Consider the following 112862-nt stretch of genomic DNA (forward strand, 5'->3'; position numbering starts at 1 on the left):
AAGTTCACAAGTTCACAATAGTAAGTTCACAAACAACATGAACTCCCAAACATCGGTATTTACAAGACATTTCATAATGCGTTTGCACTTAATGCTCTTTTCAATCTATAAATCGCAGCGCACTTTTGCGAGTAGTGGCGTTTATTTAGGCTATAGCTGGAAATTGTCCACTGGTTCTTCCCATCATCACACACAAAAACATCAATGGGATGCGAACGAACGAGGAGGGAGGCGCATGGTGTCACCTGCTGTTGCAAGACTGCAGCAATGCCACGTGAGGGGAGGGAGAGAGAGAGAGAGAGCGCGAGAGAGAGAGAGAGAGAGAGAGAGAGAGAGAGAGAGAGAGAGAGAGAGAGAGAGAGAGAGAGAGAGAGAGAGGGAGGGAGGACCACCCTTTGGGCTTGGCGTGTGAGTGATCATAGGCAGATCACCACCTCTGTCCGAAATAGACCGGCGGAGTGAGAGCGGTCTGGAGGGACAGCGGGAGGGAAGAAGCGGAGAAGCGGTGTGCTACCCAGGTTTTATTTCAGTTTTATTTCAGTTTTATTCAGACTTCGGTATCACCCGTTAGACAGTGATGCCACAACATCTGTAACCAGTGGGGAGACTGGACCTTCGGGACTAACTTTGAAATTATAAATTATTATTATTAATCTTCGGCTGTCTGAGAAAAGAAGGTCTTTCAGAGAGTTTTTAGAGAATGAGAGAAGTGTGGGCTGTTAATTATTTGCCCTGGCCTTATTTGCCCTGGCCTTAACTGTAGAAAAAAAAATAAAACTAAGGAGAGTTTTTGGCTTCCCCTGACAGGATCCAGACAGACATGGATGAAAAGGACGAGACAGTCATGTCTAAAGCCCAAAATGAACAAAATGGGGAAATAAGGTAAATATATTTTAAACACTCACTCTCTCTCTCTCTCTCTCTCTCTCTCTCTCTCTCTCTCTCTCTCTCTCTCTCTCTCTCTCTCTCTCTCTTCAAGTTCACTACAAAAGCAGAAGTTCATATAAAACTTTAAAGGTGTGTCCATTATTCTCTTGATAAACTGGGATGCATTGTACTGTATATTAGACATAGTATATTATGCTGTTATTGTATATTATCTCCCTCCTCCAGTGAAAGCAAGGAGGACAATGGCAAAAAGAAGGGGAAGGGAAAGAAAGAAAAAGAGCCAAAGTTACCGATGGTTGGCCCCATTGCTCTGGTAAGCTCTCTCCTCACTCTGTCATCCCCTCCTGTCAGAACCAACCAGGCTTTTAATGTTAGTAAGCGTTTCACTTTGGCTTTACTGAAAACAGGAGTAGAAGCAGATAATGCACGGTTGATTTTGTGATTTTGTGTTATTCTGTGTGTTGCTAGATGTGGATATCCTATTTTTGTTCACAGTGTTCTTGTGTCAACTGATGTGACATCAACAACCAGCAGTTACTTTTTCTGTTTCATCCCTATAATGTGTAATTGAATTCTTAGCCTGCCCAGAGCGCCACAGTGTCTCTGTCTCAGTCACAGTGTGTGTGTGTGTGTGTGTGTGTGTGTGTGCGCGCGTACATTTGAAAAAGATAGAAAATAGATAATAAATAATACTGTTAAGGATACTTTTTTAAGGAAAAGGGTTTTTGGGGTTAGATTGAGTTCGACTGCGGTTAAAGGTTTATGGTTGAGGTTAAAGGTTTGGCATTCAGAGCTAAGGAATGAATATATTCTAAGTCATTTCCTCACAAGTATAACAACAGGCATGTGTGTGTGTGTGTGTGTGTGTGTGTGTGAGTGTGTGTGTGTGTGTGCGTGTGCGTGTGTGTGTGTGTGTGTGTGTGTGTGTGTGTGTGTGAAGTGAGAGGGGAAACGGTGAGAAAGGATAGGATGTTTGGGTGGACTCCACCAATCCCCTGCTGTGAGAATATAATAGCTGCCTAGAGTTTGAAGTTTGTTCCCCTCTGTCTGGAGAAATTCGGATTCTCATAGTGGATTTCCAGGACCATCCATAGTCTACAGATACTGATGTCTGCTCTTCTGCTCTCCTGTTTTCTGTCAACATTTAAATACTTTCTCTCTCTCCTCTGTCCAACTTGTCTCTGTGTAGTTCAGGTTTGCAGATGGTTTGGACATTGCCCTAATCCTCCTGGGGACAGTGATGGCCATGGCCAACGGGGTCGTGCTTCCTCTCATGTGTATTGTGTTCGGGGACATGACAGACAGCTTTATTGACGACTCCATGCAGTCCCAGATCAACATCAGCATCCCCAGTGAGTTTTCAGATACATGCATAGGCACAGAATATATAATACACACAGGAAGCAGTTTGAAAGCAAGTTTGGAAAATGAGAATAACACAAACAAGACATACGCGGAGAGGAGAGTAAGGAGAGTAGTGCATGAAAATGGTAAAGAGAAAAACTAATTTTTCTGAGTTCTGATTGCTTGTATATGTGTTATTTCAATTTTTATTTAGTAAAAATGTGAAAATATTTCCGTTTTTGAGGGGTTTTTTTCTCTTTACACACAGTTTTCATCATCAACATTGTACAGTAAAGTTCAGTAACTGACATAAATTGAAAACTGAATTTGTGCTGAAAAAAATGACATATAGCACTTGATGATAGTACAATATATCACTATTTTACAGACAAAAGTCATGCCCAGACGGCCACTTTTAGGCTTAGGTCTAAGTAATAAACAGAATAATGCCCCATAATAATGCCCAGTGTTACCTTGTCTTCTTCAGATATAACCTTCCCATTCTCCAACACCACCCTAGGAGAAAAGATGACTGGGTAAGACTTTACACAACAGAAGATAAACAGAACATATTGCCGCTGTCAGGTGAAAACCTTGCATCTCCAAAATGTCAAGGTTTTAGGAACTAAGAAAAAAAGCTTTATGACAATGTATTTTTGATGTTATCCAATGGGTTTTGAAAGCGTTTTAGAAGTTTTATAAGTTGAGAAATTTCTCAACCCATAGAAGAACGTGTAATCCTTCAACTGAAGTGAAAACTGAAAAATCAGCAAAATTGGAGATACAAAGTTTTCACTCGACTGCAAACGCATCAATTTTCTTTTTTCTACCTACATGATAGTTACCTGTATCATCAATTTCCACCCACTTCTACCTTACTGGACCTCCACTGAACTTACAATATCCTCCAAATATCAACAGATGTGTTTTCAGACGGCCGTCTCATAATGCCTATCTATCCTCTTGTGTATTTTAGCTATGCCATCTACTACTCCATCATGGGGGCGGTGGTACTGGTGGCAGCCTACATGCAGGTGGCCTTCTGGACGCTGGCGGCGGGGCGGCAGGTCAAACGCATCCGAAAGCTGTTTTTCCACTGCATCATGCAGCAGGACATCGGCTGGTTCGACGTCAACGAGACAGGAGAGCTGAACACTCGCCTCACTGAGTGGGTAGCACAGTGCAGTTGTGAGATACATCATGCACTCCTTCATTCAATACACATATTATTTATTTATTTTGTTTCATTTAAGGGACAGATACAGTGTACATAGAGAATTGTGCAACAACTTTCCAATGTAATGCATCACAGCACTTATAGCTACTGCTAATTTTCCAGTGCTTGTCCCTATTGGGCTTTTTACAAGAGATGACACATACAATATAAAACAGGACAAAAGAGAATCAAATTAAGCGCACTCACAGTATAGCTGATCTTGTAAAGTGATCTTGCCTAGCTCAGTGTGTGTAGAGCATGGCATCTACACTGCCAGGGACAGAGGCTTGATTTCCCACTAGGGCTCGCTAAAAGTGTTGGCACTTAAAGTACTGAATAAAAACATCCACCAAAATGTAAATGTTTCAAGAACGAAGAAAAACAGTCTTTTTTTTCCAACTGTCTGTCATGTAATCATGTAATCCTTCAACAGACGTTAAAACATGAAAATCAGCAAGATTGGAGTTATGAGGTTTTCACAAGACTACAGTGAATTATGTTGTAATTATGTTACATTCAAGACTCACAAATGCTGCTGTACTGTTGAAGATCATCGGTGGATGACGATGATTTGTTTGCATGTTCCTATCAACAGTGATGTCTATAAGATCCAAGAGGGTATAGGCGACAAGGTGGGGATGCTGATCCAGTCCTTTACCACCTTCCTCTCTTCCTTCGTCATCGGCTTCAGCAAAGGCTGGAAGCTCACTCTTGTCATCCTGGCCGTCAGCCCAGTGCTGGGCATATCAGCCGGAGTCTTCAGTAAGGTGCGTTTCTCTCTGCCAAGTGCTTTGTCTTGCTCTTGCTGTCTGTCTCGCTCACTGTCTTATATATCTGTATATGTGTGCTTGTGTCTGTGTGGCTGCCTCTCCCTCCCTCTCCTGTCTGTCTTTCTGTCTCTGTCGCTCTCCGTATTGTTTGCTGTCGATCACATGCACACGGCCCCTTGCAGGTATTCTTAATCACATTGTGTCCCTCTGTCCGTCTGAGTAGGTGTTGACATCCTTCACGTCTAAAGAGCAGACTGCATATGCCAAGGCTGGAGCTGTGGCTGAAGAAGTGCTCTCTGCTGTCAGGACAGTGTTTGCCTTCAGTGGTCAGGACAGAGAGATCAAGAGGTGTGTATGCTTTGTGTGTGTGTGTATGTGTGTGTGTCATTACATATTCTAGTGAAGTGATTCTAAACATAATTTTGCCGTTGTACTCTGCTGGCGGAGATTCATGAGACTGAGAGTCATGAACCATGAGCGTAACCCAATCTGCTGTGCAGGACACAAATAGGACATAAATGTGGTTCTATAAATTGATCCAGAAAATAGCCCAAGCCATTGCAGTAACTGGATAAACGCATCAGTCATGAAAACAATTGGATTAGTGTCTGCTCTCTACACCTGCTAACGCTACTTATTTCTATGCCTAAGGGCCCCATTGCCATCTAACTTGCTTGTGTCTGTGTGTGTCATGCCACAGATATCATAAGAACCTGGAGGATGCTAAGAACATGGGCATAAAGAAAGCGCTCTCTGCTAACATCGCCATGGGCTTCACCTTCATGATGATCTACCTGTCTTATGCTCTGGCCTTCTGGTATGGCAGTACGCTCATCCTGAGTGGGGAGTACACCATCGGAATTGTACTCACAGTGAGTAGTCACATTATAATTCCATTTCTAAATGATTGTTTCCCCTCAAACTTCAGGTAAACCTTCAGAAAGAAGCTTGTTGTAGGTAACGGTGTAATGTGTGTGTTTTCAGGTGTTCTTCACTGTGCTTATTGGAGCGTTTGCCATGGGACAGACTTCTCCCAACATCCAGTCCTTTGCCAGCGCCCGGGGAGCCGCACACAAAGTCTATAACATCATTGACAACGTAAGGAATACAACATTTTCTCCCAAAAGTACACACGTTACAAAGGATTTCTAATCTCATTGCCCTTGGACAGTTGTCAGTTTGTATTACTGAACACGCACCGCTGTACCCCGGCGCTCTGGGACGCCGCTTTGATGTAGCCGACAACTTGGAGTCAGTAATGAGATGGTGGTTTTTGTTCTAATTGGAGCACCTGCTGTTTGAATGAAGAAATTACAGGTCATTTGGTTGATATTGCACAGCTGTGGCACTCCCCTCGCTGTGCAGATTGTACACCGACTACCACTGTCTGAATTCAAATGATTTACCAACCAGTGTCAAGCTTCAAGCAGAATATGATTAGTGTTGTTTGAGAGCAAAATCCTCCTTGGTACTTTAACAGTGTAGCATAAAAGTGGCTGTAAAACTGTAAGATAATTCAGGTTTGCTAAGCAGGCAACACTGTCATGCACATACACAAGCTGCAATGTTGCAGAGATAACATAATATGAATTTTTAAGCTGCACATTTAAGGGCCTCTAAAAACACGTAACATTATCGTAGTTTGTTTCACTAAAGCATCTGTAGAGTTAACTCAGAGAGATTCTTGTCACTGTGGCTATTCTGGGATGGGCCTGTGTTTAGTTTACAGTGTGCCTGTTAATCTTTCACCATGACAACACACTCAGATCAGTTTATAAGAACAGACACAGGATACAGCACTCTACAAACTGCTTGCTGGACAGCACATCTGTGTGTACATTTACACAAATTAGCAGAGATGCATGCATGCAAAAATAAAACTAGGAATGTAACGTAATCTGATCTCTAGTCTAAATTATTGAAGGGTGAGGTGATCCAAAACCTCACGGAGCACAGGGAGCTCAACCTTTGTCACCAACAGCGCTAGAGAAATAATAACATACGTGTGTGTGTGTGTGTGTGTGTGTGTGTGTGTGTGTGCGTGTGCGTGCATGAAACAGAGAGCAACAGGGAGCAACAGTGAAACACAAAGCGCTGTGTAAATAAATATGAGCCTTGCTAAACGTGGTCACATCAACCTGGGCAGCTAACACTCTTCCTCCCATTGTTTGAGAAGAGGTTGGGGTTATGATGAGAAACAGGCTCGAGGATAAAGTAGGTGAGGAGGGAGAGGAAGGAGAGGTTCTCTGTCCCATTGTATCCAGCAGTGGACCCCGACTATAAACCAGCATATTATTGCTGGATTTACATGTTTGAATGCAAGTGAAATGTTGCTTACTGTGTCTCATCAGAAACCGAGTATCGGCAGCTTTTCAGAAGCCGGCTTCAAGCCTGACTCTATCAAAGGAAACATAGAGTTCAAGGACATCCACTTCAGCTACCCCTCAAGACCGGACGTCAAAGTAGGTTCCCCGCTGACAGCCTGGCTGCTCTCTGGGCTCAGTTATATTCCTCCAACACAACATACTGTACTCCAACTGAGAGTCAAATCTCCAGACGTTACATTATACAGATATTTTGGACTATATCACATAACTCTTCTGTCTCTGTTCCCTTGTAGGTATTAAACAACATGTCTCTGACAGTGCAAAACGGCCAGACCATGGCCTTGGTGGGCAGCAGCGGCTGCGGTAAAAGCACCACAGTTCAGCTGCTGCAGCGGTTCTACGATCCTTATGAGGGAACTGTAAGTGACGAGTTCATTTCTAAAACACTACATTCATTGTGGACCAAAAGCCTTTACCTTAAGTGCTTTATTGAATATCTCCAGTCTGTAAAAGTTTAATTATTTTAGGTTACCTACTATTCAGTATCATGATTTGTTTTCAGTTTGTACTTTTAGTCATTTTGTAAGAGCAGGTGCCACTTTTTTTTATGGTGGATGTCTCATTTTGGACTCATATACTTAAAAACCCATGCTGTCATACTCTCCCAGTGGATACGCACATAGTGTGCTTTCATAGTGTTTATCATTGTAGAAGCACCATGCTCTAACACCTGGAGAGGAGATGCCCACCTCAGATATAAACCATGGTAGAGAGGAAGAGATCTACCTGTTTTGCTTCTCTTGTCAGTTCTCTACCCGGTCTATTTATCTGTTTGGCTCCCTCTTTGTAGGTGTCTATAGACGGCCACGACATCCGCACTCTCAACGTGCGCTACCTGAGGGAGATGATCGGAGTGGTGAGTCAAGAGCCCATCCTGTTTGCCACCACCATCTCTGAGAACATCAGATACGGCCGACCTGACGTGACGCCGCAGGAGATCGAGAAAGCCACCAAGGAAGCCAACGCTTACGACTTCATCATGAATCTCCCCGATGTACGTTAAGAGTTTGTGTGCATGTTTGTGCGTGTGTCCTTTACTCATAGTGAACTCTGTTGGCCGTTTACTGATGTTGAGACTTTTGTTGCTGAGTAGAAGTTTGATACGCTGGTGGGAGACCGAGGGACTCAGATGAGCGGGGGACAGAAGCAGAGGATAGCGATCGCCCGGGCGTTAGTCCGCAACCCCAAGATCCTCCTGCTGGATGAAGCCACCTCAGCCCTCGATGCTGAGAGCGAGACCATTGTGCAAGCTGCCCTCGACAAGGTATGAACACACACATACACACATATGCACATACACACACACGTCTCTCTCTCTCACTTACTTAGACACCGGTATTGGGGAGTAAAAGTACTTTTTTGTGGTTACTTCACACGTTTTTCAATTCTTGTAATCTGTTAGTAGTTACTTTTATTTTTCTGTCATATTGTTTCATTTTTATAGTGCAAATGACTACTGAAAAAGTAGAAAAAGTGAAAATCCCGCAGCATCTCATGCAGACAACATGCCACTAATTGACAGTCTAACAGTCACAGTCTAAGGATGCTTGATATAAATGAGATTGGCTTACAGTTTTAAAAACACAGCAATAGTCTTACATTTCATTTTAAAACAATGATCAACAGCACGCTTGGCAGCACAAGTCATATTGCTACAACATGTTTTTGGAAGTGGGCAAAAGTACTCACAAGATACTTTTAATAAAGAGTAACTTTGTAACGGAAATAGTTACTTTCTAGGTAAGTGATGAGGTAAAATAACTCATTACTTTTAAAAGTAACTTTCCCCAAGAGACATGCATAATCACACACATACATACATACCTCAATTATATCTGTCTTACTTTATACACAGCTACCCAAAAACTACACCCAAACGTAAGCATACATTTAGAAACTGGAGTCCATCTCTGTGTCCAGGTCAGACAGGGTCGCACCACCATAGTTGTGGCCCACCGTCTCTCTACTATCAGAAATGCCGATGTCATCGCCGGCTTCCAGAAAGGAGAAATAGTGGAGATGGGTACTCACAACGAACTGATGGCAAAACAGGGAGTCTACCACACACTGGTCACCATGCAGGTAACACACACACACACACACACACACACACATGAAACTGTTTTGTCTGTCTGACTCTATCACAGACATTTACAGGCACAGAAGTAACTGTTTCTCAGCAAAATGACTACTCTACCTTCTCTACCAGTGCTGTCGTATGTTTTTGCCACGTTTTAGTGGTTTTTGGTGTTCTTCTGTTGTTACATTACTGTTTTTATTGTGTTTTCTGTTGCCTTCTGCAAATTACTAGCCTCCTTATCCTTCCTCCCTGTTATCATTTTTATTATCATTATTATTGTCATTATTATATTATTATTATTATTATTAGTAGTAGTAGTAGTAGTAGTAATGCTACTTTATTGTATTCTTTTTTTCTTTCTCCTCTTTCCCCATCAAGAGGCATTTTGCCTCTTACCAGGCTGTCATTGTAAATACAAATTTGTTCTTAACTGTCTTGCCTGGTTAAATAAAGGTTAAATAAATAAAAACACAAATGCATTAACACACAATACCTGGTGCACTGTGATTGTGTTTATCCATTGGGTTAAATTGGAGATCAGGGAGGACTCTGTAGTTCAGAAAGTGGATCTCTGATGCGTTTCCTCTGTTCTTCCCACCGCAGACCTTTCAGAAAGTGGAGGAGGGTGAGGAGGCCGAGTATGAGCAGACCATGGATGAGAAGAGCCCGTCCGTCATGTCCTTCTCTGAGACCTCTTTATACAGGAGGAAGTCCACAAAGGGCGCCTCCTTCATCGGCTCAGAGGGAGAGAAGGGAGAGAAGGGAGAGAAGGGAGAGAAAGGAGAGGAGAAGGATGGCAAGGACAAGACGGAGGAGGTGAGACGGAGAGCTCAGAGCCAACGTTTGCATCTGAACGAAAAGGCTTTGAACAAACGCAGTTTCTGGTTCTCCGAGAGCACAGACTCACTGGTTTGCTCATTCACTCACTTACTCGTTTGCTCACCCACTCACTCATTCACTCACTCACTCACTTGCTCATTCACTCACTCGTTCATTCACTCACTCACTTACTCACTTGCTCATTCATTCACTCACTCACTCACTCGTTCTCTCATTTACTCACTCACTCACTCACTCACTCACTCGTTCTCTCATTTACTCACTCATTCATTCACTCACTCGTTCACTCACTCACTCGTTCTCTCATTTACTCTCTCACTCACTCACTTGCCCTCTTGATTGCTCGCTCACTCACTCACTTGTTTGCACACTCACTTGCTCACTCACCTCAAATACACACTCAATTTCTTCTCATTTCTCTCTCAATGTCCTCAGTCTCTGTCAATTGCTTAATCGTTTCTCATTTCTCTCTCTCTCTCTCTCTCTCTCTCTCTCTCTCTCTCTGTAGGATGAGAATGTCCCTCCTGTGTCGTTCCTGAAGGTGCTGCGTCTCAACCTTCCTGAGTGGCCCTACATAGTGGTGGGCGTCATCTGTGCCACCATCAACGGAGCCATGCAGCCCGCCTTCGCCATCGTCTTCTCCAAGATCATCGGTGTAGGTTCCTTTTAGTGTCAGCTCACATTTACCATGCAAAGGTCACCGTAAACGGGCATGACAGTGTTTTGTTATTCGTGCGTGTGGATCATCAAGTTGTGTTGCTTACTCAGCATTATGTTACAATCTCTCAGGTGTTTGCAGAGCCAGATCAAGAGGTTGTCAGGCAGAAATCCACGTTGTTTTCCCTCATGTTTGCCGCTATCGGAGGTGTATCCTTCATCACCATGTTTCTGCAGGTACACACATACACAAATACACACACACACATACACATTCATTGTCTTCATAAAACAGTTGGTTGCTGCCAGAATAATCGGATGCCTGGGAGTTGTGTTGTATACTGTAGAAGATTTGACCTGTCAGTTTTCCAACTTGCCACAGGTTCTGAGACATCTGTATGTTATCTCTCTCTCTGCTCAAATAGACAGGCACACACACACACACACACACACACACACACACACAGACACAGTGTGATATTTTGAGAAAGTGGCACCAATCACAGCAGTTCATGTGGCCCATGCCCAGGTGAACTCTGAATGTCTTCTGTCTGCAAACTTTGCACCCAGGGTTTCTGCTTTGGGAAAGCTGGTGAGATTCTGACCATGAAACTGAGACTCAGGGCCTTTACATCCATGATGAGACAGGTAAGGACATCTAAAATCTCACAAGAGACCTAAATCAAAAGTTAAATACTTTTATTACTTTTAAAGCTAATGGTTTGAATACAACAGCAGTCAAAAACATATTTAATCAAGGTCAAGAGCGTATTTCTGATTGCTGCATTTTATTTTTATTCAGTGTGGTTATTCCCTTTATTCCTGAGGATAAGGCCAATAAAATCCATTAATTTATCACCTTCCCTGTTTTCTTGTAGGACCTCGGCTGGTATGATCAACCCAAAAACAGTACTGGGGCTCTCACAACCAGATTGGCCACAGACGCTGCCCAAGTACAGGGGGTGAGTCACACACACACGGACACGGACACACACACACACACACACACGGACACATGCAGCTCTCCGTCACACCAAATCCTCTTAACAAATCTGTTAATTCTTCATCTTGTTCTTTGCTTTCTTCCCATCCTTCGCCCCCCCTCCCCTCAGGCTACAGGAGTGCGTATGGCCACGCTGGCGCAGAACGTGGCTAACCTGGGCACCAGCATCATCATCTCTTTCGTGTACGGCTGGGAGTTGACCCTGCTCATCCTGGCCGTGGTGCCCGTCATGGCCGTGGCTGGAGCCGTGCAGATGAAGCTGCTCGGCGGACACGCTGTCAAAGACAAGAAGGAGCTGGAAAAGGCCGGGAAGGTTGGGACTCTTTAACGACCTGCTGTCTTCAGACACAAACACAGACACAATCAAATTGGAAATATTGTATCATTCACTTATGAGTTTATTGATATATTGACCCTTTTATATGGGTGTAATAATGTTTTGATGATGTGTCTCCCCAGATCGCTACAGAGGCAATAGAGAATATCCGTACTGTTGCCTCTCTCACCAGAGAGCCCAAGTTTGAGTCTTTATACCAGGAAAACCTCCTAGTGCCTTACAAGTATGTGAAGTGTTTTATTTACATCATTGACACTTCCTTCGTCTCCATGGGACGATGATTGATTGATTGATTTTGTTCTCAAACAAGTGAAGGGGGAGGAAGGATTCACTCTGATGCTTTCTTTGACTCTCTCTCTCTCCTTCTCTCTCTCTCTCTCTCTCTCTCTCTCTTTCTCTCTATAGGAACTCCCAGAAGAAAGCCCATGTGTATGGTATTACCTTCTCCTTTTCCCAGGCCATGATCTACTTTGCTTATGCTGGCTGTTTCCGCTTCGGAGCTTGGCTCATTGAGGCAGGAAGGATGGAGTTTGAGAGCGTGTTCCTGTGAGTACAGACCTGACCTGACCTCCTGTTAATCAGGAGATAAAATGCTATACCTCTGCTACTTTCTCCTAGCAATGAATGTCACAGTTGTTGACTGGGAAGCTGATCCATAGTCAAGGACAGCTTACCCCCCGAGGTCACACCCCCTGTGGTTAAGCAATTATAAAACTAGGGCTGGGCGTTATGGTTGAAATCAATACCTTGATCGCAAGGATTTTTTTCATATATACAGTTCCTATATATATATATATATGTATATACTGTATATATGAAAAAAATCCTTGCGATCAAGGTATTGATTTCAACGAGAGCCATATCGTGATATATATATATATATATCACGATATGGCTCACGAATGCGAAATCACATCAAATTGATGTTTCATCTCATTGAACCAAATGGTAATGTTAGGTGTGATGTCAAACAAAACTGACTGAAAAATTTTCAAATAATATTCCAACCATTCCTCATTTTGTCAGAGCTTTTAAATAAAATGTGCTTGTTATCATCGATTTAGCAGAAATCTGTGTCACGATATCCCAAAATCACCATATCATCACGATATGATTACACTGAAAGACGATAAACAATAATATTGAATTATCGCCCAGCCCTGTATAAAACCAGAACATTTTCCTTTTTGAACTATGGCTAAATTCTCTTAAAACTGACTGTTGCTACGCACACCATTATATGTGTAGAGAGTCTTTGACCTGAAGTCATGTCTAGTTTATGATGAAGAGTGCACACACATACAGTAGATTGCACCAGATTACATTCACACGCAAGAGGAATTCCAGGTGGGAGGAGAGGCTGTTTATATGGCTGTAGTGTTTAATCATTACCCCGTCCCGAAGCGTGTGAGGGGTCACTGCAAACGGACGGGCTCCAAACCTCAGCAACAAGAAGCCTGCTGATCCAACACACACACACACACACACACACACACACAGACACACGTGTTTCAGAGCGCAAACATAATACAGTGTGTGGTTATAACAGCCTTGGGAGCAACCGCTGCCTTCGTTTATATTCTGCTGGTTATACAAAGATGATCAGGTCCAAAGTTCATCACTTGTTGAGCTTCTGAAAGGGCATAAAATTATAAAGCACAGAGATATTAAAACGCAGCAGAGGGCCTCCCAGCAGATTCTCTCAAAGTACATTTTTGTCCGCTATTCCTCATATATTTGATATAACTCTCTTCATTATTCTTTTATTTCTTTATTTGATGGTGTAGCATGGAGAGAGAAAAGAAAAATGGAAGAAATACAGGTGACATAATGAAAGCTTTGATGGCATTTAAAATAGCTTATGAGTCAGATTCAAACCCATGACACTGTGATTACGTGCGACTTTGATCCTTCAGCTGCAAGGACACCGCCTCTTCATTGAAGGAATAAACACATCAGCCTTTTTTCATCATTTCATGTTGGGCAGACTGGGCTGAACAGAGCTGATCTACTGTATATATCTTCATGTAAAAGGCTTTTTGGTTAGAGGGCAACAGAGAAATGTTGGTCTGTAACACATAGATCTATTTAGACATACTGTACACACACAGGCACACACACACTCAAAAGTAAAGCTGTCAGTAGTTCATGTTAGCATAGCCTTATCCTCTATACTGCTCTCTTCATTAACTGACAGTTGTAAATGTGAACCATGACAGCTTTACAAAAGGTAAAACAGCCCTGTGGGGGGGGTTAGCAGACTTTGTACCATCATGTTAACTCATTCATGTGACTCTCTCTCTATCACTTTCCCTCTCCCAGAGTGATTTCTGCTGTTCTTTACGGCGCCATGGCTGTGGGCGAGGCCAACTCCTTCACTCCAAACTACGCTAAGGCCAAAATTTCTGCTTCCCACCTCATGATGCTGATGAACAGGCAGCCCGCCATAGACAACCTCTCGCAGGAGGGAGAGAAACCGGTACGCTACTAAGCACCCACACAGCAACGCACCCGCAATAAACACAGTATACTTGGAATACAGCTCAGATAGTAAGAGATAGTAACGCATCCCTCCTCTCTCCTATCTCCTCTTCTCCAACGCTCCAGGACAAATTTGACGGTAACGTGCGCTTCGAGAGTGTTCGGTTCAATTACCCGTCACGCCCTGATGTGCCCATCCTGCACGGGCTGAACCTGAAGGTGAGCAAGGGGGAGACGCTGGCCCTGGTGGGGAGCAGCGGCTGCGGGAAGAGCACCACCATCCAGCTGCTGGAGAGGTTCTACGACCCCAGAGAAGGGACAGTGGTGAGGATACACACAAACACACACTTAGGCACACAAACTGCCTTCCACATCCACGCTCAGTTTGTGTGGCTCTGTAACGGCGGTATGAGAATTTGTCTCCTCACCTAATAGCAGTTAGTGGTTACTGATTAGCTGGCCAGTATGTTGACATTGCTGCTTTATAGCACTATCCTTATGGGAGAGAGACCTTGAGACAATGTGTGTGTGTGTGTGTGTGTGTGTGTGTGTGTGTGTGTGTGTGTGTGTGTGTGCGTGTGTGTGAGCAGGTTATTGCACTGTCCATTTCAGTGTATCTCGATGGGATAACTGATGTTTCTGACACTGTCCTCTGACAGAGAAAAGAATTTAATGTTTATTGTTATCTTTGGACCTCCCACATTATCACAAGGTCTCTCTATTTCAAAACCCCTCTGAAATATCTATGCTGGTTATAATGACCACACCTGTTTATTTTATTCTCTAAATCCCCCTCACTGTGACTAGATGACTATTCAACTTTCCCTCAGAAATCAAGCCTTCCCCCAACCCCCACCTCCATGTTCCTCACTCCTCCTGTATCCATTTATGCCGCCATTTTTCTCCTTCCTTTACACTGTTTTCTCTCATCCTCTGTGCCCTTCTCATTTCTCCTTCTCGTTCTAACCATACTCCTCTCAGACGCTGGACAAGAGAGATGTGAAACAGCTGAACATCCACTGGCTGAGAGCCCAGATGGGCATCGTATCCCAGGAGCCCGTGCTGTTCGACTGCAGCTTGGCCGAGAACATTGCCTACGGAGACAACAGTCGCACTGTGACCATAGAGGAAATACAGACAGCCGCTAAAGCAGCCAACATTCACAGTTTCATAGAAACCCTGCCACAGGTACCACTGTAATATTCTGATTTTTCAGTCATACTATTTATTATTCTCAACTATGACAAAGCCTCTGATATGATCCTGCAAAGAGTTAAAAATACAAGGGCAATATGATTTTGGTCACGTATTTAATTTTATATCCAACAGTTATCTTTACAACATCTCAAGGCCTACTACAGTCTCTTAGTCAGAGATATAAATTGATAAAGATATGGCTTTTCTTTGTTGGTGTGCCAGTGATACAACAACTCCAAGACGTCAGCTACTAATAAATGCAGTTCATCTAAGTTTTCTTGCCTGAGTTGAAAGGATTGTTATTGAATGAACTCCTCCTCTAAAGATTGTGTCTGTCATTGTTTTTCTCAATATTACATCAGTATGTACCTCTCTCTCTCTCTCTCCACCTGTCTGTTTGTGTGAGTAGAAGTATAACACTCAGGCAGGTGATAAGGGCACCCAGCTGTCCGGGGGTCAGAAGCAGCGTATAGCCATCGCCCGCGCCATCCTCCGCAACCCCAAAGTGCTGCTGCTGGACGAGGCCACGTCCGCACTCGACACTGAGAGTGAGAAGGTGAGTACGTTTCCCACGTTTTCCTCTCTCACCATTCAGGCTCATTATAGGGATTCATGCAGGGAGATCCCATAAGTAAACATGTCGTCCCCCACGAATGATGCAGGCACCCCTTGGACCAATCAGTAACAAGATCAGGGGTGGAAAAATATCCTACTCAAGTGCGAAACTTCTACTTAAGTAGAGAAAATGACTAGTATAAAAATCTATTTTTAAAATGTACACAGAGTAAAGGTTACTGAATTACTTTTTACAAAAGAGAACGTGATCTTTTCCATACAATTCTAAAAGGCTGAGAGGACAGAGCTCAAAGTAGCTTCTTTTAATTGGGAAAAAAAAAAAAAAAAATCAAGTAAAGCCGGATTTTCTTCTCTGCTGACTGACCGCCAATTTATGACTGGCCAGTTTCTGATGCAATGCTTATGGAGAGCAAATTTGTACTCTGTAATGGACTCTGTATAATACTTAAGTCAAAACATACTTAAATAAAAGTAACAAAATACAATTACACAGAAAAGGTATTCAATTACAGCAACTAACTAGTCATTAGTTACTTCCACCCTTGAACAAGATGCATCATCCCTCCAAGGTTTATTATAATTGGACCAATGGTGTAACAGTTGTGGCCTTTCAAAGTTTGAATTTTTTACCTTCAATTATAGCATCCCCATCAGGCCAATCAGTGTAATGTCACCAGAGCACACTGCCAAAATGCATCATCCCTCCAAGTTTTGTCAAAATCAGACTCCTAAAAACACAGATGGTCTGAATGTTACATGGATCACTACAGAAACTGGCTCTGAAAAGATAACTGCTGACAAAAGCACTTATGAGTAAAAAAGAAAAGTGACAACAAGCCCCGGCCTCCCCGAAGTGTTTTCATCTAATTTCATGTAACCTGACTGCCGTTACTCCCCCCTCCCCCTGCCCTCTCCAGGTGGTGCAGGAGGCTCTGGACCAGGCCAGGCAGGGCAGGACGTGTATCGTCGTGGCCCACCGTCTGTCCACCATCCAAAACGCAGACCGCATCGCTGTCTTCCAGGGAGGCGTGGTGGTGGAGCAGGGGAAACACCAACAGCTGCTGGCCAAGAAGGGAGTCTACCACACACTGGTCACCACACAGATGGGCCACGGGAGGGAATGAAAGAACAGGCAGCGGATGGAAAGAGAGATGCAGTGATAAATCTACACTGGTTTTGGTGTTTTTAACTCTTATTTGTCCCAGGCAATTTTGACTGATTTATCAACCCTCTGCTCTACATTCATACAGTCAAACACAGTCAGTCTTCTACTATTGGCAGCTCCAGTGGAGCAGCTGCCCTGCTCAAGGGCAGCGAGTGTTTCCTAGCATGTTTGGAGATTTGACCCAGTGACCTTTTAGCCTAGCGAGCTAGAACTCCCATCCTGCTGTAGCTCTGTGGGTCAGAGAGTCAAGTTAGGACCAGGCAAGTGACTTTTCAGTGAAAAGTCTGCTTCACAAACCTCTATGCTGCTGCCTGTTCGTTGTTTCTTGCCCTCTACCTGCACATATTTTCATATGCACCTTGTTTGAAAATATCCTTGTTTATGACTGTAGCTTGTAACTTGGGACTTTATGGTCAGTACTCTTTCTTCCTGGGTGGAGCTGCTTGATACCTACAACTGTTTCTTGACCTCTGGTGCCACCTTCCTTAAGTGCCGAATACTTATGACAAATGTATGCATGCGCCTTCACATACACTTCAATGTTAACAATACACTGGATTTAAGATGCATCATACAACAATGTCTCTGACACTGGGATCTCATCATCATGGAGCAAATTGTGTTCTATATATTTGGACCAATGTTTAGATAATTATTTTGTTATTGTTGATGATTATTATGAGATTTAGCTTCTTCTACAGTCCATGAGTTCATGATAGTGGAGCACAAGTGCCTGAACATTTTATGTTACAGCCAAAAAATAAATAAAAATAAAACTGGGTTGTGCAGATGTGAATTTTTGTATCATAGAAGCACTTAAAATTACTAAGAATCATATTTTTTTTCTACAAATGCACTGAATTACTAACCTTTGTTGGAGAATATGCTTTTAACTATTAAAGTTTTATATTCAATTACTGAACCATTGCCTCGTTTTTAAATCAACTGACTCAGTTTACTTCAGTTCTTGTCAATTAGGCTTGATGGAGGAACAAAACTAATAAATAACAGCAGACAGATGAAATTCTCTCCATTTTATTTGATCATTCATACTATACATTTCCAAATGACTTCCATTTAACGCCAGTATCTTAATAACAACATTACATTAATTGTACATTTTTTCAATGGTATTGAAGTTCAGACTTAAACATATTGAACCATTTCTCATTTGGATATTTGAAGGAAGTACAATTCTATTCACATTCTTGTCATTCACAAAAGGGAAGTCAACGATTACAGACCTGGTGGTTATTGTAAGGCTTAAAATGCAGTAGAAATGTGCAAGAAAGGAGATCCACTGTTCAGAGATGTTTTACTGTAGTCAGTATAATGTAATGCCATTTTCAACATTCAACAGTATTTGAATTGACAGACATAAGAAACATGAATATTGCATAGAGTGGATTACTCATAAGGGATCAAGTGACTGAGGTTTTTTGTTCAAAGAAGACACAGTAATCTGCAAACTAACAGTTTCACTGATCCAGCAAACTGATCCAAAACAAATCTTAGAGCTTATTCTGCAATACCTCAGTAGCCTTAGAATAATTAAAACAAAGCACTTCAGTGATTAAGTAATGTCTGATAAATCCAATAGAAAGCTTTTATTATTTTTATTCGTAAGGCATGGGCAAATGTCTTGAGAACTTATCTTAGGGAATGTTTTATTATTGTTAAAATTTGAACATGAACAACAGGAATTAGTTGTTGTAGCCTCAACTTTATCTCTTCATATTTGAACATTTAGGTCTGTCTTTGGTGGAGCTTATGAGTTGAGTAGTGTTTTAAAATTCTGTAGGTTTGTGTAGGGACGGCCAATCTGAAAAATAAAATATGGCAAATTATTTTCATTGAACTGCTATCAAGCTTGTTATTCTATACATTTATTTGGAATGTCCTAAGTCATTATCACAGCTAAATCTAAGGCTAAGAGTCAAAATAACCAGAAGTTTAAATTGTTTTCAACAAGCCTCTAGCTAACAGTTGCATCTGTGTCTGTTGTATCTTTTACCTGCTAGGGACAGACGGCATAAAAACATACAGTAGCTCTATGTTGATCATTAGCTCTATTCTTTCCCATTAGCAATAGCTCAGCTAAAATGTGGGTTAATACTGTCAAGTTTTAAAATTCAACAATCTCAATAAAATTTCTATTAGAATCACTGCAGGAAAAAAATATATACATCCAAAAGAGCAATTGATATAGACACCATAAAAACCGAAAGAAGTAAAGAAACAACTAATGGATTTTAAATGCCAAACCCACAGGATAATCTCCCCGGCTACCTTTGCATTGATCTGTGCAGAAAACAAACATGACTATCACTAGCTGTCGGCAATTAACTGGGGCTTTGTGGACTGTGAGTGCATGAGTGTTCAAACAAGCTGTGAGGTAAAAGGCAAACAGGATAAAACAGGCCTGTTCAGCTCCTCTGTCTGTTGTTGTCGGACAGTTACAGCTGAGACTTGGTGGCCAGCTGGAGGATCTCATGCAGGGAGCTGCACAGATTCTTGAAGAGTGACTCAGCATCCGTCTGCGGGTCAGATTTCCACGCTGAGACGGAAGCCACAATCCTGCAGGAAAGGAAGTGTAGATTAAATGATAGTTGCTTAAAATGTCAGTAAGGTACACAGAATGTCTAACATTTAACCAACAGATGAATTGTAACCCTATTGATAATTATAGTCTAAACATGTACAAGTTGGGGCAAATACAAAAAAAACAGCTTAAGGAATTCTATCTATCCATCTAACCATCTATCTATCATTGACAACTGTATTAAAATGCATTTGTCCAGGTGACTGACACTGATGCATGTCGCTGCTGTTGTGTGAAAATCTTGTATCACCAAAATGTCAACTTTTCAAGAACTAAGAAAAACAGCCTTGTTTTTAGCTTGACCATCATGCTTTTTCAAGTTCATTCAGTGGGGTTTGAAAGGGTTTAATTGGCCCAAGGGTGATCAAATTTTTTCAACCTATAGGGGAGCATGTAATCCTGAAATCACCAAAATTGGGGATTTGAGGTTTTCACAGGACAACAGTGATATGTAAACTTGTTTCTGTCTTGTCTGCCAACCTGTCATCTCTGATGCGGTAGAAGAAGCCATAGCCGTGTTGCACCATGGGAGCCACAGCTCCGAGAACTGTGGTGTAGCCCACCAAACTGGACGACACCACAAAGTTACCACCTCCACCGCTGCAGAGACAAACACAGCTCAGTTAGTTACACACAGTCACTCACATAGACAGACAGATCCAGCTTGTACTTGTCATTACAATGCAATTTCCTGAATCTGCTCATAAAGATCTGATGAGATCATATTGCTGTGTGTACACATTAAATATCCATTATGGCACCCGTGGCTGTTTTGTATTTAAATTTGTTCCACATAACTTTTTCTTCTCCGTCCCTACACAGTGCTAATATACACTTTGTTTGACAGGACAAGCAATTTCCCATCTTTGTGCATCTATACCTGTGATTTAATGGGTCATGGCGTGATTGGATGGCTGAGGTCGAATGTTAAGTGAAATGTTAAGTGTGACAGACGTGCACAACTATATGTAAACAGCTGTACTGTCTTTTACTGGCTGTACCTCTTAGCATAGAGGGGATCCATGAAGAGATCTGGAGTGGGACGTCCCTCCTCCTTGGCGATCAGATACAGCCCGAGGAGATGTCTGTCAAAACCTGGCAACAATATCATGCAATAGCACGCAAAATGAATCGATATCGCAGACAAGCACAGACAAGCACAGACAAGCAAACCAGTGTTTCCCACATAAGAATCCAAACAGCATGTAAGCCTAATACTCCCAACTGAAACAATTTTCTTTAGTGTTATGACAGCTACTTTAGACAGGGTGGTCTCCACCTATTTAACAGTTTGGGGAAACACTGACACATACACACGTCAAACACTTACGGACATCCAGTATGTAAAATAAACTGACCTTTTCCGTCCTGGGCTTCAGCCATCAGTTTGTTGTGCTTGTTGAAGGCCAGCAGCAGAGCTTTCCTCTTGGCATCGGCCTGAGAGAAGAACAATAATGTTGATATTAATTTGTGATGCACTCTATCAAATAAGCAACTACTGCTTTTACGTCTTTCCGTTCCATGATTTTGCAGTAGTGAAGGTCTTCATGTTGTAGCCAGGTCTCCCTCTCTCCCTCTCACACATACATACACACACACACACACACACACACACACACACACACTCACACTGCATGTGGGGTCCAGCATGGCCTGACACCAGTTCACAGCCTCCTGGGTGCAGGGTCGCATGGTCTCCGTCCTGCCGTGGTAGAACCTGCGAGTCATGGCCGTCTCATAGCAGCTACCCGGCCTGAGAGAGGGAGGAGGAGACAATCTAGCACTTCATTTATACTTTTCAAATATCTGTAATGGTGTGGACAAATTTTTAGCCGATCCTCGCCTTCCATGCATTCTGTAGTAGGCCAACTGCATCGCCAGCTGAATAAAGGTGTCAGGATGCAGCTTCCTCTGTTTGATAGCTGCTTTTCCAAAGGAGGTGAAGGCGTAACACACCACCTGCAGGTTCTGTGTCTGTAAAAACAGAGAGAAAGCGGACAGTCACTTAGCTGTGATTAAGGTTAAGTCATTAGGGTCAAGTCATTTTGTGGGGTGTTTTTTGCGGTGTAGTTCGGTGTTTCCTATTGGCTCACTGTCTCCAGGTATTGTTGTTTGGCGAGGCTGATGTCACTCCGGACTTTTTCATCCACAGTAAACACCAGTTCCTCAGGAGGAGGCATCGGTCTGACCGTGTCTGAGCCCTAAAAAGACATACACATCTTTGTGTGAAAAAAGTCAATGGATAACTTCTGATTGAACTGTCAATAACAAAAAAAATGGATGCAGGGGAAGAATCTCAATTTATGTACAGCAACAAGTTAATAGCCAATGTTTACCTTCCATTTGCCTTCTGTAGCTTTGAGCTGCTGGTCCACATAGTAACACATAGACACAAGCACCATGGCATCATATGGTGCATGCTGCAAAACAAGGTGATTTGAGGTTTTAATCAATAATTTTGTTCCCCTCAAAGTTTTAAGATTTGAAACATTAGAATGCTTTGCCTTTTGACAGCCTCTAGGTAAGACTCCAAAAAAAGCAATATGACGTTCTTGAATCTGAAAACTTTGTCATATAGCTTTTGTGTAGCTAGTTTGTTTAAATTCGATTGGATGAACTTTATTATTTAAGGGGTAAATTGCTGTTGCATGAAAGAACAACACTACATAGTAAGACAACGATAAATAGGTAGCTAGTCAAAAAGTTAAACATGCCCAAACAAACATCCAAGTGCGGTGGCGCTTATCTAAAAACTTGCACACTGTGTCTTTTACCTGTCGTCTTCCATCAACACACATACACACACAAACAAACAAACTCACATCACAAATTGATCCAAAAGTGCCGTCTGAGAATGAGATTGAATTGTAGGATTTGTCTCCCCAGCGGATGGTGGGGTCGCCTGTCAGGGCCTCCAGGGTCATCTGGGTTCAGAGTTGAAAGGTCACACAATCAGACACGCAACTCTTTTCTTTTAAAACTGCCACAATGAGACTGACACTGTAAACGTTGAATCATGAAATCATAAATGATAAAAACTTGTGCAGCCTGTACATGCGTGTAGTTCTCTGGGGTCGAGTAGGGTTTCGCATCATCCAGGCACACGATGAACAGACTGCTCTGGATGGTCTCCAGGATGGTCTTATTGATCGGATCAACGCTTATCAGATGCTCCCTGGCCTGGAGAGAGAGAGAGTGGACACAGGAGAGTTCATAGTATTGACTTTCAGGTATGATCTATTGATATGAAAAGTTTTCCACCAATGCAGCCCATAATCTGTTTTCTCATGTTAGATCTTTTGCTCTAACTGAGCTGTGCACCAAAGTGTTTGATCTCCAAACCTCAGCACCCTCACCTTCGCCCAGCGCGTCCTCTCCTCTGAGGTGAGGACAGCGACTCCATTTCCATCTGGCTCTCCCTCACAACGCTCTTTCACATAGCTCAGCTGCCTACACAGGTGCACACAAACACATACACACACACACACACACACACACACACACACACACACACACACACACACACACACACACACACACACACACACACAATGAAACAAACATGTCATCCCCACGAATGTAACTGTAGCGCCTCCCTTGGCCTAATAATTTTGCCAAATGCCACAACACAATGGTGACATCATGCATCATTTCCTCCAAGTTTCGTCAAAACCGGATCAGCGGTGTCTGAGATATTGTGCGTGACGGGCGGACAGACAGCTGAGCGGCAGACCAACGAACACAGACCCATCCATCACATGACATAATCATATGTTGATTAGACCGTTTTTTCTGAGTGATTTCTGAGTGATATGTGTGTGTGTGTGTGTGTGTGTGTGTGTGTGATGAATACCTGAGCAGTTCTGGGGGGGTGAGGATTTGTCCATCGCAAACTGCGTCAAATGTGAAGATCCGTCCACGACACATCACCACCACATGGGAGGGGCAAGGACCCTCGCTCTCTGTAACGCAACACTGCACATTACACAACCGTGATATGAAGCAGAGAAAGTGGGATAAAGTGTATGTGAGTGTGTGTAAGTGAAGGCTAGAGATAAGGGCAGATACATAAAGAAAGATAGAGAGAGTATTCTACCAGTTTTAAAGTAGTTATGGACGGTATCCTTGTTAACTCCAGGCACTTTGCAGGTGCAGAACAGCATTCTGTACTGGTCCATATCACAGGCTGTGTTGCCGGCTTTCTGAGGAGCAAGCCTCTCCCTAACACATGCACAGGAAGAACACAGTAAAATCATATACACAGGTGTGAACTGAGCAACCTCTGCTCTACAGACCACAAAAATACAGTTTGAGTGTGTGTGAGTGCGTCTTACGTGCGAATCAGGTCCCAGTATTGTAGTATGTGCCACACGCTAACACTGGTCCTCTGCAACTGAGTCCCTTCTGCTGGGGGCCAGCAGTGCTCCAGGTAGGGCGCCGGACCCCCAAAGTTCACATTCAGCTGGGAGGGGATACGGACCTCCAGATACGCGGCGTCTAACCACCACTCCTCCAGCTGAGGGATGAACAACACAGACAAGCAGAAGGTCCGTGACTAAGGAGGACAAGTGTAAGAAGAAAACATGACATTTACAGCACAGTACATACCCAGTTCCTCTTAGTCTTGGCTCTCTGCAGTAGTTTCTGGTGCAGGTCTCGACCAACGCCCTCTTTAAATTTCCTCACAGTGTTCACTGTAGCCTGGTACTCTTCCTCGGACGCAAAGGGACGCACTGAAGACAAACATGGCAATACAAAGTCAGCACCCACTGAGCAGAAGACGCAGCCTGACAGATGGCAGCACCAACTCCCAGTCAGTATGAGCATTGATTAACCAAAAGCAATCAAACAATTCTTTTCAATGACTTTCAAGGTCTTGTTTGGTGAAATTGAAGGACTCAAAATCGGCATGTTTTGGGGTAAGACATGACATTGGTCAACATTAAACATCATAGAGACCTCATTTGTTCACTCATCACCTTGTCAAGTCAAGAAATCCTGGTGAAACCATTCATTTTAAAACTGAACACTGCTGCTATATCAATACAAATATCCATCAAAGGGTTTTCCTCAGGATGTATATTGTTGATCGTAGGATGGAGAAGTCTAGAGAGCTGAGGTATATTGATAAATATGGATGCTATATTTTAATTTTTTTTAAATCAAGTACTTTCAAAGCCATCCATTCATTTTTCAAAAGCTTTCACGGCCTATTTTGCTTTCAAATTCACAAACTTTAAAGGATTTTCAAGGCCCGAGGTGTGGGCATGCTCATTGTCTCTTGTCTAAATTACTGGTCAAATCCAAAGATATAAAAATGTGGATGTTGAAGTTTTAATAACACAATTACACTTCTCACAATATTAGTTGGGAATTTTATTGTGCTAAATAAGAAGCAGGAATATTAACCCAAAGACATAAACCTCAGTGAACAGTAAAAGCCATGCTGGATTTCCTTAAATGGTCAAAGTTTGCACTGTGAGTGTTTTGGTGATGTGTAACTTCACACAGAGCACCTCAGTGAGGTCATATGAAGCTGCTGTCCTACCTGAATCCAGGTACTTGGAAAGGCTGCCCTCCAGTGACGGGACAGGCAGTGGCGGCAGGCTGCCTTGGTACTGGAAGGTCCGCTGCGATAGAGACTCTGACACCTGATTAGCCATTTCTTCTCCTTAGAGTACAAAAAACAAGGTCATTACACTGACAAGCAGGTGAGGGGTGAGGTCGAAGTGCTAGAACACAGACTAGGTAGCACAGAGAGTATTATGAAACAAGACCTCATGATAAACAGGGTCATTAATCATCAATATACTGTATGTATAAAAGACTCAAACTTCAAAACCCACTGGACCAAAACATTAACCTGCAGCAGGTCAGTCCAGTCCTCCAGTCAGACTCCTTTGCCTCTCTACCATCAAAGATGGTAAAAACTGACCATAAACCCCAGAAAGAGTTTTCTGCAACTGCTTATTCTGAACGTTGGGGCTGAGATAACCATTTACCCCCAAAAAACATATCAACCATACCCAGCAAACATTTGGGCGTGGAGGTATATGAGGTCTACTGGAGTTCGACTTGACACACACACACACACTCTCTAACAAATCTTAAATAATCTTTTACAACTTTATGTGGTTGTTAAATTGTTCCAATGATATGTTGTCATATCGTCAAAGGTATAAATAACGTCAGGTTAGGGGCTCGAGGTCTATTAGCCTTAATTGTTGGCCTTGACGCAGGATGAGCAAATGTTTGCTGGGAGTTATCAATGATGAAGAGCACTTTTAAATAGTTCAAATAGTTACAGCCTGTGCAGCACAGGCTGTGCAGCACAGCCTGTGCTGCACAGCCTGTAACTGTTTAAACGGTGGGAGCCAAGTTCCCTCCCTGAGGTTAGCGGCGTCCCATGCATGGCACCTGGACAGATAGCGGTTAGCCTGGATAATAAGAGGATTGAATGTGGTCAGAATCAATTTGAGTTTGGAAAAACGTTTGGAAAAAGTTTTCTTTGCTATTTCCAATAGTTAACGGAATGACCACTTAAAACACATTTGGATAGGCAGACAAAGTGTTTCACCTAGCTCAGTTTGTGTTAAATGCCTACCAACATAACAGCGTAGGAGGGCGCTTTATGTTTGATGTGTTAAAGGCACAGTCTGTGTCTCAGATGTGCCTAAGTTATGTTTTATAGCTGTAATGTCTAAGGAGCAGGATTGTGTTCATTTTTGGTTTGACATGTATGGAGGTGTATTATTCTTTCGCTCTCACTATGTTATTGCTCTTGTTTGTTATGTTTGTAGTATCTTGTAAGCCCATGCGCATGACACTTTGAAAAATAAATTACTTACTTACTTACATATAGTTAATTGGTACGTTAAGTAGTGGTGTGCGCGTATTATATCAACAACAGCATAAAGTATACTGTTTCAGTTGACTCAAATATGGGTCAAACTGATTTTTAAAATGCAACTGCTCGCTTTCAAACAAAAGTATCATTAACTCACCTTAAGGGTAACTGGACTGTTGTTTTGCGCATCCACACATTAGAAAAAATACTGTAGTAACGGTTGCTGCTGTTCTCTGCGTAAACGAAGCTCCTCACTATTATGCGCTGCAGCGACTCTCCTCACCTTTACCCCACTAAATGTGCTGCCAACCCGGAAGACATGGCAGCGCATGCGCGGACTCTTGTACTTGACCTAAATTTAAACCAACACGACAATGAGCCATTCATAGCCTCGCCTGCTTTTAGATCTTACTGTGTTTATAGGTTGCAGAACTCAGCGGTGGATTAATTTAACAAAGTGTGATACTGAGTGTACACGGATAAGAAAAGAAGATTTAAGCGGCTTTCACAAGATGGATGAGACATGCATGGCAGCACAACAACCATGAACACAGTAGCCTATAGGAGACTTGAAACAAGACCATTAAGGACAAATGTTTTATGCAGAGCTTTATGGAGAAAAGAGCATATAGATAGATAGATAGATAGATAGATAGATAGATAGATAGAAAGAATAGGCTTTTTCAATCTCTCTCTGGTCATTGAGATGATGGGTTTATGGTGGGGGGTTTCCTTCAATTAATCAGGGGGTTTATGCTTATTCTATGGAACATTTTATTTGCCACAATCCAACAAATGATCACACTGATCTAATGATAAAAACGTACAATCTACAAATAACAGATGACCACAGCAATTAAGGAATATTCTCATCATCAGTTAGCCTAATAATTATTCACGTCAAATAATGAAAAGCCACCCATCAAGTAACAAAAGAACGAATCAAGTAAAAACAAGCACAGATCCTGTACAGGATGCCTGTTCAATTCTATGCACTGAAGAACTGCCACATGGTTAAATTACCTAATTCCACTAACGTTACTTAAATACCACAAGGTAACGTTAAAGGCACCTACCGTTTAAGTCTGTATGGCAGCGAAGACAAGTTACTGTCTACAAATCCCCGTTACTGACTGTGGTATGTTAAGTTTCACTTTTGTTTCACACCGGGAGACTGTGGATTGAGTTCAATGCTGCTGGTCTGCTGTCTGTACATCTCCAAATTACAGACATGACATGATGCGACATCAGGCGCATTTGAGATCGATTTAGATCCATTTCTTTACAGTGAGCAACTTTTGATTTTGTGCCTCTGTATGGGAAACAGTGCATCGCACAGTCAAAAACGCCCTCTAGAGGCCATCTGACGAAGCGCATCATCTCACTAAGTGTTACCTGATTGACTGACTGACTGCCTGACTGACTGACTGACTGACTGCCTGACTGCCTGACTGACTGACTGACTGACTGCCTGACTGACTGACTGACTGACTGCCTGACTGACTGCCTGACTGACTGACTGACTGCCTGACTGACTGCCTGACTGCCTGACTGACCAGAATTTGCCTCGTGATGCCCCCGGCTGCGCCATGGGAAAAACACTGTGTGTGTGGTAGCCTAACTTTCTTTTTTTGTCTTTTTTTTTTTTTTTTTTTTTTAGGGGGGGTGGCGGCGCTCAACCACTTCAATATATAGGCTACACTGATTATGACGATGACGTTCTAAATTCCGTGACCATGAATTAAGTCATCATAATCAGCAGCACATTTGAGTTGCTGTTGATTGTCTGCAGAAAAATGCTTCTGATAACCAATACTCCATAGATTAGGCCTAATTTGTTTATTTAGGGAATCAAGGATTTAAAAACAAGGCTGTTGATTTTTCAATTGAGGCAGCTAATGCTGATTTTTGTTGAAAAAGAGTAAGCTGAAGACTGTCTCTACCTACAGAGAAGAACTTTAATCACACAAGAAAAGGTGATTTCTCTCAATTTAGATTAGATTAGATGGAATTGAATTAGACTATTGTTTGTTAAATAAAGCTTTCGTTGCAACAGTTTTTTTCTGATGTCGCTATTCAGATGTCACTTTGCACTTGTTTGCAGAAAAGCAATCGTGTACTTACTTTACAGGCGAAAACATGCATCTACACACGATGCAGACAATAAATGTAGTTTTACATTGATGGCACTAGTCTAAATCTGCACCATTTATCTGTTCAGTGTCAAATAGATTTGAAACTCATTTGTGCTTGTGACATTAGGGCAAGAAGTGGCACAGGCATTCAAATAATAACGTGAGGGATGATGGCAAGGAAAAATAAGGCATTAAATAGACATGAAAAGGTCGCAAAGCAAGGAAATGGTTTCTCAGAAAAAAACAACTCCCAGCTTCAAGGTGTCCACTTCTTGCACAGTTGGATTCACTTCAGTTCTGTTCCTCTCAGCAGGTTATGGTGATGCAAATAGACATGCACTGCACATCCAAACACACACACACACACACACACACACACACACTGAAGTGTAGACCGCCTCCACCCCCTGACCCCAACCTCACCCCTCCCTCAAACAACTGAAATATCTTCACCCATCAAGTAGCTTTGAACAACTCTACTCTGGTTCTCATTTCAGATTGACTGGCTGTACAAAACTCAACCAGGCCTTTGCTGCCACCGTGTGGTTTGCATTGGAAAGTCAGTACAAACCTATGAAAGGGTTTTCCGTCTTTTCCCATAATCTGCAGTGGTTTGAACATTACCAATTTGGCCTCATGTGTAGAAGTTTTGACTGAATCCTATTTAATTACAGTAGCCTATATATAGGCTATATTAAAAAAAAATTTTTATATTTTCTTCAGATTTTCTCTAATATTTCGATTTTCCCTGTGAAATAGCCTAGTGAATAGTTTGTGTTGAAGCAATGTCCACAGACACCTCTAACAATAATATGCTGATGAATTTATTAAAAATTTTAAAAAACAAACAAACATAGGCTACATATAGGCCTATATATTGATGAGTTCAGGAAATCAGATGGAGGCTGTAAATGAGGGCGTTTTGGCGTTGTCGTCTTAACTGATGTTCATACACACAACACTAACGTTAAGGTTTTTCATGCAACTGGGCACTCAGATACTCACCGGTTGATGCGCCTAACGTCAAAAGCTCCGTGTCCTTGGTGGCTCAAACTTACATTTAGTGTCCTTGGGTTTAGTATCATGTACACCACCATAAAAGTTTCAATAAAGTCCTCCGCTTTCACAAAACACAGGTCGCGTCAGCGTCATCAGTGGTGATGCACATCTCACTAAGCATTAACCTACCTGCCTGCCTGCCTGCCTGCCTGACTGCCTGACTGACTGCCTGACTGACTGACTGCCTGACTGACTGACTGACTGCCTGCCTGCCTGCCTGACTGACTGACTGCCTGCCTGCCTGACTGACTGCCTGCCTGCCTGCCTGACTGCCTGCCTGACTGACTGCCTGCCTGACTGACTGACTGACTGCCTGCCTGACTGCCTGACTGACTGACTGACTGACTGCCTGCCTGACTGACTGCCTGCCTGACTGACTGCCTGCCTGACTGACTGACTGACTGCCTGCCTGACTGCCTGACTGCCTGACTGACTGCCTGCCTGCCTGACTGACTGCCTGCCTGACTGACTGACTGACTGACTGCCTGCCTGACTGCCTGACTGACTGACTGCCTGCCTGCCTGCCTGACTGCCTGCCTGCCTGCCTGACTGACTGACTGCCTGCCTGCCTGACTGACTGCCTGCCTGCCTGCCTGACTGCCTGCCTGACTGACTGCCTGCCTGACTGACTGACTGACTGCCTGCCTGCCTGACTGACTGCCTGCCTGCCTGCCTGACTGCCTGCCTGACTGACTGCCTGCCTGACTGACTGACTGACTGCCTGCCTGACTGCCTGACTGACTGACTGACTGACTGCCTGCCTGACTGACTGCCTGCCTGACTGACTGCCTGCCTGACTGCCTGCCTGACTGACTGACTGACTGACCTGAATTTGGCTCGTGGTGCCCTCGGCTGCGCCGTGGGAAAAAAACCTCCACACACATGAATTAACAAACAACCGCATCTAATTTTTATGTTAAGGTGTAGGTCTATTGTCCGCCACTAGATGTCGTGTTTTCATTATTTGGCATGGACAATTTGATGTCTGCGAGAGCCTATTCGTTATTTGATGATGTAACTTTTTATTTGGTTAGGGTGCTATGCACCTGTCAGCATATTACATATATTTCAGGGTAAGATACCTGACATGTTTTCATTTTTGGATTGACTGCCCCTACACAAATTGTAAAATACCACTAAACTCTTTAATTCCACCAAAGATCGACTCCCACACCCCATGTTTGGCCCCTGGATACTACATCAAGAAGCTTAAACCCTATTTGAATTGAATTCGTTTTATTGAGGGAGGTCTTACAATTTCATTTTATGTGTAATTTTTAGCCTTTGTACACAGATATTAAAGTAGAGGCTGCTTTTGAGCATGTTCTCATGCACAAGGCTAGTAGGAGGTGGCGCCATGTGTCTGTGTGTCTGTGTGTGTGTGTGTGTGTGTTGTTTATTTAAAATAGATATTATAGACAACAGAATTTGTGTTCTGCTTTTTGTGAAATCTTTGTAGAGGTGCTGCAGTACAGCTTCACAGCCTCAATGGTAGTAGGCTACTTCATTTATTTTTGACATGGCTGTTATGATATGATAAATGTATCTACATTTTAATTTGGATATGTTGAGTCCTTCATAGGTGGTGAAGCATTTCACTTATCAAAATAACGGAGTCCATTTAATATGGTGAAACACTTAGAAACATTTAGTCCCTCTGGATATGTGGACTGTATACGGAAGTTGTATCTTTGTAGGAATGTTGTATCTGATACGCTTTAACAAAAACATCCAAGCTTGTTTCAGATTTTCATGTCATCATCATTAATGGCTGCTATTTTCCCTTCTGTTGAATGAAGCTAACTCTAGTAACCAGCCAAGACTTAAAGCAGAATGCTAGTTCTGTTCTTGTTTGGATGGGTGGGGGAACAACGGCAGGTGGGACATAAAAATTTAATAAAAATTCAACAAAACATTGTGGATCTTCAAAATGGCAAAGACAAAACTGAGAGTGGCATCACTTTTTATATATATAATGCACTTGTATTTTGAAGGCAAAGAAAGGTCTGACAGTATCTAGGCTACATGCTGTCAAGAGATTAAACAGAAAAAATAAATGCTATTTTCAAAACATGTGAGAGTGAGTGTGTGTACATGTTTGACAGCGTTCTAGTTTTTTCCAACATAATTATTTTCAACGTCAGGTAGGAATCAAGTTTATTTAATTTCGCAACTTTTGCTGAGTACATTTATTACAAGAATAAACTACATAAATTAGATAAAATAGTAATCAGTAATTTTGATATTTTCAACATCAAAAGGTGCATAGGATTGGTTTAATTACATAAATTAATGAGGAAAAAACTATCTTTATATAAAAACAACTAATACACTAAAGAATAAACAGAAAATGTAAAATGTAGTTCATCCAGTGTAGTTATGTCCTCTGAAAGCAGAGGGCTAATCATTATTTCTTGTATGTATGTTTTAGTAATGTAGTTAGTAGCATGTTGTCACATTCTATTTATTGCGCCACTTTAGTTCATCATAACTCTCACATCCCATATTTGCTGATGATTTCCTTAGCAAGTGTGATGTAGGCTGACATGGCATCATCCTTGGACATTCCTGCAACAGTGTATCAACACACATATTTAGAGTAACAAACACAAAGTCTCAATTCATTGCCGTTAAATCTCATCTTCAGTGCTGGCGCTGCTTTTTTTTTTTTTTACTGATTTCTAAAGAGTGCTGGTATCTTTGTTTGCTGCAATGAATCCCTGAGATAATCATTAATAAACACGTATGGCACTAATATGACATATAATATCATAACTGTGCTTCCAATACTGACATAATGCAGAAAATCAAGCACCAAGCCCTTTCTTTCCATTTGAATCAAGCCCTGTTTTCTTTTCTTTACCCTTCCTGGAGTTCCACGCCTCCCACTTGGCTTTTCCTTTCATGTCCATCATTCCAGGTTTATCTGATAAAAAACGTGAAAGCACAAAGAGAGACAAATATTCAGAATTTAGCTAACACTGAATGAAAGTGATTCTGTTCATTGGCTACACCTTCAGAGTTATGCTGAGTTATACCGATGTTAATGTCTCCGACGACGCCCTGCTTATACAGGCCGTACACGTCCAGCAGCTCCTGGTCTGTAGGCCTCGTCTTCACCTTCTTCACATCCTCTGCTATCTTCTCAAACTCTGCCTTCAGAGGGGAGAGCATGGTGGATAAAGGAGAGACACAGTCAAGTCACATGCTATATTTTATATTTTTTTAGGCTTTTGCGGTTTGCTTTCAATATATTTTTGTATATAATATGTCTGTGCAAGTAAAGCTATGTTATATATTTTTTGTTTTCTATCCTTTGCCAAACCTGACAGATAGGCTACATATGTCAGTCCACAGTATCTGGTGCAGTGGAGGTGCATAACAATAGAATATGAGCCTCTGAACATTAATTAGACAACATTGTGAATGAGAAATCTGAGCATAGTAGGCTAATATACAGCCAGAACCCAGAAAACCTATTATAACACAAATTACAGGTAAACAATGGGCTTTTATTCAAGACTAGGCTATGTGCCTTTGTGCCTACTTGAATAATCTACTTTAAAAAGGAACAGATCTGGGACATTGCAGAACAGATAATTATAGCCTATAGCAGACCCTGGGCAATTAGTCCTATTTGAAAACCCTTAAACTCACAGTGTATGAGTTAAGATGTACTTTGAAACCCTATTCAAATATTATAGAAATCAATATCAAACAAAATCATTACATTTGCTCCTTTAAATTGTAATTGTTGCCTTCCACATTACACAGGTTAATCAAATCCTTTTCTTCTTGCCAGTGCAATTCGAGCCAAATTCTGCAGGTTATTGTATTCCTCGTACTCTTATGGACCATGATCATGCACAGCTTTGTTTTGACATTTGCAAGCAATCCGTCAGTTTGGCTACCTGGGCGCCAAAAGGTTAAAAAGCCACTGGGCCAGAGGGTAAACATCTTCAGGCTGGCTATCCTTTAATCTACACACTCACTCCAGAGTAAAAGATGGATGACATCACATAAATGGAGGCGAAGTGGTACATCCTACCGCTACTTTTTATTCTAACCATCAGCAATATGGCACGTCCGGGGACATAAAATGGCGGTACCAGTAATAATAAATTACCTGAAGAGACATTTCGCCAGATCCAAGCTTGTACTGCAGATTAATTTATTTACGAAGTCCCTATCGGCCGGACGGCTTCATGCAGTTGAGCACCGGAGCTTACAGTGCAATATTATGGGCCGAGGCCTGCAGTGGACACAGAGGGGCGGGAGCATCTCTCTGCTAAAGAGCTGATTGGCTGGCTGTCACTGTGCGGGACTCTGCGCGTGCTGTGCAGAGAGAGATTCTGTCCAATGAAGCGTCAGATCAAATGCACTTGACAATCCATCGGCATTTGTAGTGGATGAGCAAACTATCGGCCAAAGAATAACTAAAAAAAAAAGGGGATATGAAAGAGAACTAGTAATTCTATAACAGGCTACATTTTATAAGGATACAAAAGTATAAAAGAAAACTGTAAGTCTCTATAGGACTATTATAGTATTATCATATGAGTACGATTAGGTCACTATAAACTCACTAATTAGTGTCACAGACAGAGTATATAGTCTTAGTTCCTAGAGGAATATAAAAGGGATTTTTCACCTACTGAAAAATTGACTTCAATGTGGATCAAAATAAAACTTTTGCCCGAGCCGCAGCCCGGCTACAAACTACCAGCTGTGGGGCTCCTGAGATTTTTCTTTGGCAGGGGAACAGTTTGGAAAATTTGTGTGATCCCAACAATTACAACAAAGAAAAGGTGCGAATTTGCATCGCAACCTTATGATGACTAAACGGGGAACAGAACAGATGAAGTGAGTTCACAGTTTTCAATAAAGTTGTTTCGATTCAAACAAAATGGCGGCGCCCTTCGAGCTAGTCATGTTGATGGATTGAAGACATAAATGCAACACGAATGCCAAAAAGAAAGAGAATTGTGCTAAGAGTGTGTTGCTAAGAGTGCGGAGAAACTTCAGTTCAGGTAAAGTAACGTTGATACCAAATGCCATGTGTTTACCACCGCGGTGTGTCGATGTTATTCTTGACCAGAGGCTGATGCAGTAACTTGTGTCCCTACAGGCACAGGACGGGTTGTTTGTTTCTTACAGTCTATGGTTGTTTCTCTATATACTTCTGTGGGCGTTTCTAAAAGCCTAAAGACGGAGCACAAACTCGTTGCAGTTATTTGTCTTGTGTGTGTCCATAACGGGTAACTTGCGGTGTATAGTGGTCATCATGGCACCAAATGGCCATATGTTGAAACCAAACATGGAAGAAGCGCAGTTTATAGCCACCTCCAACTGGAACAGTCGTCAGCTTTAATGTTTCACCAGGAAGCTTGCTCATTCTTGTCTTTCATTTCCCCCTCAAACTAAATTTCTGACTGCTTTTGAATCCTGTTGCCAGCAGATTGTTTTTATTCTGGGGTATAGCTGAAATAAAGTATGTTGTGGTGTCATTAACGTATGGATCTTACAAAACCCACTTGTACTAATGGAAATGTGGTTCTTGTTTACTGCAGGATTTCTTGTCTTAATTCCAGAAAAGCATGGCCACTCCAGGCAAGCTGACAAAGAAGGAACTGAAAAGGCAGATTCCAGCCAAGACTTCCTTCACCTCGCCCTTCAACCTGCAGTGGAGCCCGCTTCCCCAAGGAGACATGCAGTTCATCCTGAAAACCCTGAAGGACAAACTGGTTTCCACTGGGCTGGAGAAGAAAGAGATGACGGTGTTTCGCCCGTGGAGGAAGAAGAAAGAGAAGAAACCTCCTGCGGCATCGGAATCCGTTCCTCTGGTGAGCCGGGACGCACAAGTCCAGGATCAACCGAAGAACGGCTGGACAGACGTCACAGCTAGGAGACAGCTGGCCATCGGCATCAACGAGGTCACCAAGGCTCTGGAGAGGAATGAGCTCAAACTGGTGCTTGTGTGCAAGTCTGTCAAACCGCAGCACATGACCGCACACCTGATTGGACTGAGCGGCACAAGACGCGTGCCGGCCTGCCAGGTGCCGCGGCTGAGCGAGAGTGTGTCCGAGCCACTGGGGCTGAAAAGTGTGCTGGCACTGGGGTTCAGGCACTGTACCTCAAAGGAAGATGGGATTTTTACTGACACGGTTGATGCCATCGTACCCAGAGTGCCTTCGCTGGATGTTGCCTGGCTACAAGGCGCCGAGGAGGAACATGGTGAGAAGCGGGGCCAGAAAAGGAAATTGGAAAGTGAATCTGAGGAGGTCGTCGCTAAATCTGCCTCCTCCACTCTGCAACCATTCAAAGTGAAAAAAATCATTGCTAACCCTTCAAAGAAAAGAACACAAAAGAAGAAGAAAGCTTAGATCAAAGACAGTCAAATGGAATGGGAACTCAAACCAAATATTTAGTTTAAATCTTTCAATTTCACTGACAAAAAACATTCAAAGCTGGAGAAATGTAAATAGATATGGTTTCTAATTGTTTTTTGTGTAAAGGCTTTTAAGTTTTAGAATCGATTTTTTTTACCCACCACACACAAAATTATGCAGATTAGACATGGTGCATTATGGGATTTGTAGGAAGGCACTGCTATGACATAAGTTACACCCTAGCACCTCTGGAAATATTTTGGACTCAAAACAATAACAGAATTCTTTATTTTTGGGGGTGAATTCCCTGAATGGTTCTCATTGTTTAAACTTTTATATGAATCGGTTTGCAGGTGCTGCAGTAAAGAACCAGGCTTAACTTGTCATTCTAATGCTCATGCCATGTTAAAGAAGTGCAACAGTCACGTTCCTTTTAAAGTGAGTTTATTCAATCAAATATCCATGCTGGTATAACCGACGCGTGTGTTGAAACAGATTCTGTTCATTATTTGCATGGGGTCATGTCTAAATGATGCTGGTACAGGTTCTTCAGCTTTTTCACAGCCTGCAATGGACTTGAATAAAAATATTGTTCTTCAGTTAGAGAAAGCTGCATGTCATTTCAAAAGTACGCCCCCCCCTCCCCTCGCCCCGATATCTTAAAAAAAACATCTTTTAAATAAGGCAGGTACTTCAGGTTGAGTTCTCACTAAAGGGTGTGGCTAGTAATATTCAATTCTGAAATCATCACCGCAGCAAAACTGACACATGCTCAGAATTCATTCAAACATCCGAGACACAACCCACATCCAGGAGGCACGCCGTTGACTCAAAAAAGCCTGTTTCTCATTTTCAGTGTTAAATTTATGCCAGTGGTGTAGCATCCTCCTTTATGAATGTCACTCATTCACCTATCAATGCATTAAAAAAAATCACTGAACCCTGAAGCACTGGCTTTAGTTTAGTCTTTCTACATCTCACTGCACTTGTCCTTTCCTTGCTAATATATATAAAGGGATGAGAACAGATGACATCACATACAGAAAAAGAGAACTGAACAGATGGCAGCAGCCTTGACCTCTTAGTTTTGCAGAGCCACATTAACAGCAACATCAAACATAAAGTAATAAACTCAAGACAGAGCAGTAAGAAAGGGTATGTTAAAACATTGTTTGTCTTTTTAAGTGTACCAGCACACTTCAAGCAGCTCCATCATAGAACGAGTGGTCTGACAACAACAGGCAGCATACACAGGACAGTGTTGGCTACTTTGTATTTGATTGTTTTTCACCAAGGATCCTCATGCTGGTGAATGTAACACAAGGAGCTGCCAAGTACTCCGAACCGTTAACCTTTAATTTTGATGTTGCCTATTTAAATTGGAAATGTTAAGGAAATACTGAAAAACAGGACAGGAATCATGTCGTAAAACATTTAACAAAGTACAATTATAAATATCAGAACTGTTCAAAGAATTTCACGCAATTAGCTGCACAACACACTAAAAAAAATGACCTACATTTTTCTGACACGCAAATACAGTACCATTCAAAAACAAATTCAATGAAGTCAATAAAAATGCACCTGGGAGAAAGGGGATAGCTCAAATTTCAATGCACTCATTTCTCTACCTTGACGCAACCACTCAGTGATATAGGCTTGTGTTCATTCAGCCATCGCACCCTGACTAAGTGCTGAACATTACTCCCCAGATCCTTTGAATTTTGTGCTCAATTCTTTACAGTATTTTTATAAGATATTTAACCAAGCAAGTTGATTAAGAACACATTCAACTTCCTAGGTGAGGGGATGGATGGTTACCTACATGCACACATTCGTACCTGGAAATGCTTAAAACCACAGCCTTGTACTTTTGGCCAATCAGTGGCTGTTGTGGGGATTCAAAATGATCACAAGCTTACTAAACTGCTGCTATCTCCCCAAGTCATAAAATAAATGCTTCCAATTTGCTTGCGGAACACAAGGGATAGTTCTTTCCGAGTGATTTGTAAGTGGCAATGACTAAATTAACAAAAGAAAATTGACCTTGGCTGCTTTGAAGGCGAGTAAACAACTGAGTAACTATTTCAAACAAAGTAAGCTCTTACTATGCTATGAACCTGTCTCCAGACAGCACCACTGACTTTTTTTAAAACCTTTTTTTATACAAAATTAAAATCAAGTCTGCCTTAGCTATAGCATACAGTCAGTGAATGGCCTTCATCCTCTAATTTGGGTTGTCCTGTCCTTCATGCTGCACACTCACTGTACCCTGCCTGTGCACACGAAATTCATTCTCACTTTATTCAGCCACCGCTACTTTTGCATACAATTTGACAACCTTGCTAGCAAGTATCTTCAAATGGTTATTTTGCTTCACTGCTCCTTTGGGACAGCACAAGCCTTCAACACGCAAGGCGAAACCACTCTGGGCTGAAAATGTTGTTACAAAGATGTGCATGAGCAGAACAGTGAATATAACCACACAAGATGTGTGGTTTTAATGTTTTATTAAAAAATGTCCAGTCTAGAGACAGGTTTATAACATGTTAACAACTCACATTCTTTATTTGTAAAACCAGGGTTGTACGTAGCACAACCCAACCGTTTTGAAATTTGGGCCAAGTACCCCTTTAAGGACCCTTTTGCTTGTTTAAGAACTCAAAAATTGTGCTTCATTGATGCAATACATTCTTCATCAAAAATCCCTAAAACCCACATTGTCTGAACTGTCCATACAAACTCCAAAGTCAATGACATCTACACTACTTTTGAGGAAAATACTTTGGATCAATCCTCCCAAACCCCGAACTCACACTACAGGAATAAATATGATCTGGCTTTAAATGTACATGTAACTATATATTTTTAACAAAAACATGTATATCAATGCACCAGTTGGATGAGTCTTTCCTTGAAGATATCCTTTTTGAGTATGTGTGTAACTTGTTGGTCTGTGTGTTTATGTATGTGTGTGTACGTTGTGTGTACATGCTTAGAGATAGCTTGTCATTTTGAAGTTTAATCTGATATTTTCCTTCAGTAGGCTTTGTCACAATGTGGGGAAAAAAGTTTCTACCCTTATGTCAGCAACCCTAGAAACAATGTGTTAGCATTCCTCATTCAAACCAATCAATACCACTAGCTGCAAGCTAATGAGTTGTTTTTTGGCAAACCAAATTACCCAGTAGAGGAACTTTTATTACTGTTATTAGAAGGGGTGGGAGTAGTAATTCATCAATTTATGTACCACCCTCTTATAATTAAAGTATGCATTTGCTTTTTCAGTGGGGTCACAACAAATATTAATTTGGATGTGATGGAAAAGATTACAACAGTTTGTAATTATATGTGTTTGGGCATGTTTATACTTCTAGATTAGTTCTATATCTGTTGTGGTAACGTCAGTGAAATTAACTGACATACCTGTCCCTTGTAACAAGGGTCTGTTAAGGAAAAACAGAACAAAATTCTCAATGTCAGGCTATCCTCTTGTATGTCAAGCTGTTATGTTTTGCGTGTGTGTGCGTCTGTCATGTCTGTACTGTATTGTATGAGTATCTCAGGCATAGCATGACTTCACATTCAGGATGTTGATGATTTAAGAGTTTTCAGCTCCGGGTGAACTGAGAGAATGTTCTCGATGACACAAGTGCTGGGAGAACTGCTTCGAGTGAGGCAAGCTTCCCAGTCACCAGGTTGGTTTTATTGTTGTAGTTCTCATTGTCTAGCTTGGGCTACCTGTATGTCCAGGTAAGGAACAGCCAGAGGTCATTGCCAACCTCTTGATCAGTGTGTGTGTAGCAGTCGTGAACAGGCTAGCTACTGGAGTACAAGGCCAACCTGAAACAGAGGTAATCCTGGTATTAGATGCATTTCAACACAATACACAACACAATATGACATGGGATGAGTGAGGAGGAAAAGATCAATACTGTAGATTTTTCAGTGTATCAAAATACTGAGAGTGATCATTAACAGTGACTTCAAAGCACAATTCACTAGGGACCTACATTTTCAAATTAGTTTTTTCACTTGACCTTAAAAAGATTCATTCATTGAGCTGTTGTGGGCTAATGTGGCAAAATGTACTCTATTTTTAGACTACTATCCTCCTTGCCTACAGCATTTTTTTCCACTTACTTTAAATGTGCAGCAACTTAGGAAGGCTTTGACACAACAAACAGCAGCTTTTTACAAAACAGTCCAAATCAGAGACTTTGAACTGTAGACTCCATCAACTTAACTAATTTTAGGACCTATTTCAACCGTCTCCTCTTTGGGTTCTGAGACTTTGTATGACACTGACTGACAGACATACCATACGCAAAGTGCCACTGACCTTATCGGGGTCCATAGGGGGACATTTCCAGTTGTAGAGGTAATACTGCAGATTCCCATCTCCAATGCCAAACTTGAGCTTCTCCAGAAACACCTTATTCTCCATTAGATCCAAGGCATTGAACACGTCAAAGCCTTTCTGTTAAACACACAGAATAACAAGTTGCAGTCTGAGTCTCATAATGAATTACACAGTAGCAAGAAAACCCCTGAAAACGCTTGCTTTGTGTCCAATTCTAAATATTGCCCAAATAATTATTTGTTTATTAAGGGTCAATAAAACTGGATTATGCCTTCTCATTTTTTGTTGGGCATGTTTCCTGCAGTGGGGTGCCACTAGTGCAAACTAAATTTAGGGGGAACACTTGCATAGTTGCATAAGTGCTTCATATCTTGGTGTTAGCATGTGTTACCCTACAACTTTGCATACATGAGTCTCTTCAGAATAACGTTACCAGTTTAGCCAGGATCAGTGCATCATTCATTAAGTCCAGTAGCGGGGTTTGTGTATGAACACTGTAGAAAGAGTAAGCAGCCTTCAGGCTCCTGTGGAGAGGGTGGTGCATCACGGTAGAGGGCAGAGTGTAGAAACTAGTGAAATCTGTCAGCACACCACCAGCACCCTGAGGGAGAGGGAGAGGGAGAGAGAGAGAGAGAGAGAGAGAGAGAGAGAGAGAGAGAGAGAGAGAGAGAGAGAGAGAGAGAGAGAGAGAGAGAGAGAGAGAGAGAGAGAGAGAGAGAGAGAGGCACAACAACAACTAGTTAAACAAATAGAAACAACAGACAGGCCTTCATACAGTTTGAGGCATGAAACAGATTCCAGATACCTCCACTACAAATGTGTCTATGATGTTGTCCTGTGGCAAGAACCAGTGAGCCACCTCCTCCTCTCCCATCGAGGGTGCCAGCTGGAAACGCCTCAGGTGCTTCTGTAGCAGCTCGGTCACCTGACGGACATCGCGCCTCTCCATCGGCCGCAGACCCGGGGTCTTGGTGCTCTACATGGGTGGAGAGAGCGAGAGACAAGTCGATACAAGTTCCTGCAATGACTGCATATCGTAAAGAGAGAGAGAGAGATCCTGGACCGATAGTTTTGAGTGTTTACATCTGATAGTCTGTAGAGTTTCATGGTTCTTTGCAGGGTCATGTTCCTGCTCAGGTGGGAGAACTTCACTTCCACAAGCTTTCTGGGGTTCAAAGAGCGATGCCAATACCTGAACAGATACACAAAGAAGAAAAAAAAAACTGACTCCTTCCACTTACACAATACAATACAATACACTTAACAACTTAATCCAGAAGGAGCATTTGCACATGACATTATTTTCAAAAGTTTTGCCGGTTTTAAATTACTTTCCTGTAACAGGCAGGTGAGTAGTTTTGTGTAAGAATATTGCATTGTGTACCTGCATGTAGACACAGGTTTGGGCAGAACCACTCCTGCTGTGTAGACAGCTTGGAATATTCCCTCCAAGTTGACCCTCCGTGTGATCTCTCTGATCAGGACCGGAGCAACACGCTTTGAACGCAGCTTTTTATGAACACACAGGAAGTTGATCTCAACCATCCTCTTCAGCCTAGAGAAGCAGAGGGAAAAGAAGACGGTTTGAGCATTGGAGTCAAAGGGTTTATGTTTAGGTTAAGAGTGCACTCTGTGTCTCTCACGTGTCATAGATGTGTATATCTGCAGGGATGGCACTGATGAAGCCAACCAGCTTCTTATTTGAGGACACTCTCACTCCGCAATGCCACTGTGGTAACCAGCCAGGAGGACGCAGGGCCCTGAGAGGGGAGGAGAGGGTTAGTGGGAGAGCAGATAGATAAATAAACTACCTGCTGGAAAAAAAACACAGTTGTTTAGGTGGACAGTTTACTAAACAGCAGCCAGGTGATGGACAGGTACAATGGAACAGAACTGAGATCTTACCATTTGAGAAAGTTGGGTGAGTAATCAAATCGGAACATGTTGTCGTCATCCTCCACATAGTTTTCATTTAACAATGTGTACAACTCCTTCAGCTGAGAAAGAGACAGTCAACAATCAATTTATTTTAGTGCTTCATTTCTACAAAATGTATATAATATTTTAGATATTGTCTCAGTATCTGAGTGTGACCTAATCATTAGCAAATACAAACATTGTACTCACTACATCTGCGTTGCTGAGATCCAGAGTGTCCCACATAAAGCCTTGAGGTAAGGAATATGGCTCCTGCCTGATGTTCTCTTTGTCGGCTTCGATCGGCCCATGGCTCGTCACCACCTCATCTGCACAAACAGCACAGTGGTTGTCAAGCATTTAAAACTCTTTTCCATTCATTTACTGCTGATTTGCAATGGATCCACAAGGTTTCTTTTCTTGCATTCCACTCTGATGACACGGTTCCTGAGCCAAAACAGTTAACAGTTCAGTTAACAACGCTCTTTTGCAAAATGTTAAAACCAATTTGAAAACTGCTGACAGCCTCAATCTGACACTTATCAAAGCAAATGCCTCAGTGGGTCCTGTATTGACCGGGCAAGCTGATGACACTAGCCCTCCTGCACAGAGAGGTGTCCTCCGCCAATAGTTGTCATGGAAACAGCTCAATCCAATGCCACTAAGCGTGCCCAATCAGTATGCCTGGACCCCCCATTGTACCTCACAGCTGACATGTCTATGGGACATACTGCCTTGGAGCAGCACATTGCATGAAGACTGTGACAAGATATAACCATTAGATGGCACTGGTGCACAGAAACAGTACTAGGTAAAGGAGATAAATAACCTGCTGACAACTGAGATAATACTGTTTCAGTGGATGTGTTTTTGCTTTCTAAAAGTGAATCAAGCTGTTACTGAGGGAACGTCCACCCTGTATGTACTGACTGGCTTCTCCTGCAGAGTAGGTACTCACTTAACTTGGGCACAGGCTGTGTGTCCCAGAACTGGTACTTGTGCTTGGCTGCCTCATCAATGCTCTTGGCTGGACCCTGGCAGGACAGCAGCTCCATGGCTCTTTGGATGTCCTGTAGCTTCTGAATGGGCAAGCCAGGGTTCTACACGCAGAGAAGGGACACATGCACATAAGAAGACTGGACATATGGTCATACAGTGAGAAGACGACAAGGGGCGCAAATGAACATCTCCCTGGGTGTTTAACGGTACATGATTGCCCCTCGTCACACCTTGATCTCCTGAGAGTCAGAGGCAGAGTCAGACTTGGCTCCTCCCGAGCTTGGCTTCTCTTTCTTTCTCTTCTGCTTCTTCTTCTTCCTCTTGGCCCCCAAATCTCCCCCTGGACTCCTACACATATAAACACACACGCGTACACACGCACAGCACATCAATGAACGGCTGTTTTGCCCGACTCGGGTTCACATTTTTCTTAAACACGCTGACCAAAACAACTGGAGAGCTAGCTACCATAGCAACGAATGACAGCTGAGCTAACGTTAGCTAACGGTGTTTGTTTCAGAGGCTCGCTGTCATCCTCATGCCATATAACAGTTAGTCCGGACACCAGCTAGCTAGGAGCATGCTAATCTATTAATTTGTACGTGGCGGCATACAGAATTAAAATAGCGAAAATGGCGATGTGTAATCCTGCCACAAACGTCTCAAATCAGTACTTCTCTCTGTGACTATTTGCTTAAAATGACGGCCTTGTAATAGATGCCTGGCTACGGTGGTGTCAGCTAACGGTAGCTAGCTAGTGCGGGCGACTACGCTAGCCAGCACTGCTCCCATTCCCTATAACACACACATAAACAGGCATCACAAACAGGCTGCCTGAAATACTGCGTTTCCCACCGGGCTGGACGAGCCATCCTCACCCTTGCATATGCTCATTCTCCTCTTCGTTATCTCCGTCTATCCCGCAGGTATCCTGGTCGTCTAGCTCCAGGCTCTGCTGACTGGCCGCGGATTCGCTGTCCTCCGCCATCATGAAAATGTAAAAAATAGTCAGCCACCGTATGATACAGAACACGGGCAGCGAGCGATGGAAAAACAAAGGAGGCGCCAGTGGAAACAGCGTCATCTAGAGGCCATCCCGATGAAAACACAGCCAAACTCCTACCTTTACATGTGGGATTAGGGGACCTGGGAGTCCTTGAAGGGGTTCCAGGGTTTTCCCCCAGCAACACAAGCAATAATTTGATTTCACTACCATTTCATTTGAAGATAGGATGGTGAGATAAAGTTATGGGAATGATCAGATGTCTCACTCTCACCACCAGCAGTATAAACATTTGTCCAGTCATTAACCAAATAATGTCAAACAACAAAAATCTTGTCAAAAAGGGGGTCTATGTGGCTGAATGCGTACCTATTGGGGTTGACATGAAAATATTTGGAAACTGTGTATCTGACATGACAGATTTGTGATGACTGAAAGGAAAAACAACAAAACTTATCAAACCAGACAACCACATGCAAAATAAGTTTTTCACATTTGTTCAAGAACACACACAATACACCAGTTTGGCTGTTTATTCAGAATAATAGGCTTCAAATATAATGCAAGCAACCAATATACACACTCAGGGTGCTGTGTACAGTAAAATATAGTGCAACTCTACCCTAGAATTGGTGGTTGCTCTGCGATACTAAGAGAGAAGATGCCATTCACAACAAAAGCTCACACATCATTTTGACCAGGCAGAGGGAGTGAAAGAGAAAGAACTGTACACACTCTGTAATATGATTTCTATGACTATATCAACCTTGAGTGGATGTGTGCTGATTATTTCTCAGCACACTTGCATGAATACGCAGCCTCACAACAAAACAGCAAACATCACAGCCAGCAGCAGCAATGCAAACAGACACTGCCACCACCCAGGCACACGTAAACACAACATTCACACTCAAAAACCCAAACATATAGAAATGCACTAACATGACCTGCAGTTTATCTTCACATACAATCGCATCTAGCTTTATCCCGGCTACAGTGAAAACCTCAAACTGCTCACCCTAGGGGAATAATGCCTCACTGATTACTGTAGAGGATTTTGCAATTGCAGCTGGTAGACATTTTCCAAGATGTTTGCAGTGTAGCTTGTAGCTTCTAATATGCTAGTGCTGAGGAAGAGAGTTTACTGCATGCTTTCTTTCACAGGGGGAGGGGGGAGAAAGAGAGGGGGAGGACTGAGGTAGAGGAGGAAAGCTAAAGGCAAAAGAAGGCGAGAAATAAATAAGGTAATTTGTTCAACAAAACTGTGTAGAGTCAGCTTGTTCAAAGGCACTTGGAACACGAGGAAATGGTAAAATAGTGGTGAAATACAGCGAGCGAAAGCAGTTTGGTTTCAGGTAAAAGGTGTGTGTGTAACAATAAGGCGGGTCAAGAAAAAAAGCCCTTAACATATTTGAATAAAAACAAAATTAGCCTATTTTCGGGTAAAATACTTCATGTTGGCAATTAAAATGATAGTGATTAAAATTACAAAAAAAGGCATCTCAAGCAGCTGTATAAAAGTGATGCATAGCCGTCAGAGCAAAATATGCCAGTCAGTGGTTCAACAGTAACAAAACCCTTCATATTACATCTCACAATTATTTTGGGTGGAGCCATCGTAGTGGTATTGTATCCTTACCCACTAGCATAGTGGTGTGTCACATTATTTGATTCAGCTGTGGTGAGGACAGTGGTTTTATTTCATTAGTCCGCCTTCCTTCGTCCAAAATAAAAAAAAAACAATGCACTGCAACCCCTATGCACTTCATGTAAATGCACACAGCCTTCTGATAGGCTAGATTAAATTCTAGCAATAGGACTCGTATACCCATCTAAAGTACAGCTTTGCATGTTTGTGTTAGGGGTGGATTGTTGGGCAAGCTCCGCCTCCAGCGTTTGCCATACTGCTCTCACTAAGCCAGTACTTTAAGGTCAGCGGACAAGAGGCCAATATGGCTCAAGAAAAGATTCCTTTAGTCTTTATTTTGTGAGAACCACCCGTCGCCTATTTCTTCTGCAGTTTATGTTTACAAGGCTATTTATTAAAAAAAAGGCATATATCTGTTGTGCATAAAATATTCTATTTGTTTTTGTCCATTTATCTCACTCAGGCAATCTGTACACCATGCCTGATCAGTGGTCTATCCATGTAGTGTGGCGCGAGGATGAGAAAGTAGAGTCCGACAGTGGTCATTTCTTAAAAGGGACCTGGAAGTTCATGAAGGATCTGAATGGTCCCGTCTCTTTATGCACTGGTGGGGCTCCCAGTGCCGACATATTTTCTCAGTGCTATATAAAGGGGAATAAGGGGCTTCGTCTGAAACTGACATATCCTTCATGTCATGGTCTGGACAGAGGGGACTCTTAGTTAAGTGGTCAAGGGTTAGGCGTGGGTCATTTGAGGTTGAAGGCCAGCAGGGGTCGCTCCTCTCTCCTCTGCCAGGGGCTCTTCTTTTCCTCCTCTCCGTCGTCGTGTGTTACATCATCATCAGGGGACACTGACAGCAGCGAACGCTCAGTTCTGAAAGTCACACCCTCTGGCGTTGGCAAGGGAGGAGGAGAGGCAGGGGAGGAAGACGAAGGCGAGGGGACCTCCTCTTGTATTTGTACCCCCTCTACTCCACTCCCCTCTCCTTCCCCCAGCTCCCCTCGGTGAACCTGCGCCTTATCTGACAGGATGGGTCCTGCTGTGCTGTCCTGGGGGCTGCACTTGGGCGTCTCCTCCTCGCTGCCTCCGCCATCCAGATCATCCACATACACCAGCTGGGTGTAGGCCATGGCTGGAGAGCTGCCCTTTGATCTGTCTTTATCAGTCTCTCTCTCCTCCCTCTCTCCCTCCCTCCCCCTGCGCCCCACTCTCGGCTCATTCAGGTCCACACCAGAGTCTAGACTAGCATCATTACCGTTGCCATGCCTCCCCCTACTGCTGTTACCTTGCCGACCTACTGCACCTGGTGTGTTGCTGTGGCACCCCGCCCGCTGAAGGTCAATGTAGGAGTGGCGAATGTGAGCGTTGGAACGACCATCCAATGAGACAAACCAGGCTCGCGGGTGTGGGAGGGGCTTCCCTCCCCTTAGTTCCATTAAAGTCTTCTCGGCCAACAAGGTGTCCTCGCTGTTTATTTCCATGAGAGCAGTTTCCCCAAGCGCTGTTGGAATAGACAGAGACTCTGACAGGCCACGCCCCTCTGCATCGCCCTGCTTGGTGGGACCCGGAGTGCAGTCCGTGGGGGATTGCCCTAGGGGCTGCTGGGAATGTGAGGCGTTGAGCTCAGCCTGGATGGTCTCCAGGTCACTCTGCTGGTCAGTCTGCAGCAGCAGGGCCTGGCCACACAGAGGGTGCTCCCCAGGCAGGCGCATGTAGTGGGCTGGGATCACCAGTGTCGGACGCACCCTCGGGTAGCCTTCTCCCCCGCTCAGTAGGTCCACAGAGCCGCAGCACAGCAGCTGGCCCGGCCGGGAGAGAGACTGGAGATTAGCACGCTCCAGGTGGTCCACAGACCGGGACAGGAGGTAGTCAGCTGGTCTACACTCACTTCCCTCCCCTCTGCTGGGGGAATGAGGAGGAGAGGAGGGGGAGATGCCATCAACAATCCCAGCATTACTCAGGTGGTTAGCTGACACTTGAACCTGATTGGCTGAGGACAGTCGTGAAACCTGGTTGATGGATGAGCAGACGGAGGTGTATGATTGACGGTAGCCCCTGTCTGTTCCAGTGGAGAGGGCGGCCTTTAATGGGAACGTCTCCACAGACTGCCGGTAGTCTCTGCTGCGAGGCGTCAGGTTGCCAAGAGATGAGCCGTGGCGGCTGTTATTGCCTAGAGAGGAGCGGCTGTGTTTGCCGTGTGACATAAGGTCATGCTGATGTTGATTGTCATGTTGCTCATAGGAGGAGGGCTTCAGCATTGGCGTGGTCATGTCAGGTTCAGTTGCTGTGGAAACCAGTTCCAGCTGCACCTACAGATAACACAAGATTTCATAGTATGAAACTTTTTAAAAAATACATTCACATAAGGCTAAACGTCATACTGATGCAAACCAATGGAAGTGTAATTTAACCGCAGACAAAAACAGAGAGAGCATTTTTGTGATACTCTATTGATTCCTCATAGTTAATTTGACTTGGCTATCTGCCCTCCACAGGGAGGTTAGAGAGCAGGGTCAACTACAGAGCAGCAATGATAGGGATTCAATGTCTTGCTTAAGGAAACTTCAGCAAGGTGGATGCTTGCCGACACGGGGAGCTTGAGCCCGGGCCTTGCAGGTCAAGGACTATCTCCCTGATCACCTCGCCAACCGACTTATCGTTATAAAGTGAAGTGCTCCCTCTGTTTGATATTCCAAAGGACAGTGCAGAGCAGTCTAGTCAGTGAAAGGTTCTCTGGGGGCCAACAGACCTCGCTGCTGATGAGGTTTAGGTGGGACATGGAGGTGGCCTGGTCTCTCTTACTGCTGTCCAGACCGGAGGACAGCGTGAGCTTGCGGTGAGACCCCCGAGGCTTTATACAACGGCGCCTGCACAACAGAGACACAGACCAGAGATTATGGGTCATTTAGAAGAATCGGTTTGAGCTTAAAATAGACACTTTGCCTCTTCCAGAAACAGAGCCTGTGAAAATAAACCAAAAAAACTATTTGCATTGGACAACATCAAGAAAAAAAATATGTTCTCTATGCAACATGAGAGATGTTGTAGCATGAGAGCCCTTTAAGATATGAAATATTACTGTGGGGACTGGGGAGGATGAACGGACTTGGGACACACACACACACCTGCAGTAGTACAGTAGGAGGCAGAGAAGGCACAGCAGGATGAGAGCCATGCCTCCCAGTATAGCCAGCAGGAACACCGTGTGGTATGTGCTGATGTCCTTCGCCACCACAGGACCTGCGAGAAGGACATTAGGTGGTGAAGAGAGAAATAGCAAAATCAGTGAAAGGTGAGCTTATCGAGGAACTGTAACATCAACCGATTTTCATATAAACGGGATGTATGCTCACTGTTTACTGCTCCAAAATGTGCTTTGTTAAAAAACCTGGTGGCAAATAGCAGAAACATCCATCCTTTTAATATTTGTTGAGATTCTAGCTCCATCTATATTCTAAATCTTTCTTTCTTTCTTTCTTTTATCTTTCTAAATCTGTGAAATTGTGAACATATGCTAAGCCCAGTACTGCGTGAAGGATAAATGTGTAAGGTCATGTGTTGTATGAAAGGTTCAGGTGTATAATCTGAGGTAAGATGGACTGTGATTCTCACCTGAGTGTAAAGGGGACATGGCGGCCACCCAGTATCCCAGCTGAGGGGCAATGTAGGTCAGACTGAGCTGCTGGCCGTCCCTCTGCACATAACCCAGACTGCTCTTTAGCCAGGCTCCTGCACACAGACACAGAGCTTAAAATTACATTTCCGAATAATTACTTTGTATCAGGCCCACCTTAACAGAGAGCATAAACAACAAAGTGACAGACAAATTCTGCTGCTCTTTACAAGAACATAGTCTGCAGCAACCTTCCACCCGACAGCTGACTCTCATTAACTCAGAATAGATTGAGCAACACCCCAATCAAATGCACTTAGATACACACAGCTGTCTAGTCTAAGGTACTTAAACTTTAGGCCAAACAATCTGACAAATTGTCAGGAGTAAACTCTCTGTCAATAGCTGGTAAGCCTCCTGTCCATGCAGTAACTCGGCCCTAGTGTCAGAATGGAACGCAAGACGCTTTGGCAGTACTGAAGCCACCCACAGGGAGGCAGCATGCACAAAGTGTCAGTGGGAGCCTCTGGCTAGGAGCACACTCAAAACAACTGCAGTCATAACAGTGCCAGTGCCTGAACCACAACAAAGCCGGGGGCATTGATTGATTGGCTGACAGTAAATCAGGTTTAAGAGGAAACATTCAATTGTGTCTATGTCCCCTCCTCTGGTACTCAGGACTATCACGGCAAGAGCTACGCTGTTCCCACGTTTGTGATTATGCACCACACTGCAACATCAAGCACTCAGGAATCTGCATCTATCTGCCGGAGGGAGGAAATGTAAAGGGAAGGAAAGGATATTAAAGCGGAAAGAGAGATATACGAGAGACAGTGAAAGGGAAAAAACAACACGGTGAGAGGAAACAAGTGCAGAGAAAGAGGAGGGATGGAAAGAGAGATAAGGAAAAAGGCACAAGGAAGAGAGGCAGTGAGAGAGTGGAGAACGGCTGTGTGACTCAGCACCTCTCTCTCTCTCTCTCTCTCTCACACACACACACACACACACTCACACACAAACACATCCATCATGAACTAAGCCCTGTGCTCAGCCCTGCCCAGATCCACCCTTGTTCTGTGTCCTCCTGCAACATTTCCACAAGGGAGTCCTCTCTCTGTGAGTGACCCGTTTAATAGTGACATTTAATGACTCTGTTCCCACGCTTCATTTCAATACAGCGCTGAGAGTCTGGCAACTGCTCAGTGACAATGCAAACATGCATAATGTCAACACAGCCCATATATTACTTCTGCAGCTCTCACCCATGCAAAGTCAATGCAGCTGACATTGTTTTTTTGTACTTTCAGCTATTCACAAACGGCATTGTGGACATTTGAGGAAGCTGCCCTTATTTGCATCAGCAAACTCCTGTCTGGGCGAGGGTTAGTTAGGTTGTTTGTATATGACATCACCTCATGCTCACAAAACATCTAACAACACAAGAGAGGTTGTCAGTTACACAAGCAGAACAGGTTTCTGTATGTGGGTGTGTGTGTGTGTGTGTGTGTGTGTGTGTGTGTCAGCAGCTAGTCCATGTGCAGAGCTTGTCAACAACAACAACACTGGCTTCTTTGTGAGGGAATCTTTGCCAGCTTGAAGTATTCCTCTAACAGGCACCGGAAGGATTTCAAAGTTCTTTCTCTGTGTCTCGCTTTTTTTCTTACTTTAACACACACACACACACACACACACAAATGCGCACACACGCACATACATACGCATATGCACACTCGCACGGACATGCACACACTTAACTGCTCGCTGGAGAAACTCAATCAGGAGCCTGGCCATTCTGTTGTGTTATTTATTTGGTGGGTTGCTAAGAAACGCGAGGTCTACCCTGGAGAGGGGTCCAGAGATGGCTTCTGTTGTGGAAATACTCACTGCTACAGGCTGTGCATGAGCTACAAGTGTGTATGTGTTCTGTCAGCTTCTATCAAAGCCCTTTTTATAAGCTCCTGCGATGTTGATACTTTGGGCAGTTTAGACTGAGGCTTAAGATCCTTAAAAGTATCACAAGACTTTCTAGATTTTCTAGCATTGATTGGCCTGATATAAAATTTGCCGTGCTTGGCGGGAACATTTTAAGTACAGAACATGCTGGTCTCAATCACATATGCAGTAAATAATCTCAATACAGAAGACACTTATCTGGTCAAGCCAGCCGCCAGTGTTTTTTTTCAATAGCCTGTAATTTCTATCAATATACATTAAGAAGGATGATTTGTAGCTCAGACACATCTGACTCAACTGATGACCTAATCACTGCCTTTCAGCTAGGCGAATACAAGTGAAGCTGGGTGTGTCAGAATACTGGAAGTCTGACACCAGAGGTTTTACTTTGCTGGAATAAATCTGTGGGTCCCGGGAGGCTTGAATGGTCTCAACTGTACTAGCCAGTGCTGATTGTTTAGTTTAGCAAGATTTGACTGAGCTGTATTGAGGAGATTATATAGCCATGGTCCAATCTTGTGATGTGGATGTGATCAGTATTTGTATTTTGATTTGCAGATTAATGCGGTACTGTACGTTCTAAGTTGGACATTTTTTTAATAACTTTATGAATAAATCCATTCATCACACTTGTAGCACACTGCTACAAGTGGTGACCTGACTGCACTGTGTGACTGTGTGCATGGTGTGTTTGTATAAATGCTGACATTTGGATAATTTCACATTCGGATAATTTCACAAAGCGTATAGCCATCCAGGTAGGTCTGATTTTCATAGATGTAGCAATATTACTGGATGACACTTTCAAAAGACAGAAACACACAAAAAAGGAAGAGTCCATGAGGTTACTGTTCAGAGCTCATGTCGGAAAATACAAACACAGAAATAATCAGCACTCTGCTCAAGCTTAGAAAGTCGGAAAAGCTTTGTGTGCGAGTGTGTGTGTGTGTCAGTACTTACCCAAGCGTGGGTCAAATCTCCAGGCGGGGATGTGATCATTTTCCTTCAGGCCACTGTCAGCCGGCAGAGGGATGGAGATGCTGATTGGCTCATTCACCTGCAGCTCCACTCCCTCGCTGGCCAATAGGTGAACAGAGATGGCTGCCACAGGAGTCAACTCAAACCTCTTCTCGGTCCCTGCGAGAGAAGCAAAGGAGGGGGTGAGAGAGAAAAATTTAGCAAAGGTGAAGAGAGTGGGAGTGAGGTGTTTAGAGCGGGAGCAGAGAGAAAGGAGCAGACAGCAGGGGGGGAGTAACATAAAGCGGTGCAGATAAAGGAGAGTTGTCAGGCGAAAGACAGACAGGAAGGAAAACAAGGAGCAGAAAGGAAAGAAGGAAACGGGGATGGGAGTGAAAAAATTGGGCGACTGAGGTTGGAAATGTCACAAAGCATTGTGTGTAAAGCACAAGTATGCTTGTCTTGCCCGCAGGGAGAAGGTAGGAAGGGGGTTGGGGGGGGGTGATCTTTTGAGGGGTATTCAACCTGAAGGAGAAAGAAGTACACACAAAACACACATACACACACCAAGACATGGAGGAGACTCTCTGAAAGAGCCAAGGCAGAGGGCTTGTGTTAGAACAGAGAGCGCACACAGGGGTTATTGTGTTTCAGGGGGTCAGATAGAGAGGCCTCTCCAGGGTAGTCTCTCTCTCTCTCTCTCTCTCTCTCTCTCTCTCTCTCTCTCTCTCTCTCTCTCTCTGTCTCTCTCTGATGTAGCACCCGTTTTAGCCTTCACTCCCCACCCCCTCTCAACAGCCTTCTCCCCTGTCATCCACCGCACTCTGGCACTCTTACTCCCCTCCGCATCTCCCCCTTGCTCTCCCTGGCCTATTTTATTTGAAAAGCTGATGTCTTGAACTCCGCTGTGCTGTTCCCATCCTCCAGCGCGAGCCTTACCTGTGCCGTTGCCGCCGAGCCCCTGCAGGTAAGGGAAGTGCTGGATGTGGGCGGGGGAGCTGGCAACGGTGAGCAGAGCGGTCAGGTTGGCGTAGGATGTGTTGGGAGGAAGACTCAGGGCTCTACGCTGAAACTGAACCCAGGGCTGGCCCCTCGAACCTTGGGGCAAGACAGATAGACACAAAGGAGGTGAGGAGCCGCACAAGTGCACACACGAAAACACACAGAAAGAACACACTGACATACTTCTTATCTTTAAACATGTTGCTGTTGTCGGGTAAAAACCTGTATCTCCAAAATGTTAACTTTTCAATGTCAACTAAAAACAGCCTCGTCTTTAGCTTGACAACCATGCGTTTTTGAGATCATCTAATTGGTTTTGAAAAGGTTTCATAGACCCACAACTTAAGGTAAAATCCTCAAAACTGGAGTTATGAGGTTTTCACCCACCAGCGACTATATTAGGCTCTACAGCAACATCAACTTGCTCACTGATGTTTTCCAGGAGGGTTTTACAAGGCAATTTTCTACTCCCCATCTTCGCCTAATGCCATTTCATAAATTCAGCCATCAAATTAGGCTTAATGGAGGTAACTCTGGATCGATAGTGTAAAGACAATGCCCTGCTCTACTTTTTCTCTCAGCCAGAGCGATGCTCCTTTCTGATATTTTGCAGTGCAATTAATTGTTTCCTTTTCATCTCTCACCATCCCCTACCTCCCACCCTCTCTGCCTTCCATTAACAAATTATAGATAAAGTCTGCAAATAAAAGCGTACAGTAAAGGCTGCGTGTAGCTGGACTCAGCAAGGTGATGTCATTGTGGTCCGACTGTGCCGAGTGCACATTCCTGAGCAATGAGTCAAAGATCCAGCTGTATATGAGCGTACACTGTGTTTGTGTTTCTATCTTGTTGTACTCTCTCTATATATTGAGGGTATCGTTTATATCTACAGTTTGTGCATCCTCTGAAGTCTGTATTCCTGTCTTAAGCTTGCTCTAGAAGTTCAGGTGTGTGTGAACGTAGCCTCACGTACTTTGCCTTCCAAGGCCTTGTGGTTTTGCCAAAGGAAGTGACCCTCATTGTCTTCTTTGTGTGCTCCCTTACTCCACTCTTCTCGTCTTTTTTCCCTCCACTTTCCTCTCACCTCGTCTGTTCCTCCTTCTGTCGGACACTACTCTGCCCATCCCCCTTTCCCCATTCTCTCCCATTGCCCCACCCACATCCCCACTCTCCAGCACACATCCTCCTCCTCCTCCTCCTCCTCCTCCTCTCCCTCTTTCATTCTCTTTCCTGGTGCCACATGCCAAGGTTTATCGCTCCCTTGGGCGCCCAAGTTGAAAACATCATGACAAACGGAGAGTGTGTCGGACAGAGGGCAGAATTTACACTACACTCAGACGCGTGCTGTGGGCAATGTGTACTCTAGGGTTTGTCATGTTAATGACATGTGTGTGTGCCTGCACGCACGTGTGTGTGTGGTGTAGTTTATTAGTCAGACAACACTGCTGACACTTTAAATTACTCCCTTGTCAGTCACAGACACACAAAAGACCCAGCAGACAGAGACAAATTTAATTCAACCTTATTGAGTAAGCCTTATCTAATATAATTACACACACCTAAACAAAGGGGCTGACTAACAAGAGAGACCCATGATGTGTGTGTGTGTGTGTGTGTGTGTGTGTGTGTGTGTGTGTGTGTGTGTGTGTGTGTGTGTGTGTGCGCGTGTGTAGCAGGGTGGACATTTTTCATTATTTATGTGTGAGAGGTCACAGGGACAAGGACAAAAGGCCCACAAATGCATGGGTAAATATATACATTGGAAAAAACATGTATGCTCATACACACACATACACACTGCATTACCTTGGAAGCCAGAGGCAATCTGGACAACATCATCATACACCATCAAAGTAGCAGCTCTTTCTGGTAGCAGCTCCAGACTGATTGAGGAAAACACTGGAACACAAACACAACCTTGTTGTTATAGACATTGCAACAATTAACATTACAATCAGCTAAGAAACAAACTCCAAAAACTACAAACCTCTACCTGGCCACTTTTCTGATCATAATCAAACATAACAAGTCATTAAACCATCTTTATGCATTTTTAATCGCCCTGCTTTTATCCTGTCTGCTATGCAGGACAGAAGTCTGACCCAGCATACTACACTTCTTTCCTCTTCCTTCCTTCCTTTCACTCTTCTATTGTTCAGAGCTGGTAAGCGTGATAATCCAATTGGCCGCCGTTCCGTTGGCTCATAATAAACCCCCCCGGCCCACCTCCCCGCAACACACTCACACTCACTCCTGGGAGGCTTTCTATGTGTGTGTGTGTGAGTGTTAGAGTGAAAGAGGCTTAGGCAGCCCCTTGCTGGGTTTTGGCATCTATTGTAATAAATTAGTAATGGAGCACTCCACTCATCATTAGCTCACACACCTGGTGCAAACTCACACTCTCACACACACAGACATACACACACATGTAAAACCGTCCTCACCACTGAAAATTAATAAGCGGCAAGCACATACTTTAGGCTAACACTCTCTCTCTAATGCAGCTATTTCATGAAATCCCTGCTCCACTTGTCCTAATATTTCTCTCTTAGACACACACACACACACACACACACACACACCTACCAGGCAGTCTGGAGGGTATCCAGGGGACAGAGTTTGGCACATAGCCCTGTTTGGTTGCGGTGACGACCAACGGTGTCCCAAGGCGGTAGGGGAAGCGAAGGTAGGCGTTGCCATCAGCCAGTGAGGTTTCCGTGGTTACAGAAGTGTGGTTGGTGAAGAGTTCTATGGTGGCTCCTCCCAAAGGCTGCTGGGTGCTGGCATCGCTCAGGTGAACCTTCAGAGTCACCTCTGTGGACACACAGAGTGTTATCAGGTTGCGTATATATCTGAGTGTTTGTGTGTGTGTGAAGAGACAAAAACTGCAGACAAACTGTAAACAACCATGAGAGTGAGTGACATGCAGACATAAAAGCATAAGGTTCTTGTAATTATAGCCATCTTAAATACAGTCATCTCTTTAACTGGGTTAAGTTTCAGTGTCAGGCCCTTCGCCTCCGAACCACTGAGACAGCATTCCTGAATCCAGCCAATCACAAGGGGACGGACGTCTGACTGTTTCCTGGATTCTGGCCAATGGCACTTCCCCTCCAAAACAATGGGCCATTTCCCTCTCTCAAAGAAGCCTTGGACCAGAGGGAAAAAACAACAGTGTATATAAACACCTTCTTTGATGGAGACGAGGCAAACAAAAATTCAACAGAGACTGCCTGTTGATTGAACAAAGACTCACACTAAGTCAGCGAGACTGGCAAATGACATGCTTCCATATAACCATCAGGGTTACAATCAGATAACCACATGCTATCCAAACAAGGTATGTACGCACAAACACAGACACCCACACAAACGTCCATACTGTTGGCTAAATAACACAAACATGTATAAATAAGCTAGCATTTGCATTAATCTCAAAACACATTACGTGCAGGTGGAGCCTGTATCTGTGACTCTGCAGCACTTGCAACCTATTTACACTCCAGCACACAAATGCCATTGTGTACAGAAATAGGCCTACTCAAACACTGGTTGAGTTCAGCGTGTCACAAGCTGCAGAACTATTTCAGCATCATGTCCCAAAGGTGCAACACAAACAACTTGGTACAAAAACACTACAATTTCAGAACCACACAAACGCATGCTCTCTCTCTTTCTCTATTTGAATCGTCTTTGCACACATGACAACAAGGGATCTGTTTGATCGTTGGCTGACCCATGGTGACCTTTCAATTAAGGTTGAAAGGGTTTCTCCCTCCCACTCCCTTAACCTAAACATGCCTACCTCCCCCGCACTCACTGCAACTGAATTTTGTCGTAACTCTCTCTCATAACCCCGCCCACACACACACACACACACACACACACACACACACACATCCCTGTCTAACACATATATACCCTCGGCTAGACAAGTTCCCCTCCCCCACTCCAGAGCACCGCGGTCAGTGAAGAACCACTCCGACTCGTAGGGTTCAACCCAAGTGCAGGCTCCACCTAAGAGGACTGTACAGTGTACACACAATGATAGCTTTGCATGTGTGGAAGTTATATGGTGTTTTGTGCGCGGTGAGGTTTGGCGGAGTAACGTGTCAATCTCAAACCAAACACATTATTACCATGAGAGTCCTGGTGTGAAGCTCCGCTCTGGGCTGCATTTACTCCATTCCTCTCTTCCTTACAATTCTACTGTCACAGCAGAGGTATGGAAAACAAAAAGAGGCTGGATTTCCCCTTAACAAAAACTCCCCACTGCACTAAGATTTTGTGCATGTGTTTGGGGGGGGGGGGGGGGGGGGGGGGGGGGGGGGGGGGGGGGGAGTAATACAAGCATGACCTCACTTCCTGTCCCACTCCCACTGATCTGTCGTTAGGGGTACCAGCTGTGCTCACTTTAAAGAACTCCTCTGGGAGACCCCAGAGACACACACACACAAACGCACTCACAAATGGAACAGTCCCCTCCCAATCCTCATCCAATAAATCACTAGTGTGGTGACATCATTGTTAAACAAGCTAGGAGACTCCTCTGTGCTTGGACATACAATAAGAGAGAGAGGAGAGGGAGACGGTCGGCCTAGACTGAAGGCCTTGGGATGCTGCAGCTACTCAACTAAACCAGTAACTGCTCTCACTCAGTTGACCGTGTGTGTGTGTGTGTGTGTGTGTGTTGGAGTGCCATATGGAGGATAAAGGCATCAAAGAGAGTTTTGCCTGACCAATGCTGCGATCTCAGACCAATTATCCCAGGCAACAGCAGCCATAGCAGCAGGGTGGTTGTGTGTGTTTGTATACTCCGAGAAAGAGAGATAGATCCAAGAGGAGGGCCACACAGGGCAGAAATAATGAGAGTGTGTGTCTGTGAGTGTGTGTTTCTGCACACTAGAGTATTAACGTGTGTTGTTTGTGTGTATTAATCAGATACTACAGTGAGGCAGGGCATCACTGCACCATAACAGTGAGGTGGATTTAATGGAAAATGCATGGTATGGTTGGCCTCCACTGGGTGGGTGAGGGGTTCGGCGTTCTTCCAAATAGGGGAGGGGGGAGCAGATGCACTCTGCACATTAGGAGGCTAAATAGAAGGCTAGCTTTTTAGCCACATCCACTTACTTACAATCAGGGGATTGGTATAAGCAAACAATGCAATCAATAATCTTCCAGACCCAAAACTGTGAAGGTGTCTTTCAATTAAGGCTAAATCATGTTATATTATTTCTGACACTGAATAAGAAAAACAAAAACAATGCAGTTTAGCATGCGAGTCTATGAGAATTAGGCTACACCGCATCTTTGACTTCAAGCCTCAATTGATTGTCGTTTGCATTTTAGGCTATAAAACCTTTTAAATCACAGCAAAAGTAAAAGACAGTACCACATTTACTTAAAGCTATATTTAACCAGGCACATAAATTACAAATGTCTTCTTTACCATGGCGGAAAAAGGAAAAAGGAAAATTGCCTTTCTGAAAATGTTAGGGGATTCTAAATAAAATGAAGAACACAAAAACAAGACAAATAAATCACTAACAGATCCTGGCCACAGAGAGCTGAACACTTCTAGGGAAGCAACAAGCATTATAAGATAGAACCACCCAGCATGTCACAGCATGAAACGTGTGAACAGGTGCAGAGGCAAATCAAGACATACTAGTTTAGGAAAATAAAAGAACATGGGGGATGGACACACACAAACACACACTTATCCCTTTAACTAAAGCTCTGGCATTATAAACAAAGAAAGGGCTATCAATAGGCGTACAGCCTGCTATTTTCCCTTGTCTGGATTAAAAGTAAGATTAGATAGTGGTGGTCAATCCCATTAACTCAGCAGGGGAGAAAGCAATTAGGTTACATCATCAGGTCTCCACTCCGCTGCCAGGCTGGAGGGCAAATGGACTCTACTCATCTTGCTTCAGTATGCATTGCAGCCTACACTCTATATATACATCCTACAGATTTTGATCTGATTCTCTCAATCTCATACAAGAGTTGACCTGAGGTATCCTACCCAAAGTGGGCCGCTGTTAGCACTCACACTCAATATCTCGTGATTAAAATCTAGCTTGGCTAACTGGTGACAATATGATTTGATCTTCTGCTTCCTGGCAGCTCTCGTCCAGTTTCAGCCAATGTTTTCCTGGTGGAGATGCAATGCCATGCCTATTATGGACAGCAGTAATGTGAGTGAGATCTATATCTGTGGGTAGATTGTCTGTCTGGCTCCACACAGCCATGTTGTCTGCTGGACCAGGAGAAACCCTCAGTATCGACCTGACCACACCCCCCAGGGACAACTGAAGGTCAATCTGGGGCAAAGGGAACGACAGAGAGAGAGAAATGGAAAGGGTGTGTGTGTGTGGGGGGGGGGGGGGGGGGGGGGGTAAAGAAAGGCAGAGGTAGACTTCAAACCACAGTAGTTTTATCTTGTGAACTGTGAAGGCAAATGTACCTCGTTCCACTCTCTTTGCCTTAAACACAGCTTGTTGTTGTGAACATTGCATGTAGCAGTAGCCTATTTTCATGCTGCTGAGAACATCCGATCTTAAGCCTTGCAGAAGAACTACCTCAAACACTCCTGCGGCAGTCTAGGCTAACCATCAAACCATCGACTATGAGGAACAAACTGAACTTTGAAGGGAATAATATCATTGCCCAGTAATGCATTTTTTCTGATGCTGACCCTGGTTTACGGGGATAGCTCTGTTTACATTCAGAGCTCTACTCTAAACACAGTTGCAGTAGGAGGGCCAAGCGCAGGCTAGTCAGCATGTAAGAGCAAAGAAATGAATGAGGCTTTAACTGAAGTCTGAGATCACAGAGCCGTGTTGTCCTCTTGATGTGTGTGCGTGCACGTGCATGTAAGTCAGAGATAAAGGGAATGGATAAAACAGATGTGGCAACTCTAGGAAGCCGCAATGAAAGGCCAGCTTTGGAGCGGGTGAATGAAATACCACTAGAATATTGTGATTCATGCTGCCTTTCAAACTTGGAGTGTGTCTGCTGCAGTGTTGTAAGGCTGCCTTGTTGTTAGAGAGCTTACATCTTGCAGGACTTGGTCTATGGAGCTGACTGCCTCCCTCACCTCATTTTTGCCACTCCATTGACTCCTGAAGGATAAATTAATCTGTTAACCTCCACGGGTAGGTCAAAACACACGGTCAACTACAAAACAGCTGGTAGGGATTCATCGACTTGCTCTAGGACACTTAAGCAGGGCGGATGCCTACTGTCATTGGGTTTTAACCAGGAGGGCCTTCTGGTTGAAGGGTAGTCTCCCTAAACACCACACCACCCTCATCTACACCCCAAAAAATAAATCACATTTCAAACAGTTCAAGTTCTGCAGGCTAGAGGAGGTATGCGTGTAAGTTAGTTACATGATGGTGAAATCCCACAAATGCCCCTCCGCCCACAAAGACACACACACACACACACACACACGCAGGCCTTTGCTGAAACGTAGCAACAATATGTGATCAATCACTGCAGTTGGACTCACTCCACTGTTTGCTGTATTAATGTGGACAATGAGGACATTTTTTCAGCCATCGGCAGTAACAGCAAATCTTTTCCTACAGACATACCGGTTAAAGAAAAGTTAAGAGTGGTTTCAGTAGTGGTCGCCACCCAAACACAGGGACATTACGGTATTACGAACATTTCAGGGACGATAAAGTTTGCTTGCTTGCTCTGTACCACAAGGCTAACTTGCTAGCGTTAGCTAAGTTTAGGTCACATCAGCATCTGAGGTGGCTAGCAGCACCGTTAGCCACCAAATTAGCAAACTAGCCATCTCGTAGACAAGGCAAATTATCATGGGAGCTAAGCTGCCACGGGTGAGCAAGCGGACACATTTTCGATCTTCCTTTACCTTCGGTGGCGTTGTCCTCCTGTAATGTTTTGGTGACCGCTTTGGAGACGTGGTATCCCAAAAGGCAGAGTACAATCGCAGCGGTCCTGCTCCAGTCCACAACCCGCATCATTGCAGATGTGTGTATCAACGCAAACGATTCAAAAAGTAGCAGCCAAATCTTTGCTTTTGACGAACTCACTGACTACATCAGCGTAAAATCAGATATTCCATAAAAGCAGGCGATACTCCATATTTAGGAGCATCAGCATTCCTCCATTTTTTGCCTGTGCCGTATTTCCTCTGTCCCGTTTTGCATCCCCCAGCCCTTTTGCCGCTCGGTCGATTTTTTCATCGACGGGCCAGGGTCAGGGAAGAAGACGGCCCCATTCCTCTGTGCCACATGCCCCAGAACAGCACCAACAGGCGGCTTACTCCACCAGCAGCACCGCCGACATCTACGGAGCTCCAGTGCCACCTGCCGGCTTCTTCCACGAATGAAAAACTGGGTAGGGTAAGTATGAAAACATGTCTTATATCCTATTGTCTTTACTATTATATTGATGTACCCTTTATTCCTTTTTTTTTAATCTTCTTGTAGTGTCTTTTTGTTTTTACATTATTGTATAGGACTAGATTTCTGCCAACTTGCAGAGACCAATCTGTCATTATTAGTCATTCTATTATCATGAGCTGTTTTAAAGCCATTTCTCCTTTGGTCCTGGAGGAAACAGCAAACATGAAGTCCTCTACCTGTCCCCTAGATACTCTCCCTACCAAGTTTTTTAAAGATGTATTTTTGAATCAGTCAATGCCAGCATTTTGTCCCAGGCCACTGGTGTTTTTCCTTCTAGTTTTAAACAGTGCAGTGAAAGTTCAACCCCTTTTCAAGAAACCTATAGTCTTGATCCCTCGTCTCTTGCAAACTACAGGCCCATCTCCAAACTGCCATTTTTATCTAACAAATTTTGCAAACTTTTGTAATGAAATTGGCACCTCCCATCATGGAAGATTCATTGAACTGTCCAACAACACTGCCAGGAGGCGAAACAGTAAATTCTGCAGTACACTCTGCAGTAAACTTCACTGTCTAACCTGATTTGTGACATTGTCTCATACACATTTCTCAGCAGGTGCAATAGTTTTATCTGGGTACCCTGTCCGTCTTTTTGACGGACAGGGTATTTGAGAATTGAATTTGAGAATCTCCCTCCTGCTGCTAAACCAACCAGTCAGACTAGTTTGCCTTACACCCATACCTTACAGACATCACATGGAAAAGGGTGATGAGTTTCGATCAAGGTCTCCTTTTATCAAACTATTTAGTCACAGTTGAAAGCAATCCAATGTTTTAGGTAACTCATGCGTACAGTTACATGATACACCAGGGGCGATTCTAGGATCAGACCTTTAGGGGTGCTCAGCCCCTAATGAGAATGTGACATGCATACAGTGCCTTGCAAAAGTGTTCAACCCCCCTGCTAAATCACTCATTTCACTAGATAACAATTAATACATTAATATTTTTCTATATATGATATTTTAATTTACAACAATAATACTTTTAATGAATTACTAGTAAGTAACATGAGTTTTACACCACAAAATATTTTTTAAGAAAACGAAAAATTGAATATGCTGTTTGCAAAAGTATTCAACCCCTTTCACTTTGGCAAACCTCAATTCAATGTTACCTTCAGAAGCAACCTAATTAGTTGGGTGGTCTATTGTAGTGTATAATAATAATGGTTCAGAATGAACAATCACAGATTTCAATATAATACACCAGTTTTAGAGAGGACCCTCAGTTAGTTAATAAAACCTGAGGCAAAGACTCAATCATAATGACCAGAACTTTCCAAAGTAAGTAAAAGATCAAGTTATAGCAAAGCAGATATGAGGAGAAATGTACAAAACATTGTTTCAGTCATCAAGCAATGAAAGAAGCATCATACAATACAGATATTGTCAAAGCAGGCTGTCCCTCCAATCTGTGCACCTGGGCAAGAAGCAAACTGGTAAGAGATAACAATCTGAGACCAAAAACAACTTTGAAAAAGTTCAGTGGCTGCAATAAGAGAAAAAGTGCATGAGTCACATTTTCTGAATGCTGTACAAGTAGGCTATGGCCTATATGGCATGATGGCAAGAAAGAAACCATTACTTTTTCTAAAAAATGGGGGGGGGGGGGGGGGGACTCATCAAAGATCCGAGTGACAAATGGCCCAAGGTAACGTGGTCAGAAAAACATTACATTAAAGTTTTTGACTTCATACAAACCCTCACTTTATTGTGCAGACTCAACACAGGGCATCACCCATGTACCCCAATCCCAAAAGTGAAGAATATTGTTATAGTCTGTAGCTTCAATCTTGGAGTGGCAGTGATCCAGTTCAAGCCATGTTTAGATTGTTATGAAGAGTCTGTGCTGAGACTTGGAAAATGCTATATACAAGTGAAGTCCATGCAACTTGATACAGCTCAAACTGATTTGCCAATGTGCACACAACTGCGTGTGTGTGTGTTACTGTAATTAACAGTTGTCAATTTGTTCAGCTACTCTCTGCTGACCATTTTAGACCTGTTAGTAAAAGCATTTCCTCGTATACATCAACTATTCAATTATGTGACTAGAAAGACACCAACAAATCTGAGAAAACTTACTTTAATGTTGAGCCACAAAGCCATCACTTGGTTTACAAAGGTGGTATTACAAATGGTATTATGCAAAATATTGAATAAATGAAAAAACTAAGAAAGTCACTTTCTTCATGAACTACTAGCATCAAATTAAAAGATAATGAGGTGAATACGTATTCGTCTGGATTTCTAGTTTCCGCTAATACTGGAAGCTCCGCTCTAGCTTAAAAACTGAGCTCGCGAGAGCTCGTCAAACACGAACTGCGCCGTGGACCTGGTACCGGCAGTCGGGCTTAATTATTATTATTTTTTAGGAGTGCTGAGATGAAATTTAGATGTGCTTGAGCACCCCTAAAAAGAGTCTAAAATCGCCAATGTGATACACCAAGGACCCGGATTCCAATTTACATTGGCTAATTTTAAGTTTTACACCTGACCCAGTCACGTGACTGTGTAACGACAAATGCGAGGACAAAAGTACAGCAGATTTTTTTGTTCAGACTAGGAGTTTGTCTTCGAAGTCTGCATGACGCAGATCTGTCAGTCCTAAGAGATGAAGCATGCTGCCATTTTCACACTGATTCTCAACATCTGTGTCGCTTCACAAAGTAAGAATGAGCCTTATATTTACTACTCATCTGTTGTGGTTAACATTAATAAACATGGTACCAGAAATGAGCTAAACAAAATACCTGCTATCACTCCATAATTCTCTAATCTGCACTGCAACATACTGGACTGCAGCAATAGACTTTGAGATCCTACAATTACAGATTATTAATCCATAAAAGAAAAATAGGATTGAACAGAAGTCAGTCAATTGTGAGCCTGTACCTTTTGGCAATGATGTGGTTATACCAGTAGTTTTAAATTCATTGTTTAATAGTTGTCTTTTATTTCCCTCTGTATTACTTTTCAGTTCCCCATGAATCTGTCTATTTTCTGGGCTGTTTTTTTAACGACACTGAGGTACAATTGGACATCGATGGTGAGCAGCTGTTCTATGCTGATTTCCAAAGACAAGAGATTGTATACACTGCGCCCTCATTTTTTGCCTTTGATCCAAGTGTAGTCTTTGCGGGTATGAAATTATTTCGTAATGCTGTGAGACAGAAGAACACATGTCCTGCAGTCTTGGCATATTTGATCGAGGAAGAGAAAAATCCACCAGAAGAAAAAGGTAAAGGAGAGGTATTGTAAACATTCATCTCTGCAAAGACATGATTGTTGGAATATGGGTGAAGGTATTCATGTGTATATTTTGCCCCCCCTCCCCCCCAAGATGCCCCTGAGAGTACCATCTACCCCTCAGAAGAGGTTGAGCTGGGAGTAGAAAACAGCCTCATCTGCTTTGTGAATCATTTCTACCCACCTTCCATCAATGTCAGCTGGACCAAAAACGGCCAGCTCGTGTCAGAGAGGGCATCTCTCGGTCGGTACCATTTTAATAATGATGGGACTTTCCGCCAGTTCTCAACCCTGATTTTCACCCCAAGAGAGGGGGACGTCTACAGCTGCATTGTGGAGCACCCGGCCCTGGAGGAGCCTAAAGTTAGGATCTGGGGTGATTGCTTTATGAAGTCTTTAAAAGGCACTTAGATACAAAAAAATCACTCATTCACCCTTGTTGTAATTTAGTTCCCTCTGGCTGTGGTGACACGTATGCTCTCCTCTCATTCCTCCACAGAGCCTGACTTGAGTAGTCCCAGTCTTGTACCTGATGTGTTCTGCGGCGTGGGCCTGACTCTGGGGATGTTGGGGGTCGCAGTTGGAACATTTTTTATGGTCAAGGGACACCATGGACAGTAATTCCTTTGTGGCAGCATACATATGGCACCATTATAAACTGCAGATGGAAGAGAATGTGGCTTCTTGTAAACTGATTTCTGTTTTGTGCCATGCCAAGCTGCTAAGACACTGCAAGGGGAGAGCATGCACTAAAAGAAACCTTTTATAGATTTGTGCAGTAAACTCATTAACTGTGGTGAACATATGGGATTTGTTTTTCTGTTCTGTATGTATTTCATTAATTATATGAATTAATTACTTTTATACTAATTTTATAATAGTTGTATAGTTTGAACTTTATTCCTCTTGTGTGTGGGATTCTTGTGGGATTATTATTCTTGCCACATATATATATGTATGTATGAACAGAGGGATCACTTTGACACATAGTTAACCTCTAACATTAACTTTAATTAATTTACTGTCCCTGGAACTCCCAGTTTTGTCAATAATTGTCTAAGATAACAGCATTATCTTGGTCACCCTGTGTACATGTGTACCTGGTATGATATCAGACTAATTACATCAAAATAAAAGCAAGTGAGTGGCATCACTACAGATAATCACAACACCAACACTTTTGACTGGCTCTTCATTACCCACACACGCATATCCTATATCAAAATGCATAGATGCTATGTCAAAGTGAAATACCCCTTTAAATTGATAAAAAAAAAACAATGCTATCTTGAAAAAACGCTAGTAAAAATACCACAGAATATAAAAAGGCCTAAATTGTATGCATTAATAGAGACAGTCTAATGAGGACAGGGGAAGTAGTAAACATTAAATGAGCATGAGAACAAAATCCTTCCCAGAAAAATGATCGACATGAGTACCACACCTAAGAACAGCATGTGCTGAACTTCCTCATTGTTATCTGAGACTTAACATGTTTCTGTTCCTCAATCTGTTTCCTCAATGTATCGCTGTCACACTGACATGTTAACATGTCTGCTCTCAGCCTCTCTTCTGTCCTGTTGCTGTTCCTAGCGTCATCTGGAGTGGGTAAGTAAAAATTCCTTGGTTTAAAATGGACTTTCGACAGGCTGTCAGTGTTTTACTGTATTGCCATTCAAAATAGTAGCCTACATATAGACAAATATCCACTTGCTACAATATGAATGAAAAATGATTTGAGGTCAACAGAGGCAGTAGTTTTGACTTCTGAAGCACAAACGAGCCTCCGTTCACATATTTTTCCTCTCTATTCTTTTGTGTGTGAGGACGAGTGAGAATATTAGGTGAAATAGAAAATAAAATTGTCCATATTAACTAATACGTCTTGCCTTCATTTTACAGATGCTTTTTACGGTTTTGGTGTGATGCGTTGTCACGGTACTTCCAGAGATGGTCATGATGCTGTGTTCACAGAGGAGTTGTACTTTAACAAGATCTTTCTGGCACTATACAACAGCAGTTTGGGAAAATTCATCGGCAACACAAAGAAAGCAAAAGAATTTGCGGATTCCTTCAACAAAAATCCTACTTTTATGGAACGAGAGAGAATGAATACGGAGCGCTATTGCAAAAATCTCATACCGGCCATATATAATTCGTTTGATAACACAGGTGATTAATAGATTATAAGAATTTTTGCATTTCATGTAGCTAAAGAATCCCGCAATTACATGCGATTGCAAATGCATAATACATTAATCAGAATTTCCCAAATAAGAAGTGATCTTTTGTGATATAGCCTAGTGTTTTGTGTCTTCGTCTTCTAGCTGAGCCCTACGTCAGGCTGAGGTCAGTGGAGGCGGCCAGCAGCAGACACCCGGCCATGCTTGTCTGCAGTGTGTACGACTTCTATCCCAAACCAATCCGAGTGACATGGCTGAGAGATGGAAAGGAGGTGACATCAGACGTGACCTCCACCGTGGAACTGTCCGATGGGAATTGGCTCTACCAGATCCACTCCCATCTGGAGTATACGCCCGCACCCGGGGAGAAAATCACCTGTATGGTGGAGCACGCCAGCCTCTCGGAGCCCAAGCTTCAGGACTGGGGTAGGCGTGTGTGCATGTGTTGTGAGGAAAGAGTACAGGCTATGGGATTTGGATAAGGATGCAGATATGATAGGATAGATGAGATTCACTTTATTGCTACCATGGGGAAATGTTTCTTGGATTTCATGCTGTTGTTGTTATCAGTAAATCTGTTTGAAATATGTGTTGTATATTAGCTTAAAGCAGAGGAATCCTCCTTGGCTCTGGGATGCAGCCAGGTTGGGTAGAGTGACAGTGGAAGAGTTTTCATAAATGTTACTGTATTACAGATATTATGCAATGTTTCTGATAACCGTGTGTTTTCAGACCCTGTGCCTGAGTCACAGAGGAATAAGTTTGCCATTGGGGGAGCAGGGCTGCTGCTTGGGCTGGTCTTTTTAGCTGCTGGACTGATTTCCTACAAGAAGAGTTCTACTGGTGAGAGACTAGTAGTTATGAAATCAAAAATCATTCCTACTCCAGTGATGACAGCTGAGGTTTAAGTCATAGATGTGTGATTCAGAGATGAATAGGCTCTTTTAAAAACCATACAGCAGAATTATCAGTATTCATTTAAATCTGAGTGTAAAAATCAACATTATGGCAGTGTTTATTTACGCTCACACCCATCGGAGTTAATTTAATGAATCAGCTCTATGAGGGAACAACAAACAGCTGTCCAATCAACATTTTTCAACACCAAATAATTGTGACTGAAAATCAACACTTACTAATACTGGAAATGTTGCTGTGTATAATGTAAATTCATCAGTTTCACGGCTTTGGACTACATCTGTGAAACCTCAGTGTCTGTACTGTATCTGATTTTTTACTCCAGGGCGGATGTTGGTGCCAACAAGTTAAGGTAGGCCCTTTACTTTCAACAATGGTCTACCACTAGCTCTCACTTTGCCTGATATAGTTGAGGTATGAGGTCATTTATCTGGCTGAAAGAATGAATCTGTCCTACAGGCTTTAAACACAGAACAGGAGCCTGAAGTCGCAGATGCCAGTGGGGATTCACATGAGAATACTGTCCTGATCAAGTCCAATGGGACATTGTGTGTGCTGATTCACTGTATACTATATAAGCACATAATATAACTGTACAAGAAACCCAACATCTCTGCATTCTTGATGAATAAAAATCCAACTCTCAGTAAAACCTCACATCACTGGTTTCGTTGTATACATGCCTACAATGCTGTGACCACACTGAAGGTGCACATCCTCACTATATAAGCTACGTCTCTTATATAGTGAGGATGTGCACCTTCAATGCTGTGACCACACTGAAGGTGCACATCCTCACTATATAAGCTACGTCTCTTCTCCTCCACAAGCCTCTTGTGCGCCTGCGTCGTCCGGAATTATGAGTCGCTTCGGGTTCTATTTTATTTTTCTGTTCTTATTAATTAAAAGTCCGAGTTTGATCCTGTTCGTTTGTTTCGCCGTTTATGTTTACATTCATTACAGAACGCGATAAAACGGGGAACCAGGGAAATGGGTGAAGGATATGAGACTGTAGAGGAATGTAGACAAGGCAGAGCGTTTAAATAGACTATATCCAGATAAATCAGGCAGTAACCTAATTTATAGACATAATTTGGGCCTGGCTTCTTTTCAATTCCCATCAATTTACAAACACGTCACCGGATCTCCCGTCCTTGGCACCGCAGCACAGCAGTGGCGTCAATCTGAAATTATGGACTGTGCTGTTCCCGTCGCGGAGGTCGTCCTAAAATCACCAAATCGCCGGACGAGCGGCATGGTTACGTTACCGAGCAGCGATAACAGGGCGGCGAGACGCACGAGCTGCCTGATAAGAGGCTTTTATAAACAGACACACAGGGGATGGCAGTCGGTAAACCCAGCAGCCAGAGGAAAGGATACAGCAAACCACTGGGTAAGCTTATTGAAACCTTAGGGACATGAGGATAACACTTATGTGATCAGACAGATGTTACTGACCTGCTCAAAGAGGTGAAATAGTCTGAACAATCTTTAACTGTGTGGAGGATGTAGAGAGATTTGACTGTGCTTTACTTTAGTCTACTTTACAGTAAAGGGAGGACATTGGTTGGAGGGGGAAATTGGCTGAAAATGTAGTAATTTGAGGAAATTACTTTAAGAGTTCACATACTTTATTCCTATATGGCCTTGGACAGTTAAGTCTACATTTGAAAACAATCATAAGTTTCTCTCATAGCTGGAAATAACACAACCAAGACTGTAATCTGTGAAGACGTTATCATGATACATTGGTAAAGAATGGTTGACAGATTATTTTTCACAGATAGTGAAGATAAGCTCCAAATGTGATCTATGCGAACATTTAAGTCAGAGCCGATTTGCTCTACCGCTTCATCTCTTTGGGGTATAAAAGGTCAAACTGACAGTGTCCACCAGGTCACTGAACATCTAATTAATTTAGCAACATATTCTAATAGCATAGATTTGAGTTTTGATTCTCTAGATACTTCACATATAGGCCATTGACTGAACTGATCAGTGTAAATTAAGTGTGTATTTATTTGTCATATACACAGCATACACAGGGTAAACAGTGCAATGAAATGCTTGTATGCTGGGTCCTCTCAGTATATAAAGAATAAGGAACATATAATTCACAAATGGGTCTTTTGTTTTGCTCTCTTCACAGTTCTGCTCTGACAACACCGGAGGCACAGTTCCCCACACAGCAAAAGGAGGAGTGACTCAGAGCGTCCTGTGTGTGTGACTGTCGACTCCTGTTTGTACCAATGGGCCTTAAACTGTCAGTTTGGCTGTACAGCATGACGGCTGACAGCCCTCCATCCTGTTCTTCGGCATTCCCTCCACTGGCTGTCCCACCCCCCTCCCGCCTGGCAGTCACACTGAACTCCTCTCCGGTTGCCCCAGGAGACAGTCGGTCACACTGGAGCTCCGCCCACTGCTCCCCTCACTTCCTGCTCTCGGCCTGTAGAGAGGAAGTGACACGCACACCTGTGGAGCAGAGCAGCGACGGGGTGAGGGCGGAGATGGGGGTGAAGAGCGGGCTGCATGTCTGGGAGCTGCTGTGGAGCCCCGCCCACAGAGGAAGCCACGCCGTGATGGGCGTTTCCTGTCAGAACTGCCCTCTGCAGGCCTCGGGGTACGAGGCGCTGGTGGGCGGAGACTGCCAGTCCTGGGGCTGGGAGCTCAAAACCAATCAACTGTGGCACGGCGGTCAGAGTCTGGGGATGTACCCAGGAGAGAGGAAGAGGTGTCACTCTGAAGGTGCAGAGGCTCCTCTCCCCGTCCCTGAGCGCGTCCTGCTGGTGTTGGACGCCGACGCAGGGACTCTGGGATACGTTGTTGATGGCTGCTTCCTTGGCGTGGCGTTCAAGGACCTCCCTCGGGGGGTGGAGCTGTTCCCGGCGGTGAGCAGTGTAAGGGGAGGAGCCACCATACGGCTGCGCTACCTAAACGGTGCCACACGTGAGTGCCAGGTTATTACTCAGATCTACATTAGTTACAGTAGCAATGATAATAGCAGTGGAGTAATGTTACTGTAGCTTGTGACCTGGATTTCACATATACAAAACGAATAACTCTCTCTCTCTCTCTCTCTCTCTCTCTCTCCCTTGCTCTATGTCTCTCTCTCTCTCTCTCTCAGGTGATCCTCCTGCCCTGATGGCTTTGTGTGGGCTGTCCATCCGACGGTCTCTAGGGCAACAGAGGCAGAATCAAACAGACAAACTGCCTCTACCCCCTTTTCTCCAGCGCTATCTGCTTCCCAGTCTATAATGTGCTCTTCCACACACACACACACACACACGCACAATAGGAAAGCTTGCGTCGCTGCACATGTGTATCATAAACCTTTTTTATGAAAAACGATCTAATTCATAGTGACATGATAGCAAGATAAGTATTTATTATTCAATGTATTTATTACTATTTATATAATTAACGTGGAGCATTCTTTCTGTATGTATAAAATAAATTGCCAATTTTTGTCCATTTTATTTTTACTTTGTCATTTCTGCTGTTCTACATTTTCCATCCTTTCACAATAGCTGTGAGAAAAGAGATCAATAACAGTTTTTAGTAATGTCAATTCAGTGTTGTGATGTGGAAGCTTCCCTTTTAGATTACAAAGATTACAGTCAGTAAAGAGGACGATGCAAACATGGAGAGCGATTCCAAGGTTGCTAACAAACATCAAGAAGCAAAAACCTTCCCTATACACACGGGCCAATCAACTTCCATCTACTATCAGTTACTGGACGGCTGACAGATGAACAAATGTAAGAGATGTTATATGGAAAGCACTCTTCTAAAACAGAGTTTACAAAGTGCTTCAAATAAAGACAAACAAGACACAGAAACAAAGTTACCAAAAAAAGAGGACAGCAGCAAAAACAAGCAAAACTAAATAATTTAAAGAGAAGCATCATTACATAAAAGAACATCTATAGAAATAGGCCTGGTTTCCTTGAGTTTTACATTTAGATGTAGGAATGACCAGAAGACACCTGCTCATTGCTCAGGGATCTAAGGTTGTGTTCAGGCTCATAAGGGGTTAAGAGGTCAGAGATATAACTGGGGAAGAAACCTATCCATTCTTTAAAAGTTATTTAATTCTTAAAGAAACGGGACTGCCCAACTCTCTTTACATGAGGGTCAATGGTTAGGTCGGCATCAAAGATGACTTTGTTCCATTTCCAGCCATCAGAGGGTGTCTAGGTTATTCTGGCAAGTAGTAGTTTGAAAGAGTTCTGTGTTATAATATGCAGCTATATAAACCATTTAAGAAAGAATAGGCTGGGAGAATGGCAGGGTTTACCCACATTTTTAATCTGAAATAAATCTTTATGGCATGAATTCATTGTATTCATCAAAGTACAAGTATCAAACTGGTGTTTGATACCATACTATACTACCTCAAGTTATATGAGGATAGGGTCTTTAAGGGAAAAAGAGCATAAATTAAAGCTTTTCTGGAAATATAACTTTTTGTCTTTGTGGTCTTTTTGTCTTATGTTGGGTCTGTTTGATGATCACCAACTGGAGATGGTAGTTACTGGTCCTAGTTTCTCTGCTTTTTATTCAACACTACATCACTGGCTACCAATGTAACTCAGTCAGGGGGAGAGAATTCAACCTCCGAGAGTCACGTGACTACAGGAGGACGGGCCACACAACTTTGTAGAGCTTGGGCAGGACCTCGCGCGCACACAGAGGCGCACGTGAAGGTGAGCTCTCTGGCGGGAAACTGCGACAAGTACTAAATACTTTTACCGCCTTTGCTTTGTCTCTATCATAATTCAGATTTAACCACAGAAAGGCCCAGCACCATATGTAAGTATACTAACTACATGAAGACAGCAAATAAACGTTTTAATTGTGTTTCCTCAGAAAGTTTGGTTTGTCTAAAGGAAGCTAGCATCAATTACAATAGCTCACCTGGCTAATTAGCCACTAACTTGCATTAGCCTAAAGTTAGTTAGTGGGTAACTTATAAACCTGTTGCTATAACTAGCCAACATTTGTAAGCCAGGTAATTGCAAAACCTTTTTATAAATGAATAAATGATGCAGAGCATCAAATTAGTAACTTCACTTGACTGATTCTGTTAAGTTAAGGCTACATGGCAGCGCTGGAGAATCTGAACAGAGGAGGGGTAGTTTTTGGTCCCACTGGCATAAATGGAGAAGAGGAAGAGGAGGAAGAGTCAGCTGAGGTGAGAGTCTCGCTCAAACCTCACACCTGTCAGCAGATCGGACTGTTGCAGCACTCAGTTTGTCCAGATGCATCCACATACATTTGTCTAAATGCTTCTGTTTATTCCTAGGTTTTACTGAGTGTTTTGGCTCAGCATGGACAGGTGGGCCTGTGCTTCTATGACAGTAAAGACTCCACTTTGCACTACATGGCAGACACTCCTGACAACCACGAGCTCCACCTGCTGGCTAGAGGTAGACAATACACTTAACGTTACTAATAAGGAACACAGTCTTCACCTACTTCCACATCCAGCATCGGGCTACATTTTTCCTGTTTTTCAGAAACACGAAAAACAATAGCCTCATCTATTAACTGATGCTTATCTTTGCCTTATTTTTGTATGTCCTCCTGCCTCTCTCTCTTTCTTAGTCATCCAGGAGGTTAGCCCCCATGTAATCATTACCAGTGCTAAGCAGGAGCGTAGTATGACCCGCTTCATGCAGCGACTGGGTGAGCCCTGGGAGTCGGAGAGGAGGGGCATGGAGTGGGACTGGAAGTTGTGAAGTATTGTTTTGACTTGGGTTGAGAGAGGTAGTTTCAGGGTAAAGGGACTGGAATGAGAGTAGGGGTGCTTGACACAGCAGCATGTATGATGAAATGGGAGAAGAGCTATATATTATACATTGTTTTATAAACTCTAAACAGAGCACATCATAGTGATGACAGTGTGCATAGTAATAGTAATAGTTCTTACCATGTGATGTTTTTCATCATGTTGTCTGGATCCAGGGTGCCTACAATGTTATGTGGTATTACAAACACACCAGTACCAAGATTGAGGATGAGTTCTTCTTTTATTTCACCTCCAACTATTTTTCTGTTTCTGTCTCTGCTTTCTTTCTATTATCTCCCAGCTTCAAACCCGGACTACAAACCAGAGGTGGTGACTTATCCATATGTGGACTTTGGTAAACAGAAGCACACCCACAATACCCCAAATATCCTCATCCACTTTTATTTGGCAGGAAGCATTTTTTTATATTTCTTGATTTTCACAATGAAATACTTGATTTCAGACTGCATTGTTAACTGCACTAATGCCTGTAGTGACTGGAGAGCTCTTATGTTGCAGGTCTGGAGGTCAGTAAGCAGAGGCTACTTTCTGCCCATCTGCCTTTCCTCCCCGCCTCCATCTCAGACAGAGAGAAAATCTCCTACCTCTCCTCCTGTATCTCCGTCGACTCTCCCCTGATGGTGAGCCAGCTGCCCATACACCGTCTCATTCATCAGTCCATCATTCTGCAGGCACTGGTCATGAGCTATCCATCACTTTCCTGTGTTTATGTGTGTGTGTGTGTGTGTGTGTTTGGGTAGCTGCGGGCAGTGGGCGCTCTGCTAAAATGTCTGGACAGGAGGAGAGTGGGAGTAGAGCTGGAAGACAGCAGTGTTGGAGTTCCTATCTTACAGTTCCACACCTACACACTGTAAGACACACATAAACACTACTTATGCACACACACACGCACGCAGGATTGTAACTACCAGTACATTATGTGGACCTTGAAATGGTGTAGCCTCTTGTGCCTGTATAAGGTCTTTGCTGACGAGTGACTTTTTACTGCACTATACTGAGCCACTGACTCCCTGTCTAGTCTCATCTACTGATGTTTGTCTATGGTATATACCGCAGTGAATTATGCACTTATGGTATTGTGTTTTGATTGTGTGCATTTATTGTGTGTTTTTACTGAAAACCCTGCCAGCAAATCAAGCTTTCATTATGGGACACTGTTTGCATGAATGAAAAATATTTCTCCTCTGAAATGTGGATTTTGTCATCTTAATATAGAAAAGGTGTGGTGTACGTTGACCGAGACACATACAGGTGAGGGTGTACAAAGACGAAGACAAGCACACACACACACACAGAAAGAGAGAAGAGAGAGATCACCATGGATTTTGTGTGTTTGTCTGTTCCAGTGTGCTGCAGATCTTCAAGTCAGAACTTCACCCATCTGTGTACAAGCTGCATTCTGGCGAAAAGGAGGGATTCAGCCTTTATGGTATGCGTGTTTCAGGACATCATCTCCCTGGCTTGTTTAGTGGTGTGTGCTACACTAACTACTTGTCCTACTTGTGTGTTGCAGGGATACTAAATCGCTGCAGGTGCAAGTTTGGCTCCAAACTGCTACGGTGAGAAACACTTCCTACCAGAGTCCAATCACACACAGACAAAAATAGAAGGGATAACTCCATAATAAACAGGAATCACATACTCTTTATTTTTATTTTGTGTAGATATTGTTAGTATAATAGTAATTAAAGCCCTACATAGATATTAGGCTAACTTGAAGTAAATTAGTTTTTGTGGTGTAGTGATGCCTACTGCATCAGAAACAGGTTATACACTGAAAAATAGGCATAAGAATTATAGAGTTACCTATTGTAAATGCCGTAAAACTTCCAATAATGGCCAGGTATTTATTTACCTCAAAAGAGAGCACCAGGCTATTATTTGTAAAGAATTGTGCTGCTCAAATTTATACAGTTGCCTTTTTAGCCCTATAGCCTAAAATTATTACTGGTATAGGCAACTGAAGTCAGATACTACTACTACTACTACTAATAAAAATAATAAATATAAGTCACGCAAAACAATTAACTACTTTATCAAAAAACAAAGTGGTAGGTCTTGCAAACAAAGCATCTATGCATCAAAACATAATGAAACAAAAACTACCAAAGCCACAAAAGTGAATCAAAACAAGCTCTCTGTCCTGTTTTGACTAACAGGAGCAGTACTGTGTAGCGTCCAGGTAGTACAGTTATGTTTGCATCCAGAATTTCATGGCCTTCAAGCCAGTAGGCTACCTGTCTCCATGGCAACGAGATAAAGTGTCGTGTTTTTTTGGTAATAAATTTTGTGATATTTTAGTAATTTTAATGATATTTAGATTAGAAATATTGTATTACTGTAGATGCCTTTCTGGTACTTCTGCCATATATTTGAGACTTGATCTTTATTGGAAGTTTTATGGTGCACCGGTTTTGTAGATATTGCCATTGTAGAAGTAATTCAGTTTGTGGTCTAATATAAGTGTAAGTGATGACTCCTTCTGTCTCAGCCAGTGGTTTCTGCGGCCAACACAGGACCTGGCGGTGTTACACAGGAGGCAGGAAGTGATACGTTTCTTCACGTCACCGCGGAACTCTGACTCCCTCAGCACCCTGCAGTCCTCGCTACGCAACATCAGAAACATCCCAGTAAAGGCCTCTACTCCTCCACCTCCATGTCCATCTATCTATTACCAGCTGAATCACCACCTGAACATAGATTATCATATTATTTGCCTAAAGACAGTCTCTCCGTTTGTTGACTGTGTGTGTGTGTGTGTGTGTGTGTGTGGTAGACTCTTCTGCGCAGGATGTCTCTCTCTCACACCAAAGTGACCGACTGGCAGAGTCTCTACAAGGTTGGAGCTATTACAGTGCACACCATATCGATACAATGGGTTCTGTTAAGTGAATACAAAGCAGTGTATGTGTGTGTGTGTGTGTGTGTGTGTGTGTGTGGGTGTGTGAGTCAGACGGTGTACAGTGCAGTGTGTATCAGGGACACGGTGCGTCTCCTGCCTCAGTCCATTCAGCTCTTTCGTGACATCAGTGAGGGTTTCTCTGACGATCTCCACAATATCGCCTCCCTCATCAGCCGAGTTGTGAGTTTTCCGTTTCTTGCACTCCCCCCCCCCCCATCTCTCCCACACACACACACACAGTACATGCACAAGATATTAATGCCCACAAGCACTGTCTCTTTTTCTCTTTCTTTCTCTCTCTCTCCTCTCTCCTGAACCCACTCACACACACACATATGGGCATATTTACATATTGCATTTGCATGTTCACATTAATCATCCACACATGCACATTCATACACACCTGCACAATCTGAGCAATCTCTTAGCTTTCAATGACTGTTGCTATGTTCAGAAGTACACAGTGCTCATGCACGCTTACTGGAGCGTGAATGAGTTTGTGACTGTAGGTCTGATTTGGGATGTGTAGGTGGATTTTGAGAGCAGTGTAACGGAGAACCGTTTCACCATCAAACCGAATGTGGATCCTGCTATTGATGAGAGTGAGTGTGCCCACGCAGGATGCAAAGAGCAACTAGAGCAATTTCGTAAAAACAGTCTGTGTTTAAATTGCAGGAATAGAAGTGTGGAAAATTCAGGTCAAGTTATGGGGCTATGTGTTTTTATGTTAATTTAATTGAAGGCTTAAAGGATAATTCCAGCATGATTTGAGTTTTTGCTCATTTTTAAAATTTTCCACCCCGCCAATCACGCTGAAATTGACCTTTAACAACCCTTTCTCTCTCTATCAGAGAAGAGGAGGATGATGGGGTTGTCCGACTTCCTGACAGATGTAGCCAGGAGAGAGCTGGAACACCTGGACGCTCGCATCCCCTCCTGCTGTGTCATCTACATACCTCTGGTCTGATGTTTATGTATAATATCCCAAAAGCTACACTTTTGTATACTCATCTGACTTGTGCCAGTATATATCATCAGTGAGATTCATAATATCAAATATGGTAAAATTGTTTTCCCGGGAAACCCTTCAATGTCCAAACCTACGCTAGAAAATCAAGTGATTGCTGAGTAAATCTCAGTTTAGTCAGTGTTTAGTCATCATTTACTGCTCACATGTCAGCCTTTGACTCCCTGCTTCCCTCTATTGTACAGATAGGATTCCTGCTGTCTGTCCCCCGGCTGCCCAGCATGGTGGAGAAAGAGGATTTTGAGATAGACGGGCTTGATTTCATGGTGTGTTTTTATGATGGCACCAACATGTTCATTGTGTGTGTGGGTGTATTCTCGCAAAATTGCTCAATTGCTGTTATCCTCTGGGGTTTCTTTGTGTGTGTGTGTGTGTGTGCTAGTTTCTGTCAGAGGAGCGTCTGCACTACCGCAGCCAGAGAACCAAGGAGCTAGATGACCTGCTAGGAGACTTGCACTGTGACATCAGAGGTCTTTTACTTTCTCACTGTCTTACTAAAGCATTTAGATACCTGCGCATTTGACATTTTGAAAAAAAATGCAACCAAGTCTGTAAGCTTTTCAAGATGGTATCCTGATGTAGATTGCATTCCTGTCTCTCAGACATGGAGACGGCAGTTATGACCCAGCTGCAGACCACGATCCTTGAGAGGAGCGCCTCTCTCTACAAGGTTGGTGTGCATTACTGTGCAGGTGTTTGCATAAATGAAGGTATTTATTCCAAAATGAGATATCCAACTCAATATTTAAAATCATTGATGTGATGAGCTATCTCAGTGTTTCCTGCAGGTGGGGTGGGGGGTAATTTTGGTTGTGAGACCCAGGTTTGCTCTTGGTCCTAGTCCAGGATCAGTTCCAGTAGGTGTTGCAGTTTAAGAATGGCGCTTATTTAGATATTTGCATCATGATAAATGAGCAATTGTGCTCTACGTGCAATTTTAATTGTTATTTTTGAGGGTAGACTGAGCAATAAGGTCAGATGATGAATTATTGTATTTAGATTATTCTAGCTGTGGGCCCCGTTTTTCAGCTATTAGGTGGACTGCAGCTAAATTAATGTAAAGGAAACACTGAGCTTTATTAAGACACAGACTTACAAAATAGTAATAATTTATGGGATGTATTCATCTGTTTTTTAAATATTGAGTAATGAAATAGATAGCAGTTCTTCTCCAAAAATGATATATTGCATTTTCGAATTGAACCCTTCATATGCTGTCTAGATGTCTGTCTAGACTCTGTGTATTTTATGTGTGTGTTGTAGGTTCTGGAGCTAAGCGCTGAACTGGACTGCCTGATGGCTATGACCAGTGCCTCCCAGGAGTATAGCTACACCTCCCCCAAGCTAGCCAGCCACAGGAGGATAACACTCACACAGGCCAGGTAGCAACTTACACACACCAACACGCGCACACACACACACACACACACATACACAGCTGAAGTGGCATTTGATGGAGTGCAAGATTGATACCTGTTTGTATTTCTGTCTCCCAGACACCCGCTGTTAGAGCTGTGCTCTCCTGTGTTTGTGCCCAACTCCTTCCAGAGCTCTGAGTCCCAGGGCAGAGTCAAGATCATCACTGGTCCCAACTCATCTGGCAAGAGCATCTACCTTAAACAGGTAGAACTGTCACACAAATCTCTGTCTCTGACAGTCAGTTGCATAAAACTTGTTGTTGTGACAGAATTACAGCTGCAATATGCAGCTTTTTTGACATTGAAATAACAATGAATAAATAGAATATATTATACATTATCAGTCTGTGTCTCTCTGTGATCCATTGTGTACATGCCTAAATTCCCCGTTCACCTGAAATTGGCTTTTCAATGATGTTAGGGACATTTTGGGGCATATACCTTTTGTTGTGGGCATGGTCAGTGGTGAGCTTGGCTGTGGCTATCAGGGTGAGGCTAGCAGCCACAGCACAACAACAATGGCAGAAAGCAGTAAACAAAAGAACAGAAGCTAAACATGTGGCAAACAACATGGGTGAACATCAGCATTGCTTTTTTTTTAATTGCCTTTGCCTCTACTTCTTTAACACCTGTAGTGGCTTTATGGATGCCGGTTTCCTCAGCCTCAGGCTAGATGCAGTTTCAAGGTAGACAGTTCATCAAGATGAGTGACAAGTGTTGGGCGTCAATTTGACAAACTGAGGGGGAGGAGGGTGGGACTAACAGTACACTTCCTGCCTCAAGGCAAAAAGTTGCATATTGTAGCTTTAATGCACAAAATGGGTGAACTCTGACACCAAATGATGATTTATATTTTCCTTTTTCAGGCTATTTTACTTGATTAGCTATCAGCAGCAGCCTAGAGGCTGCAAATTCATAACCTCACAAAAATAAAAGGCATTTATCACAGAGATGGAAAGCATAATAAAAAATAGCTTAATGAACATTTCCTCATCTCACACCCCAGTGGGGAGTCCCAACCCCCAGGTTGAGAACCACAATGTTAGCTTACCGTGTCTTGTAACTTAATCTGCTCTCTGATTGGCTTTGCTAGGTGGGTCTGATCGTGTTCATGGCTCTGATTGGCTCAGACGTGCCGGCAAAGGAAGCAGAGATTGGTCTGGTGGATGGAATCTTCACACGCATGCAGAGCAGAGAGTCTGTGTCTGTCGGCCTCAGCACCTTCATGATCGACCTCAACCAGGTACCCGACACACACACTGACACATACACACTTGTATGCTTGCAAACTTCTGTGTGTGTGTGTGCGTGTCACAGTGTGTCACAGTGTGTAGGTGTGGAACTATAAGATATGAACCCCCAACACTGCTGTCCTCGAGCTCCACTCCCACTCTCCACCTGTCCAGACATTTTAGCAGAGCGCCCACTGCCCGCAACCATCACTCTCACACACAGACACACACACACACACACACACACACACAAACAACAAAGTTTACTGTTTGTGTCTCTATTTCCCAGATGGCCAATGCTCTCAACAGCAGTACTGGCAACTCACTGGTTCTCATCGATGAGTTTGGAAAAGGAACAAACACTGTAAGAACACCTTGTTCTAATAAATAGATAACGTGCACACGTATACACATAAAGATGCATAGAAATGTATATCTACTTCCCTAGTATCTATGTATGTATGTATCTATATCTATCTATCTATCTATCTATCTATCTACAGAATCTTTCAAAGATAAAAACGTTTTGATTTGTCTTCCATGATTAAGTAAAACATTGGCTATGTTTACATGCACAGAGAATTACGTTCTTAACCCGGTTATTCAAGTAACCTGGTTTTGGTCGACGCATGTAAACGTCATAAATCCATAAGCTTGTGCTCCAATTATGAGAAACCCGATTAAGATGACCGGCTTACTTTGATACTAAACAGGTTACTATAGCATGATGATTGCCACAGTAAACAGCGAATAATTACCAGATGAAGTATAACTGTAATATCAGGTTATTTGTCATGAGCAGCAAGAAGATCACACAGATTATGACTAGGCTCATCACTTCTTTCCCAGAAGAAACTTACCGCTGTTCAGTTAAAGAGGGAGCGGGTTATGTGGCGGACGGACTGTTTTATCTGTAGATTGGACGCCACAGGTGGACAGGAATATTCTGTTAATTGGTTTATCCATGGCAGCAGGGATACTCAATCGCACGGTATCAAGGGTTCATGTAAAGAGCTTAACCCAACTAAGACCTTAACCAGAGTATGGCCAATAGCCAGTTTACTCCTTGTTTATAAACATAGCCAATGTTACAATGTTCCCCTCTAGGTGGATGGACTGTCGTTGCTGGCTGCGTCGATCTCTCATTGGCTGAGAAAAGTTCCTGGGGCGGTTCCTCATGTCCTACTGGCTACTAACTTCCACAGTCTGCTGCAGCTGGGCCTGCTACCCTCCTCAGGCCTCCTGTCTCTGCTGGTACTAAGATACATTGGACTGGTAGAATGGGAAACACTTAGCCTGAAGTATTTGTTTGAGCACAAGGTGGCAAAATAATGTGCTGTAGAACATTGTTGACAGCATCCCCACACCAAATGACCAGTTAGCTAATGAGACAGTTCATTTTCAGTTTTGTATGTGTTTAATTGTTTTTTTGTGTTTGTGTGTGTGTGTGTGTGCGTGTGTGTGTGTGTGTGTGTGTGTGTTAGACTCTAGAGACAGCAGTGGATGGGGATGAGTTGGTGTTTCTGTACCAACTGAAGGAAGGGATCTGCCAATCCAGCTACGCTGCCAACATTGCAACACTGGCAGGCCTGCCAACTAGCCTTGTACAGAGAGGAGTGGAGGTGCACACACACACAAACACACATACACACAGTTTATTCACGTAGGCTGATTCTGAATGTGTTTGTGGGTGTGTGTTTGGCAAGGTGTCTGAACTGTACAGAACAGGAAGGACCATCAAACGCATTGACAAAACATCATCGGATGAGCAGGCCAACAGGTTAGTTAAACTCCAACCACAAACACATAATAACAATGCAAACCCACACTAAACAGAAGTGTGAAACAGACAGGTATGTATGCCTGACAGGTGTAAGTGTGTGGTGGAGAAGTTCCTGGGCCTCGACCTGGAGGACAAAGATGTGGATCTGCAGCGCTTCATGAAAGAGGAGCTCCTGCCCTCTGGTGGAGAGCTGCTGCATCGCCGCTAAAGTCAGCTGCACTGCTGTACCTGCAAACATAATTCTACACCGCCATGGTTAGTTAGTGCATCCACTCCCTAATGGTTTCAATTGATTGTGAAAGAGATTAGGCTTTTACTGAGGTTACACTTATTGGCAGGATACATTTATCTATCATTTTATCTCTGTTTTTCCATATTTTGTTCATTGTCATTAGTGAAATATGTACAATTCAAAATATTTAATAAATATGATACAAAACAGATTCGCTAACTAGATTAAAGACAAGCTGTTAAGCAAAATTAGTACATTTTATACCATCATCTAAATAGTGTTTTCTAATTCAGTTGTGTGTCAGGCAGTAGAAAACGTGATTCTGAAATTAGTTTTCACCATGTGGTGGGAGTCCTTTCAACAAACACTTGACAGTCTTTGGATGTATTTTCTTTGACAGCACAAAGAGATGCAGGTTGGTTTTTGTGATCCTGTTCAAGCTTCAGCGAGGTGCCAGATGGTTCGGACGGCCACAGTCAGATACAAAAGTATGTTGATGGGGAGTTTGTGTGCTGTGTTGCAGAAGGGCGTGTCGCAGCAGTACTTGGTCATGACGTAGATGGTGGCATTAGAGAAGAGCTCCACCGTGGTCGCTGCCTCACACTCCTCCGCCTTCACACAACCCAGCGTCTTAATGTCCAGAACATCGGCTAGGGAGACACACCAAGACAGAGAGTGATGATATTCAGTGTAATGTCCCTAAGGGAAATTTGATTCATTCATACTTAACACAATAACTTTCCCCTCTTAACCCCTGCTAACCTCTATTGCCTCCCCAATGCTTAGATGTCCCATGCACTCACACACACACACACACACAGATCAGAAACACAATTTGAGATGCCACACAGACACACAGACACAGACACAGACACACATGCCCTGACCTGTGTGCCTGATATCCAAAGACTGCACTTCCATCCACTAGAACAGCCCAGTGGTGACACACACACACACACACACGCACAAACTCAGATCCGTAACGCACCTGCCTTCCCTCTGCCGGTGTAGCACCTCTCCCCGTAGCTGCAGTTAGTTTTGGTGGTGTAGCAGGCGTCCCAGAAGCCCAGGTCACAACGGAAACACTCCAGCAACTCCTCTTCCTCATAGTCCACCTTCTCCAGGAGCTGCTCTGGCTGCTCCTCCTCCTCACCTGAGCCCCAAAAACACCACACATGCATTTATGTGATTACTGGTTGAACAGATTTATTGTTCAGAGTGTGTTGATTGTGTTAAGTGGAGACCTGTTGAAGGAAGTCAAGCTAAACTAATGAGGAGATGATAATGAGCATCCCAGGTATTTATTGTTTATTGTTTACAGTCTGGAATATGTTTCTTTGAGTGGATGTGTTATTAAAAAAGATGGTCAGCGGAAAATACTGCTAGAGTTGGACATCTCAGTCTTGTCTTAATTTACTCGAACCACGTCATACTGTCTCAAAATAGTTTAAGTGGAGCTTAAATCCCCTCTAGATATTTTCAGGCTATCCAAATTTGGCCAAATGCTTTTGGCACCCTGAAATGAGTGAGCACAAGCAAAAAGGACTGCGGTTTTTTAACTCTTCATCTAATATGGGTGAAAATCCCTTCCAATTGAAGTTAACAATCTGCATTTCAAGCTCATAGTCATTATGCCATTTCACACTCAAATAACAATGTAAAAAGTGTGTTGCTGTCCAAATACTTTTAGACCTCACTGCATGTGAATGAGAGGTCATCTCTGAGCTCATCCAATTGTTAAAAAGCTGGCTTTGTTACTGCTAGGCTACTGATGGAAAACTACTAATCTTGTTCCCTGGTCGTAAGATGAGTTTCAGTGAGACTCACAATCCTTATCCCCTCTCATCTTGTTAGCCAGTGCTAGCTCAGGTGAACTAGTAGACACACGGTAGAGAGAGGTGGGTTGCACTTGCATGGCTAAACGACTGTGTGGGGAGCAGAGACATATTGTCCGGTGTGTTTGAGTAACTGCATTAACCTGTAGTATTCCTTTTATTAACCTTTAGCCTAAATCTACTGTGCTTTGTATGAAACATCAACTAGGCTACACCTCTTAGTCAAATCCCTTTTCCACATATGAAAATGAAACCTTACAGAAGGAGAGTGGGCCAGCATGAAGAGGACATGGACCTTGACCATTACAAAAGAAATAAGCCCTGTTAATCTTTCATACAGATGTATTGAGAAGTATTGACTTGGTGTAAAATATCAATAAATATGTCAGTTCACTATTAATGAATCCAGTCACTTGTCCTAAATACATATCATTTTAAAATATCAGCACAGCTTTAGTTGGAAGTAGTTTTGTGGAATCTGAGCATCTGTTGCTCATGAGGGACCAATAATGTAAAATATTTTTTTATTCCCAAGAGTTAGACTTTGAAGTAAGAAAATGTACAAGTTCTAGCACCATTAAAGGAATAGTTCACCCAAAAATGAAAATTCTGTCATCATCTACTCACCCTCATGCCAGTTGAAACACAGGTGAAGTTTGTCCATATAACACACAGGGAGGTTGCCAGCTCCATAGCAGCCTCCTCCAAAACAACTGAAGTCAGTGGGGACCAGTTCTTCAGAGTTCCAAAAAGACCTATATTTACACCGTAATTTAGTGCAAATCTAATCTAAAAAAAATTTTGATTTGCAACAAATAATGGTGTATAGGTCTTTCTATTCATAGCGTGATTGTTTGGCTGTTTTTGTTTTGGAACTCTAAAGAACAGGTCCCCATTGACGTCATTTTGGAGAAGGCTGCTACGAAGTTGTGCTGGCAACCTCCCTGTGTGTTATATGGACTAACAAATTTCACCTGTGTTTCATTTGGCATGAGGGTGAGTAGATGATGACAGAATTTTCATTTTTGGGTGAACTATTCCTTTAACTTTCAGAGCAGAGGATACAGTTATCAACACTGTTCAGTCTACGCCTACAATGAGCCCAAACGGCCTCGTCTTACCTTGTGCAGGTGTGAGCACCATGATGGCAAAAAGACAGAAAATGAATCCTCTCATTTCAGTACGATGCTCCTTGCATAGACTTCACCATGAGGACTGCTGAGGAGGTCGGCAGTGTGGTCGAAATTGGATTAGTCAGTAATGCACCTGTTATTTGTTCCGGACCAATCACAGCTGTTGAAAGGCTATGGACGATCAAACAACTTCTGGTAGACCCAGAAGCCTGTTTCTGCTAGGAACGTGATCTGTGGAAAAGGTTTTGGGAATAGCCGTGAATGGAGGCTTAACCTGGACTGTAATGTCTGTAAGAGAAGAGCGTGGGATGCAGAGTTGGGCATCCAGAAACTGTTTACTGTAGATTTCAGATCTCGGTTAAATCTCCTCCTCAATGGTGACGAGCTGTATAGTGGAAGACATCCAGCTGATGCTTCTTCTCACTCAAGGTGCCTTCCTCAGTCACACTGTCAACCGACTGAATCTCTGCTCCTGCTGTAATAGATGGAGGACTGTTAAAAAAAAAAAAAGAAAAGAAAGAAAAACACTCTAACCGGCATCATCAGGCTGGGTGATCCTCAGTCACCCAAATCTTTTGTACCACAAATATGGTCTTAGCTCCTCTCTTTCTCTGGGGAACAGAGGAATTGCATGTGTCCTGAGTCAGCGCTGGGTTAAGCAGCTTACAGCCTCCCGTCTGCTCAGTTTGATATGTATCAATGCACACACACTCCGCTCTCTCACAGGAGGGGAGCGGGGGATTCGATTCAGTAATATACTCCACCACCGTACAGCCTTTGTCACTGAATTGTGTAACACACGTGGCATACTCTCGAGTGTGCCATTGAGCAAACATATGCAGTTACACACACACACACACACACACACAGATGCAGATACCAGTAAGCTCTTAGGGAATTCTTGGATTGTCTTAAAGAGAAGCATGGATTTGTGTCAGTGTTTCTGCAGTCGTGTTTGCACGTGTAAAGGGTCAAAGGTTCCCTCTAGTCAGAGGTTAGGGTCATATTCAAGAAGATATTACACATGTAAATTTAATCTGATGTTCAGGATTACAGCCTGGCAAATCAAACTCTACATACAACTTGGCGATGGAGTAATAATCAAGACAAAACCCTCCAAACTCATTCATACTACTGCCTACTACTGAAGTATCAATATTCAATCAAGCATCTTTCCTTCTAGATGTAAACACATCATAGTGAATCTAATCGCTTCTTTCTCATAGTGAGAACTGCTTGTTATGTGTGAGAGAGGAGTGCTGTTTTTGTGAGCGATATGTGTGAATGAGGCTGGCAGATTGTTGCAGGATTCAGTCAAGAAGACACATTTCCTCAACTCCTTCCTGCTCCTGAAACACACATATCCTATCCAACAATACCATCCCTACAGAATGTGTACACAAAACCTTCCTCTCGGGCACAGCGGTGCTCATGTGTGAGAGATGAGTGCTGTTTTAGTGGGTGAAATGTGCGACTGTGGCTTGCAAATTATTGCAGACTTTAGTCTCCATCCTCATCTGGATCGCAGAGTCCCAGCATGAGCCCAAACAACAAGGAAATGCTCTGCAGTCCTAAAGCACCTATAAAAACCGTCAGACTGATCCTCTGTGTAATTAGAGGCTGGAGGAGAAAATGCTTGGGATAATTAAAATCCTACCCCTCCCTCTCTCTCACCCCTCCCTTGCTTGTCTACATGTGGGGCAAACAACCCTATTCAAACACAACTCAATTTTGCTATTTATACTTGATAACAATGTATTCAGCATTGCTTTGCGGAAAACATAGGAGAATATTCCCTATTTTGCATCCCTGCAGAACCCAAAGACTGAATTTCCAACTGCTTTGAAGCGTCTCATATTTGAATAAAGCGTAGGACTCGGATGATGAAGAGAGGAGAAGGGATGAAAGGTCAGGCTGGTGGGAGAGTGTTACAGGACTCACAGGACCACATTTTCTCAGCTAGGCTGTGTCAGGAATAACTCATAACAACCACACCAGAAGTTGCTCTTTTTTAGTCACTGCTCTTTTCTGCTCAGCCTCTGCACAACAGAGTTTGCAATCCTTCAAGATCTTAACTAAACAGAGATGGACAGGACTGAGCGGCTGACGCTGTGTAACAGAAAAATGTTGAATTACAGTTAAAACAAGCACTTGAGTGAGTCTACATCCGTGTGTGTGCAGAGTACCGGCTGATATTTATAGTGTGGCTGTAGGTGTTGAGTGAGTGGATTGTGCCCTTGTGTGCTTATCTTGTTTATACTGAGACACAATTTCCTCGGACTAGAAGTGGATAACAGTATGTGTGAGATTAGATAAAGACTCATTTGAGACTTAATCTGATTTGTCCTCCTAACCTAGCTCTGCCCTTACAGCCAGACAGATGTAGATGTAAAACCTCTGTGGAGAACATGCATGTGTGTGGGTGTGGGTGTGTGTGTGTGTGTGTGTGAGAGAGAGAGAGCGAGTGTGTCCATCTCCCAATATGGCACCAAAATAACTGTTTTGCAATCCTCCTTAACTCCAAATATGGTCAGACAAGCAGTGACTTTTGGGATTTGCGCGGGGTAAAGTCAAAGACAACAAAATGGCAAGTTGACATCAGACAGCATAGTTTTCACTCTTCCAAACGTGGGCGGGTCAGAGAAAGATGTAGGACAAAAAAAAAAAAACCCTCACAGACGCTGACTCAGAACCACTGCACCACTCTGAGGCATTAAAACATACAAAACATTTGATCTATTTATTGAGAAATGCATAGTGCTTGTTCAAATCAGTGACTTTTAGCGTGTCAGCTTTCAACACAGTGCGTGTTGGACCTTCGTATGTCTCTCATCATGCACGTTTCATGAGACAGTAGAGGGGAGAGGAGAGCCTGTCCTTATGTTGAAGTTGATCTCACTAGAGTTGCAAGAGTCTGAGGAGACCGAGGAGTGAGAGGGGGACGGGCAGGGGGAGGCGGAGTGAGAAGTTGGCTCCTGATGGTGCAGAACACGGGTCAGCAGCGTCGACCTCCCCTCCCGCTCCTCCTCCGCCTCCTCTCTCTCCACCGCCTCCCTCTCTCTTCCTGCCCGTCCCGCTCCCTCCCCGGGCGGCGGAGGTGGTAGTGGTGGTTCCCTGCTGTTGATGTTGTGTCTATTCCTGGGAGGCGGAGGAGGGCCCCAGTTCTCGTTCAGGAGGCAGAGCGTGTGGGAGGCCGCGCCCCAGGATCCCCGCTCTCCATCCTTGCAGTTGCACGGCGCCTGGCAGCTGACGCTCGGCTGCTCCTGCGCCTCCTCCCAGCCGCTGTCCGCTTTCAAACCCTCCAGGTCGTCAGACGTCTCCAGTTTGAGGAGCTCGCGGTCCCGGTTCTCGTACAGGAGCGTGGCGGCGCAGATGAAGATGAAGAGGCCCACTCCCATGACGACGGGCCCGGCCAGCTTCATCCTCTCGCTGTGGGAGCTGCCGCGGCCGCCCAGAGGTTTAGGCGCGGCGGAGACGTAGCCGGCCACCGCCACGGCCATCCCCACCAGCACCACCCCGACGCCCAGCAGGAGCCACACGCCCGGGGCGGAGCGCAGGTGCAGTCTGGTCTGGAGGAGTCTCTTGTGGCGTTGGCAGCATGCTGGAGGCCAGACTGGGCGTGACTGGGACTGGGTGGAGTGGGAGGAGGCGGGGCTACAGACAGGACTGGACGTCCCACTGGACCTCGCTGCCGTCATCCTCTAGCTTCAGACTGGAGAGAGAGAGGAGGAGCAGAGAGCAGAGCAGAAAGAGGGGGATTGGACAAAAAAAACAAGTTCAAGTTTATTTATATAGCCCCCCTTTATCACAAGCATGTCTCAACGGACTTTACAGAGCATGAGCCTCACTAGATCTAACTGATAATCAATTGTAGAACAGAGAGACGAAAGACAAACACAAGGAAGAAGAACAAAGCACAAGACACGCAATAGCAAATTTTAGCAGAATGTGTTCAATGCAGCAGCAGAGGAAAAGTATATGGGGGTGGGTGTTGAAAAAAAGGATTGTAACTACATAACAGGAAATAACTGCTTTGATAAGACTTGGCTGAGTTAATGAGATGCCAATCCCTTGCAGCTCCTGCAGTGTCTCTCTGGGGAAGCACAACACACTCAACCACACTGCAGCCATGAACTGAGACTGAACTGTTATTGAACCAGTCGTATCATAGGAATACTGAGTGCCAGTGACCCCAGACCTGGTGACTTCACTTTATGATCTCACTACAATAAAGAAAATGGAGTCACGTTACTGGTGGGGCTTTCACTGAACTCCTAATTTAATTTCCCTGAAGCAGTTGAACATAACAGGCTGTTCGGCGAAACTCAGACCAATTGGACAAAACATCTTTAGCACTGTTAACAAACATTTGCGTCGTTTTTGCGATGACAACACCTTTAATGCCTTTTTTTTTTAATTATTATTATTATTATCGACACACTCCTTGTTGGCTAGGTTACAGTAATCCAAAGACTGCATTTTACTGTCTTTCTTTATTCTAATGAGTGTTATGCAATATTACAAAAAATCTGATTAAGTTCGCGGATTGGCTACTTGCCTTGATTTGGACGTAAATCCGACGTAGAAATTGGCCCCTCGGCATTATCAAAATAAATAACCCAGTTGCGTTATTTCCCACTCCTCTGTGTTTTCATCCTGCGTCTTCTCCACCACTTTGACTCGCGTTTATCCGGAGTTTCACCTAATTCCTCTTCAGATTAAAACGTGTTCATCCTTGGCTTACTGTCGGAGCCCGCGTGCAGCGCATGCGGGATGCTGATCCTCAAATGAAGCTTTTATAGTAAATAACAGTCTTACTAGAAGTGGTGTAACACTGCTCTCTCTCTCTCTCTCTCTCTCTCTCTCTCTCTCTCCCCCTCGCTCTTCCTTTCTCACTCACCCCCTCTCCCTCTCCCTCTCTCTGCTTGTGTTCCTAAGTAATGTAGGCTGTTTTGGTTTGTGTGTGTGTGTGTGTGTGTGTGTGGAGGAAGGGTCGTGGGAATCTGCGGCTAGTCCCGGCCAGTCCCACGATGAGCCCAGTTATTCTTAGTTAGTACCAACCATCCTGTGTTGTCAGAAGGGTAAAGTTATGGAAGGAGCAGCCACCCTCCATCTCCACACCACTACAATATATCTACACTACCAGTCAAAAGTTTGGACACACCTGATTGAATGTGCTATGTTTTTCATCATCTTAAAGCCATTTTGATCTAAAGGTTTATGCTAAATGCTTGAAATGTGTTTTTTAGACAAATATAAACAGTGAAGTTGATGCCTGTGTATGAATTTCTTTTCAAAGCCTTTGCCTTTCCATCAAGGCAAAGGGCGGCTACTTTAAAGAATCTAAAATATAAGATAGTTTTGATTTGTTTAACACTTTTTTTGGTCACTGCATAATTCCATTTGTGTTATTTCATAGTTTTGATGCCTTTACTATTATTCTAAAATGTGAAAAAATGTATGTCCAAACATTTAACTGGTAGTGTATGACCTGATTAGATTCAAAAACCTCAGCTCTCACACTCATTAAAAGATCTGAAAGCACAATCAAGACAAAGCAGAAGTGTGTGTGTGTGAAGATTAGACAGCTCCTGTGGGTATGAGGCTGTAAGATGAGCTGCACACTCACATTGCATGTCTGAGGTAATCACCACAGCCTAGAGGATCTGATTGTGTGTGTGTGTGTGTGTGGTGATCCGTGTAGAGTCAGTCTTGTGAAATTACAAAGGCCAAGTAAGGACAGCAGCCAGTGTGCATCTCATTTATTTCATCCATTCACACATTCCGCCAAACAGCCAGTTACCTCAGAGCCAAAAGTTGCGTACCATTACCCCTTAAATTAAAGTACATAAATAAAAGCTGTTTGAATATAAACAATTGCTGATGTACACATTCCAACTTGCTGAATTACACGCTGAGTTATAGAGCGACACTGACGATGTGTTTTAAGTATTTCTCAAAATCTTTACAAATTGAGGTCCTGCGCTTTATCGGACTGTCTCAGTGTCCTTTCACTGTAGAGGGATGCCGCTCCTTTTGCATAAACAAGCAGGAATAAATTCTGGTATGGATGCAGGGACTGTCTGCTGTAGTTGTACTATTTACATTGTGAATGCCAGAGGTTATTTAGACCAAACAAGACAGGAAACAATATCAATCAAAACAACCAAAAGCTGTTTTTTTGTTTAAACATTCAAATTCATTTAGTGTTCCCACAAAAGCAAATACATAGAGAAAAACAGAGCTGGTTCATTGTCTTGTTCCACCATGCCTTTGTCTCCAGGTTCCTCGATTAAACAATTAGCCCTTAGCCCTGCCAAATCAGTCACAAAGCAATCCTCTGACCAGAAAAGCAACGTACGACTGGCGGGAAGTTACATCCCCATTTCTCAAACGCGCTCACAGGCACATGTGCACACACACACACACACTCTTTACCCTCCCCCCCCCCCCCCAAGCTAAACTTCAGCCAGCTCCAACCTAACAAAACTCTTTTCCTTGGACATGTAGAGCAGCCCACTTTCTCCATCTAGAGGAGAAACATTGAACTACATTAGTGCTTCTGCTCCAGTGGGTTTCACATTAAAAACTCTCACCTCACGATTGTTTCTTGCAGCTATTTAAAAAAAAAAAAAAATCATTTGTTTCAAGTAAAAGCAGCAAATCGCACACTTGTTCCATCCGCTCTGGGCTTAAGCACCTTTTCATGACAATTCAAATAAAAAGGGAACTGCAACAGAATAGTGACATTAAATCCAATTCACAAACTGTACATTGTTAAGAAGCCTTAAAGGTGCCTGCAGTTATTTTCATGATCATTCAGAAAGCAAACACAGTATAAATTAAGGAATTCTTATGGTACAATGTAAAACTCTCCCTCAGGCTGACTAGTACTGTCCATCATGGAGCGAGGCTTGGGGAGAGATGGGGTATCGTCTCTGGTTGATGGCTTCCACTTGTTCCTCTCTTGCATCTGCGCCGTCACAGAGCTTCGACAGATGAAACCCCGTCCTGGGTGGGTTCAAATGTCTCAAATGAGTGCTGATGAAGCGGGCGTTGAGGGACTGGTTAGAAGGAAGTGATTCCGCGTTGGAGGCGAGTCTTACTCTTCGTCAGCGTTCTTCAACATCAGGATGGAGTTGTAGATCTTCAGGGCGGGGCCTAGTTTGATTGACAGGATCTTAACGATGTCTGCTTGGGTGAGAAGCAGGAAGGCCTCACCATCTATTTGCTGAAGAGACGGAGAAGAATTGGTTTAACTCTGTGTCATTGGTTAACTAAGCATGCATGTGTTCCTGGGTGACGATCTGGCACAAACTTTAGATTCGGGTTTGTCACTGGGTTGGGGAGGAGGGGTATCAGGGTTTAATTTGGGTTCCTAGTTTGTAATGAACTTACCTCTGTTCTAAATGTAGCAGCATGCTCTTTACAACCTGGGAGTCCTTTGACGAAACTCGCCACCTGACCAACACAGAGACACAACAGTCAGCAAACAGCTGCAGAAAGGCTGCAACACGTAGGATGTTTACATCAATAAATGATTATTTCATCTGCCAGTCGAAGTGTCTTTGTATGTTTCCTGTTGAAAACCAGCTGTTAACCCTGATAGCCAGAGGGCACAAATTCAGCAAAACAACCAGAGAAGTGCTCCGTGAGTATTTATCTCCCATACATGGATGGGGGGAATGTGGAGCATGTCTACTTTGTGTGTTTGAGCATTATGAGTGTGTAAACATGTCTGACCTCTTCAGCGGTCCAAGTGGCCACTCTCTTGGCGGTCAGCCCCAGGACTTCAGGCAGCAGCTGGCAGTGTTTGTCCCAGCAGAGCGCCACCCGGTGGGGGGGAGAGGCGGAGATGCCTGGGGAAAACACAGACTCGTGGAGGGCCTGCTGCAGAGAGATGGAGTCTGGAGAGGCTGGGGGGAGAGAGAAAGGGATGAGACAGTTAGAAGGGGGGATGGGGGGGCGGTGTGCATTCAACAGCACAACATGCTCTCTCGCTCTCTAACACACATGCACACGCACCTTTACTATCACCAATCTCCTCTTTGACATAGTGCATCTTCAGGTACTTTGGAACTGGAGCAGTCCTGCAACAAACAACAACATACCAGGTAAAAAGTTACTAAATTAATACAAAACAACATTCTCTGCAATGAGTTTCAGCAGCACAGCCAGGTATGAGGGTATGAGAAAAAGGTGAAGAGTGACTGAAGTACCGTTTAGGTCTGGCTCCATTGTGGCTTTGCTCACTGGCCCCACCCTGTGGCTCAGGCTGGCTGCTGCGCCCAGACCGCTCCACTTCCACCGTCACAGGTTTCCTAGCAACACAGAAAAGCCCGCTCTAATGTACAGACCACTGGACAGAGATGAATGCAATAATACCGACAGGACTTCTCTTGGGAGTGCTGGTGGCTTTCAAAGTATGTTCGTGCCGTGTATTTGCAGAGTGACAGGATTGTGCATGTTAGACCCACCTGTTGTTTTGGGAGTCGTCGGCTCCTTCGGGCTGCTCCGATGTAGCGGGGGTCTGCGTCGAGGGGTTCGCGTGACCGTCGGGGCGTCGCCCGCGGGGGTGAGGTCCGCTGAGGGCCAGAGGTCGTTCTCCACTAAGCCGGTCTGGCACCAAGCCCTCCTTGTTCAGATTCATCTCCGAGTACGGACAGCTCACCTGGCTGCACACACACACACACACACAGCCACAACCAATTCACAACAGCTCTGACCAGCTAGGCCTGCCACAACCGTGCATTTAAAAAACGTTAATTTCATGACTGTGCACGAGACAAACTTTCGCTATTGACCTCTGATGCTCAATAATGAAACATCTCAAACAACAAAGGAAAAAGCAACTAAAATCACCTTAAAAGCTCGCCAACTCCCACATCCTCAGGCTTGCACACATACACACACACACACACACACACACACAAATACACACACAAGCAACAAATCTACACTGCCAGCAGCCCACACAAGTGCAACTGACATTTAAATACAGTCAGACTCTCTTCTCCCCCTGTACTCATTGCATTCCACAGCCCACAAACGTTCATATAAAATAAGATGAGATGAAACTGTAATGATCGCCATGGGGCAAATTGGGCCGTCGCAGCAACAAAATTGGGGAAATTAAGAAAATATAAATATATATGCCATATAACAATAAGAATGAAGATTAAAATATAGCATGGAGAGAGACAGAGACAGTGAAAGGACAAAAGTGAGTATGTGCTACTAACGTGTAGTGGGTCCCATAGCGAGGTCCTCTGACGTGGCCAACCCCATTGCATCCTGGGGTAGGACAACCTTGTCCTGGGGCGCTCACTAAATCAGTGGTGCCTAAAACACACACACACAAGGGAGTGTTAATAAAATTGTGCAAACAACTGCAGGACCATTTCCATTTTGACTTTCTAATAGATTCCTCCCACTACCATATCCAGGAGTTAAATGAAGGCAGAGACAAACTGTGCTGACTCATCCATTAAAATTAATATTTTGGCTCGCTCTCCTGAGGAACCTCGACCGACCTCACTAATAGGCATTCATACAGAACAGACAGAGAGAGAGGGTGAGAGTGTGTCTCACCGTTAGGGTGCTGTAGCGGGTGTCCAGTTTTTTGACACCACCCCACAGGGTGCAGATCAGCACAGTCGGTGTCGACCCAATAGTCGTACTCTTTACTCCAGCCATCAAAATGGATCTAGATCAGAGGAAGGGAGAGCCAGCCAATTAGACACAGACTGATCCAAGTCCAAGCACATCTCGACCGGGAGACATTTCATACCTTCAGCCGGTGATCCTCTGTGTCAGCTATAGTTGTAACACGGATGAGCATGGGGTTCCTCTTATCGACCGCTTCCAGCTTCATCCCAATGTGGAAGCCATGTGGAGGCCGCTGTAAAAGACAGGGCATAATGGTAATCATGGGACTATGTCTGGAGTGCTAGGATACATGTTATAAATTATATGTGTAGATGTATGTGTGTGTGTCTTACCGGTTTGAAAGCTCGGGCGGGGGCAGCCTGCGTCCCGGTCTCTTCCAGGTATTTCTCCCATGAGAAGCTCTTGGGTTGTTTATATTCTGAAGAAGGGAAAACACAGCAAATCTGTCAGTCACTGAAGACAATAGACACACTGGAGCAACTATACAGCATATTGTACAGTGTACTGAGGCCCAACAGATGTATTGTGGATCAATATTATCGGCCAATTTAGCCATTCACAGACAGTGATAACAGCATACATTTTACCAATAATGTACTGAAAAGTAGCTTATATATTTCTTTAGAAAGAAGTTAGAATGGCTTATAAGTTTAATTTATGTCAAATAACTCGGTGTGGTTCTTTCTCACAATTACTATTTGAGAGATCTGAAAAATGAGAATTCTTTGCATAGAGAAATCCATCTTTCAACCAGCAAATAAAATCAGCAGATATCTCTGATAATGTTACATCCTGTATCCATTGGGCCCCGTACTATATCACAATGGTATCTAGTGGTCCAAACGTGCCTTGGTCTGTCTTACCGGCTGGAGTGGTAAGGGTTAATTCAGTATCCTCACAGAACCCCACAGGATGGATGTAAGGACTGCTAGAGTCACACCTTAGCACAAAACAATACACAGAAGATTTTGATCAGTGTGTTCAGAGTGATGTATGCTGATATTGGCTGGACGATGTGACTGCAACCAGGCCATGTCACTCTATAGCTGAGGATAATTCTTCACAACAGCAATTATCAGTTTCAACGTGACAGCAGGTCTACAACTGCATGAAATGTGTAGTTATGTGTGTATCAGGACTGAACATAAATTTCCTACTTTTCTAGACTTTTTGTCCAGTTTCCAAAATTTTCAAGGCCTAGAAATGATCACATTAATATTCCAAACCTTTCCAGACTTGTGTAGGCACCCTGCTGATATCAAATTGATAATTAACTACAGTTCTCTTGATTTCACGTTACGGAAGAGAACAGCAACTATTTAAGAGGAGTGGAGAATATCTTCGGACCATGCCACCTCTTTCTGTCTCACACCACGCACAAATAAACACCCACATCTGTTTGACTCTCACCAGTAATCGTATGTGTCATCCCAGTTGTCAAAATGAATGAGCAGTCGGTTGTCGACGACAGCAGCAATGGTTGCTACACAGATCAAGGATGGGTTCTTCCTGTCAACTGCCTCCAGCTTCATCCCCGCACGAAATCCAGATGGAGTCACAGACTAAATAAACACGCAGACACATATAGCCTATGAATATTCAATGCACAAACAATCTCCAAACAGATTAAATAACCATTTGATAAATTTGCAACACACACAAACACACAGACGCACCGTGTTGAGGCTCTTGAAGAGGTGTTTGGGGGCCAGCTGACCCCTGCAGTTCTTCACGTACATGCTCCAGTTAAACTCCCCATCCTTACAACCTACAAGACAAACACACTCAGAAGGGTTGTGGCCACTCTCTAGTCTTGGCTTTCATCATTCACTGGTTATTTGTGAAATATGGGTAGATGGTGCGCAACTGTGTATGCGATTACCTTTGGGCAGCAGCAGCTTGTGTCCCATCTTCTCACACCAGCCAGCTGGCTTCACATCCCACGAGTCGGCGTTGACCCAGAAGTCATAGCATTCTGGGTAGCCGTCAAAGTGGAGCCTGACTCTATAGCCTTGGATCTGAGAGACAGAGGGAGGGACAGAAGAGAACAGGTGGGGGTTGAAGTGATTAAATATAAACAAGGTTGAAAGGTAAGTATGGCCAAGCCTAAGCCCCAATCGCAAATGTCTGTGTCCGTACCTCTGCCACAGTGAGCACACAGAACAGCGAGGGGTGACAGGGGTCGAGTCCCTCCAGCTTCATTCCCACCTTAAAGCTGTTCCTGCTCTGAGGAAACGACTGGTGCTGCAAGACAAACACACACCATAGTACACTTCTGCGTAAAGAGGGACCCGCTAAACAAAAGCATCTGGTTATACTTGACAATACAAAACTGAGACATGTTTGTGTGGCAATACCTCTTTGAATAGTTTAACAGGAGCAGCTGTGGCCCTCTCCTCTTCCAGGTAAGCAGGCCAGCTCCACGCCCGTTTCTTATTGGGTGGGGCAGTCACTGGGGGTTGGGCAAAAACAAGTTCAGCAATAAGTGTCTCAGCAAGTTCACCAATATCCCATCGTTATTTGCATTACTCAATTATCCTGTATTCGAGTTGATGCATGTGGACATCCATCACATTCCAGTTATGAGAAACATGAATGAGATACCTGGGATACAACGATAACACAGAAACATGCGCACCTCTTTGACCATTTTACGGATAATTGTATTCTGTTTTTGTTAGCTCAATTTACATGGTAATATTTAATCATGTATACAAAAACATGGAAATGAATATAACCAGAATAATACATAATACCAGAATAACCACAATAAAATGTCAAGAACGATTTGATCTAATACCCAGAATACTGTGTGCATGTCAACACACACACACACACACACACACACATTGTAGCATTTATAGAACCTAGCCTGATTCATATCAACTCTCAGTCATTGTTGTGGACTCTAACTCTTATGGAGAGACAAACCATTTGAGCCCTCCAGCTGCCCTCATTCTCTCCTTCCCTCACTCCCCTTACAGTGGCAGTATTGTAACATACCCAGCCTGGCAATTTTGGCAGCTCTCCTGCCTTTGGACGTCTTGGCCTTTTCCTATGAAAAGGGAAACAACAGGAACATGTTAATAATAAGCACAATGCATTTTTTTTTCTTTTTCTTTTTTCGGCATCCAAAAAGTAGGAGCCATTTTATTTACAAACCATATTAAAAGGAATTTAACATCGGCAATTGGCAATAACGCCCAATTTTAATTAAAACATAGTATTTTAATATGTAAGACCTCGGTAATTACAGCGCAAATACAATGAATGATGAATGTTGGGAATTTGCTCTTTACCTCTTCTTCCTCTTGATTGTCTTCCTCTTCATCACCAGAATCCATATAGATCTTCCTCTTTTTACGCACTCGTTTACCCAGCCTCTCACCTTCAACTGCTTGACTCTCCCTTGGTTCTCCTGGAGACGACCTGCAGAGACGATTCAGCTCACAATAGAGCAACATACCCAATAATCCAACAGACAGGAGAGAGAGAAAGGCATGAGCGAGTTACAAAAAGCGTGACTTTACCTGCCGCTGGAGGGCTGGGCACAGATGGAGCTACAGAATTTACCCTGAAGGAGGGTATCCCGAGGAGCATGGCCACCGCAGGCCCTGCACCTCGCCAGCTCCGCACTCGGACCCATGTCTGCGCTGGAGCCGACCTCAACACTGGGACCGACCTCCACACTAGGGCCCTCCATACTGGGACCCTCCTCTAGAGACAGAAGCACAGGACCGGGGGCTAGAGGACAGAGCAGAGGGAAGGGCTGAAACTGAGACTGTTCACTGTACATAACACAAGTAGAGTAGCAGAGCATAAACAGTAAACACTGCAGCTCTTTATCATAACAATATTGCATGTATAAAGCTAGTGCTGTCATTGCTTTACCCTGAGATGACCCTGGCTGACTCTGATTGGCTGGAGCCGTAGCTGTGCCAGTCTCTGATTGGCTCTCTGGTGGAGGGGTGGGACTGTGAGACGGTGCTGGGTCCAAGGTCTCAGATTTAGGCTCTGCCTCCTGCCCTTTGACCTCTGGGTCTGTGACAATCTCCAGAGTTCCAAACTCTGTCATGCGGAACTGAGAGATATATAGAGAAATATATGTTTTCATACATATCTGTGTGCACAGAAACAAGTTCACCCAATGAGGGATGTTCCCTCTCGGAAACACAAACCAATCTCTAGCATACCCTGATGTCGCTGCCTGGCAGTGTGGCAATGCCATCCTTCCAATCCAAAGCACCCATCATGTCAAACTCTGCTCCCTGGGAGGGGCCATCACTGGGTGGAGTGTCAGTCATTTCTACTTCTCCGCTATTCTCACCACCTGAAATGGCATAATTACAGTGACAACAAAGACTATATTTTCAACCCGAGACGAACCAGTCACAGATGTTACAAAACCCAGCAGAGATGTCATCTAATGCACAAATAGAGAGGTTGAGTCCACAGCTCTGACTCAGTTTATACCGTTGTTCTACATCATTGTGTTGACTATGCATGATTATCACAGTCACACAGTCTCCATTTCTGCTTTACGGGGAAAGTGATCAAAACTACACAACAAAATTCTACCTGCACTGGTGTATTTTGTCTTGCGCCGCATCACCGCTAGATGGCGACTGTGTGCTGACTTGCAGGATACACCATGCACTTCGATTTCAGACAAAACAGTCAATAATAATATTGTTTTGCAGGCCAACTAAGGTAGAAATGCGTGCACAAACGGTCCCATTAGGGTAAACCTTCATCATGATCATTGACAAACACGAGGAAAGATGTGCCAACTTTAAGTTAACGACACAAGTTCATCTTTTCCTTGTTTTAACAGTATCTCCTAAAATCGGCTGTTTGCCCGATTATGAACAATTGAGGTGGTAAACTGTTTATCAATTTTAAAGAGAACATTGTTTTCTGCACTGATTGACCAAAGTTAAAAGCGTTTTAATCCAACTAAGATTACGATATAACGTTTTAGTCTTGACGCATGTTCAACACTGAATTAAGGTAATATTCTCCGTTTCGTTGGTAGTCATAACCATGTGAAAAGTATGCAATAGCCTAAGCTACTCGATCATGATTAAGTTAGACTTCGCACTTAATACGCCAATTTTATTCTAGCCATAAATAAAGTGTATGTAAGAGCGCCCATGATTAGCATTCGTCTTATACAAAATGGCGGAGCATAGGAAGAGGCCACCAACACGTTTAAACTATGTAAATTACTAAAGTTACCAATTTAAACAAATCACACAAAGCCGCTACATGTCGAACAAAAGCAAATGCATGCTATGTAATTTCCTGACTTAGTGTTTTCCTTCACTCTGGTCATTTTCTTTACTTTCCCCTTGTCACGGAATGTCAGCCCAGGTTGCTAGCTTGTGCTGACATAAAGCTAACAGCCAGCTAGCCGCTCCAAGCTAGCAGCTCCACTCCGTTCAACTGAACTGATGATGGCTAGACGACTAGCCATAGCATTGTGACTGGATGTAGCGAGCTAAGGACAATCCGTAATAAATAAGTTTCCCGGTTAATAACAATAGAAAAACGCATTTCATTAAACGTCAATATTTCGTCTAACATGATACATACTCGAAATAACACTGCGTTATTGTTCCGAGCTTCAACATTGTTGCTTGATTAATTTCTTCAATAGAAACTTGCAAAAACGATTTATTCTCGCCGTTTTAAATCAGAGTGGAAATAATGAAATCTAATGCTCGCCGGAAAATGAACGCCGGTTTTTCAAATTTTGCTATTGATAACGGCAATAAATGAGTATTAACGTCGTATTGTTTGAAATTTATGGAACTCACCTCGTTTCTGTTTTAACTCTTATTTAGAGCTGGATAGAAGGATGCGCATGCGTGTAAGATGCGCTGCCTGACAACTTTGGATCTCGGAAAACTTCAGTACTATCGATGGTCAATACAGGCCCGAGTATTAACACGCACAAAATTCAGTTCACCGCTAACATGTAGGCCAACTAAGGAATATGCGCTTGTTTTTGTTCTTGCTCGCAAGTCTTTTCCCGTAGAAGAGAGACTGTGTGTGTCACGGGAGCGCAGGGACCGCAGTGTGTTGTGGAGCGGTCTCTGTGGTCAAAGTGACAGTCTGGGGCTATTTTGCTTACAATGTTTAATACTTTTACACCGTAAAACAGTAGCTTGCTGTGGATGCATCGGAACACAGACGACATTTAGTTTGTAAACGCCCATCCCTCTTGGATAAAAAAACACCAAGGCCCGTAAGATCACCTGAAGTTGAATTGCCCAAACAAAATGTCCTAAATATGTTGCTGCACACCAGTCTGTAGGCTGGTTGTTTTGTAGTTTCAGCTCCAACACACATCTGCGGCCATGTGGACCGTACGGTTATGAATACGAGGCTTATATCACCAGTGAAGAGTGCCGAACATTTGAATAAACTTACCGAGCTTACCTTAGATCACTCCTGACGAAAAATCACCGTAATATTCCCAAAATATTCCTATAGGGATTTACAGCGTGACTGTGATATTCAACAATGAGTTTATAGTGGCTTTATCGTAGGCCATTTTATGCTATTTATCTATCTCTTACGGCATTTCTATATTCTTCTTATAGGATATTACCTATGGATATTATATATGGTTTATATAGTTTTGCTGTGATTTGCACAACATTCTTCTAAATTTTATTATAAGATTACTATAGGCCTAGATATTTGTCGTACGGGACTGTTGATTGATTCTGCTGGTCGGGTAAAATGTATGATGTTAAACCAAAATGTAACCTGTTTAGCACTCTGTTTATTCATCCATATAGGGAGGGGCTAATTTCCTCTGAATAATTAAGGATATAGAGTGTTATGGGCCATTTTCAGCCATGATATTGTAGACATATTGCTGGAAACAGGCGGCCTGTGAAACACCAAGTCGCCAGTATCAGTGACTAATATCTTATTTGCTGCCAAACAGTTATGTTTTGAGAAAAGACCTTCCTTCAGTCAACAAGGCCGCCCTGATATGAGTACAGTTGATTCCCGTGAAATCACATCGCTATATAAAAAATAAAAAAAAACACAAACTGGCGCCAGTCTTCTGTTGGTCGCTAGATGGCAGAAGAAGTCTAAACTCTGAGGGATTAACAGGGTCGCAGCCTGCTGCAGCCTAGATTATTTACAATATAACATCAAATGCAAACCATGAGATGGCATTCAAAGGCAAAGTGGTCGACTCGAAGGTAAGGAGACAATCTGCGTGTCAAGGTTTTACACCTCTAAATCTGACGAGTCGTTTGGAAACTGTCGGGCTGTCGGGCTCGACTGCTGCAAAGTCAAGTGCGATTAAAAAAATAAAGAAACGAGGAGAAATATAACAGGCCATATCTTATCTAGGGTTTAAGATGACTGGCTTTTATTGTATGGGATTTCTCACGGAATATAATGTAAATTCTGTGCAGCCGGGCAGGTTTTGTTTGCAGCAGAGTCGTTGTGTGCTCGCTCACCTAAGGCGCACATCCCTCCCACTGCAGCCTACTGAGCCTATGGTAGACGGGTCTGCGCACAGCTCCAGGTTTATGTTTTGTTATGTTGTGTTACGTGGAAAATATGTGGTGCTGGGTTGCCTATTGGACAGGTCAGGTCCTATTGCGAAATATGCTCTCTCTCTCTCTCTCTCTCTCTCTCTCTCTCTCTCTCTCTCTCTCTCTCTCTCTCTCTCTCACACACAGACCGTGCTCGTGCATCTGCTGCTCTGTCTGGTCATATTTTACTCTCTCTACTACATGATTGGAAGTGTGTGCTTTGGTGCCTTCAGGTAAGAATCTCAAACGCGCGCGCGCACACACACGTACACCGCCCTAACCTCAAACCTTCAGCCAACCATGAGGACATTACCTCAGAAACAGAAACATGCTCACAAGTCTTCAAAGCCTTCATCATCCTCTCCTGCCACTTCCATAAGTCCACCACAGTCTATTTATGGAGACTTCATTTAGATAGATAACATAAGAACTCAGATAACTGACACCTTACAAATGGTCATTTACTTCTTATACTGGCCTTCTCCCATGAATTTTCCTTCTTTTGGACATTTAACCCAGTTCCCACATCTCTTCCCACATCTCTTTCAGGTTGGATCACTTTGACGGACTGATTCCATTTGACTTTAAGACCGAGCCGACTGAATCCAACTCCAAATACTTGGGTGAGTGCGCTTTATGCATGATAAACATGATAAACAGTGAGCGTGACCTTTTGCCTGCTCACTCATATCTCTTCTTGTTGTGTCGCTCTCCCTCAGTGAACCTCCTGTCCTTGGAGCTCACCTACTTCTGCAGCGGTCTGCTGTTTGCGGCGGTGGTGAGGAGGCGGGTCTGGGACTATGCCCTCACTGTCACTCTCCTGCATGTACTGCTCACCAGCTTAGGTGAACACAGGCATACAGCGCACACATACATCCATACATGCACGCATACACATTGTGTGTTGTTTAATGGCATGTTTTTAATGTGTGTTGACAGTGATGTTGGAGTTTCCCATGGTGTGGCAGTGGTGGCTGGCTTTAGGTAAGACAGAAACAAGACAACTAGGCCTCAGATAGTTGCATTCAGCTTTATTAGATCAGTTCTCCTTAACACTCCAAGTTTTTGTTGTTCCTAGGAAGTGGCTTGTTTCTGATGATCTGCAACGGTCAGCTGATAGCTTACTTCACCTGCCAGAGTGACCAGAGCTACCCTTCCTTCAGCATCTACTGACAGACAGAAAACAAACTCTCTCTCTCTATCCATCCTGAACCAAAGCTGTTTTATATAAACAGTCTTGTGGAGTGGGGTAGAAGGGATCAGACCAAATGCTCTGTGCCTGGAGACACCTATTACATTCTCTGAGGTGTTGGACTTTATCTGTATTTGACAGTATAAAAAAGGCTCTATGACAGAAAATGAAATGTTTCAAGTCGGAGTTGGGGCCACTTTGTGCATCAAGATTTTGTAAATAGACCGGCATCCTGTTGTTTTTAATGTAAATGCCACAAGAAGAGTCCTCTCCCTTTTCTGTTCGTGATGCACTTTGCCTCTGTCACTATGCAGAATTTTACGACGGCCTGTGAGTATTAACTTTTGTACGGTCAGAGAACCTTTGGTATCTTTGCTGTGAATGTATTAGCTCAGATGTGAATGGGAAAGTTGCAATACATGTGTCTGTAGTGTATGTTAAAGGTGTATTTGTAAAGTGTGACACAAATAAACCACTTTAGATTCAGTCTTTATTGTCTCATCTTCTGACACACTAGGTAGTGAGGTGAAATAGTGACCAGCCTATTCCATATTACAATAAATGTACAAATTGATGATATACAGTCTCATATTAGTGTCCCAGTAACAGTAATAAAGATATAAAAGTGCTTACTTAATGGCAAGTGTTACCAAATGCACACATGTCATGAAACAATGCAGTGTTAGTGTAAGAAAGAATAGTTTGTAAAAGTGTAATATAATTTAATAAGTTAATACATAAAAATAAATATGCCCTAAAAAGATTTGGCCTGCCATAGCCCCATTGTTATTTACGCATTAGATTTCAAGGTTAAGGTGAGTTATGAAAGCGGCTCTGCCACCTCACACTCCGCTGGACGCATGTAGGAGAATCCTGGGAAGGCCTCATTAGCCCCGCCCCCCTGGCACCTGTCACTCAAGCCCACAGAGGCAGGTACAGGCTGTAGCGTGAACTCCGGGTCAATGTAGCGGACATCACAGGGGCCAGTCTGAGAGGAGGGAGGAACAAATACACACTCAGGTATATTTGATTAAAAACAATAGAGCCGTTCACCAATGTCTGAAACACTCTTACCACTTTGGGGATGAAGGGAGGAGTAACTCTCCTAGCCAGGAGGTCGTCCCAGTTGATGGACTCAAAGAATGGATGGCTCTGCAGCTCCACCTGGAGATACACAGAAATTAGCCCATCTGTGTGTGTGTGTGTGTGTGTGTGTGTGTGTGTGTGTGTAAATCCTTTTTTGTCCCTATCTTTTCATATACTTACAAAGTCCTGGTTCCCCCCTAGGCGTTTGGAGCAGTCCCTCTCCAGCAGTCCCTCCAACAGAGAGCGGGCAGCCGGAGACGCTCCACTACGGAGCTTCAGAGGAGCATGAATTATCTTCTCAAACATCTCCGCTTTGCTGCGGCTGTAGAATGGAGGCTGAGAGAGAGACAGAGAGAAAGAGAGAGAGAGAGAGAGAGAGAGAGGAGGGATGAAAATGGAGAAGATGGTGAAAATGGGAGAAATGATGAAAGCGAAAAAGATGATTTCTGCTCAGAAATACGAAGACAAAGTGTTGCTCTCCCCTTCTCTCTCGCTCACTTTCTCTCTCTTTCTCCCCCCCCCCCCCCCCCCCCCCCCACACACACACACACTCACCAGTCCGTGGAGCATCTCGAACAGCACGCTGCCCAGGCCCCACCAGTCCACTGTCGGGCTGTACGGCTGGCCCTGGAGCACCTCTGGCGCGAGGTACTCAGGAGTCCCACAGAATGTCTGCATGGTCCCACCGATAGCCACTCCTTCTTTACACAGGCCAAAGTCAGTCAGCATCACATGGCCCTCGCTGTCCAGCAGGATGTTCTCCGGTTTGAGGTCTCTGAGGGACGGAGGACGGCACAAAAGTGTTGGTTTTGTCTAAGGTTTCATATTAAAAAATCATTTTATCTGTTTAGATTTTTGTTTTAAATTCTTCTCATATTTCACCTCTGCTCTTCTGTCTTTCTTTTATTTTTATTTTTCGATAACATGTTATATGCAAGGATCTCTTATCAAAGTGATAATTGTTCGACTGGGATTTACCTTTATAAATAATTCAAATCAAACATAAGGAAGAGGAGAGCAAGGGAGCGAGAGGTGGGTGAAGAAAAACACTGAATGAGGAACAAAGAAAGAAGAAGCGTCCTCTCTGCAGTTGCTTGTCTGTGTGTGTGTGTATGTGTGTGTGTACCTGTAAACGATGTTGAGAGAGTGGAGGTAGCCCAGTGCCGAGGCCATCTCTGCAGCGTAAAACGTTGCTCTGGGCTCAGGAAACGACCCTTCTCTCTGAAGGTGGTAGAACAGCTGAGGATGAACAGATTTAGCCGTCACATCACGGGTTTTGCAAATGACAATAAGAATCAACACAGGTTGACATAGTGAATCTGGAGACTGACTTCAGCCGGATGACCCAGGGTTTAAGTCTCCATGTCGACAAGCATCCGCTCTGCTGAAGTGTCCTTGAGCAAGACACTGACCCTGCACTTTGGACAGGAAGGGGTCAAGTGAAAAAAGATTTTTCCTATGCATAGACACCAAGATCATCCATGTGTCCTCAGAAGATCATTCACTCTGGTGCTCTGAGTCTTTAGCATACTGTGATGACTAGCATTATCTCAAAATTGAGAAAATAAGAGCTTGTAGCAGCTGTAAAGCTAAATAGTACAAAATAGTACTTAAATTGCAATAGTAAATAGTAGACATGTGACTAAATCTGGCAGTTTTGTGTAAGAGATTGGTCAAATTTACACAAAATATAATACAAAAATAACTGTTTTGAACTATCAGGGACTACTTTCCTTGTTTACATAGGAAGTGAAAGTTGTGGGCAATGGGAGACTGTGTACAGCTAAAAATCACTGCGCAGTGGATGAATGCATGGTTACTCACCCGAAATAGTTCCAAAAATAAACCAGGCTACATCAGCTATATTGAGTTAATTATATTTCATTAGGTTTAATTTTATAAGCCTACAGGCATGTAATAAAAACCACTAACAACTTTTTATTACTAAATTGTCAATCTTCTTATTTTGGATAATGCTAGAGCTACTATCACTCAACATAGTATATGCTAAAGTGTGAGCAAACGATCTACCAGGGGTAAATGGATGATTTTGGTGTCTCATCACTTAACAGGTAATTTGATCAAAGTCTAATCACCCAAAAACTTGGTGTATTCCTTTAAGGCTTTTTTGCTTTGTGGTACACAGTAGAGTGATGGAAAAGAGGAAAGAAGGGCAATACCACTTGCCACTTCCCTGTTTTCTGTTGTGTCCTGCCACAGGTTACTGTTGCTCCCCTGATTATTAACCCATCACACACTTAATGGAGGGAAATATTTTTTCATACACACACACCTCCCCTCCGTTAACGTAGTCCAGGACAAAGTTGAGAGTGTTTGGTGTCTGGAAAGAGAAGTGCAGTCCCACCAGGAATGGATGTTGCAGCCCCTTCAGCAGCACGCTCCTCTCAACCATCACATGTCTCTGCTGCAGAGAGACAGACAGGTGGTCAGATAGATAGACAGATAGACAGATAGATAGACAGATAGATAGATAGATAGATAGATAGATAGATAGATAGATGCTGATATTTTACCTCTTTCCTTTTGACAATGATCTGTTTCTGTAGCACTTTCATAGCATAATAGCCTCCACTTTTTCTGTGTCTAGCCAGCAGCACCTGTAACAGTTTGAACCAAGTCACTTCAAGACCCGACACCAAACTCACAACCACAAACCCAAACACTTACAAAACCAGAAGATCCCCACCTTTCCAAAGCTTCCTTTGCCGATTACTTTGAGGTAGTCGAAATCTGATGGTTTCACCCTGGTTAACAAGACAACAGAAAAGTGGAAATGTAGAGGCTCAGGCTACAGAAACAATTATGTAATGTGAGGCAAAGCACAACTTTTTTTCCTGCTGTAGAATATTTCTGGATCTCAGTAAAAAAAAAAAAGTACTTACTGAGAGCCAGCAGGGTTCATTGAGCTCTGCAGAAAGAAAGAAAGAAAGAAAGAAAGAAAGAAAGAAAGAAAGAAAGAAAGAACCAGATCACATTTAGTTTCCTCTTTATCAACACTCAGTACAGTCCTTTAAAAAGCCTTTCCTCTACTCACTTTCTCCTCCTTCTCTCCTCTCTGGCTGCTCTCTGGCCGGAAGATTTTCTGGGTGTTCAGGCTTCAGGAGGTCAACAACAGTAACATGTGGGTCAGGCATTTTGATGAAAATCTTTTAATATTCAGCACAGAGTAAAAAAAAAAACAACCCAAAAACATCCAACATGAAGTTTAGCTGACTTACTGTTGGCAGAGCTGCTGATTAGAAACCAGTTTGTGTATGAAGTCACTGAAGCCGTTTTTCTTCCCCTTGAGCAGAGCTGTAAGACAGGCAGGCAGGGGGTTTATTCCCTTACATAAGAGAGCCGGCTGAATGCAGTACTGCCTCATTAAATGGTCACCATGTCCTCTATATTTTTGTATGAAGTTGTAAATCTATTATTACCTACGCCTTTAAATTATGTCTTATGTCTGTCTTGTATTTTTTCCCGTAATGTTTTAAAGAAAACCACCCTAATTATGATATTCCTATAATATTCCTATAGAGACTTATAGTGTGTCTGTGGTATTCAGCAGACTTTATATTCAGACTTTATTGTCACATATGGTATTTTTTTTAATCTCCTACGGTATTTTTTGTAATATTCCTGTAGCCTAATATTCCTTATTGTTTTGCTGTAATATGTGTAGACTAGCCTATATCATGCTTCTATAATGTATTATAAGAATACTATTGTTATTTTCATTAATGAATTAGTAGCCTAGTTTTGTATCGAAAAGCAAAGCCAGTGAAACCTTGAAAATAAATTGTGGACTTACTTGAGAAGAATGACACGAGCCCTCTCATTTTGGCATAGGTCATTGGCCGCGGGTCATGAGTCACGGTCATCTGGATAAAGAGTGAAGTGCAGTGAAAAATGAAAGGAGGAGAGAGGAAGATTTGCTCAGTGTTAAGTCGGGGAGTCCAGCACCAGTGTCAGCCGCCTCCCTGTCCGCTGCATATCAATGCCTCTCTGACGTAGCAGACACAGACGACCCGCCGAGCTGCCGCTGCTCTATTGCTTCATGCTGCCTTCAGGGCTGTCGGAAAGTTCGTAATTACGAGCTGAGCGCACATAACATAACCGACCAAAAGAGATGTGACGTTTAGGGGACGTGTCTTGAGGGAACAATGGCGGAGAGCTGTGAAGCCAAACTGATGGAAAAAGTGATTTCTAAAATAGAATGTTCTTGTCTTCAGATTGATTGGCTGAGTCAAATTCAAAGCCAATATAAAATACACAATAAACTCCCACCAGTGATTGCCTAGCTGTTAATTGAAATGTTAGTCATACCAGTAGCCTACTAACGTGTTGCTTAGCAACATCTTTGTTTAGCAACTCTTATTTACAAAGAATGTAGCCTACAGTAAATATTTTGCAATGTAGGCTATTTTTACAACAAATATATAACAACCTTTGACTTAATTAATTTAATGAAACATCAAGTAGCTGCAAGACTGATGTTCTTTTTCTCCTCTTCATTCTGCCGCTGTAGCACAAACTGACTCTGCGCCATTTGATTTAGCTACATTAAATGTAAACTCCAGCAAAAAACTGCTTTTGTTACAGGGAATTCTGTTCATTTTTCCGATCAAAAGTACTTGACAAGTCGTACGGGCCACTTATGACTTCCGTAGGCTACTTGAAGGAAATAGTTACGAATAGCACATAAAGGCAGCTTACTGAGCTCTAGCTCCCGTCAGCCGTGAAAAGCGGAACCGACCCCGAACGCACCGCCTGGAAAATCGATGATCTTGTCAATGGAAACACTTTTTTTTTTTTACTTTGGAATTGATATGAGTGAAAGTTACACAAGAGACCTCGCCCTCTGTGTTTGTTTCTTTCTGTTTGTTTGTTTGTTTCTTTCTTTCTGTATGTATGTATGTATGTATGTATGTATGTATGTATGTATGTATGTATGTGCCGGCCTATATATAGCTGCTCTGAATACTTTAAAAGGCTGAGATAACACAACAGGAGAAAAATCATTGAACGATAGTTTCCATTGAGGAGATAGGTGGCCGGAAATGCCCCCCCACCTCCCCCTCCCAACCAACATACACACACACACACACACACACACACACACACACACACACACACACACAAACCCCAAACACACACACTCACACTGACATGCATACAGAAAGGAAATCACATTCTAGGACAGCAGGTCTGCAGCGCTCATTTTCCTTTTGCACCTCACCCAGTGTAAGGTCAGTTATAGATAGTTATAGGGTCATGGAAACTATAGTGTGTGACAGCAGTCCAGCAGATGACAACTCTCTATCGCTCTCCCGGTCTCATGTAGCCCATGAGTGTGTAAGAAATAGGAGGACCTGTCTGCACCATCGCAGACCCAGTTTTACACTTGTGATATATGACCAAACCATTGTAGCATTTCACATTCGCCTATACAGTGTCCATGTTGTTTTATATCACAACCATTCATGCTGGGATATACACATACACTCAAGACATTCTCTCACATTATCAAGTCTGAATCCATCCTCCTATTAGAGACTCAATTATATAATCAAAAATTTATATCAACATGCGATTATATAATAATTGAAAATAGCAAGAGGAACTGCTGGCATAGTCTTCAGTAAACAAAATGTTCTAGTGAAAGAGAAAGAGGAAGGAATACCACCTTACATCATGTGTATTTTCAGAAACACACAACAATAAATATAAAGATTACATAAATGAGAGCTAATTTTGATGAAGGAACAACGCGCATCCCCATGCAGCAGCACCGCTAAAAGTACAATGGAAAATCCGCAGACATAGAAACTGGGCCTCGCCGAGACAGAAATAAGCCCAGAAGTTTAACGGGAAAGAAACTGGAAATGAGCAACAGAAATATGCAGGAGGAACACAGAAAATCAAGAACAAGAGTGTGTGAATCAGAGAAATGGCATATAAATAATAATAGAAATAGAAATAACAAGTTAGTCATTTCTCTCTCTCTCTCTCTCTGACTCTCTCTCTCTCTCTGTCTCTCTCTGTCTCTCTCTCTCTCTCTCTCTCTCTCTCTCTCTCTCTCTCTCTCTCTCTCTCTCTCCCTCTGCCCCTGTGTCTCTGGTGTCTATATTTGGAGCAGTTGGGTTCAGGTCAGAGTCAGTACATGAGGTCTTGGTTACTGTCGCAGAAAGCTGATACTCAGAGAGAGACAGGGGGAGTTCCCTCTCTGTTACAATGTTGGCAGAACAGAAAGAGAGAGAGAGAGAGAGAGAGAGAGAGAGAGAGGGGGAGAGAGAGAGAAATCTTTGCCCCTTCCCCTGGCACCCCATAGTTGGAGGAACCGGTCTCTGCTGGTTTGGCTGAACACCGCTGAACGTCTGGAACCTCTTATGGCATGGGAACTGGTCGGTGCTGGTTTTGACTCTCCAGGCATGCAACATCTGACACTTAACGCAGCTCACACGTCTCAACACCCTGACACTCCCACAGCACCCGGGGGAAAGGAAACGCACCCAGTGGACAGCAAATCAGCCGACCCCACCGGACAGAAGAGCTTCTCTGCTTCAGCGCTGGGCGGAACAGGGAGAAGAAGAAGAACCCGCCTGTAAAAATCTGGACCTAATTCAAGCTCCACGCCTCCAACTACATTATCACACCTAAACTCCCTGGCAACCTCTAGCCTCTAGATTCATTATCCCTCTATCCTTCACCCTCTAGCCTTCATTGCCTCCTCAATCCAGCACCAATCTCATTCTCACCCTTTGACCATCATTGACCTTTACACCAGCGATGTCTCTGAACTGAAGTGGGCCTTGCACAGACTCTAAAAGGGCAACTTCTGGATTGTGCTGGTGGTGTCTTGGGTTCAAAATCGTCCTGGTTTGCTGCTTGTTACATCCCCTCTCTCCAGTCTTTTCTGCCTCTTTTCACTGTGAATTTGCTGTCTAATGAAGCAGAAATGCTACAGAAATTATCCTTAAAAGCGCATGCTAGGGGGCTCCAGGGGCATGATGCTTCCCCGGGGAGAGGTTTTTGAAAATCTGCGTTTCATAAAAAAAACTCATTACTGGCGAGTTTGGTACAGTGGCACGAACATACCCTCATGGGAGAAGCTGTATTCCTGACCTCTCACTGATTAATATGCAATCCAATCAAAAAATCTCAATTTAAATCCAATATGAAATTGAATAACTTTGAAATATCAGGTAGGACCCTACCAGAGTAGTTTCTTTGTTCAGCAAGATAGTTTCCATTTCCATTTTCCAGAAACTAAGAAAAACCTACCTATTTATCTATCTATCTATCTATCTATCTATCTATCTGTCTATCTATCTATCTATCTATCTGTCTATCTATCTATCTCAGTTTATACAAAAGAGCTAGTGTGTATTCAGCAGCTGAAAGTTCCACAAGTTCCACTGTTCTACCAACAATAAGAGTCTGCTCAATTGCTTTTGCCCTTAAGATTTCCAGGTGAAACTGCACCAGGCTGCTGAAAAGAGGCAAGAGCCACTCCATTGATAGTTTGGCATGCTATTGGCCCATATTCAGACAAAAATTAATCATACAGTGGTGTAAAAATGCACAATACACAATGGTATAAAAAATTAGAGTGAAATAGATGTAGTCCTGAGTTTAAAATTGTTTCCATTGTTACACAGTTTGGCATCTCTCACAATTTGGAGGGCGGGGTTTTGTCCAAACAAGCTACAGACATTTTTTCTGCACTGATTGGACAAG

The 112862-nt window shown here is 43.3% G+C and overlaps 15 protein-coding genes across 18 annotated transcripts; 7 read left to right on the forward strand and 8 right to left on the reverse strand.

The window, feature by feature from the left end:
• The first annotated feature begins 820 nt into the window (after nucleotides 1-820).
• On the forward strand, nucleotides 821-17168 carry abcb4 (ATP-binding cassette, sub-family B (MDR/TAP), member 4). Its single transcript, XM_071903356.2, has 27 exons — nucleotides 821-882; nucleotides 1114-1201; nucleotides 2078-2240; nucleotides 2720-2768; nucleotides 3209-3400; nucleotides 4044-4215; nucleotides 4442-4566; nucleotides 4919-5090; nucleotides 5203-5316; nucleotides 6570-6680; nucleotides 6839-6964; nucleotides 7396-7599; nucleotides 7699-7869; nucleotides 8526-8687; nucleotides 9289-9501; nucleotides 10034-10180; nucleotides 10315-10419; nucleotides 10753-10830; nucleotides 11061-11144; nucleotides 11295-11498; nucleotides 11645-11745; nucleotides 11928-12068; nucleotides 13845-14001; nucleotides 14130-14327; nucleotides 14985-15191; nucleotides 15610-15756; nucleotides 16694-17168. Exons 1-27 carry the CDS (start codon nucleotides 821-823, stop codon nucleotides 16898-16900), a joined length of 3900 nt encoding a protein of 1299 aa, XP_071759457.1. The 3' UTR covers nucleotides 16901-17168.
• An 816-nt stretch (nucleotides 17169-17984) lies between these two features.
• Nucleotides 17985-26685, reverse strand: crot (carnitine O-octanoyltransferase). Of its 2 annotated transcripts, none has more exons than XM_071903325.2 (17): nucleotides 26548-26685; nucleotides 25092-25214; nucleotides 24152-24276; nucleotides 23878-24059; nucleotides 23640-23764; nucleotides 23397-23505; nucleotides 22900-22993; nucleotides 22598-22723; nucleotides 22366-22467; nucleotides 21880-21963; nucleotides 21637-21744; nucleotides 21387-21517; nucleotides 21173-21296; nucleotides 20902-20980; nucleotides 20545-20638; nucleotides 20024-20143; nucleotides 17985-19518 (listed from the first exon to the last, which is right to left on the reverse strand). In XM_071903325.2, exons 2-17 carry the CDS (start codon nucleotides 25204-25206, stop codon nucleotides 19398-19400), a joined length of 1839 nt encoding a protein of 612 aa, XP_071759426.2. In that variant the 5' UTR covers nucleotides 25207-25214; nucleotides 26548-26685; the 3' UTR covers nucleotides 17985-19397. The 2 variants fall into 2 exon arrangements, with proteins under 2 accessions (XP_071759426.2, XP_071759425.2); XM_071903324.2 differs by having other exon boundaries at nucleotides 21167-21296.
• A 5168-nt stretch (nucleotides 26686-31853) lies between these two features.
• On the reverse strand, nucleotides 31854-33796 carry acbd7 (acyl-CoA binding domain containing 7). Its single transcript, XM_071903326.2, has 4 exons — nucleotides 33711-33796; nucleotides 32623-32740; nucleotides 32448-32510; nucleotides 31854-32152 (listed from the first exon to the last, which is right to left on the reverse strand). The coding sequence occupies exons 1-4, from the start codon at nucleotides 33720-33722 to the stop codon at nucleotides 32079-32081; spliced, it is 267 nt and encodes an 88-aa protein (XP_071759427.1). The 5' UTR covers nucleotides 33723-33796; the 3' UTR covers nucleotides 31854-32078.
• A 683-nt stretch (nucleotides 33797-34479) lies between these two features.
• On the forward strand, nucleotides 34480-36438 carry rpp38 (ribonuclease P/MRP 38 subunit). The gene is made up of 2 exons (XM_071903352.2): nucleotides 34480-34614; nucleotides 35155-36438. The coding sequence occupies exon 2, from the start codon at nucleotides 35182-35184 to the stop codon at nucleotides 35965-35967; it is 786 nt and encodes a 261-aa protein (XP_071759453.2). The 5' UTR covers nucleotides 34480-34614; nucleotides 35155-35181; the 3' UTR covers nucleotides 35968-36438.
• A 198-nt stretch (nucleotides 36439-36636) lies between these two features.
• On the reverse strand, nucleotides 36637-44243 carry nmt2 (N-myristoyltransferase 2). The gene is made up of 12 exons (XM_071903337.2): nucleotides 44131-44243; nucleotides 43483-43600; nucleotides 43212-43353; nucleotides 42464-42582; nucleotides 42242-42333; nucleotides 41980-42096; nucleotides 41721-41891; nucleotides 41420-41528; nucleotides 41142-41312; nucleotides 40770-40937; nucleotides 40316-40453; nucleotides 36637-39816 (listed from the first exon to the last, which is right to left on the reverse strand). Exons 1-12 carry the CDS (start codon nucleotides 44241-44243, stop codon nucleotides 39796-39798), a joined length of 1479 nt encoding a protein of 492 aa, XP_071759438.1. The 3' UTR covers nucleotides 36637-39795.
• Nucleotides 44244-44779: 536 nt separating this feature from the next.
• Nucleotides 44780-61807, reverse strand: fam171a1 (family with sequence similarity 171 member A1). Its single transcript, XM_071903341.2, has 9 exons — nucleotides 61323-61807; nucleotides 56015-56242; nucleotides 55235-55327; nucleotides 53366-53524; nucleotides 52430-52606; nucleotides 49516-49632; nucleotides 49029-49143; nucleotides 48653-48770; nucleotides 44780-48212 (listed from the first exon to the last, which is right to left on the reverse strand). Exons 1-9 carry the CDS (start codon nucleotides 61432-61434, stop codon nucleotides 46650-46652), a joined length of 2682 nt encoding a protein of 893 aa, XP_071759442.1. The 5' UTR covers nucleotides 61435-61807; the 3' UTR covers nucleotides 44780-46649.
• Nucleotides 61808-64346: 2539 nt separating this feature from the next.
• Nucleotides 64347-66298, forward strand: LOC139914910 (H-2 class II histocompatibility antigen, A-U alpha chain-like). Its single transcript, XM_071903347.2, has 4 exons — nucleotides 64347-64549; nucleotides 64861-65121; nucleotides 65224-65505; nucleotides 65629-66298. The coding sequence occupies exons 1-4, from the start codon at nucleotides 64495-64497 to the stop codon at nucleotides 65748-65750; spliced, it is 720 nt and encodes a 239-aa protein (XP_071759448.1). The 5' UTR covers nucleotides 64347-64494; the 3' UTR covers nucleotides 65751-66298.
• Nucleotides 66299-66643: 345 nt separating this feature from the next.
• Nucleotides 66644-68887, forward strand: LOC139914909 (H-2 class II histocompatibility antigen, E-S beta chain-like). The gene is made up of 6 exons (XM_071903345.2): nucleotides 66644-66737; nucleotides 67032-67301; nucleotides 67457-67738; nucleotides 68045-68155; nucleotides 68556-68582; nucleotides 68690-68887. Exons 1-5 carry the CDS (start codon nucleotides 66680-66682, stop codon nucleotides 68579-68581), a joined length of 747 nt encoding a protein of 248 aa, XP_071759446.2. The 5' UTR covers nucleotides 66644-66679; the 3' UTR covers nucleotide 68582; nucleotides 68690-68887.
• A 120-nt stretch (nucleotides 68888-69007) lies between these two features.
• On the forward strand, nucleotides 69008-71706 carry LOC144537802 (SPRY domain-containing SOCS box protein 2). 2 transcript variants are annotated; one of them, XM_071903344.2, is made up of 3 exons: nucleotides 69008-69623; nucleotides 70380-71176; nucleotides 71355-71706. In XM_071903344.2, the coding sequence occupies exons 2-3, from the start codon at nucleotides 70480-70482 to the stop codon at nucleotides 71483-71485; spliced, it is 828 nt and encodes a 275-aa protein (XP_071759445.2). In that variant the 5' UTR covers nucleotides 69008-69623; nucleotides 70380-70479; the 3' UTR covers nucleotides 71486-71706. The 2 variants fall into 2 exon arrangements, with proteins under 2 accessions (XP_071759445.2, XP_078143059.1); XM_078286933.1 differs by lacking the exon at nucleotides 69008-69623 and having other exon boundaries at nucleotides 70072-71176.
• A 1625-nt stretch (nucleotides 71707-73331) lies between these two features.
• Nucleotides 73332-83977, forward strand: msh5 (mutS homolog 5). The gene is made up of 26 exons (XM_071903357.2): nucleotides 73332-73424; nucleotides 73536-73659; nucleotides 73838-73918; nucleotides 74323-74376; nucleotides 74541-74662; nucleotides 74783-74892; nucleotides 75258-75293; nucleotides 75389-75471; nucleotides 75556-75601; nucleotides 76534-76672; nucleotides 76819-76881; nucleotides 76996-77124; nucleotides 77474-77546; nucleotides 77796-77905; nucleotides 78157-78237; nucleotides 78354-78441; nucleotides 78574-78641; nucleotides 79235-79353; nucleotides 79468-79594; nucleotides 80483-80632; nucleotides 80911-80985; nucleotides 81729-81875; nucleotides 82106-82243; nucleotides 82328-82401; nucleotides 82492-82659; nucleotides 83037-83977. The coding sequence occupies exons 1-25, from the start codon at nucleotides 73332-73334 to the stop codon at nucleotides 82610-82612; spliced, it is 2451 nt and encodes an 816-aa protein (XP_071759458.1). The 3' UTR covers nucleotides 82613-82659; nucleotides 83037-83977.
• LOC139914901 (protein Bouncer-like) lies at nucleotides 83072-85614 on the reverse strand. The gene is made up of 3 exons (XM_078287089.1): nucleotides 85593-85614; nucleotides 83625-83789; nucleotides 83072-83286 (listed from the first exon to the last, which is right to left on the reverse strand). The coding sequence occupies exons 1-3, from the start codon at nucleotides 85612-85614 to the stop codon at nucleotides 83072-83074; spliced, it is 402 nt and encodes a 133-aa protein (XP_078143215.1).
• A 2754-nt stretch (nucleotides 85615-88368) lies between these two features.
• On the reverse strand, nucleotides 88369-89302 carry LOC139917600 (uncharacterized). The gene has a single exon (XM_071906760.2). The coding sequence runs from the start codon at nucleotides 89300-89302 to the stop codon at nucleotides 88448-88450; it is 855 nt and encodes a 284-aa protein (XP_071762861.2). The 3' UTR covers nucleotides 88369-88447.
• Nucleotides 89303-91351: 2049 nt separating this feature from the next.
• Nucleotides 91352-101110, reverse strand: l3mbtl1b (L3MBTL histone methyl-lysine binding protein 1b). 2 transcript variants are annotated; one of them, XM_078287015.1, is made up of 22 exons: nucleotides 101093-101110; nucleotides 99467-99603; nucleotides 99165-99354; nucleotides 98804-99017; nucleotides 98573-98702; nucleotides 98277-98328; nucleotides 97631-97725; nucleotides 97413-97517; nucleotides 97156-97291; nucleotides 96950-97041; nucleotides 96684-96835; nucleotides 96137-96213; nucleotides 95606-95691; nucleotides 95395-95505; nucleotides 95196-95310; nucleotides 94847-94946; nucleotides 94082-94279; nucleotides 93824-93925; nucleotides 93630-93694; nucleotides 93348-93520; nucleotides 93003-93065; nucleotides 91352-92835 (listed from the first exon to the last, which is right to left on the reverse strand). In XM_078287015.1, exons 2-22 carry the CDS (start codon nucleotides 99575-99577, stop codon nucleotides 92707-92709), a joined length of 2496 nt encoding a protein of 831 aa, XP_078143141.1. In that variant the 5' UTR covers nucleotides 99578-99603; nucleotides 101093-101110; the 3' UTR covers nucleotides 91352-92706. The 2 variants fall into 2 exon arrangements, with proteins under 2 accessions (XP_078143141.1, XP_071772877.1); XM_071916776.2 differs by having other exon boundaries at nucleotides 96122-96213.
• A 1326-nt stretch (nucleotides 101111-102436) lies between these two features.
• LOC139925455 (putative transmembrane protein 244) lies at nucleotides 102437-104022 on the forward strand. The gene is made up of 6 exons (XM_071916838.1): nucleotides 102437-102499; nucleotides 102989-103074; nucleotides 103391-103464; nucleotides 103561-103686; nucleotides 103781-103825; nucleotides 103920-104022. Exons 1-6 carry the CDS (start codon nucleotides 102467-102469, stop codon nucleotides 104012-104014), a joined length of 459 nt encoding a protein of 152 aa, XP_071772939.1. The 5' UTR covers nucleotides 102437-102466; the 3' UTR covers nucleotides 104015-104022.
• Nucleotides 104023-104559: 537 nt separating this feature from the next.
• On the reverse strand, nucleotides 104560-109044 carry sgk2b (serum/glucocorticoid regulated kinase 2b). Its single transcript, XM_078287016.1, has 12 exons — nucleotides 108934-109044; nucleotides 108359-108434; nucleotides 108175-108235; nucleotides 108023-108048; nucleotides 107827-107884; nucleotides 107654-107737; nucleotides 107413-107544; nucleotides 106246-106358; nucleotides 105675-105894; nucleotides 105300-105455; nucleotides 105108-105197; nucleotides 104560-105021 (listed from the first exon to the last, which is right to left on the reverse strand). The coding sequence occupies exons 1-12, from the start codon at nucleotides 109001-109003 to the stop codon at nucleotides 104854-104856; spliced, it is 1254 nt and encodes a 417-aa protein (XP_078143142.1). The 5' UTR covers nucleotides 109004-109044; the 3' UTR covers nucleotides 104560-104853.
• Between the last annotated feature and the right edge of the window lie 3818 nt (nucleotides 109045-112862).

This window comes from Centroberyx gerrardi, chromosome 12 (genome assembly GCF_048128805.1).
Source record: "Centroberyx gerrardi isolate f3 chromosome 12, fCenGer3.hap1.cur.20231027, whole genome shotgun sequence".
NCBI classification, from domain to species: domain Eukaryota; kingdom Metazoa; phylum Chordata; class Actinopteri; order Beryciformes; family Berycidae; genus Centroberyx; species Centroberyx gerrardi.

Bases quoted from the DNA above. Each gene is read 5' to 3' on its own strand.
- fam171a1 (XM_071903341.2), bottom strand. From the start codon at position 61,434: ATGATGCGGGTTGTGGACTGGAGCAGGACCGCTGCGATTGTACTCTGC. The intron at 52,607-53,365 runs GTAAGGCTCGCG...CTTCTCTCGCAG, and splicing joins GCTCGGCGGCAACGGCACAG to GGACCGAGAAGAGGTTTGAG. The intron at 48,213-48,652 runs GTCTGTTGGCCC...TGTTATCTGTAG, and splicing joins TAAACCTCATCAGCAGCGAG to GTGCAGCTGGAACTGGTTTC.
- abcb4 (XM_071903356.2), top strand. From the start codon at position 821: ATGGATGAAAAGGACGAGACAGTCATGTCTAAAGCCCAAAATGAACAA. The intron at 10,420-10,752 runs GTACACACATAC...CTTTGCACCCAG, and splicing joins TCATCACCATGTTTCTGCAG to GGTTTCTGCTTTGGGAAAGC. The intron at 15,757-16,693 runs GTGAGTACGTTT...TGCCCTCTCCAG, and splicing joins TCGACACTGAGAGTGAGAAG to GTGGTGCAGGAGGCTCTGGA.
- LOC139925455 (XM_071916838.1), top strand. From the start codon at position 102,467: ATGGCATTCAAAGGCAAAGTGGTCGACTCGAAG. The intron at 102,500-102,988 runs GTAAGGAGACAA...TCTCACACACAG, and splicing joins GCAAAGTGGTCGACTCGAAG to ACCGTGCTCGTGCATCTGCT. The intron at 103,465-103,560 runs GTGAGTGCGCTT...GCTCTCCCTCAG, and splicing joins ATCCAACTCCAAATACTTGG to TGAACCTCCTGTCCTTGGAG.
- LOC144537802 (XM_071903344.2), top strand. From the start codon at position 70,480: ATGGGCCTTAAACTGTCAGTTTGGCTGTACAGCATGACGGCTGACAGC. The intron at 71,177-71,354 runs GTGAGTGCCAGG...TCTCTCTCTCAG, and splicing joins CTACCTAAACGGTGCCACAC to GTGATCCTCCTGCCCTGATG.
- msh5 (XM_071903357.2), top strand. From the start codon at position 73,332: ATGGCAGCGCTGGAGAATCTGAACAGAGGAGGGGTAGTTTTTGGTCCC. The intron at 75,472-75,555 runs GTATGCGTGTTT...TGTGTGTTGCAG, and splicing joins GGAGGGATTCAGCCTTTATG to GGATACTAAATCGCTGCAGG. The intron at 80,633-80,910 runs GTACCCGACACA...TCTATTTCCCAG, and splicing joins TCATGATCGACCTCAACCAG to ATGGCCAATGCTCTCAACAG.
- LOC139914901 (XM_078287089.1), bottom strand. From the start codon at position 85,614: ATGGTGCTCACACCTGCACAAG. The intron at 83,790-85,592 runs GTAAGACGAGGC...TTTGGGGCTCAG, and splicing joins GGTGCTCACACCTGCACAAG to GTGAGGAGGAGGAGCAGCCA. The intron at 83,287-83,624 runs GTGCGTTACGGA...GTGTCTCCCTAG, and splicing joins CACCGGCAGAGGGAAGGCAG to CCGATGTTCTGGACATTAAG.
- acbd7 (XM_071903326.2), bottom strand. The intron at 32,511-32,622 runs GTATAACTCAGC...GTTTTTTATCAG, and splicing joins CGTCGGAGACATTAACATCG to ATAAACCTGGAATGATGGAC. The intron at 32,153-32,447 runs GTAAAGAAAAGA...ACACTGTTGCAG, and splicing joins GGCGTGGAACTCCAGGAAGG to GAATGTCCAAGGATGATGCC.
- LOC139914909 (XM_071903345.2), top strand. From the start codon at position 66,680: ATGTCTGCTCTCAGCCTCTCTTCTGTCCTGTTGCTGTTCCTAGCGTCA. The intron at 66,738-67,031 runs GTAAGTAAAAAT...TTCATTTTACAG, and splicing joins CCTAGCGTCATCTGGAGTGG to ATGCTTTTTACGGTTTTGGT. The intron at 67,739-68,044 runs GTAGGCGTGTGT...GTGTGTTTTCAG, and splicing joins GCCCAAGCTTCAGGACTGGG to ACCCTGTGCCTGAGTCACAG.
- sgk2b (XM_078287016.1), bottom strand. From the start codon at position 109,003: ATGACCGTGACTCATGACCCGCGGCCAATGACCTATGCCAAAATGAGA. The intron at 108,236-108,358 runs GTAAGTCAGCTA...GACCTCCTGAAG, and splicing joins AATCAGCAGCTCTGCCAACA to CCTGAACACCCAGAAAATCT. The intron at 105,895-106,245 runs GTACACACACAC...TCCGTCCCTCAG, and splicing joins TCTCTCAACATCGTTTACAG to AGACCTCAAACCGGAGAACA.
- crot (XM_071903324.2), bottom strand. From the start codon at position 25,206: ATGGCTAATCAGGTGTCAGAGTCTCTATCGCAGCGGACCTTCCAGTAC. The intron at 24,060-24,151 runs GTATGTACTGTG...TTCATCCCTCAG, and splicing joins CCAAGACTAAGAGGAACTGG to CTGGAGGAGTGGTGGTTAGA. The intron at 20,981-21,166 runs GTGTGTGTGTGT...TTCTTCTCTCAG, and splicing joins ACCCCACATGCAGTGTGAGT to GCCGATGCCAAGAGGAAAGC.
- LOC139914910 (XM_071903347.2), top strand. From the start codon at position 64,495: ATGAAGCATGCTGCCATTTTCACACTGATTCTCAACATCTGTGTCGCT. The intron at 64,550-64,860 runs GTAAGAATGAGC...ATTACTTTTCAG, and splicing joins CATCTGTGTCGCTTCACAAA to TTCCCCATGAATCTGTCTAT. The intron at 65,122-65,223 runs GTAAAGGAGAGG...CTCCCCCCCAAG, and splicing joins AAATCCACCAGAAGAAAAAG to ATGCCCCTGAGAGTACCATC.
- LOC139917600 (XM_071906760.2), bottom strand. From the start codon at position 89,302: ATGACGGCAGCGAGGTCCAGTGGGACGTCCAGTCCTGTCTGTAGCCCC.
- l3mbtl1b (XM_071916776.2), bottom strand. From the start codon at position 99,577: ATGACTGACACTCCACCCAGTGATGGCCCCTCCCAGGGAGCAGAGTTT. The intron at 98,703-98,803 runs GTAAAGTCACGC...TCGTCTCTGCAG, and splicing joins GCCCAGCCCTCCAGCGGCAG to GTCGTCTCCAGGAGAACCAA. The intron at 93,066-93,347 runs GTCAGACATGTT...TGTGTTGGTCAG, and splicing joins CCACTTGGACCGCTGAAGAG to GTGGCGAGTTTCGTCAAAGG.
- nmt2 (XM_071903337.2), bottom strand. From the start codon at position 44,243: ATGATGGCGGAGGACAGCGAATCCGCGGCCAGTCAGCAGAGCCTGGAG. The intron at 42,334-42,463 runs GTGAGTACAATG...TCTCTTTCTCAG, and splicing joins ATCTCAGCAACGCAGATGTA to CTGAAGGAGTTGTACACATT. The intron at 41,892-41,979 runs GTGAGAGACACA...CTGCTTCTCTAG, and splicing joins GATATACACATCTATGACAC to GCTGAAGAGGATGGTTGAGA.
- rpp38 (XM_071903352.2), top strand. From the start codon at position 35,182: ATGGCCACTCCAGGCAAGCTGACAAAGAAGGAACTGAAAAGGCAGATT.